General features: G+C 41.3%; 5 protein-coding genes across 7 annotated transcripts in view; 3 read left to right on the top strand and 2 right to left on the bottom strand.

Moving 5' to 3' along the window:
* The window catches only part of dis3l2 (DIS3 like 3'-5' exoribonuclease 2), a 12,241-nt gene extending 335 nt beyond the window's left edge, over positions 1–11,906 (top strand). Inside the window, exons 2-21 of the mRNA XM_080033463.1 lie at positions 394–1,191; positions 1,319–1,449; positions 1,601–1,654; positions 3,585–3,686; positions 3,793–3,946; positions 4,166–4,230; positions 4,525–4,754; positions 4,844–5,017; positions 5,462–5,541; positions 5,670–5,782; positions 6,005–6,112; positions 6,261–6,494; positions 6,917–6,996; positions 7,202–7,385; positions 8,103–8,189; positions 8,344–8,491; positions 8,829–8,959; positions 9,118–9,222; positions 9,599–9,703; positions 9,988–11,906. Of these exons, the coding sequence (XP_079889589.1) occupies positions 414–1,191; positions 1,319–1,449; positions 1,601–1,654; positions 3,585–3,686; positions 3,793–3,946; positions 4,166–4,230; positions 4,525–4,754; positions 4,844–5,017; positions 5,462–5,541; positions 5,670–5,782; positions 6,005–6,112; positions 6,261–6,494; positions 6,917–6,996; positions 7,202–7,385; positions 8,103–8,189; positions 8,344–8,491; positions 8,829–8,959; positions 9,118–9,222; positions 9,599–9,703; positions 9,988–10,083 (3,159 nt within the window). The 5' untranslated portion in view covers positions 394–413 and the 3' untranslated portion in view covers positions 10,084–11,906. The remainder of the gene's footprint in view (positions 1–393; positions 1,192–1,318; positions 1,450–1,600; positions 1,655–3,584; positions 3,687–3,792; positions 3,947–4,165; positions 4,231–4,524; positions 4,755–4,843; positions 5,018–5,461; positions 5,542–5,669; positions 5,783–6,004; positions 6,113–6,260; positions 6,495–6,916; positions 6,997–7,201; positions 7,386–8,102; positions 8,190–8,343; positions 8,492–8,828; positions 8,960–9,117; positions 9,223–9,598; positions 9,704–9,987) is intronic.
* A 19,997-nt stretch (positions 11,907–31,903) lies between these two features.
* LOC307255244 (serine/threonine-protein kinase tousled-like 1-B) lies at positions 31,904–48,049 on the top strand. Of its 2 annotated transcripts, none has more exons than XM_080033897.1 (22): positions 31,904–32,259; positions 34,254–34,375; positions 35,261–35,329; positions 35,562–35,600; positions 35,718–35,793; positions 35,891–35,934; positions 36,046–36,129; positions 36,632–36,712; positions 36,820–36,912; positions 37,042–37,152; positions 37,820–37,956; positions 38,411–38,602; positions 38,810–38,876; positions 39,075–39,172; positions 39,628–39,709; positions 42,293–42,384; positions 42,536–42,625; positions 43,815–43,984; positions 44,282–44,417; positions 44,713–44,824; positions 45,458–45,565; positions 46,277–48,049. In XM_080033897.1, exons 1-22 carry the CDS (start codon positions 32,133–32,135, stop codon positions 46,424–46,426), a joined length of 2,280 nt encoding a protein of 759 aa, XP_079890023.1. In that variant the 5' UTR covers positions 31,904–32,132; the 3' UTR covers positions 46,427–48,049. The 2 variants fall into 2 exon arrangements, with proteins under 2 accessions (XP_079890023.1, XP_079890022.1); XM_080033896.1 differs by having other exon boundaries at positions 36,040–36,129.
* A 1,562-nt stretch (positions 48,050–49,611) lies between these two features.
* LOC307255526 (Golgi reassembly-stacking protein 2-like) lies at positions 49,612–55,853 on the bottom strand. Its single transcript, XM_080034210.1, has 10 exons — positions 55,689–55,853; positions 55,048–55,128; positions 54,737–54,940; positions 54,554–54,640; positions 54,287–54,417; positions 53,354–53,486; positions 52,734–52,857; positions 52,475–52,576; positions 51,992–52,114; positions 49,612–50,383 (listed from the first exon to the last, which is right to left on the bottom strand). Exons 1-10 carry the CDS (start codon positions 55,749–55,751, stop codon positions 50,112–50,114), a joined length of 1,320 nt encoding a protein of 439 aa, XP_079890336.1. The 5' UTR covers positions 55,752–55,853; the 3' UTR covers positions 49,612–50,111.
* Positions 55,854–63,222: 7,369 nt separating this feature from the next.
* On the bottom strand, positions 63,223–79,423 carry LOC307255283 (glutamate decarboxylase 1-like). 2 transcript variants are annotated; one of them, XM_080033957.1, is made up of 17 exons: positions 79,154–79,423; positions 77,993–78,103; positions 75,794–75,850; positions 73,906–74,043; positions 72,999–73,241; positions 71,590–71,680; positions 68,179–68,291; positions 67,831–67,946; positions 67,479–67,558; positions 67,262–67,316; positions 66,799–66,915; positions 66,626–66,690; positions 66,459–66,537; positions 65,976–66,125; positions 65,675–65,782; positions 65,466–65,555; positions 63,223–65,170 (listed from the first exon to the last, which is right to left on the bottom strand). In XM_080033957.1, the coding sequence occupies exons 2-17, from the start codon at positions 78,060–78,062 to the stop codon at positions 64,997–64,999; spliced, it is 1,746 nt and encodes a 581-aa protein (XP_079890083.1). In that variant the 5' UTR covers positions 78,063–78,103; positions 79,154–79,423; the 3' UTR covers positions 63,223–64,996. The 2 variants fall into 2 exon arrangements, with proteins under 2 accessions (XP_079890083.1, XP_079890084.1); XM_080033958.1 differs by lacking the exon at positions 75,794–75,850.
* A 52,484-nt stretch (positions 79,424–131,907) lies between these two features.
* Positions 131,908–139,472, top strand: LOC307255954 (kidney mitochondrial carrier protein 1-like). The gene is made up of 9 exons (XM_080034785.1): positions 131,908–132,083; positions 132,200–132,344; positions 133,085–133,179; positions 133,486–133,571; positions 134,714–134,809; positions 134,937–135,061; positions 135,962–136,085; positions 136,771–136,851; positions 137,415–139,472. The coding sequence occupies exons 1-9, from the start codon at positions 132,011–132,013 to the stop codon at positions 137,454–137,456; spliced, it is 867 nt and encodes a 288-aa protein (XP_079890911.1). The 5' UTR covers positions 131,908–132,010; the 3' UTR covers positions 137,457–139,472.
* The last annotated feature ends 4,707 nt before the right edge of the window (positions 139,473–144,179 follow it).

Below are 144,179 nucleotides of genomic sequence, written 5' to 3'. Positions count from 1 at the left end.
TAAGCTCGTAGAGGAGTTAAAGCCGAAGACAGTGGGATGATACAGAGCTTACTGTCTCTTATAACGGTCAACCATCATAAGTAACGTAGGGTAACATGTCCAGGCAAGTCTCCTTATGTATTGTGACTAAAGTAATTGACTGTATGATGTAAGATGAGTGGACTACTCTGCAACAAGTCAGCTGCTGAAGAGTTGGCTTTATTGTCTTCAAAATCAACTCAAGATAATTATCTATTTCTTTGATTTTGTTGAGTGAATGTTTCTAAATTGTGAGTGTTGTTGCCTCATTAAAGTTACCTCAAAGGTACCTGAAAGTAATGAAAGTTGACTCAAGCTTGAATGGCAGCAATCAATCACAATGTATGCTTTTTTTTTTTTTGCCTATTTTCACAGACCGCTTTACGGACTGCCATATGGATGCTCCTGGGCAATCGAAGAGGCCTAACCAGCAGAATCGAGAGGCGAAGCGCGGCCAGAATCAGTCCAGTGCCCCTCCTCCTAAGAAAGACGCCTACGCCCGGCTCCTCAACCAGCACTCCAGCAGCAAGTTCAGTCTCTACCTGGAGCAGTATGCCAAGGATACGCCGTTTCAGAGGGAAGGCAATGGGCCCAGCACGCTGATGCTCAAAACCCAGAGCGACCGGCTGAACATACCCCAGCGAAAGAGGGACACAGTGCCCAACGATTTCTCCGATTCCAGTGACTTCTCCCCTTCTTCCATGAAAAGCAAGGGAGAGGAGAGTTCTCTGTCTCTGTACATGGAGAAACTGAACACCCGCGGTGGTGCCCAGCAGGACTGTGAGAGGAGGCAGGGTGTGTCAGACAGGCAGCAGCAGAGGGGTCAGAGGAGGGATACCGCCACCAGCCAAGATGGAGACATCGAGTCCGGTGAGGAACTTGGTTCTCTGAAACCCACCGACTCAAATAAACACCAGAAGCAGCAGCAGCAGCAGCATCAGAAGAAAGGCAAGGACTATAAAGAGGGTGACTCCTTTGCTGGACGCCCTCAGTCCCCAAATAAAGTCACAAGTGGCCAGGAGCAAGAAAAGATGACAAAGTCCAAGAAAAAAAACTCACCGAAGCACCTGGAAAATGACAAAAGCAGCAGAGAGGGGACATCAAAATTTGGTGTTGACGCTCAGGTATCCAGGCCCAAGTCCCCTAAAGACAAAAAACTGCAGCAGCCTAAAGGTAAATTGAAGGCCTGTTTTTTAGATCAGTTGTACACACACACACACACACACACACACACACACTTTGCTTAATGGCAATGTAGTATTGTTCATTTGGTGATTTAAATGAGTTAAATCTATTTCAGCTTCCAATGCCAACTCGCCCGCTGACAAGAGTAGGAACAAAGGAGGCAGAGGAGGAAAGAAACAAGTGTTTGAAATCTACATGACAACGGAGGAGGTTTCCCACGGCCTTAAGAGGGGAGAGCTCCTTCAGGTACAAACAAACCCAGTGTTAATGTTCCTGCAACTGTCATACAATCTATATTAAGAATGGATCAAGGGCCACCTAAACACCTTGTATTATAACGTTTAGAATTATTGCGCAGAATACTGCTGAGTTTAAGGTCTACATTCTTTCTCTGCAGGGACAATTGAGGATCAACCCAAAGAAATACCATGAAGCTTTCATCCCATCTCCTGTAAGTCAACCCAGTGAGAATGTGACACATAATGTTTCGCTGCCTCATCAACATGTCCAATGGGTCCTTTTTTTAAAAGCACATTTAATAGCTAACCTGTTTCATGCCTACAGTGTGCTTTGTAATAAATGTCATTGTGTCGTTTCCAGTGTTGGGAACGTTACTTTAAAAAAGTAATTAGTTATAGTTACTCACTACTTGTTCCAAAAAGTAACTGAGTTAGTAACTGAATTACTTTATAATAGAAGTAACTAGTTACCAGGGAAATTAACTATTTGCATTAATCTACTGTAAAAAAAAAAAAAAAAAAAAAAAAAAAAGTTGCTATATGTCAACAAATTTGGATTTTTCTGAGCAGTTTTCACAAGTCAGTTGAAATGAGTAGAACAGACAGGTAGGCCTACTTGTAGGCTACATAACCTTCAATGTTTATTGCACATCAACAGACAGCAAGAGGTTTATCCTGCACTTCAAGTATTTTGTTCTCAACAAAAGTAGTAGCTAGAGGAAACTGCTGAATGTACTGTGCTGATCTGCTATCACTGGATTCTCTTCAGGGGTGTCGGCTAAAACACCACTTAAGGCCAGGACACACCAGCCCGATAATCGCCGTCGTCAAAAAAAATGGAGTCGGCCGTTTCAGGAAGCTCCAGCTTCCCGTCGCTGCTAAAGAACACACCGAGACGACTGTTTATTTTCCGTACGCTCGCGGGACGTAATGTCTCCACAACAGCAGGCGGCGCTAATCTGTATTGTGGCCCGAAAAAATACGAAAGCCGGAAATGATTGGACATCTCTCTAGAGCATAAACATAGATAGAAATACGTATTTATATTTATGGACCATAAGAGCACAATTTTTAGCAGAGAGTGTCGAGCATGGTGTCGAGCAGTCAACAAGGGTTGATGCATGTGAGTACTCTCAAAACGAAACGAACAAACACATTAAAACGATGGCTAGCTGTTGTTAGCTGTTTGTGCTACCCGCCTCACTTCCGGGCTTCACTGATTCGCTAGCCCTCCACCAATCAAATTGCTCCAAATGAAAGACGGTCGGCCGCCGATTGAACATGTTCAATCGGCGGCCGACAGGCTCAAAACAAGCCCGACGACCTCTACGTCGGCCGACGTCACGGCACACACCAAACAGATTCGTCTTTTTTTTTGACGACGGCGATTATCGGGCTGGTGTGTCCTGGCCTTTAGACCAAAAACGTCAGACTATGAAGCATGAGACGATGAGAGGAGGAGTAAGGATTTATCCTATGTTTATTTCCTTCTTTAACATGCACAGCAGCATAGGCCTACAGATCCCAGGAAAAGAACAATAGCAATATTCGGCTCGTGATGACACGCTAAACAGCTGTTGCAACCGGCGAATCGCGGCCGTTTAATAACGTGGATAAATTATAATTTATAGAGATCGGGAAAATCCATGCACTTACTCACAAGGGCGATGCAAACAAATTCAGGGAGAGCACGTTTCAACCGTGGATTGATAGGTGGTTACTGCGGCAACGTGCACGCTCACACAACAGAGAGAGAAAGAAAAAGAAACTTCACTACAACAGGCGCTCTGGCTGACTGACGTGACGGCGCTAACTGACAGTTATAATGTCATCCACACTGAATAAAACACAACTTAAAACACACCGGTCTCCTCACTAGCAGTTTGTGTAGTATGGAGCCAGGGGTGCGTTCGGATTACACAGTTTATTCAATCAATTCATAGTAACGCACCGCATTTAACGTTCAGTAACGATAACGGCGTTGTAACAACGGAAAAAGTAATAAGTTAGATTACCCCGTTACTGAAAAAAGTAACACTGGTCGTTTCTCTGTATTGCTACTACATGAACAGTCTCCTTGGAAGGGTTACACCAGAAGTTGAAGAAAGGCAGGAGATAAGCTATCTCTTTTTGTGTTCGCAGGATGACACACGGGATATATTTCTGGATGGGATCGTATCTCGCAACAGAGCGCTGAATGGAGACGTTGTGGTGGTGCAACTCCTCCCACGGGAGCAGTGGAAGGTAGACTACACTTACCTGTCTATGTCAAATCTAGTTTTAGTTTGTAAGGACACACACAAGTAGTGAGTGTATTAGATGCTATAGAATATATGTGTGTTTTGTCTAGGTTGTGAGATCAGATACTGACGGTGATGGTGCCAGCGAATCAGAAAGCCAGAGAGAAAAAATGGTGCAGAAGAAGAAAGAGCGCACGCCCAGGCCTGATGACCAGAGTAGCGACCAAGACGACCTCATCAGACCAGTTCACAATACTGTCACAGGTACTGCCATGGAGTTGAGATTGTGGAAGCTATTGTAAATCCCTAGCACTGTGGTACTGTGTCATAATAATGCAGCTGGTATTTAGTAAAGCTCAATAAACTCTGTTTTTAATGTTTATTTATTGGTCTGAAGACTGTGTCGATGCACAGAACCAAAAATGAATAAAGCAATAGTTCAGCTAATACATTTTGATTTGTCCTTTCATCCGATGGAAATAGGGGAACCAATGGAAGGCCCCTCAACCCCACGATCCAATGGGGAAACACTCCAAAAGACGGCTAAAGTGAGCTTCTCGTCTATCCGTGTGTAAAGTGACAAATTGGCCTCATTTCAGATTTTGTTTTTCAAAGTTGCCACAACAACCTTCCAATTTATTTTTTATTATTTTATTTTTATTTTTATTTCTTACAGAATAAAGGCAATACATTTCTTGTCACTGAAAAAAAACTACCAATAATATCCTAAGGTTGAAAAAGTTCTGCCACATATGCTCAATATACAGTATATAAAAAAAATTATGCTTGGGCCTTACATTTTAAATTCATGGCTATACTTCCCTTGTCATTTGTCTTGGCAGGTGGTGTACATTGTGGAGAAGAAGCACTCTAGAGCTGTGACAGGCTTTCTGAAGTTCCTCCCAGATAAGCCTTTTGCCATGTTCTCCCCTGTGGACCACCGGGTGCCACGCATCAACATTCCCCTCGCCGACTGTCCAGAAGACTTCAGCTACCGCTCGGGCGACTACAGCAACATCTTGTTCATCAGCAGGATCACCAACTGGGCAGAAGACAGCAACTTTGCAGAAGGGTGAGTGTTCTATTAAAGAAACATGAAGCAGGAGACCGTTCCTAACGTGTTAGCTCTTAACCAGAATCCTCCCTGATGTTTTCCTCCAGTCGACTTGCTAAGACACTGGGTCAAGCTGGAGAGATCGAGCCGGAGACGGAGGGCATCCTGACAGAGTATGACATCGATTGTACTGAGTTCTCAGCTGAGGTGTTGGACTGTCTGCCTAAGAACCTGCCCTGGACCATCCCACCTGAGGAGATGAAGAAGAGGAAAGACCTGAGGTGATGCCCGTACATACTTATGTAGATGCATGCTTTTTTCAGTTTTTTATAGATATGTTTCTAGCCTGGTAACTTGCATAAGGCTTTAAAAACATTTAAGTTGACCTTTAACTGCCTTGTCCAAGAGGATTTTTGCTAGAATTTAAGTTATTTTAATTAATATTTAATTCAAGAAAAAAAACACTATTTTCTGCCACAGGCAATTTTTTTAAATATAAAAAATATATTATGAATAATCAATAATTGATTGTTAATTTTTTTCTGATGATCCACCAAGGAAATATATTCAAATGCCCATCCCTTACTACGCATACATAGACCCAGGCTGCCCAGGGGGATTTATTTTGCTCATCATCTAATGACAGCAAGCAAGTGTACTGTATTGAGTCTTGATTAAAACAACATATGCATATGATTCACAAAGCACTGTTTTATCATGTTCAGGAAGGAGTGTATCTTTACTATCGACCCCGCTACCGCCAGAGACCTGGACGATGCTCTGTCCTGTAAACAACTCCCTGACGGTAAACAAACTAACTTAACTGTGGAGCTCAGTGATAAAGATGATCATGAATACTGATTAATACATTTAATATTTAGTTTTTTTTCCGTGGAATGGGAGAATTTGCCAAACACTGTCTTTCTAACACAGGTAACTTTGAGATGGGCGTGCACATTGCTGATGTGAGTTACTTTGTGAAAGAGGACAACGCCCTGGACTTTATCGCCAGCCAAAGAGCAACTAGTGTGTACATGGTTCAAAAGGTGAGGTGCTCCTCCTTGACAATAATTAGCTACTTCCCATGGTATCATCATACTTGAAATGATTAGCTGATTTAACCAAGTTTTGTTGCATTATGTGGATTTTGGGATATTTCTACTGTAATTTGTCACTGCATAATTTCTTTTTCAGTTTTCCTTTTAATAAGCATACCTCTGATTATTTATTTTTTTAATATATTTTAAATTTTCCATGTCTCTTGCCAGGTGATCCCCATGTTGCCGAGGCTGCTGTGCGAGGAGCTGTGCAGTCTGAACCCTCTCGTCGACAGACTCACTTTCTCCGTCATTTGGAAAATCACACCGGAGGGGAAGGTAAGGCCATTCTAAACTCAATGGACCCGTTACAGCTGCACACCAATACATACAAGCATAAGGTAAAGAGGTCTCTAGATGCTCACAGTAGTGATGGCATCTGCTGAGCTTCTTTAAAAAAAAAATATTGCCTACCTTTCTCCCCCAGATCCTGAGTGAGTGGTTTGGCCGCTCAGTCATCCGCTCCTGTGTGAAGTTGAGTTACGACCACGCTCAGAGCATGATCGACGCGCCTGACAAGATGTTCTCTGCTGAGGAGCTGCCACCTGTGGACCCTGAACATCCCATAGATGAGATCCACCAGGCCGTGCTCAACCTGCACTCCATCGCCAAGAGCCTCCGCGCCCAACGCTTCTCAGGAGGAGCCCTCAGACTGGACCAGGTTAGCCCCTCGCTGTGTTGTCTTCGGTTTTTATATCATCTGTCCTTTGTCTTTTCTAAACAATAGAGCATGAGAGAAATGTCTGAGAGTATGATGCCCCAGCTAATTTATGCAATTATATCATTTGTAAATATTAAGTTTGAAACAAATGACAGCGCTATGCTTAAAATACAGCAAAACACTTCCAAATTTTGTTTGAGCCGCTACAATATAGAGTAAAAGGAGTAAATAAACATAAAATGTGACTTTTATTTTAAGAATGGATGGTAATAACATTCATTAAATGTTCAATTAATTGTGGTCTGTGTATGTTATTACACAAGACCCAAGACCGAGATGCAATCAAGACCCAGATTATTCAGTTTGTATTCAGCTTTCTGACATTATTTTCTGTTCATGGCTTGTGTTTTTTTTTATTTCAGTTGAAACTGTCTTTCACCCTGGACAAAGAGACCATGATGCCTCAAGGCTGCTATATTTACCACTACAGAGACAGTAACAAGTGAGTCACAAATGCTCCTTCTGTGTTTGTTTCCCTTCTGATTTTTCTTCAAAATGTGCATTTATTTGACCTGACGAATACGTAGCGTTTGTTGAAATATGCTTTTGATTCTACCTGGAGAGCTTGATTATCAGTCCCCTTTTATTTCCTGTTTCTCATTTCCCGCCCATAGCCATTTTAATTGATCAATAACTGTTTCCTCTAGGTTGGTGGAGGAGTTCATGTTACTGGCCAACATTGCCACGGCTCACCACATCCACCGCAAATTCCCCGAGTTGGCGCTGCTCAGACGCCACCCTCCTCCTAAGGCCAAGATGGTGGACGAGCTGCAGGAGCTATGTGACCAGCTGGGCATCAACATAGATCTGTCCTCTGCTGGAGCGCTGCACGTCAGTACAGCATGGTTTCTTTAAAGATATGCCTTGTCCTGAATCAGCATAGTTACAGCACAAGGTTTAAAGGTGGAGTCAGCAATTCTGGAACATGTTAAAATCAGTGACAATCTCCTCACGATCCTCTACCTGTACGTATTGGGTGTGCGCTGGGAAAATAAATTAAACGTTTTTACACAGCTTAGGCTCTGTAAACTAGCATGTTGCTAGCTTTGTTTACTTACCCGTTTACAGAGCGTAGGCTGTGTCTTAACACCGGATTTAAGCTTCAGCGCACGCACAGTACGGACCGGTATTGGATTTTGAGGAAACATTCACTGATTTTGACAAAGTGATTTTGTCAACAAGGGTTCTCCAGAATTGCTTTCTCCACCTTTTTTAAATGTTCCAGAAAGAGATGTCCCAGAGAAATCCAACTCAAAATTACACAACTGCTAGTCTTACATTTTTTTTAATTAAATGTCCAAATGACATTTGGAAATTGTGAAAATGTGGCAATGTGGCTAAGATGAGAAGTATTTAAGATTTAATTTGAACATGACTGCTTTCAAATATTATACTGTGTGGTGTATGGGCAATTACCTCTCTCAGGAAAATTGCTCCTGCTCAATAACTGATGGACAAAGCTGTTGAAGCATTTGACTTACTCAAAATAATGTATTGGAATAACTCTGTATAAATGCCTGAAACCTCTTTTGCTTTCCCAACATGCAGAAAAGTCTCAATATGCATCTTGGTGATGACGAGTACACCACTGCCCGAAAAGAAGTCCTCACCCACATGTGCTCCAGACCCATGCAGGTCAGCGCTGCTCAACAACCTCTGTACTTTAATCAAGCTTGCATTGACATCTTAACGTGTTACAGAATAATTTTGTGAGATTGGAATGGGATAAATACTAGTTAAACATTTCCAATATTGTTTCTATATTTAATCTTTCATTGCTCCTTCCCAGATGGCCTTGTACTTCTGCACAGGCGTTCTTAAGGAGGAGCAGTATTTTAAACACTACGCCCTCAACGTCCCTCTCTACACTCACTTCACGTCCCCTATCAGACGTTACGCTGACATCATCGTCCACCGGCTGTTGGCCTCCTCACTCAGTGCGTACCTTCTCTGTTAAAGTCTCTCTTGGACACAACAAAACTAACACACTCACATTTTCACACATTTTGGATCGTCCTGTTTCTCTCAGACAGTGCTGTGATTGTGTTACAGGGCACGGGTTACTGATAATGCAGAAAAGAACAAAGCAGCCTCAGATCTCACATTGAGTTGTTGCATTGTATTTTGGCTATATATTTTTGTATTTTTGCTTGTGCTGTTCCCGTTGCTATAGTGTCTGCGCTTGCAACTTGTGTGTCCGTCACTTTATCGTTTGTGTGAGTCTGTGTGAGTTCCCCTTTTGTACTCATCAAGTGTGCCAATGTCGGCTTGCAGATTGTGGGCCTAGTTTGGAGCTGTCAACCAAAGAAGTCGAGAAACAGGCATCGCACTGCAATGACAAGAAGACCCTGTCCAAGAGAGTCCAGGAGCTCAGCTCGGAGCTCTTCTTTGGAGTGTTTGTCAGGGTGGGTAGCCAAAATACAACTTGTCAACATGTTCTTGAGTTATGTTTTTTGTTGCTTTTAAAGCTGTTGGTTTGGTTTGTTTAAAACAGTTTCTTAATGTCAGGTCAAAACCTTCTTGTCAATAAAATAAAATAAAAAATTCTGTCCGTGCTCCACAGGAGTGTGGTCCTCTGGACTCTGAGGCCATGGTGATGGGAGTGCTGGATCAGTCCTTTGATGTGCTGGTTCTCCAATACGGAGTGCAGAAACGCATCTACTGCAAGGTCAGCTCCAACACACTCAATTAACAGTGAACTGTTTCAGTCATAATATATAATTTGTGCAAACATTTGCAGTACTGCTATTCTATTAAGTGTTTTTTTTACATATTGCCTTCCTTGTTTTAAAAAATCTCTTTAGTCTTCATTTTGAGCAGTTGACACGATTGAGAGATATTCTTTCGGCTGTTTAGATTTCTTTTCAATTCAGCTCTGCCAATAATCTTTAACAAGCACACTATCATTAACCTCCAAAAAAACTTATCCAGGAAAGTGAAATCAGAGGGACCAAAGAGTCAGTGTGTGTGACAGTAAAAAAATAAATAAAATCGACATCAAGTCATCTGAAGCAGTTTTAAACAACATTGTTTTCCTCCTTCAGTCTATTGCGGACCTGGACTCTTTCCACCATCGTAAGGTGGGGAAGAAATCTGAGTTGACTCTGGTCTGGACACGAGAGAACGCAGAGAAACCTCCAGTAGAGCAGGTGAGAACCACAGACACTGAAAATGCTTCTGTTAAGGCATGGCCTACTAATAGAAACACACTACTGTTTATTTTAAAAAGAACAGGAGAAACTAATTTCATATTTATATGACACAACTGTTATAGTTCTTCCCTGGAATGGAAAGGCCAAGAAGCTACTAATATGTTCTATTATGGCTCTTATGTCCTTATTCTCAAAAAAACTTAAAACATAGAGATTCAGATTCTGGCAAATAATTATTTAATACTATAATATGTTAATCATTTCTTGTTTGCCCCCTACAGGTCATTTCAATCTTCACGTTAGTGGAGGTGCAGCTGAAAGCAGACGGTGCTCCCATGAAATACAGTGCAGTGCTCAAGAGGCCTGAGGGGAACTGATAACGTAAACACTTACATGTGCTGTCGGGCACGCAAAGACTCGTACGGACATTTGGATTTGCACATTTTCTTTTGATAATTGGTAGAAATGAACTGTAGTGTAGTAGCAGGGAAGTCATTGATTAGGCCAGAGTCACAATTCAATTTAAAATCCCACCAACACTAACCTGGTGGCCCGTTCCAGTGTTTTTTTTTTTTTTTTTTTCTTAAATGTTAAGTGTCTTACTGCAAATATCCCACACATACATGAGTCCTGATCATTTTCCAAGGTTTATCATTGTTTCATTCTTTTGAATTTGCAGTAGAAGAGACTTTGCTTTCACCTTTTTTATTTCATTTCCATTAATTTGCAGATGCACCTTCCCCAGGTAGAAGACCTGAATTCTCCTTGAATTGTGACCCAGGTCTAACTGTGAAATACCTTTTTTAAGTTAGAGTTGTATTTTGCTATTGATTTTATTGACCTGATGAGGACCGTTTTGATGTGATCTAAGTGTTGTACACAGTCTAAAGTGTGAAAGCTGAATTGTGACTATTCAGTTTAATATTAATATATGGGAACCTGATTCTAGATTGGGGAGTGACCCATATTTATGTTTGCAAAGCAGATAGAGCATACCACACTACTGAAGTTAACTTATTTGTCTCTCTTTGACTGGCTGTGGTGGCTCTAACATAACCTGCTACATGGATCAAATGGTAAAATAATCTAGCAGCAAGAGCATCAGTAGATCAGATGCACAGAACATTTATATTAACATTTGCTTTAAAAAAAAACAATAGCTACCACATGCCATCCATCTCTTTTTTAAATTGCTGTGTACATTTATAGTTTTTATACAGGAAGACTTTTCAGGTGGTTCTCGGGAGTGAATGGAGGAGCTGAAGGGCCCCTTCAGATCCTTCATGTCACAGCCTTAAAGTATAGCTCATAGGACATTTCAATTCTGGTCTCATGGATCTGACATATTGTTCTAGTGGAAATAGAGGTACATTTCTATCTGTATTTAGTGTGCCAGTCTGGCCAAAGCTTCATAATTTACTGGCGTATTGTTTTTAATACAAAACATAGGAATGACTTTTTATGTGAATTGCTGCTTAAACTGGTGGCCTTGAGATGTAAACATATTTTATGTTGGCTCGTGCTCTTAGGGGTGCTTCCAGCCGCTTGATTTGTGCAGCACAAATCCTTTAGGGACCTCCATTGATATCAACTGTGAATTCAGCCTTTAATTTATTCAAGTAAAGAAGAAGGAATTAAATTTCAGTGTAGCTGCACATTTGAAACTGGTTGTGGGTCTCTTTTTGCTTAAACTGAGTCGGTGTGCCTCTGGTTCTCACTCGCTCTGATTTAGGTTGAACATTGCCATGTAGTGTCATACAAATAAGCTACTCTGTCAGCACAAACTTTTGCTTTGGGATTTGAACTCTTTGATTTACGGATTGTTTTTACGCTTGTGTCAGATTTTTTTGTAAGACCATTTGTTAATGTTTTTTAAGTTATTTTGTTTTACATGAATTGACAGTTTGTGACAAGAGCTTTCAATGTATTTTAAACCAGCAAGTGAAGTGCTTTTGCTAAAGAAAGAAAAACAATATGTGTGTTGGGTTATAATTTGGCACATTTTGAAAATCTGAGATGCTAAGTAAATCGAAAAGAAAATACAAATACTGTTTCTGTTTGTCCTTTTGCAAAGTTATGTGGTGACATGTAACTTTGATTCTGGTCCACCTCTAAAGTGCATTGTACTGCTTAACTACTATACTGAGCAAAATATAGTTGTCGACTGTCTCTAGGTAAATAAATGCAAACATGAAATCCATTGGTGGAAAAAGGTGTTTTTTTTTCTGAATACTAGTTTAAAACGGTACAGTTTGGTGTTGATGTAGTACAGTTAATGAACCAACCTACATACATTACTGGTAGCCCACTGTATAATCCACAGCCTGCTTGAAACAATAATGAAATGTCAAGCTTGTTTTCCTCAAATCTAACTATTGTTTTTCCACTGTTTTTTTTTACAGGAAATATTTTATGATTACATACCATTTCAGAGTGCTACATTATCAAAAGATGTTCTTCTACTAGAGCTGCTATAATCAATAAATATTAACAGTGGTTCACATGAATACTTGTGAATGAAAAAAGGAAATTGTAGCAACGAACAGTGCATTAACACTCAACCGATTTGTTACCTAGCTGTTTAGCATCTTTTTATTTATTGTGTGTACTGCTCGCAGCTTTGCTTGATGCTTGTTTGGAGCATACAATCTCAGATGAGCCCACCATATACCACCTGCCTAGGATTACAAAAGTAGATCAAAGTACCAGCTGGCTTGTGAACAAATGCAGCATTAAGTTGCTGCTGAAGAGACAAGATTTCTCTCCTTGTTTACAATTACTGCATTATTGCATATCAATGAAAAAGATGATACAGTAAGTCAATGATGTGTTTACCGCTTGTTTTTGCTGCCACCAATCAGGTTAACACAATATATCTCATTTTTTTTTTTGTGAACAATTGTTTTTTATTTCAAATTCACAAAACAATACATTGTAATAAACATTTTACCCTCTTTTCTTCCCTCCCCCCACCCCATTTCCCCCCTCCCGCTGGCGGCCCCTATCCCCCCTCCCCCCCTTTACCTCGGTTTAGCCTTACACTAAAATGTTAACAATTATGTAATTTCTACTTTTTAAGTAGGTCTGCTATAACAGAGGCAGCCTCTTTCCACATTTCCAACGTAGTGGCCTTAGCTTTGTTTACCCGGGCTGTGGACAGTTCTAGCATGACCACATCTTGGAAATACTGTAGCCATTTCTTGGTGTACAGTCTGTGAGGTGGTAGCCAGCGCTGCACTATAAGTTTTTTGGCAGCTGTTAATCCAGCAAGCCATAGCTTTCTTTGTTTCTGACTCAGTTCAATTTGTGAGTCATCATTGAGTAAAAGAGTAATTGGTTCTAGGGGTATAGGTTTGCCAATTATATCAGACAAAGTTAAAGCCACTTTCCTCCAAAACTCATATACCTCGGGGCAATCCCACATCATGTGTTTAAAAGTTCCAGATACATTGAGGTTACACAAGTCACAGTTTGGGCTACCTATCTGTTTCATATGAAACCGCACAAGTGGTGTATGATAGGCTCTCTGACACATTTTGAAGTGAATCAACTGATGATTGGGATTCTTGGATGCCTGAAAAATGTTCTCCCACACAGTTTCCCAGTTTATGACTTCATTCCTGCTAGCGAGGTCTTTAGTCCAGGCCTTGATCAAAGGCAGCTCTTTCTGTGTTTGCTTTCCCAGCTGTGAGTATATGGTAGACACAAGTCCTCTGGCGGGAAGTGCGGTGACCCAGTGCACAATCGGGTGTATTTGTGGTTTGTTGTTCCATGGTACTCCATAGGCGCGTAGTGCCGACCGTAATTGAAGATACAAGAAAAAGTCCGTCTTTGACACATCGAAGTGAGAGCATAGTTCTTGAAAACTCATAAGTCCTCTTGGGCTGAAAATATCCCCAAGGCTATTTATTCCCCTTGAAGACCATGCTGTCGACTCAAATGGTTTACCCCCCGACATAATGTTTCTGTTCTTCCACAAGGGGGTGCTTTGGTGCCATTTCCAATTACCACCCAGACATTTTTCAACCAACCTGAAGTTTCTGATTGTATTTGAAATAACAGGCCCAAAACGCAGCATACATTGATTGTCAGTAATACCAGAGAATAATACACTTTCAAGTTTATATGGGAATACCAGTACATCTTCAATGGCCTTCCAGGCAACTGGGGCAGAACGATCAAACCATGTTCTGAGAGAGCGTAGTTGAAAAGAGTTATGATATAGCAGGAGGTTCGGTAATGCCAATCCACCATCCTGTTTTGGTCGTTGTAGGGTAGAAAATCGAATTTTTGGATGTTTACCATTCCATATATATGAACGCAATAATTTATCAACATTTTTACAATAACCCTGTGGAGGGGGAAGTGGGATCATCATGCTCATAAAGTTGAGACGGGGCAATATATTCATTTTAATGGAAGCAATCCTAGTCTGCAAAGATGCCGGTAGTTTTGTCCATATAGCTATGTCACGCTGTACTTCTTTGAAGATTTTATCATAGTTGGCTTTTACTATATTATGAAGGGACGTTTTAATCTGGACACCTAGATACGTAATCTCTGTTTTAATAGGGATATCATGCGATACTGACACATTTTTGGCAGCCTCATTCAACAACATCAATGCCGACTTCGTCCAGTTGATCTTGTAACCAGACAAGGCTTTAAATTCTTCAAAGAATGACAGCAGGGATGTTATTGAGGTTTCAATATCCGTTAAGTAAATAAGTATATCATCAGCGAAGGCCGAAATGGTATGTGATGTGGATTTAATCTTAATAGGGGCTACGATCTGGTTCTGTCGAAGGTGTTGAGCTAACGGTTCTAATGAGAGGATAAAGAGGCTCGGCGAAAGGCCGCATCCCTGGCGGGTGCCACGAGAGATGGGAAAAGGGCAGGAGTGAATGCCGTTAGTAGATACCATGGCTGTGGGGTTTGTATATAAGACGCGGATCATATTAATGAAGTCTTTCCCCAGTTTAAACCTCTCAAGAACCGCCCACAGGTACTGCCACTCGAGCCTGTCAAAAGCCTTTTCGGCATCAAGTGAAAGTATGGCACATGGGGTATCTAGCTGCTGCGTTTCATGGATAATGTGTATAAGTCGACGGATGTTGTCCGCGGCAAGTCGGTCTTTCATGAAGCCAGTCTGATCCATGTGTATTAATTTCCCCATGTATTTTTCTAAGCGTAATGCTAGCATCTTGGAGTATAACTTCATATCCGAATCAATTAAAGAAACAGGCCGGTAATTGGCACAATCAGTGTTGTCCTTGCCTTTTTTGGGGATTAGAGAGATCAGAGCATTGTTAGTGTTTGGGTGAAAATAGCCCTTTTCCACAGCAGATTTGATTGATTCTAGTAAGACTGGACCTAACAAATCCCAAAAATGTAGCATGAACTCTGGTGGAATGCCATCTGGGCCAGGCGATTTCCCTTTCCTAGTTAATTTTAATGCCACCTCTAGTTCCTTTAAGGATATAGGACGGCCCAGCTCTGCTGCTTCGTGCTCCTCAAGAGTTGGCAAATTTAAAGTGTTCAAAAAGCTATTACATTTCTCTGGTTCAAAACTGAGAGACGACTTGTATAGATCATTATAGAAAGAGTGGAATGTTGCGTTTATTTCTGTCGGATTGGATGTCAGCCCTTTAGTGGGTGAACGAATTGTATCTATTGATGCTCGGGACTCGCTTTGTTTTAGTTTCAGGGCTAGTAGTTTACTAGGTTTGCTTCCATTAAAATAATAGTTCTGTCGGACTCTATGCATGATGAACTCCGCCCGCCTCCGCAACAGGTCGTTAAGCTCTACTTTAATTACATTTAAATCTTTGTTTACTGATTCAGAGTATTTGGTTTTTAGCTGCTTTTCAAGAGAGTGACACTTCCCTTCTAGCTCACAGATCCTTTTATTCCTTTCTTTTTTAAGGTGGGATGCATAGGAGGATGTAAAATCTCTAATAAATCCTTTAGTGGCCATCCATGTAAATGTGGGATCTTTCACTGAGTTTTTATTATTTTCTATAAATTCTATGGCCTTTCCCCTAAATTGTGTATTAAACTCTTGATCTTGCAACAATGTTGTATTAAAACGCCACCTAGGTGTCTTCTTAAACCTATGGCTTAGATCTACTGTCATTATCAATGGATTATGGTCGGACAAAGTTGCGGGTAAAATTTGGATGGGGTCTGTGCATTCTCTCAAATTACGAGAAGCCAGAAGGTAATCAATCCTCGAGTAGGATTTATGGCAAGCTGAAAAACATGTGTAGTCCTTAATGGCCGGGTTCTGAATCCGCCACACGTCGAGCAAATTTAGGTTTTCAATCATAGTGTTTAGAGCCACTGATGCTAACTTTTGACCATGAGAGGCTGGCAAAGTAGATTTATCTAGGTTTAAGTCACACATTGCATTCATATCCCCACCTATAATCAACTCATATTCTGATAGCGATAGCAATTCCTTGGTTAACTCAGGAAAGAAGTTGCAATCGAAGATTGCTGGTGCATAAATTGACACAAATGCTATTTTCTTACCATAAATGGATGTGCAGAAGTATGCAATGCGACCAGATGTTCCCTTACTTATCTTTTCAACAGTAAAGTTCAAGTTCCTTCTTATTAGAATAATAGTCCCCCTAGAGTTAGAGCTACCACTATCCGAAGCAATCACTTTGTATCTTCTGTTCTGGAAGCGGGGAACATCTTCTGCTCTTAAGTGAGTTTCTTGAATAAGTGCAATATCAACCTGTTTACGACCTAGAAAATCTAGGCATTTTGTTCTTTTAACTTTAGCGTTTAGGCCCCTTACATTATAGCTCAAAATTGATAATTTAACCATTATCAAACACAGTCCTTATAGCTTTAAATGTAAATATAGAAGGTATTTCTCTGACATGAAAGGCACCACCGAGATAATGTCCCTCCCCCCCTCCCCTGCCGCCTCCCCTCCCTCTGAACGGTGTTTCTGCGACGGATGACATCCACATAACGCAGTTCTGCAAGTTCTCCTAAGCTCATACCCATCCCTCTTATATAGCAAAAAATAAAATATTTCCATAGTCAGGTTCTCGAAAAATAACCAAAAATATGCACATGAAAAAGGGGGTTCATAACATTACCCTCCATTAGGAAAACAGAGAAAATATCCTATAGCTTAAACCTATAGCATTGGTTGTGTGTGTTACCAGTAAACTGTGAAATTATAAACCATCACACATATATTGCAACCCTTTAAACGAACAGTGCGAATCCTGTTTTCACATTAACTTTCAAGTAGAATACAGTTTTTTATAGCCGCTCTGGCATTGTTATTTCCTCTACATAGCAAAGTCATCACAGCATTACCTTAGTGTGAATTCCTCCAGCCTTATATAGCCTAACCAAACCAAAAACTTCGGCCTCTAGTAGTTGGAAAAAACATTTATTTTCAGCGTCGGGCTGACGCATCATTCTGATCCATATCATCCTCGTCCTCCCGGTGCTGAGACGTGGTCTCCGCGGCAAGAAACAGCTGGCGTCGGCTGGTCGCTCCGGTCCTCTCGCCCGTCTCCTTTCTTAGGAACTGCTCGGCCTCTTGTGCTGAAGAAAATGCGCGTTGCTCGCCATTGAACGTCATCCTTAGGGTGGCCGGGTAGATCAGGAAACCTGGGATACCTCTGTCGTGGAGCTCCTTCATCACCCCGGCATATGCTTTGCGTCGCTCGTTGGTGAACGCGCTGTAGTCCGCGTAGAATCGTATTGTCTTCCCCGCGTCTTGGATGGGCGCCTTTTTCCTTGCTTCACGAGCTCCTTGTAAAATGGAATTGCGGTCTTGGTATCTGAGCACCTTGAAGATCATGGTGGTCTGGCCGTCGTTCTTTGCGTTGTAAATCCTGTGAGCCCGCTCTATCTGTATTTTTGAGGTGCCAATTGATGGAATCCACTTTGGCAGCATATCATGTAAGAAGGCAACGGCATCATTTCCTTCTCTCTTGGCCGCAATCCCCGTTATCCTCACGTTGTTTCTCCGATCTTGATCCTCCAGTGCAGCTATTTTAAAGCGCATTTTCTCCAAGTCAGAGCTGTTGTTCGTCACCTCCCGTTTCAGGGCTCTGGTGTCAGCCTGCACACGTTCAACTTTACCAACAAGTCCCTTGACTGCTTCCGTATGTGCCTCCATATTTTCACGTAGCTTATCCACGGAGCTTTTCATCTCTTCCATAGCGCAGTGTACTGCCCGCTTTACAATTGCCTCGAGACCATCTTGTTGTTTAGCTAACGCTAGCTCGATGGCTTCGCTAACGGCGTTAGCTTCTGCGGACATGTTCTCCGTTTGTTTACGCTTCAGTGGTGGATTTTTCGGCGGCGTGCCACTTTGTATTTTGGTCCACGACATGTCTGCTAATTTCACTGACTCGCAAAGTGCTAGTGCTGGGTATAAAACCTGACTTATTTGGTCAAATGAGGGATAGTTCGTGAGAGCCTTAGAGTCCTCCGACCATTGCGCTTGCAGGTCACTTCCGGTCTCCAATATATCTCATTTTAATGTATAGTCTACACTGTTGGGTAGATTAAACTTTAAGCAAGGCATTGTATTTGATAAGCTCAATATTTTTTTTCTATATAGAAATCAGGATGAAAATAACATGAGCCTATAACTGCAAAGTATTGCATATGATCACCAAAATGAAGATATTTCCTATAAATCTTGTTTTTTTCCTGTTACTGTGATGTTTCTCATTGAATGTGAACTTAATTTTCCAATATGTCTCTCTACCATCTGCGACCTCTTCCTGTTTTGTGCCATAAAGCAATGTAGCAACTTTCCTGGAGAATGTGACCTGCTGACACCTAGTGCTGGGGTAGTAAACCCATACGTATCTATGAGTAACCCTTTTAAATTAGGTGCAATTTATCTTCCTTCACAACAACTTCCAGGCCACCACATTGGTCCAGACTGAAATATCTCCGCTCATTTTGGATGGATTGCCATGACATTTTGTGCTGTCATGATCTGAAGAGGAGGAATCTTCTGACTTATTCCACTTTGCAAATACATTTCAAATGTTTCACTTATAGTATACAATATATACAGTGAATTATCTCAACATCTGCTTGATCAACTGGCCGACATGGTTTTGGTGATCCCCTTACTCAACCTCCAGTGATGTTGGACGTTGGATGGATTCCCATGAAATTTAGTGGACTCAGTAAAAGAATTTGATTAAAATGTGGTGTAAACGTTGTGTTAAGCACTATTCACCAAATGTTAGCATTTCAGGATTCTGAGCTGAAATGATAAACATGGCAAAAAAAATACACCTGTCATTGTTAACATACTCAATGTGTATCTGTTCTTGCCTGGAGAAAATACAGTCAAGTGCGAAAGTTTGTGAACCCCTTGAACATTTTGGAATTTTATTTATTGTAACCATCATTAATTCATTTTTATCAATACCAGTATTTTTTATATGAAATAACAGATGTTTGTTTATCAATTCAACATTTTTCTTTTCCAGAAATCAATTGTTAAAACAGATAAAACAAATTATTTGACGAATGTTGTATGTGCAAAAGTTTGTGAACCCTGAGCTGCATTGCTTAAATGGAGCAGGTAAACACAATCAGATGGGCCAAATTGAGTCATGAAATGGACCAATGTAGTGAGAGATCTTTAGGGAAGAAATTGGGCGGCACTAGATACAACAGAGATAAAACCAGGTCAGTTTAGGCTCACCAAAGTGAACCCATACAGGTCAGACATGCTAAAAGGGGAAACAATCTCAGAGGATCTCAGGAATAGAGTTGTGATGCTGCACATTTGTCTGGGGACAGCTATAAATTATTTAAAAAAAAGTTTGAGCTCCATCGGTCCACCGTGAGGCAAATCATCTACAAATGAAGAGCTTTAAGAGTGACTGAACATCTGCCTAGAAGTGGACTTCCTTCAAAAATATCCACAAGCGCCACAAGATAAGTGATTTTTCAGTTAAAAGCCAACCCAAACATTACATCTGGTGATTTGCAGACCTCTCTTGCAGCATCTGGGACAGATGTGCATGGTTCCACAATAAGAAGAAAACTCAGTCAACATGGCTTTCATGGGATGGTTGCTGAAGAAGCCTCTGCTCTCAAAAAAGAACAAAACTGCTTGTCACAACTTTGCCAGAGAGCACCTGGAGATACCTGAAGTCTTATTCTGTGGACAGATTAGTCAAAAATTGAACTGTTTGGTCATAACCAAAACCGCCATGTTTGGGCAAAAACGCAATTCTGCCTACCACCTAGAGAACCTTCTCCCAAGTGAATAATGGTGGTTTCAAATTGTCTGCAAATCTCCAGGTGTAATGTTTGGGTTGGCTTTTACCTGAAAAATCACTTTTCTTGTGGCGCTTGAGGATATTTTTGAAGGAAGTCCACTTCTAGGCAGATGTTAAGTCACTCTTAAAGCTCTCCATTTGTAGATGATTTGCCTCACGGTGGACCGATTGAGCTCAAATTTTTTTTTATGAATTTATAACTGTCCCCAGACAAATGTGTAACATCAAAACTCTATTCCTGAGATCCTCTGAGATTTGTTTCCCTTTTAGCATGTCTGACCTGTATGGGTTCACTTTGGTGAGCCTAAACTGACCTGGTTTTATCTCTGTTTTATCTAGTGCCGCCCAATTTCTTTCCTAAAGATCTCTCATTACATTGGTCTATTTCATCAACCAATTTGGCCAACCTGATTGTGTTTACCTTGCTCGATTTAAGCAATGCAGCTCAGGGTTCACAAACTTTTGCACATACAACATTCGTCAAATAATTTGTTTTATCTGTTTTAACAATTGATTTCTGGAAAATAAAAATGTTGAATTGATAAACAAACATCTGTTATTTCATATAAAAAATACTGGTATTGATAAAAATGAATTAATAATGGTTAAAATAAATAAAATTCCAAAAGGCTCAAGGGGTTCACAAACTTTCGCACTTGACTGTATGTCCAAACAGTAATGCTAACAAAGCAATGGACTTGAGGAAATAATTTAGCTGTTTGCCGTGAAGGAAGAAAACTGTTGGTGGTGATGTGTTCCTGTTGGTGATCACAAGTTACAACTTGGATTTGATTGTTTCATAAAATCAGTGTCAGTGTTTTGAAATCCAAAATGTTATTGCTAAATGTCACTCAGGGCTGTCATAAGCTTCTCTTCAGCATCAAATTATTTATTTACTGTCTAATCAGGAGACAGCTGCCACCTGATGTGAAGCCATCTGCAAGACAGTGATGTGTAACCATATGGATGTCACAAAGTGGACCAGTGGAAAAATATAGGAAGGACCAAGATTTTCCTGAGGGTGACGAATGATTCAAACCATGTGGCACCACAGCTTTTCTCAATTGTCTTGGCATGGCAGAATGTCACTGCAGAGTAAAGGTGGAGTCAGCATGTCTGGAGAAAGCTTGTTGTCAAAATCACTTAGTGTCAAAATCAGTGAATATCTCCATCTGCTGCCTGTCGGTACTGTTTGTGCGCTGTTTTAACACCAGATTTATTTTATTGCACAGATTTTAACAAAAAATGATGTTTACAACAATTCTTCAGAATCACTGACTCCACCTTTAACAGAAAAACGTAAATGATGGTTAATGGTAATGATTTGTGCACTGTCAAGTTACTACTGTATGCTGAATTCCTGGAACAGTTTGGCATCTCATTGCAAGTATTTCCTGGTATTTATTTTATCACTTTATTCCAGGACGCCCATGAAGCTTTCCTGGAATGACTGAGGGTAGACGAGCTCAGCAGGATAGCTCTGCTGATACAGAGGGTCATGCTGGGACACACACACACACACACACAGGTTTGGCTTCTGAGGAGAGCAAAGGGGAAATCACATAGAGATTATAAACTCAGATTTGAATTAACGTTATGGCTGCAATACATTATCTTTGTCAACACATATGGATTCTCCCTGTACATCAGTCTCTATGACAAGGTGAGCTTTTCCTTGTCTCTTCTGTGGCCCCATTCGTTTAGATCTTCCCCACATCTATTTGCATACACGTGTGCAGAAACCTTTTCTTGTCCAACATAATGTGAAATCCAGTTTCTGAATGTTGTTTAATAGGTGTTCAATTCAAGTGCAAACACTTGTAGAAAAATTGTGTTGGTCTTTTGTCTCCAGATGTGGTTTCTGGGCAAGGCAAGAAGGAGAAGGACGCCCCCTGGAGGCCATCCATCCACAAGGCACTGTTCACACCCTGGCCTGTCTGTTCAGAGGACCTGATCAGCACCTATCTAATCTACAGGTCATCAAGAAAAATCAAGATGGGAGAGTACACCAGTGACAAGGTGAGGCACCAGAGTGAAAAGACTGTATTTGAACTTGCTGTTTACTTGTAAGTACCGAACATGCTCTTTATAACTTTGTCCTGTGCTAAATGACTAATGTGACAGAACCCAACATTTCCCCAGTCATATATCATTATTTAAGTATTGCAAAATAATAAAACGGATATTCTTTTAATCTGGTAAAGTATAGCAGTGCTCTAACAGGGTAATTACTAAATGTCTCTTTGTGCAATGTCACACTTGGAACAAACAATGATTGAGGTCAGCATCCCACTAAATATGGTCTTGTTTCTGGTTAGCCATTTGTCATAGGCCAGCAAAACTGTCTGCTAATATGAGTAGTGGCTCATCGTGACTAATGAGTTATGCAGGCCTTTTCATAATGGAGTGATTATCCCCATACATTTTTCCAATGTATTCAGACCAATATTAATTAAATCAGACAATTTAATCTATTAAAAAATACAGTATCCCACTTGATGGCAATACTTATTGATAAATCACTAGTAAATATATTTGGATAACTGATGCATGTTTAGGGTTTTTAAACCGCTAAATTGACATGAATCTCAGTTCATGTTGTATAGACACTCAACAGTTCTCACAGTGGCACAAGTGTACAAGGAATTACAATCAAGACAATACAAAATTAGATTGTGATCACTTCTTTGTTTAGTAGAAGTAATTTGGAATAGGGAGAATTCACTGTATAACATAAAAGACATTCTTGTTAACAAAATAAACCACAGTGGTTCAGCTTATTCTTTCTCCCTTAAAGCCTTGAAAAAACATGTTGTTATTGGTTGAAAGGCCTGTTTCTGCCTCTTGTACATGCTCACACACGGTCTATAGGTCCTCCATTGTGTCGGCCTGAAAAGGGAAGTGTAAGAGCCAGATTGCATAAAACATAAGAAATTGTTCAATAATATTTGTGGAAGTAAAATGTGTTTTTTATAATTCATAATAATTTACAGTTCATGTTATTTGCTTTTTATAAGTGTATTTTCAGCTAAAGTAATTTTGTAATATTTAATATGTTTAGGCCAAATGCTTTATTTTTGTGACGTATTACATGCGCCATTTTAGTTTGGAAGACAGCTGCCCATAGGCACGGGAGCATAATATTTCTTTACCGTATGATGTGTGATTTTGTATATTTTTTGACCTTTTTTCAGTAAATCTTTTGAACCAGAAACAATATCTCATGTCATTCGCGTCAGACTAAGTTACTGTGCCTACAGCTGGATTGTGGTATCGAAATTTGGAGTATACAGACGGAATGCCACTACAGGAAGGATTTGGAAGTCTGATTCATTTCATCACTGCTCCAAATGCGCAAACTGGCCAGACATAATCTGACATCATGAAACTGGAATCTAAATAGACAGCCACTCACCTGGGAGCTTTCACAGACAACACTATCGCTGTAGTGATGTTGCTGAACTGGTCACGACAAGCAGCTCCTAAAAGATCCCGATTTAGCTCCATTATAATGTTATGGTTTGATAATAAAGACAACACGCCAATAGGAGACCATTCAAATATCATAAACTAATAACAATAGTGAAATATGTTACTTTACCACCACGTAACTTGACATATTAACTCACATTACTGATAGCTTGTTATTGTGCATATACCTTTGTGTTTGGATCTATTAAGCAGACCCCTTGCTTTCTGATCGCAATCAAAACTGTATTCAGATAGCTAGCTTCAAATGTTTTCTTCAAAGTCATATGAAATTGAAATCATAATGTCCATTGACAAATGTCTTGATGACTCACTTTAACTTCAAAGAAAGCACAGCCGAAAGGTTGGTCAGCTGGAAATGGCTCTGAGGAACGCAATTTTTGGACTCCTGCACCGTGAGGCCACCGTGTGTGTGTGATAGGAGTTTATGATGTGCTCCAAGTGGAGCCAAAAAGAAAAGGAAAAAATACATAATAACTCAGTGGACATCCCTTTCACTGGACACAGAATATTTTTTCTGCACATATCCCCCTTTACCTTTACCTCTTGAACATCGCCAGACAGGGCCTGGTGGAATGTGAAGTATGATGTGAATTATAAATATGGAGAAACACCCTCAAGCTGTCAGAGAAATATTTTCCGCTCATGATCCTATGACCTATAAAAACCTCTACATTAAACAGTGTATTCCAGTCAATATTTGAGTCAAGATTTGAAATGAATTCACCAATGTAGGTGAAATTAAAATCTATGTATAATATTTTGTTTTTACATGAAAGTGAGTCATATTATCAGTGCAAACCAAACCAAGGGCTACATAGAAATGAATATGTCCAAATGCTTTATCCTCTCCATCACATATACAGTAGATGCAGCAATATTGCCAAACCCACCTTGTTTGTTGTTTTCAGGTACAGGCCATATCCGTCAGCTGAGAGGAGAAGGTGCAGATCTTTTATGTGTGTGGTCAATGTCACCTCAAATATCTGCCCGACAGTAAGTACAGAAACACAAGGAGAAATCAAAATACACTGTGCGGTGATATGTAACTCACAGGGTACGTTTCACATTTTAAACATAAGCAATACCCTTATTTGCTTTCTTGCTGAGAGTTAGATGAGAAGATTGATGCCACACTTTTGTTTGTACTGTAAATATTAAGATCCAGCCAAATAGACGGTTAGCTTAGCTTATAGCAAGAAGACAGTGAAATGGGGAAACAGCTAACCTCGCTCCGTCTCAAGGTGAAAAGAATCCCCTACCTGCACTTCTTCTTGGACACAATCATTAATCATTTTTTGCTGGGTACTGTGATTCCAGAAAGTCACTGCACTTGGGCTAAGAAATAGTCCTGGTATACATAAACACCTCACAATCACACAAAATGGATTATTTTTACATATTGAATATAGATTTTTCTTTCTTAAGCGCTGCAGGGTAGATTTATTTTCATAGATTACATCAACAGTAAAGTGTCAATGGAGTTTGCTTATGTTTCTCTATAGCATTAAAGGATGGTTATTAATAACAACAGAAAAGAGACACAGTGAGACTTATTATCAACTGACAAAAGAATATAAACATTGCTAAGAGAGTGCTCACTAATGGAAACCTCATCTAAGTGTTTAGAGGAGAGGCGAGTGTCTTACATCACCTGTGTCATCTGGGAAATGGACTTTCTGGGTGCTGTTCTGTTGGATGGCGTCCATCTCTACCAGATGGGGAGGATGCTTCCATGGGCTTCTTACTGAGGGAACACAGCAACCAGATGAATTTATTGTGCCTACACACAAATAAACTTTCAAATCTTGTGTTTTTTTTACAGAAGCAGTTTTTACCCAGTTTGACCTATGGACTTAAAGTAAGGACATCTTGGCATCTGCTCTATCAATTTCAACCTTTCTTATTTAATCTTTCCCGTGTGAGTCCACCAACTTTAAGGATAGGTACTACAACTTTTAAAAGGTATGCATGCTTGATCTAGCTACCAGTTACCAGCTGAGGGCATGTTTGATGGGGTAAGAGCCAATGTACTCAAGGATAGGTAGCAGCCAAGGTATCACACACAAAGTTCCTTAAAGTGTTCCACACAGAGGGTCTATTTCCTCCAAAAAAGGATTACACACAGCTCATTGCATGGAATCAACTATATAAACAGTGAAAACAACATTTTACTAGAAGTTTTCCCCACAATCATTTGTACGTAGCATTGGTGTACAATCTCCCCCACGCAAAGGACAGCCACTGTTTGGTCTCTGTAGGACATGACACGTCTTTTGACATAAAAATACAAATAATACTTTTTGTGAAAAAAAGGTAAGAAAAAGATGTCAACCATACCTCACGCCGTGAACTTCCTTTACCTCTGGGTTAGAAAGCTCAAGGAGTATCATGTCTTTTAATTCCATGAATAGGATGCTATTCTAATTTACTCCCACAAACCTACTTTTGGGCAAAGTAGGTCCTGTGGGCAGGTGTGGGAATGGGAATGCTTTATTATTAGCGGGGTATCTAGCAGTCTGACATTTCTCAAATTGCCATGGGTGATTGAAGTTCATAGTGGGGATGCTCAGCAATATGGGGGGATATCATAAATGAGTAATCTATGGCACCACTACATATTTAACATATTAATTGCATTACATGGGGAATTTCATCTGCAGTGAACCCAGCTGCCGTAGGAATTAAGTTGTTAAACCTTGTACAATACTGGATTTTTTTAAATAAAACAATACATCCAAACAATTTGAGGTTATACAAGCCCAAGACATTTGGAATTATATGAAGACCTTCCCGGGTGTTGAGGAAAACTGATATTGCATGTTAAATATTGCTTGTAAAATAAGCCGTACGTCAACTGACCTGACATCATTGTCACCTCGTAAAACTTAAAGAAGTTAAGGGGCCATCGGACACTCTCGACCAGTTCTCCTTTCACGCTCGGGGGTCTCTGGTCCCCGTTGACATAAGGGCCCTAGAAAATATATAATTTGGCACACTGTACATGGCACACACAGAAATACAGTTTGTTTCAGGCTAAATAGAATACATACAGTGGATTCTTCCCTTTAACTAAATGCACCATGCCTGTAAGTTGTGAGTGTGCAGCATTGATGAATTAGGCCCACTTTGCAATAGATTTGTTCTCAACCCTCTGCACCTTGTCTTTGTCATATGACAAGTCAAACTGGATGTAATAGTGCTTTATTGCCAGCTAGACATATTTCATCTTCCTGAGAGATACAATACATATTTATTAGATTTAGTTAAAACATCTATTTTTTTGCTTATCTTGGAATGGAACTGGGAATAATTTACCATGGTATGTGCAATAGGAAAGGTATTGACCAAAACATACATTTCTACTACAGTGAAATCATAGTGGATCCCATCTCCTGCAAGTGCCACTGGTTTTTATTGTCACTGTCTAATAAGCTATGTGTTAACATTGAAAACAGGGTTTATAAAGCACTTATCATGGAATGGTATTACCATTGTGTTCAATTCTTATTTGTAGAATTAGCATTCTTCACTTAAAAAGTATAGCATACAATGCTACAATATAAATTGTCATTCATCCCTTATTTTTAAAATAGCTTGGCCTGTAATCAATGCATATTGTTTGAATCTTTTTTCAAAATAATGCACTTATGTTCACACATTTTGCTTCTGTGCTGTATGTATTCAAATAAGAGGGAACGGGGAGTATTATAAATCTGTATAACGCATTCAAGCATCCACAACTGCTGGCTTTAGTGCATCATGTCAAAAATGAACAATTGTAACAAGTTAAATAGAAAACATTGTTTCCGTTTTTGTTCTCTGAGACTCTGAGAGTTTTGTGTGTGTGTGTGTGTGTAATTAATCTGTGTTACCTTGTGTAAATGCACAACTAGGCTATAGTACTACATCACCTCTTAACTTTCTTTTTATTTTCCTAACTTTCATTATTATTGGAAGGAGCTTAATTGTTCTTGGCCGTGTGTATCATACATAAGCTAAAGACAGTTTTCCAAATGTCAGCCAACACTCCCAGTTTTCCATCAGACATTTGATGCTCCAGGAATGTCCTGACTGCTGCTTGAATATCAGTCACCCATCACCCTTTTCCTCATAACGCAACTGACTCCAATTTCATATGTGAAATGACATGACAAACTGTGTGTGTGTGTGTGTGTGTGTGTGTGTAGTAGTAGTAGTGTAATGTAGTAAACTACTGCTTATACAATCTTCCTCATTGCCTGTCAAGAACATTGCTCTGTTACCATGGAAACCTTGTGACCAAAAAAAGGGAAAACAATTCAGGTTACCACTGGCAGGTGCATAGGTGCAGTATGAATGTTTGTGCCTGAGTCTGTTTCCTGATGCAATCTGACTGCAAGCAGGGCAGAGGTCTGACATACACACAATCCTTTTCACTGTGCCCATACTTTTACTTTGAAAGCTTCTGAAACAGTGCAATTAGATTGGAATTAACTTTTAAAATATTAGCGGTTAAATCTAGGCCTATTCTGTATTACTGGCTCTCATCTCACATTCTGGGTAATAGTACATTGATTTTCATGCAAAATAAATCGATTCCATTTTAAATAAATTAGCGAGGAATGTGAAAATAAGATGTAGGTCAAACAGTTATGTTAAAAGGAAAGGCTATGTGTGTGTTTGTGTGTTGTGTTGTGTATGCTGCCGTACCAGAAGGCAAAGGCATTTTGATGCACTGCACCAAATCTGGAACAAAAGACCTTATAGCCCAGACCACATCACTATCCTCCCACCTGCACCCCCTCTACCCCCCACCACCCCTGCAACTTGTATTTTAAGAAAGCTTAACAAGACAACAGCCCTGCCTGTACACATTTACTCGTGCGCGCACACACACACACACACACACACACACACACACACACACACACACACACACACACACATACACACACACACACACACACACACACACACACACACAAGCACACAAGCACAAGCACACACCGACCTCACAAACATAATGTTACAGACAGACTATAGAGTCTAGACTACTGTACGTCTCGAGTATATGTAGCTTTTATAAGTGTATGTTTTAGTATGTAGGCCTATGTATGTATGTATGTATGTATGTATGTATGTATGTATGTATGTATGTATGTATGTATGTATGTATGTATGTATGTATGTATGTATGTATGTATGTATGTATGTATGTATGTATGTATGTATGTATGTATGTATGTATGTATGTATGTATAAACATATATATATATATAATATACGTATAATTACATAATAAAAATTAAAACTGCAAGCAGTGATGACCGGGCCCTCGCACCTCCGTGCTGCTCGCCGTCCCGGCCGTCCTCGGCGCTCCGGGCGACCGCGTGAGAGAACGCGCTGCGGTCTCCTCTTCTTTGGAGTGCGCGGCACAGCGATACCTGTCGCTGGAAGCGTGGAAGTTGCCGCTACGCGCTCGATGCGGATGCGAGGAAGTCCTCGGGCCTGGGCTCTTACCAGGCGGGTGAAGTTTGGAGCGCGTGGGACAGCGCATAGCGAAATTACAGCGACTTCCTGCTTCGTGGCGACGACGCCGAGAAACTACTAAGGCCATGGAGCTGATTGAACCTACTAAGGCCATGGAGCTGATTGAACCGGCTTCCCGTGTTATCGTTGTCTCTAGACCTCCCTGAGCTGCTTTGAGGTTGATTTGATCAAGTGTGTAGGACTTGAAGGTAAATAACTAGCATGCAATATTTACTTTGCCCAGCAGTTGGCGCTCTCACTTTTTCTTAATATTATTGTGTGGGCTTACTCAGGCCTTGGGTCTCATTAAGCATATCAAATGTTGAGAAGATCAGACTGAGTAAACTGGAGTTACAGCTACTTCCTGTTTACTGGCGAAGACGCCAAGCAACGGCGAAGGCGTTTTGACAGGTGGCACTCTCACTTTGTATGAATATTAGCGTGCAGGCTTCCTCAGGCCTTGGGTCTCATTAACCATAAGAAATTTGAGATGATCAGACAAAGTACAGTGAAGTTACAGCGACTTCCTGTTTAGTGAATAAGACGCCAAGCTATGGCGAAGGCCTTTCAGCCAATGAAACCAGCTTCCAGTTTTATCACGGTGGATGTCTGTAGACCTCCCTGAGCTGCTTTGAGGTTGATTTGATAAAAGTTTGACGGACATATAGCTAAATAACCAACATGCAATATTTACTTTGCCCAGCGGGTGGCGCTCTCACTTTATATGAATATTAGCGTGTGGGCATCCTCAGGCCTTGGGTCTCATTAACTATATACAATTTTGAGATGATCAGACGGAGAATAGTGAAGTTACAGCGACTTCCTGTTTAGTGGCGTAGATGCCAAGCTACGGCGAAGGCGTTTCAGCCAATGGAACCAGCTTCCTGTGCTATCATGGTGGCTGTCTCTAGACCTCCCTGAGCTGCTTTGAGTTTGATTTGATCCAAGTTTGTAGGATGTGTAGGTAAATGCAGCAACATGCAGTATTTATATTGTCCAGCAGGTGGCAATGTCTTCCTACTTAATGTAATACTGTCATCTAGTGTGCAGCCCTTTCTTTATAGGTCCATGTAGAGAAAAGTTGAAAAAATGGTGAATATTTCAATTTAAAAGTCTTCCTGTTGATTTTGGGGCGGGGCTTCAAGAGGCTTTTTTGTTTGTCCTGGGATTATACATTTCTGTATAAAATATTGGGCATCTAGGTGTAACACAGCATGAGTTATGATCAATGAAAGGGTTCATGAGGTCCGTTTTTGATGTTTTTTGGCGAATACTTCAAGATAAAAGTCTTCCTGTTGATTTTGGGGCGGGGCGTAAAGAGGCTCTTTTGTTTGTACTGGGATTGTACATTGCTGTATACAATTGTGTGGTTCTAAGTATAACACAGCCTGAGTTATGATCAATCAAAGGGTTCATGAGGTTCGTTTTTGATGTTTGTTGGCGAATGTGGAGCCGGTGCTGCAAGACGGTTAATCCGGATAAAACAAGCTTTCGGGTATATCATCTTCCATGTCGGAGGACGTACCCTATCATGTTTTTTTTTGCACAAAAAGTTGTTATGAGTCCACTTTGCTCTGCAATCCTGCAGAGTAATGTGGAGTTCTGACTTTTGGCGCCATTTTGGCGAATATCGGCTCCCATCTCGTCATAGTTATTCGGAATCAAACAAAATTTTTTGTGGTGTATATTCCATGATAGATGAGTGTCCCTACAGTGGTCGTTTTTCTAAATATGTTCCTGCTAGGAGTTATTAATTTTTGAACATTTTGATAATTTGAGAGCCAGAAATACACATATTTCACTTTAAAAAAAATCCTGTTGATTTTGGGGCGGGGCTTCAAGAGGCTTTTTTGTGGGGCCTGCAAAGATACACTTGGGTTATTAATTTGGTGCAGCTAGGTATAACACAGCCTGAGTTATGATGAATTAAAGTTTCATGAGGTTCGTTAATTATGATGTTTACGTCAACTTTGACCCCCAATAGAACACTGGCACTACTGTGCTGTTGAAATCTTTTCGCAATCTAACATCGGGCAAGCGTTTTGAGTACTTGAGCAGTGGTTTGACGTCCCTGGCGTAAAAACTCTAGGACGAGTTCGTCGAAATGCGAAATTATGGTTTTGGCGATTTTAGGCACTAAATCCAACATGGCCGACTTCCTGTTGATTTTGGCTAATGACATAACATTGCATTTATGTGCGCCTTGGGCCATTACATGTTGTCCTAAAATTTTAGGCTTCTAGCCCAATTTTTGAGCATGCATTTCCTGAAAAACTGTTTGTGGCCATAGGGGGCGCAATTTTAATGCACAAATCCCGAAACCACTGATAAGTTGCAATTTTTTGCAGGTCTGACCTGTCTGCAAAGGTTTTCCGGTTTTTTTCGATGGGAAGGGGGTGAAAAGTGCCAAAAATGACTACAAATAAGAATAATAATAATAATAAAAAGAATAAAAATCCTAGCGGTTTCAATAGGGCTTCGCACCACTCGGTGCTCGGGCCCTAAAAATATAAATATAGGCCTATATTTATTCGTATATATATATAGCATGTGTGTGTGTGTGTGTGTGTAGTGTAGAGTATGTGCGCGTGCGCATGTGTGCGTGTGTGTTTCTGTTTACTGTCGTTCTCAAGCAGACACGAACTCTCGGCCATTTTTTAGGGGGTGTCTGTTGTTCTCACCAAATCAAGGGGCTGTTCTCAGGTCGACGCTGAGATATGCCTTCCAGTCGACCTAAGGCTAGTTTGGAGGAGGGTAAAATGATCCCAGATCAGTGTCTGTTTCGATGTCATGCCATCCCCCATCGCGAAGCTAGGTACACGCCAGCCTCGCGATAGCCTCGCCTCCAAGAATCAGAGTCCCGCTCGCGAGCTGGATGCTGACAGGCGCGCGGTGCGGTCATCATGCAAAGGTTACATTGGATCCGTTTCAGCGAGTGTCTAAAGAAGCCGCTCCTCCGCTGGACCTACACGGGTCACAAAATGCGAGACGTCTAGCGACACGAAGACGCCCTAACTCACGTTTCCTGGCGTGTTTGGCTACAGCAGGTGTCAAACGATGGACGCAAGTTTTGGATTTCCGCGAACGGAAGAGTGTACGCTGGCTCCTCTCGGCGGTAAAGTGGCTTCATGAGTGTCCAAAGTAACAGTGGAAGTGGTGGTGGAAGTTTGGAGGCGACGCCATCTTGGTCGCAGCTCTCCTCGTCCCCAACGATTTCTCAACAAACTATAACGGCGACCGCAAAGAGCAAGGAAGGTATATTAGCCTGCCAAGTGCACGACAGACACATATTCTCCCTAAACTGTGCCCTTTGCAGGAGAACCGGATTATTCTGGCCGTAACGAGCTGACGCTTGTTGAAGTAAAAATGGATGTCAAGTTCAGTGATGCCGAGAATTGGAAGCCAAACGTCAGCTGTCAGTTAATGTTGATGGCCAGTCTAAGTAGCAGCGAGCTATCATGTTTGCACAAAGGCAGCACTAGCTAGTTTGGATTCTACGACTGTCTGCAGACATCATTTGTAGTTTCCTGTGACGGTTGGTGTATAACAGTGGTATAGGAGTTTGTAACATTGGCCCAGCAGAATCTAGTTGGATATTAAAAAACGTAGCTGTGCATTAATGCATTGCAGTGCATGCCCCCCTACAGCTATAAACTTGAGAACAGGCCCGTGGATTTTTACCTTTTCGGCCAGTTTGGATGCATATTGTTCTCCACATTATGTTGTTGTGGATACTTTGTTTACTTCGATAATGCTGAGTTGCTCTACCTGATGTGACAAGTGTGACTAATTGGTTATAAACTTACATCTAAGTATATTCGTTATGGGACATGTTATGTTCGAAAAACTATTCAACCAACGGTGATGTTTATTAGACGTTAAGAACGGGATTCTTTGTTTTATTAACACTGCTGAGATATAATTTTAGAATGTTGAATCCGAGACTCTTAACACTAATGTGCAAAGATACTAAATACTTTTGTAATGGGAAGCTATTGCTGCTGTATAGCGTAATAAACGTAAATCACTCTCCCCCTGTCCTTAGATAACCTCACACAGGTCTGGTGGTGTGTGTGTGTGTCTGTGTGTGCGTGCGTGCACGCTCTCTGTTTCAGTGCTCAGGGGTTTCATAATGTCCATTATGCCTTTTAGGGCTTGCCCCTGTGCCAGAAGCTTGGGTAAAGATGACAGCCAGGAAATGTCCAATAAGGAAACAAAGGCTTGCAGCAGTAGTCAGCAGGGAGGACGTGTGTGTGTGTGTGTGTGTGTGTGTGTGTGTGTGTGTGTGTGTGTGTGTGTGTGTGTGTGTGTGTGTGTGTGTGTGTGTGTGTGTGTGTGTGTGTGTGTGTGTGTGTGTGTGTGTCTCTCTGTCCCTGGAAACCGGTTGTCATAGAACAAGGCCCAGTTGGTCAGCACATACTGTATGTTTGCTGTGTGAAAGTGTTTTAATGCACGTCACGGTTATAGTGGTAAAGCTAAGCACTCTGACACCTGCAGATGTGGCTATAAACTGAGGAAATGTTAAACTTGGCTTTTTTACGGCTTGAATGGCCTGCAAAACCAACAGCTTGTGTCCTGTTACAACAGCGTGAGCAACATCCATGCACACATGTGTAGCATTCGAATCAGCCACATTAGGCACTGATCTGTTCCTCATTGAGAAAGACGGTGACTTTGGGATAAAACTTCCAGTGCCCTTCCTTATCTCAGCTGGTGTTGTGTGTTCTATCAGCGAGGCTTGCAGGGTACTGAGAGATCCCTAAAATATCACAGACTTAGTTTAGCACCGTGCAATTAGGCCATTGTAAGAGAAGAGTATTAACTAAAGGGTTGATAGAAGGGCGGGTTCAAGATGTTTTGTTTTTAAATACCAGGCCTTGACTCTTCTTCTCCTTCCTGAATTCCCAGCGGTAGAATGGACTTCCTGCCTCGAGTTAGAAATGCAGTGTCACTCATTGACAGTAGCCACACACCGTCACAGCATGAAAGTGCATCTTTTTCAAGAGCCATCCTACTGCCCAGTTAAATCAAATCAATTTTTTTTTCTATTTTTATCCCTTAATCACTCTTAATTTTCTCTATTCCTCCCCCTGCATCCTCTGTTCCTCTTCTTAGTGCACATTTTTTTTTACTGGTAATTCTGTCAGAGAAGAATGTTCCGGGGCTCAGCCTATAAGATTCCTGTGCAGGCAGTTGGGAAAGTGTATGTGTCTAACCTCCCCCTCCCTGTCCATTCCCCTCACTGCCAGGCCCCATGGAGGAGCTGCACAGCCTGGACCCCCGGAGACAGGAGCTGCTGGAGGCCAGGTTCACGGGAGGCGTCAGCGGCAACACAGTAGGCAGCACGGGGAGCACCAGTGGAGGCGCTAAGGTAACCAAACCAAAAGCCTTGTTGTTGTTGTTGTTTTTCTTAGATACGTCACACAGTTGTCTCGTGAGCTAAAAAGCTAGTTTTCGTGCAGTCAGTCATGTGTCCTGACTGATAAAGGAAGAAACGGCTTTTAAAACGGGGAGTCAGTGATTCTGGAGAACGCTTGTCGTCAAAAATCACTTTCAGTCAAAATCACTGAATATCTTCTCATGACCCCACTACTGTCCGTACTGTGTGTGTGTGCGCGCTGAAAAAATAAAAATTCATTGTTGATACACAGCCTAGGCAATGTGTAAAAAGTGACTTTGACAAAAAACGTTCTCCAGAATCGCTGACGTAAAAGACAATACTTTCTTTGAGATTACTAGTTAAAATCATCCACATTGTTTAGATGTCCAAACATTCCAATCTCAAGTTTTAATATCAATACTAGTGAGCGGCTCTCGCTCGCAGCAGAAAGAATGCTATACGCAAGTTGTAGCACTCTCAAGGCTCGTGTTTGTCAGTGATTAACTCCTCCATGATAGCTCCTAGGACACAGGGAAAGCTCTACCTTAACAACAGGGCCTTTTTTGTGGCAGTAAATCAAAAGCCAAACCCATGTTCCCATTGTGGCAAAGCAGGTAAAAGTTCCAGCTTTCCTTAAAAGGATGCTAGCATGCATGTCATGTGTTGGGAAAGCTCCAAGTGACACACCTAAAAACTGAAGATCTGGATTCCTATCAGACGTGTCAGACTCGAGGCCTGCCTCCAGGCTCGCTTTAATTGTTTACATTGCTTGTATTTTCCACACTTGGACACACACAACACACACACCTGTAGAGACTGTTCTCATGTCGAACGTGTTTATTTGTTTGATTGAATTCTCATTCTCATTGCGTGTAGGGCCTGGCCAATGAGTCCTCCAACCACAGCTATGGCAGTCTGGGCTCATCCAGTGACAAGGAGTCAGAGGTAAAACACACACACGCGCATGCTTAAACAAACAGGTGTAGTCCTTTTTTTAATAGGCATGGAAAGAGCAATAGCAGAATTTAGTATTACACATTTCATTACTGAGATACTAACGATAAAGCCTGGTTAAATACAGTTGCAGGTTGTCAGTACTGGTTTTCTGTCCGTGCTCTGCCCACTCGTCATTCTGCCTCTCCCACTACCTCAACCTCTTCTTCCCTTCTCTCCCTAGAACTCTGATCTGAAAAGAGGGAGCTCCCCTGCCTACTCGGTACGTACTCTTTCTTCCCACTGCTGTAAACCACCACTAGCTGTGTTAGGTAAAACGTATGGGGATTTACACCTATTCTTTATTACTCATTTAAATGTATTTCACATCGATTGGCAGACCCCGGAGAAGAAGCACTCGGAGTCGTCTAGAGGGAGGAAGAGGAAAGCTGAAACCTACTCAGAGAGTAGTCAAGGTACGGCCCACACCTCAGAGAAAAATCAGTGTAAAATAGGCGTCTATGCATTATTGATAGCTCCCATTAAATCGTTGTTAAATTTTTTTTCATCCAGGGAAGACCTCCACACGTGGGCCCAAGATCAGCGACTACTTTGATGTGAGTAGTACAGACACTTCCATCATTCCAATACGTTGGACGCTGCTGATGCTTGTCATTGTGAACCAGATATTTAAGCTAACTCCGTTTGTTTCCTTTGCAAAGTTCCAGGCTGGGAATGGTTCCAGTCCAGTCAGAGGCCTCCCGTCAGCTCGCCGCTCCCCGCAGAACTCACACTCTGCCCCGGGCTCAATCGTGAGTACTTTGACTTAAAGAGTAGAATGGCTTAACAAGGGTCTCTGATAAATGTATTGCTAACGAGGCTAATGTAAGTCCCGTGATGCATTCCAAATCACATACTTTTTCTTTTTTTACTATATTACATACGGCATCTGTCCAGAAAAAGTACGTAGTTTGCAGGCAGTATTCATACAATTAACTAACTCATACATTATTTTGGCATAAGATTGCGCTTTGAACTTGACCCTTTTTCTTTTATATCCGTCAAATTGTTGTTTGTTGTCTTAGTTGATGTGATATAACTTCTGCTGAACAGAGGATTGTGGGTCAGAAAGGGAAAAAAAGTATGCTGGTTTGCAAAATACAACCGGCTTTAGTAGAACATCCAGGTACATTTTAGTGTACTTCATTTGACATCACGTATTGGGACATACAAAATCTTTTTTCGTCAAACCTAATCGCATGGAAGTATTGGTATTGAAATCCCGCGTGTTTAACAATCACTCTTTGTCCGTAGATCCGGCAGAACAGCTCCTCTCCTACGAGTCTGTGTTTTGGGGAACACAATTCCAAAGCCTCCACCAGCAAGTGTGTCCAGGTAATATGACACACTCATGAAACACTCACTTGACTCAAGAGTCTGTGTAGTACATGTACATGTATTAATCCACTTCTGACTGATCCCTCTGTGTCTGGCTTACTTAGACGGACTTAACAGGCTTGAAACTTGCTGCTCTGGAGAGCAACAAGAGTCTGGATCTGGAAAAGAAAGAAGGACGGATAGATGACCTGCTCAGGGTGAGTTCAATGTCCGTAACTTATAGGTTTGATGGAGAGAGCATAAGAGCACAACTGTTAATGTTTTTTTGTTTTGTTTGAAACTAAACAACCCAATTGAACACCGTGCCTGATGTCTCTCGTGAACAGGCTAACTGCGACCTGCGGAGACAGATAGATGAACAGCAAAAACTCCTGGAGAAATACAAGGAGAGGCTCAATAAGTGCATCACCATGAGCAAGAAACTGCTAATAGAGAAGGTATGTGTTTGTGTACGCATGCATCCTTTTGTTTGATTAAACAAACGGCTGCATTTTGATCCTGAAAAACAGACTAGTATATGTGCCTAACAGATACTAAATCATCTCATCATGTTTTACACCAAATATTTAGCACAAGATATATAACATTTTAAACATATTGATTGCAATGACAAAAAAAAAACGTGTCAGCTTGCAGACGTAACAGAAAGCAACATTTAAACATTTAAATATTCTCTGATGTTTTAGCTCCGCTTTGGTCCACAACTTGTGAGGGGAAAATTCTCTCTCTGGGTTGGTCTTTGAATGTCTTTACCTGCCAACTATTTATTTAAGTCTCCGCCATTTTGGACTGGAGTTGCAGAGGGCTGCACAGTGGTGGTGTGTTTAAGTGTACAAGCAACCCTTTCACAATACAGTCATTTGTTCCAATAATATCAACTACTTTTTAAATGGGGCTTTAATATGTCTAGAATAATTCAGCTTTGTGATTTGAAGAAACGTAGCTCCCACACACCTATTCTGGGTGGAGAAGTGGTTATAGTGGTTACAGGTGAGGGCTTGTCACTGGAATATTTTCTTTGTCTCTCTCCTCTCTTCTGTCGCTATTGAGACGCCTCCAGTTAAAGTGATTCTTTTTCTAATACTTGCCTGTGTTTGTGAGCAGAGCACTCAGGAGAAGCAGTCGTGTAGAGAGAAGAGCATGCAGGACCGCCTCCGCCTCGGTCACTTCACCACGGTCAGACACGGAGCGTCCTACACCGAGCAGTGGACCGACGGATACGCATTCCAGAACCTGATCAAGTGAGAGAATGAAAACGCATATATAGTTTTTAACCCACTTAAAGATAGAGTCAGCTATTCTGGTAAACGCTTGTTGTCAAAATCACTATTTGTCAAAATCAGTGAATTTCTCCGCTACCTGTCCGTACTGGGTGTGCGCTGAAAAACAATCCAGTGTTAATACACAACCTAGGCTAGGTTAGGTATGTAAACAAAAGGGTCCCCACAGTAGCTAGCAACATACCCGTTTCTATAGTGGCTCCGTATTAACACTGTCTCTTTTTTCAGCACACGCACAGTATAGACAGGTAGCAGATCGTGAGGAGATATTCTCAAAATTTTGAAAACAAGCGTTCTCCAGAATCACTGACTACACCTTTTTAACAATACAGTTATTTTAGATTTGTGAAAAGTTGTTTGTCAATTCCAACATGACCCCACTCCCTTAACCCCGTGTGTGTTCTTCTGTGCTCAGGCAGCAGGAGGGCATCAACCAGCAGAGAGAGGACATCGAGCGACAGAGGAAGCTGCTGGCCAAGAGGAAGCCTCCTAACCCTGCGTCTCCCTCCATGTCTGTGGCCTCCACCTCCGAACCCAAGCAGCGCAAAGCTAAAGTGGTCAACGGAAACGACTCGGACCCTTTCCTCAAGCCCTCCCTGCCCCAGCTGTGAGTACACTGAGACGGATACGTACTTTTGCTGTAAAACTGGACAATAAAGAATGAGATCGTCCCGTTTATTTTTGTGACTGTCGAACTCTTTGTAGCCATTACGATTCTCTTTTTAAGGTAGATCTCTCCTCACATTTCTTCCTAAATTAAGGGCATTGAATGTGTAATGCATGATGTCACTTAGACTTGACCGTATTTTGGCAGACTGAGCCTGGCTGAGTACCACGAGCAGGAAGAGATCTTCAAACTTCGCCTTGGACATCTGAAGAAGGTCAGTAGCAAACAACACAATTGTGACCATAAAACATTTTTATCTATAGATATGGCCAAAATGGACAATGAAACACTAAATGGATTGATGATCAATGGCTGCTGTGGTCTTACATTGTTTGATTACGTTGTACATAAGTGGGTTTTTAGTGCACGGAACTGGAAATAGGAAAACAATTAAAATGGTGTGTTTATGCAGGAGGAAGCTGAGATCCAGGCAGAGCTGGAGCGGTTGGAGCGCGTGAGGAACCTCCACATCAGAGAGCTGAAGAGGATAAACAACGAGGACAGCTCATCGTAAGTCCCTCCTACATAAAGGATAGTGTATCCGACTGGTTAACGGTAGAGGTAGCGATTTCTGGCAAACTCTATTTGTCAAAACCAGTGAATATCTCCGCCCGTTTACAGAGCCAAGTTTGTGTATTAACACTGGATTTTTCTTTCAGCGCACACACAGTACATATAGGTAGCGGATCGTGTGGAGATGTTCACTTATTTTGACAGCAAGAATTCTCCGGAATTGTTGACTCCACCTTTTAAGACTGGGACTAAAACTCTTTCTGATGTTGAGTCATTCAGTTTGCCCTCAGTACAAACATTCCAGCAACGAAGGAATGTCTTCTGTAGTTCAAATGTCAATTTAAGAATTTAGAGATGCAATAAAATCAAATCTTTGCAATGTATTTTTTAAAGTGACAAAAGAGTCCGGTACAAGCAACGAGTGTAAACTAAACTTGTGCCTCCTGACACAGGTTCAAAGACCATCCTACCCTGAATGAAAGGTACCTGCTGCTCCACTTGCTGGGCAGGGGCGGCTTCAGTGAAGTCTATAAGGTAATGTCTGTTCTGGTTGGACTACCGTATTTTCCGCACTATAAGCCGCACTGGACTATAAGCCGCAGGTGTTATAATGTTTAATTACCATATGTACTGTAAGAGTTCGTACACAGAGGGGATTGTCGGGAAAGAGATGGCTGCTTGAGGAATCTCCCATTTATTAACATTTCAACAAACAAGTTGCATATTTGCATAACGTATTCAAGTGTTACCATTTAGTGCAATAGCTACTAGGGATGGGCACGAGTAGTGTTTTCGTGTGATCACTTGCATTCCTCGTTAAACTTTTTTTCTATTTTTAGAACGCAACGCATCTGTCTGCAGAATAACGGTTCACCGCAATAAAGCGCTCAATGCTTATTGTCAAACAGTTGCACTTGCCATTAGGGGTGTGCACGTGTACACGTGTACACGTGTAACCGTTTAGTAAATCATAATCGTTTAGGAAAAATCAATAAACGAAAACCGTTTAAAAAAAAAATCTTCAAATTTAAAATTTTCTTTTTTTCAAAGTTTTTAAATATGTTCTGGTGACACACATTTATTCATTTTACGTCACTAGTAGGCCTAAACTAATTGGGGATAATAAAAGCTAGTCTGCCGAATCGGTCTGTCCCTCGGCGAGTGTGTGAGTGTGTGTATCGGCGCATACACACACACAAACACACACACACACGGGGAGTCGCCGTGCCGGTGCTCGACTCACAGCCACGGAAGAGTGATGAAAGATAACCTAAAGATTAAAGTTACTCGGTTGACGTGAACTAAGCTCGTAAGTAGCCCGAACTTTATAACACCTGTTCAACCTGCATGAACGTGGACATGTAGAAAGCGATAGGCTATAGGCTATTAATCAGGAAATGAATGAAGCGCGATAATGACGGCGCACATGTCAGGCGAACGTGTGTGTGTGTTTGTGTTTGTGCCATGGACCTATTATAAGAGGTGTGTAAATGAGCGTAGTTCATTTCAACTGTGTGTTTACAGGCGAACGAACGCGTATGTGTGTGTGTGTGTGTGTGCGCGCGCGCCTACAGGACGGCGGGCGCGCGAAGACAATGACGTCACAGTTAACCGTGTACACGAAAAAAATTCCGTCGTGTACACGGTTAGACATTTTTGTAAACGTTCACACCCCTACTTGCCATATGATATTAAGGATTTTTTTTCCACAAGTTTAAGGGTATTTTCTCCGATTTTTGGTAGAAATGTTTGTCTCTACTTTCAAAAAACATTAGGAAATTAGACTGAATGAAGACTTTGAACCAAATGATGATTCATGGGATGTACACTAATAAAAGAGGAAGCATCACAAAAAAAAATTCAAACAAACCATTAGGTAAATATAAAAACAATAATAACAAACTACTTTCACACTATGTATATACTCTATGCATTTACAAGTTGTAGCTGTTGAGCTTCTGGGTCTTGCTTCTCACAGTGTTTTCTAAGCCTGTAAGGGACTGACAGTATCACAAGAACATTCCCCGGAAACAGGAGGACCTCTAGTTTGAGATGATGTTTTCATTTTATTTTTCAGCCATATCTTCAGGGAGATATTAATAAAGATATGCGCGCGCGTACAAATAGACCTCAGAGGGTTAAAACACCCTTTCCTCAGTGAAAGTAATTAAATAGACGGGCCACAATTCAAACCGATCGAGTAGGTCTGCGGTGGGGAGAAAAAAAGTATGGGCTGTAGTTGTAACAAAAAAAAATAGCCTAAGTCACCATTTAAAATAAGAAGGGCAGCAAATAATATAAAATGATTGTCCTACAATTTAAATACATATAAATAACTCACCAAAGCAGCAGACTTAGTAGTTGTATATTCAACCGCGTAATGCTCACTCCGTGTCCGTGAATAATTACCGCGACTAATTCCTCATTAACAGAACGTTACACCGGTCGGTTTTTGAATCTTATCCCCATATTCCCTATTGAAGGCTTCTTAACTGTTGTTGGCTCGGAGCGAATGTGCCTGAAGTAAGCCTTGCTTCTTCTTTACTTTTCTTTCTAAGTGGAGAGAACCTTGCATGCTCACCTGTCCTGGAGTCTACTGATTACTAACTGAGAGTAACAGGTGTCATCTCCCCTTTTTATAAACGTAACTTTATCATCTGCTTTGAAATAATTGGACAGTTATATTCCTGAAAATGTTCTGGAGAAAGGAGAGACCATGTTCAGCTCCGCGGTGCCGTGGAGAACACAGGCTGCGCTGCGGTGGCACAGAGGTGGCAGTTATTTGCAGTTGCTGTTTGACACAACGCTCAGTTTACTGCACTTGCATCAAAATATTTAATTTTTTTAAACTTTATTTTATCCGTTTTGTGCCGTTTTGTACACGTATATAACATTTTAATCCGCCAATCGAGTTCATTTGAAACGAGGAGTACTCGATTACTAACGCCCATCCCTAGTAGCTACAGAACATATACTGTGCTGTGTAATAACAGGGTCGAAAAATGGGGAAAAAGTTGCGGCTTATAGTAAAATTACGGTAGTTGTTTCCTATTCCCTCTCTCTATAAAGTGTCTTTGGAGACAAACGTGTGTGTGTTTTCTTGTGTCCCACACACAGGCTTTTGACCTGTTTGAGCAGCGCTACGCAGCTGTTAAAATCCACCAGCTCAACAAGAACTGGAGAGAGGAGAAAAAAGAGAACTACCACAAGTAGGTCTCGTCTACAGACACACACACACACACACACACACACACACACACACACACACACACACACACACACACACATAAACAACTTAAAATACACAAAAGACAAAATGTTTCTCCAGTAACACTACATTGCCGTTTCTTTTTCCACTAGGCATGCATGCAGGGAGTACAGGATACACAAGCAGCTGGACCATCCCAGAATAGTCAAACTGTACGACTACTTCTCCCTGGATACTGACACGTGAGTCACCTCTGACCCCTGCCAGCTGCAGCCCTGCTGGGTCCACACATCCTGAGGTTGTTTATCAACCCAGCACTGGGATGAAAAGCTTATATTTTTTCCTACAACCAGTAGCATTCAAACCCTTTCATTAAGGCCCCACTCGGTAAACATTGAAAATAATTCATGACTTTGTATTCTGTTTCGAGGCCATATGTCAGTGGGTGCTACTTGTAAAAGCAATTCATCAAACATATACGATTCAGTGACAGCATGCCCTGACAAAGTGTTAACTGGTAGCTTTGAGGTGTGGTCACCCATACCCAAGAGAGAGATAAAGCATACGTTCCTTACCCAGTCTGATGATACCGTGTATTTGTCAAGATAGACCAACAACCATTTCCATATTGAGCAGAAAGGTTGAGCAGATCATATTGTACCACGTTAGTGAAGCTTTCCTCACATACTTCATTCACTAGCATTAATTCCTGAACTTGACCCCATGCAGAGGAGGGGGAAGGGAAATTTCTCTTCTCACACTTTGCCAAGTTGATCTGTACCGGGCTTGTGCGTGATTGTCCCCCCTCCCCCGCTGGCCAGGCCCGGCCTGTGCTCACATGGCAACAAAAGATCCGGGCCTGGGCACAATTGCTTCTTGCCATACGTCACCAAGTCTTATAGGTAATATGTTTGCGAATATTTTCATGCGGCCACATTTCCAGCAAACATTTTGCTTCCACATCAGACCAACGTGAACCTTTCGACAACATTGTTTTAAATGTCCTTTGCGTGCATGGACATATTGGGTCGCGGTAAACAGCCTTGTATAGATTGACGTCAGGACCGCCCTCTATGCATGTGCCCCTGCCGGCTTGTGCTTTTACATTAGCATCCATACGGTGCCGAAGCACACCTCTTCTAACCGTGGCAGGCCAAGGAAGTACACCAGGTTTAAGTAACGTACGCAGCCCTCACACTGGTCAAACGAACTAGACTTTTTATCTGTCAATCTTGACAAAGTGTGAGTGTTCCATTCACTTGTTCTTTCTACTTTGGGAACAATAAATAAATGACAGTTTGTTGTTACATTCTTGCTATCAGAGTAAGGCGAGCACAAGTTTGCAAGCACTGCTGACCTCCATTTGTTCACATTCACTTGCTGAGTCCAATGTAACTGTGTCCAATGTCCCTGTCCCCTCTGCTCTCCCAGGTTCTGTACAGTCCTGGAGTTCTGTGAAGGCAACGACCTGGACTTCTACCTGAAGCAAAACAAGCTGATGTCAGAGAAGGAGGCCCGCTCCATCGTCATGCAGATAGTCAGCGCCCTGCGTTACCTCAACGAAATCAAACCCCCCATCATCCACTACGACCTCAAACCTGGTGGGTAGCACACTTGGAGCTAAATGTAGATAAACTGAAATCTGGTGAAAAACAACCACACTGTTTTGTTTGCAATTGTCCAGAGAGAGGCTAGAGTCTGCAGTTTCTTTAGTTTTTCTCCTCGTCAACACGGGCTGTAAATCGGTTGTGGCTGGGCTTTGCATATTATCTAGTGCAGTGCAGTTGGCGATAGTGCTGTAGTTAGAACCAATCCTTCCCATCTCTCTGTCTCACTCACTGTACTGAATCCTAACTGTGTGTGTGTGTGTGTGTGTGTGTGTGTGTGTGTGTGCACAGGTAACATCTTGTTGGTGGACGGAACGGCGTGTGGAGAAATCAAAATTACTGACTTTGGTCTGTCTAAGATTATGGATGATGATAACTATGGCGTGGACGGGATGGACCTCACATCACAGGGAGCAGGAACCTACTGGTAAGAGAGACACACACACACATGCACAAACACGCGCACACACACACGCACACACACCCACCCCTGTGTCTCAGTAATCCGGGTTAAACCCCTCTTAATGGTAAATGTGAAAGGTTCAACACACATCATCCGTCTTGTAATCTTGTCATATTAATGAATCTCAAGTTGAGCTACTATCATTAGTATTGACAGTACATTGTGACATTGTGATTTATGGAGGAATTACCCTCTTAATTCCTACCACTTGTACAGTATAAAATGACCATGTAAAGAAGTGTGATTGGTGTTGTTTCAGGTACCTTCCTCCAGAGTGTTTCGTGGTGGGGAAGGAGCCGCCCAAAATCTCCAACAAGGTGGACGTCTGGTCTGTGGGAGTGATCTTCTTCCAGTGCCTCTACGGACGCAAGGTACAACAGTGAACACCAACTGACATATTTTGGAGAACGCAATTGGTATCTTCTTGAATTCAATGACTAAGTTCGGACTGCAGGCAAAACAATTTTTTTTCCAATTCTGATTTGGAATCTGATCTTTTTTTTTTTCGATTCTGATTTTGGCCACTTTCATGTTGTTTTAAAACTGATACAGGACTGATGTTTTGCAATGCAACTTCAGTCTGAACAATCATATCAGAATTCATAGGACCTTTACTCTACATCCACATTCGTCATCAATCTGTGGTAACCACTCAAATGGCGGATAATTCAAAATAGGGCTCTCTGTTTTCCACCGCACATTAATATATACATTTAGTCGTAACTGCTGATCTCTGTGGCCTCCATGCTTACTTCTGTAAAAAAGCGTGCCGCGTGTGACGTCTTTGTTATTGTTGTACTGCAGTCTGATTTCTGTCATATTTAAAAACATATATGAACAGCCCAACTAACAAATAAATTATATTAGCATTAAATAGGAATTGAGCCCTAGCTAGACCTGTAGTCTGAACATAGTTTATGTTTCAGGTTGTGGTCATAACAACAGTTGAAGCATTGTAGAAGACACTGGATTGGTGAGAATCTTTCTGTGGTTTGTTTTTCCAGCCGTTTGGTCACAACCAGTCACAGCAGGACATTCTGCAGGAAAACACCATCCTCAAAGCCACGGAGGTTCAGTTCCCTGCTAAACCACAGGCTAGCACAGAGGCCAAGGTAACACACACACACACACACACACACACACACACACACACACACACACACACACACACACACACTTGATGAGAAATGACGATGTAAATAGAATCTTCTTATTACTGTATAAACCAAACATTTTCAAAGAAGGAGTTAGAGGTGGGCAACTTGAATAAAATCTTCTAGCCATATCCTGATATGGTACATTTACTTTAAACAACAACAACTAAAACCTTAATAGATTAAACAATCACATGGAAATGCCTGTTCCATAAAGCAGTCCTACTGAGTATTAGTAATGACTACCATTGCCCTATTTAGCCTAATGCAACCAGCGATATAAAAGGGGCCACAACCACACTATGAACAATAAATCAAACTGCTGACAGTTGGCAAATGTCAATCATCGTATATACATCTTTGTGTTTCCCAACCCTGGGACACTGTGCAATATAAAAAGGTATTCTGCATATTACCATTTAATTTTAATTAATGACCACAAGCGCGTTCAAACTATTTAGCTATGCCACAACATGCTGCCACACGCTGAAACCTCTGAATCAACTCATAATTAGTGGCTAGAAAAAGAGCAGTTCAAAGCAGCGTCTTTGGAAAACAACATAACCGGTAGCTCTGCTGTGTTTTATCTCTCATTAAACATGAGGAGTGTTCACACAGAGCCAACTGTTAGCCTGCAGCTTATGTCATTTGCTATGCTCTGTTGTGCAGGCTTTCATCCGCCGCTGTCTGGCCTACCGCAAGGAGGACCGCTTCGACGTTCACCAGCTGTGCTCGGACTCCTACCTCCTCCCTCACATGAGACGTACAACCTCCTCCGGCTCCCTGCAGCCCTCCTCCTCATCTCTCTCCACATACTGACTGGCTCTCTCACATGACTGACAGGACCCTCTGGCCAATCGCAAGGCAGGAATCAGGATTGTTGGAATCTGAGGATAATGGAATGGGATCTTCTTGAGTTTCTTTTTTCTCAACTTGAGTTTTCCCACAATTGATGAATTAGCAAGAAGAGCAAAACAGAATAAAATGGAAAAGATGAAAAAGTGTGCAGAAGTGGAAGTGGGATACGTCCCCTTTGCATTCATTGTTCAGAGTTGTGCCCTTGAACTGTGTGAGATGGGGTGGGCGGGAGCAAAACTGGAAAATGGAGAGCGAGAGAGGGCCATGAAGTGAAAGAGGCTCCACTATGTTTGGAGCAAGAAAAGAAAAAAGGATGATGCTAGTGGATTTCTCAATGGACTTTATTTAATAACTCCTTAGGAGACAATTAAATGGCTGTAGGGGCTCTTGGGTGCCCTCGCCAAGCCCACCATGATAGCCCTCACAAGATGGAATAGAATTTCTTCAACATGAATCTGTTATCGATGTTCTCCTGTTGCAGAGGCTCTGTTCGCCAACTATTTGCTACTGGTTCAAAAGTCTGCAATCCATTGCCCTGAGGCACTAAATGATGATTACATGTCATTAAATGTACCCACACAGTCCCCATGCACACGACAGGGTTTCACTTAAAAGTGATGTTGTAACCTTGATGGGACTCGTATTAAAAAGAAAATCCAGATGAAATTTCTGGGGTCGATTTGCACTTCCAGTCCGGATGGCGGTGATCCGGTCTCACAACATTTGGCATGAAGTTCTTCAGCGGCGTGGGCTAGTTCTGGACTCTGTTCACTTGTTTTGTTTTGACAAAGCAAGTCAGATCCACTGCTGGGGTTTACAGCAAGTGGATCTGTGAAATCTGTCTTAATCCATTTTTGTTCCATTGTTCAAAATAAGAGTAAAAATGTTTCAAACTGCATTAGAGTATTACAGTACCATGTTGTCATCAAGCTGCCTGAAGAGAGTTTGGACTGAAGCGGTGGTGGTTGGGAGGACCGGATCAGCTGTTACTGTACTGCAAAGACTCGGGACTCAAGAGTTCAATGTACATTTCACGTGCGAGAGACATTACTCACTAGCAAATACATAATAACGAGGCTTATCCTTGCTTCCAAGTGTCTCACTTTTGCTCCATTTATTTGTGTTCTCCTCCTGAAAGCTGTTCTCAGTTTGCTGCTATAAATGTTGCTTTTAGTTTGTGAAGTGTGAATGGTCTCTGCCTGGCATGTGTGCATACTTGAACTGTGTTTTAACAGGAACACTCTCCAGAGCCGCCCCTCCCTTCCTAAAAACAGACACCCCCACGCTGTGCTGTTCAGTTGTGTGTGTGGAGGGGGGGAGAGGGGGGGGCGCAACACGTTCCTCTGCCACCGACATCAGCGTCCATATGGGGGTTTTGTTTACTTTCATGTTCAAGTCCAACAGACACTATATAATACGGAGCCAAGCCCAGTATACTGTGTAGAGAGGGATGGTCACTCATACCTGTCCGTGCCAGTAGAAGCGGGCAGCACTCCAGGTTGGCTGTGTTGCAGCATGATTTACTGCAGATTGAAAAATCAAGTGGATATATCCCAATGTTGTCATCCTGTAAATAAAAACACTTACCTGTACGTTGTCTTCACGTTTAAAGAACCTCTAAAATGAAGGTGACCTGAACTCCCACAGCACACCCCGGGCATGGGAGAGAATTCATTTTTTTTGATTGATGGGCATGGAGTCACCTAAAGGATAAGTGGGAGCAGCAAGTTGCGTCTGCTCTTTGGACCACTATAAAAACAGTCTTAATCGATTTTTGGAGACATGAGAGGTAGATTGAACCACAGGAAGTAGTTGCTCCCAGATGAAAATAGTTACAATCAATTGGGTGAGTTCAGAGTACAGTTTGAAAAACAGTAACTGTATCCATTCAGGCAGAAAACAGACTCATCCCCTCCAAACAGTAGAAAACTGGTGCTGCCATCAAGTGCATATACCACCACATGATTAATGACAACCATGTGTAGATGGATGTAAGTACAGCCAATAGTGATGTTGCTACATGCGGGATCACATTAGCGAGCGACTGAGCTAACAGTAGGCCATGTCATTCATATGCAATAAAGATTGCCATACAAGTCTTAAACCCTGAAGTATGACCCAGTGGAGGGTTATGTACGTATTCCCATGCCACCTAGGATCCCATCAGGTTCAGATAGAAGGTGTTTGCCGAACATTCAGTAGTGATTACATTTTACATTTGGATTGCTTCCATCTCATGGTAAATCTCATGTTTGAAACTGCTTTACACCCATGATGTCAGTTTCCAGATCTGAGGAGCCACAGGAAGTGCTAATCAAATGAGTTTAGTCCACTAAAGTCACACAGGTATTCACAAATCAGTTTAACACCTGAAATTAGTGAGTGACCGCTATTTTTGGTTAACTGCTTTCATTACTCTCCCAAAGAATCATTTAAAAAGAAAGAACAGCAAACAGACTGTATAAAAACACAAAGACATGATGTAAAATTATTTTGGCTTTATTGCTCGCACTGTGCATACTGGAGATGTTTTTTAGAAAGTTGTAACAGTGACACCTTGTGGCTGTACTGCATCACTGCACTAGTCCGCTGCCAGTTCCTTTTGGCCATGCCAGGAAGAGAAGTAGTGTGTGTTAAATAATCCTACACCCAATCTACTGATCACCATACAGCCACACACACACTGCTCAGTAGCTCATGTAACCGGAAACCTCTTGTCCCCCCCTAGCACGGCCTTCAGGCTGTAACTGTCCCTGTGTGATAGGGACGAGTACTGTTGACTGCTGGATATATATGGAGAGACATACAAAAATGGGACAAACTAATCATTCTTTTCAAAACACAAAAGGTGGTGCAAAATAATGCAGATTCATTCATTGGGTGGAGACACTTATACAGCAATTTCAACAAAAATTAATACATGTCAATCAAATTAATCTATTGGTCACTAATAAAAGGTTACAAGTTAGGGCTGGACGACGAGACTGAAATTCCATAACATGATGGATTCATGTTTACCTTTTTTAACACTGCTTTTTTCCTGAAGGCCCAATCTGACATCTGTGTCCCAATTAATTCCAGTACGACCAGTGAAATGACCTCTGGACTGGACTATGAGCTGATTGGTTGACCTTGGCTTATTTATATTTAAAAAAAAAAAAAAAAAAAAAACGGGAATCATGATGTAGTAGGTAATTCTATGTTTTACTATAAAAAAAAGTATGTGAAACAGGATTGCCAGATCAGAAAGGGGAAAATCCTACGACTGTTATTTGCCTTCTTGTACCTGCAGAAATGCGAAGCGAACTATTATTTGAAGAGTAGCCCTGGTCCTCCTCATACAGTAGCTCAGGCAGGCTCCATGACAATCTGGCAATAAAGACATGTTGGTCAAAGCAGTCTACACCTGTCCTCCATTCTTCATATCCATACATCCTTCATGGTTCCAAACAAGCTTCCTCACCCATAACTGGAGCAATGCCGAACTGTGTCTGAACTAATGCAGCTCTCTGCACATTCCTCTTGGCCAAATAAATAGAAAAAGAAACACAGAGAAATACAGACTGGAGAAAAAGAGAGAGAAACCGGGTGTGTTTGTGTGTGTTTTGGTTTTGATGGAATGCGGGGACCTTCTTCCCCCCCCAGGTTACGACGTTAGCGGTGTTTCCGTTGGGGCCGGCGTTTCCGTGGCGATGGTGGAGGCGGTTACCATGGGGGCGAGGGTGGGCTCTGGGTTGGGTGCTGGCGCGGCTGTGACAGTGACGGAGGCTGTGGGGGCAGTGCTGCTGGAGACAGGCAGCACAGGGAGCACTGCCTGAGGGAGCAGGGGAGGCAGCTGGGAGGTCAGCACCGTGGGGAGAGGGGGCAGCGCGGACAGGCCCGGGAAGTTCAGGGGAGGGAGATGTGCCAGGGAGGGAACTGGGAAAAAAACAACAAGAGAGAGAGGTTGATGTTATTTTCAGCAAGGAATTATATTTTAAAATCTACCTCACAACCATGCTATGCAATCACTTAAAGCAGCTACGAGTAACATTTAAATATCTTTTAAACAGCCTCATGTTTCCTCTGATAATCATAAATTACCTTTAACAGCAAACGAGACCGTCAGTGCAAAGAAAGACGTTTTATACAGTTTTTATTACTGCGTTTGGTCTGGTCGCACACCCAGTCCGATTTTCGGTTCGTGCGTGCAGGCTCTATGGTCACATATCCGTATTGGTCGCAGATTTCAGTGTAGTGCAGCAACGCGATTAGAGAAGCCTATCTCTCCAGGTGAGGGAAGGGGAGCGGGAGCGTTGTTTGAGACAGTTATTTGTCGTCATAATGACAGATAACGGGGCTGAACCATCAAAGAAAAGAAAGAGAATGCAATGAAGAAAAGCTAAAAAGGAGAGTGATAGACGGGCGGGAGGAGGGCGTTGCCAAGCAACGTGTAAACAATTTCACGGGAGTGAAATAGACTTACTCCTAAATGAATGAGCGGTACTAAAACAAAGTTTACTTTGCCTCACCATCATCAGATGACCATTATCCATATGAAATAGTCATTATTTAGAACAACATAAACACATTACTTCATCGTGATCCATACCAACTGCCGTCTCTCGTTCATTCACTTTCTGTGAGGACACGGAATCTTTCAGCTCCGTGAGAGTATTTAAGTGACACTGCATCAACTCATTGCAATCAGGTGTGTGTGTAGCACTGACTGGCATTAGTTGATGCTGTGTCACTAACCACTCTCACGGAGCCGAAAAGATAGGCTTTCAATAGGCTACACGGACATGCACTATATTGCATCCTATTCATTTGACTCTCGCACGGACGCCACGTGCTAGAAAACAGCTTTGCGACAGCTGGCGTCGTAAAAATACTACCGCTTTTGTCCAAAGGGGCCGCCAACGGACAAAGTTACTCGTAGTGGCTTTAAAGGAAGAGAGCTGGATGAGAGGATTGATACCCATCACATCTGTCCAGTGAATAGACAGTTTCCTACCGTGCTATGCTAACCGAACCGGCTGTATTCTTATATTTAATGGTGAGTAATACAGACTATGTATAATAGATACACTGGCTATGAACTCATATGGACTATACTAAATGAACACCATGTTCACATAGTATACTATAATCTGTTTAACTATAATCTGTATTACTGATCTCAGATTATACAGTAAGTAGTGTTAATTCCCCACCATATGCTCAGTCTATAAATACATGTACTCAAAAGTATCGTGTATGAACATTGCACTGATTTAAATATTGTTTGCTGGCCTGCGCAACGCGTACTACTGGCTTTTTATGTTTACGAGTTCAACCAATAGCTATAATTCATTCATTTTTAAAGGCCCGAAACATCGTAAATGATAAAGTTGAATGAGTTGTCCTATCCTGTTATTAATGACAAGATTTGACTTGGGACCCATTGAGGGGTCCTGGCATGCACTTTGAGAGACACTTTTAAAAGAGTGTGTTTTTTTAGTATAGAGTGTGAAACTGGCACAGAGATCAAGAGAGCTTTTTTACCTGTGGTTCCTAATGGCGGTGGAAAGGTGCCTGCTAATGACATGGCATTGAGGTCTGGGAGTGGCAGGTTGAGGTTGGGCAAGTTGGGGAGTGGAGGTAAGCCTGCAGGGAGGGGCATCAGACCTACAACCACACACACAGGGTTATGATGGTGCATTATCATTATTCATTCATTTCTTAAGACTGCCACTGCCTTATTTACAGGAGGAAACTGAAGATCCTTTGGGAAACAAAATTGGGCCAACAATTTAACCAAAAGAGCCTTTTATGTGAACCAACAAGATACAATCAAGAAGAACTGAGAATGAATGACACACAGAAAGCTGATGGCAAAACAGATTACTTTTTTTCTCTGAAAGGGTGTGCCCACTCCCTTATAAACCTGTATAGAATCAGTTGCAGTGCCTCTGCCATCAATGGGCGTTTCTCACTGTTTGCTGTTGAAAGCTCACAAACTGTGTGTATGTGTGAGAGTTGACCCACCTGGTATCGTGGAGGAGAAGCCGCCGGTGGCAGGATTGAGTGGAATGAGAGGGCTGAAGGAGGGGCTGGTGGAGGAGGGGAGCAGAGGGACAGTGGGCAAACCTGGAGGGGGAGGGGCAACACAAATAACACATTAGAAACAAATATGTGGATGCTTGAGGAATTGACAGTTTTATTCAAATCACAAATACCACTGTCATGTCCTTAACATGTTGGAGTACCTGTATGTATGAAAGAAAGGTATACAAATAATAAATACCTGTCTGCAGCTCACTGGGCATGGTGGGCGGGGCTGTGCTGATTGACAGGCCTGACAGCGAATCTTCGAGGCCAGAGGGAAGCACAGGCGTGGCAGCAGGAGGGGTCACTGCTGAAAGCTGGACCTGAACGGGTTAAGAGAGGAAAAGATTCAGCCACCGGACAGATAAGGTCACATTCAGCCAAACGCGCAATTAACTGTAATGAGTCACATTGCTCTCTGTCCGTCTGCCTGCTCTGCTGCATACACAATGAGGCAACCTGCATTTATAGTGTACAGAAATACAACTTCAATCTTTTCAATGGCATGCACACACCCTGCATACTGATAAGAGAAGTTTTGGCTGGCACAGGAATAGACCATAGCTCTCAGGGATAGACAGTGAGGGTGTCACTTTAGAGCACTACACAACATAAATACACGTACTGATACAAATGATGAATTTAAGCATTAACATTCTTATTAAGGAGCTGTTCAGTGTGTTGCTTTTCCAAAGTCTCCAATCTGAACTGAGGATTGGAGTCAAGTCGTACTATAAAATTTTCCCAGGAATATGTATTTTGGTGTGTATATGTGTTTTAGTGTGTGTGGTTGTGGTGTGTGTGTGTGTGTGTCCTGACCTCAGTGAATCCGTCCTTCAGTGGACTGATGGGCTCACTGGGAGAGTTCCCAGGGAAGCAGATCTTCTTCCCCTCCTCAAAAGGCTTGGTGGGGATCCTGTGGAGGTATCCATAACCAATCCCACATCCCAGGCTGGAAGGGGGAGAAAAATACAATTCAGAATCAAACTAAGAACAACATTTCTTACCTGGAACAATTATCGGCAAGGGTCAATTATACACGACACAACACAATTCTAATGTGGACCAATTTAATTTCAAGCTTAAAGATGTTCTATCAAATCGAACGGGCTGGTTGAATTAAAAACATATCAATTGTAGCTGCTTTTAAACGGTGGAGTAGCTGCTTTTAAACGGTGGAACAGCAATTTGGGAGAATGCTTGTTATCAAAATCAATATTTGTCAAAATAAGTGTATATCTCCTCATGATCCCACTACCTGTCTGTACCGTGTGCGCACTGAAAAAGAATGCCGAGATAATACTCAGCCTCTGTAAACGGGCAAGTTGCTAGTTACGGTGGACCCCCTTTGTTTACCTGATTACAGAGCCTAGGATGTGTGTATTAACTTTTTTGTGTCATTGCGCACACACAGTAAGGACAAGTAGCCAATAGTAAGGAGATATTCACAGATTTTGACAAAAAGTGATTTAGACAACTCGACTCCACCTTCAAGTCAATCAAGGAAAACCTTAAGGTAACTGCTCCCAGCAGCTAGTGCAGACAGACACATCAGTCACTAATAAAGAGTTATATATATATATTCCATATATATGGAAATATATAATTCAGTTTGATTATTAGGCTAATTTGGGATGTGATCAACCAAATATCATTCTAGTCATTTATTTTGGAATTCAAACCAACTCTCAAAATCCACAGACTTCCCTTTGCATCTGTCGGTCTAACAGAGAGAGGTACACGCTGCGTTACCTGCCATCTCCTCCCCAGGCGCTGTTGGGCGTGATGATCACCTCTCTGCAGTTATCTGTGTCTGTGTTGTAAACATAGAGCTTCAGGCCTTTCCCCTCGTGGCTCTCTATCAGCGAGAACAGGTCCTCTGACTGCACATACAGTCACAGAGAGGCAGAGAGGGTGGAATTTAAAAAAAAAGACAAACAATCACTCTCAATGTCAGTATCAAACATACAATGTGCAGGAGTGATCGTTTAAAAAGAGCCTAAAGCGCTGATGAAGCACCTCATTCATGACAGTGTCGGCTCCGATGATGTAGTCGGTGTGCGGCCGCAAGCCGGCGAGGGCTGCAGGGGAATTAGGCTCCACTTCCTGTCCACGAAGAGAAGGGGATAATAAGTGAATAAAACTACCGGTGGAGCACTTATAACCAGCACAATGCATGCTAGTCTCACCCGGGTTACCTACCAGCACATGCCAAACATTCTCATTGGCTCCCTCGAAGCTGCAGAAACGAATAGAGACGCCGAGCAAGCCCTGGCCCCCCCACAGGTTGCTGGGGGTGACCGTGGACTCCCTCAGCTCCAGGGTCTTGGAGGAGTAAACCAGCATCTTGACTGGTTTCTCTACGCTGGCCTTCAGCAAGTCTTTCAAGGTGTCGTTGTCCTTGTTCTGTAGATAAAGGGGAGAGGAAGAGGAGCAGAGAGTGAGACATGCACTCTGCACATGACTTTATATGTGGTCCCTGGAGATGCAGTGGCTGGCTTCACCTCACTTACAAGTCTGGTGTCGTTGATGGAGACGATGAAGTCAAAGAAAGGCTCCAGTCCTGCGCGGTGTCCAGGTGAGTTCTCCTGGACCTGCACACACACACATTGGAGACAACATGAGCTGCTGGGCTACATACTGTCACTTTCTGCATTTAACTGAAGCATCAGAGACCATACAAGAGAGCTCGGCCTTGACTGTTTTTTTAAATGAGCAACTTTTTTTAAGGATTCATACAGGTATCAATGTGGTCAACGTGGATTTACAGTGCATACAGCCCAGCCGGTTTAAATGTTACTTTTAAGAAGAAAGAAGCAGCACTACGTTGATGCATTAACAAAACCAGACTCCGCAGCTGTCATTCAGAGCAGCTATGTAGCTTTGGCTAGCTCCAACACAACAGTGGTGGTTAGCTTCTGACAAGCGAATGTGAACAAGAGTCGTAAACAGAAAGCAGGACGTGGAACTACACGTGGTTGTGAGACAAGTCAAAAGCACACAACATTTTCCTGACACGGTGTATTCCAGGCTGAGGCCCGGCAGTCATCCACGGCCTCTCGTCAAAACACAGAGGGAGAAAAGGGGAGTACTCCGCCTCTAGCTCGGTGCTAAGCTAACAGCTAACCGCAGGCTTGACAAGCTGAAAACTCACCCGCAGGACGTGGTAGCCCTCGGAGCCTCCACCCGGTATCTCCACACTCTGCGCCCCTCCCATTCTCTCGCTATTTTAAGGCTTTTTAGGTTTTTGTGGCAGCTTGTCATCCAGCAGAGATGAGGCACCTGAATCTTTCACACACCGGGTACACGTCGCCAAATGATTTGCTGTGGTTGTGCTGCGCATGCGCCGTTAACGTGGCAGGAAATAACTCCTTTCACCCCAGATTCCAGTCGGGTTCATTGCGGTTCATTGTAGTTCGAATTTGTAGAGTTGAGAGTCAAAACGTTGAAACCGATACAATTTTGTTACATTATTATTTATTTCAGACAAGTTTGGAATATTTCTATAGTAATTCTGACTGATTTATTGGGTAGGCTTCAGTTCAGCCCAAAAAATCTAATAGGCACCCTTAATATCATCACTTGAAAAATAGAAATGTGATAGTCTGCCACATTGGAACAACTGTAAGTAGAGTTTCGGTTCGAACCCTGACTCTGCCATGCAATTAGGACAGAACTTTGTTAAAGTTTGCATAGGCTCTTTTCTTACAAATAACAACTCTCAATTCCCCTTATTTAACATTGACTGCTCCAATTTTATTTTCTAGCAAATGCTTTAATAACGTGCATTGTAGGAAGCTTTATGCTCTGCTGTTCGGTAGCACATACTGTCACATATAGGGCCGCAAAAATCATTGGCCATTAAAAAAAAGAAAGCCTGACGACTACAAATGTGCCTTCTCTTTATCCCTATAATTAAAAAAAAGTAAGTTTTAATTTCCAAATTAATTATATTTACAATTATCTGTAAAGAATCACATTGTCATACATTCAAACAGATAAACCAACTACCTGAATTGGATAGTTTGAAAAACAAGCTTTTCCCTCTTTATTTCATGATTATTTTTGTAAATTGCTGTTTTAAGTTTGTTCTAGATATTGCATACATGCATAACCTCTATACTAAAGAGAGGAAGGTAGATCCAAAATGGGTCAGCAAAGTTATGGCTCTAGGGCAGGGGTGGCCAACCAGTCAGAGACAAAGAGCCACATTTTTTACTGTGTTACTGCAAAGAGCCACATCGTACACACGGGTACACACAGTGGCGATTCCAGGAAATTTTGACTGGGGGTGGCCAAGGTGGGCCACAGAGTTAGAGTGGGGTGGCCATCGCACACCTGAATGAATAGCATGTGATATGCTGTACAACCAATTCAAAGATGATTTATAATCCCAAATGCCCAAATCATGTTAGTATCCATTGTAATGTTTGTCAGAAAACTAAACCCCTGAAGGGGGGTCTGGGGGCATCCCCCCCAGAAGATTTTTTTGTGTTTTTAACATGTAATCTAAGCATTCTGGTGCATTCTCGCGAAGATAATAAAGGAAAAAGTCAATATTTATTTCAGCTCAGATGAATAGTAAAATTAGCAAGACAACATAACTTGCTAGCAGCCAGATGCCTAACAACTGGACAGAGGGACGGATGACCACTAGCTTTTGACCAAATATCTTGCTAAAAATATAAACCTTTATTTATGAAAGTCTGCCCTTGCTAAGAACATGTTACACTCGCTAACTACAAACTTTAATTTTTTTATTCAGATTTCAAAAATCTGCTGGGACACGTGCCTATACACGTGCATGGGTGGCACGCATGTCACAAGCACACTTATGCTGTTTTCAAGACCTTTGCTGACCAGAGACCAGTTCTAGTGGCCACAGTCCTACCATTAATTTAGTAATTTAAAATTGCAAACTGATCTCATATCAATGGATTGGAGTGTTTGTGTGATGAACTTGGCAACTACCTATCAAAAAAACTTAAGAAAGAAAAAATAATACATATCATCTCTGAACTAGGATACATATCAGGAAAAAAATTTAATTAAAAAAATAAAATGAAAATAAAAAATAACATTTGAACTGGGGGGGGGGGGGGGGGGGGCACTGGAGTGGCCAGTAAGATTTCAGGGGCGGGGGGGCGTTTTTATTTTCGCGGGGAGCTTGCACATGCATGCACAAGCATTATTTATTAAAAAAAACAAAAAAAAAAAAAACAGGGGGCCCCACACTAGGACTTGAAACGGGCCCCCAGATCGTTAAGGCCGCCCCTGTGATAATGACAGGACTGGACTAAAGACGACAGGGCAGTCATTTTCAACAATGAACATTGTGTGCACTGCCTCACACACAAACTCTCAGTTCAACCAAGTCCACAAACAAAAATATAACAATTTAAAATAGCGTTTTTCTCTTACTATGCATGTTGCTTTATGGGACTTACTTTTAGCATGGAGAGAGCTGAAGTGGCGCTGAAGATTTGAAGCCTTGAAATGCGCAAATGACACCTGGCATATAAGGCAGAATGGCTTGGCATAACGTTCAACAAAAAATATGAACTCTCCCACTCTGTTTCGGAGCGAACTTGACACAAATAGTTTACTCACGGAAAACCTCCCTCCAAGCTGAGCGGGCAGTTTTATGTTGCGTCCGCACCAAACGTTTGCGAACGTTATGTTGCGTCCTCAATTAAACATTTGCGAACAGGCATACACATAGGGCCTACACATTAATAAAATAAAAAATGAAATAATAGGCAACATGTAAAACGAACGTAAGAGCCGCATGAAACGTTTGCGAACATGCTCACACATAGGCCCACACAAAAAAAAAGTATAAAAAAAAAAAAATAAAAAATAAAATTATTATCACATAATTTGATATGAACTGAAGAGCCGCACGAAGCTGGGCAAAGAGCCGCATGCGGCTCGCGAGCCGCGGGTTGGCCACCCCTGCTCTAGGGTTATCTATCGAGAAAAATGTGCAGGTTTCAGCCACTCAGAAAAAAGGATTATTTTTTTACCCCTGAAGCTACTTTTCTAATGGTGGAGCAGGCTATAATAGTGTGCTTTTCATTTCCCGTCCTTGTAGCAAAGAGCAGCAGCTGTTTTTTTTTCAAAAGCTTTGCCTCTGTCTAAAGTTATTATACACTGCTGATGTAGATCTGCGTCAGGTGTAAGTTTTAAACATCAATGTAATGCCGAGGTCATTCATGAGTATTTAAAAAAAAAATACTCATAAACAGATTAGTTCACATTCCACAAAGCTTTTACTGCCTGTCCAAGAGATGATGTTACGTCAATCTACCGCTCCACTCTGAGAAACCTTTCAAACTATAGGCTACCTCCAGTAATACCACTATGATTGTTGTTGTTTTTGTGTTTAAAACAAAATCCCTTTTGCAGACCTTTTTAAGCATTATTACGGTAATTGTTTTTTCTCTGGATTATTGCACAGACAGAGGGTCGCCACCAGAGGGCGCTGTCAGTCCACCACCACATCATCACTGCTGATCCCACTGTGGATCCTGGCTGACATTCACTCAAAAACCCACCCTTCTCCTTGACATTGTTCATGTCCTCCATGTAACGGTTATGAAACACTGTAACCGGTGCCCCTATAAGATTGTGGCTTTGTGAGGCCCCTAATCGCATCATACACAAATGCAAGAAGAGAGAGGAGGGATGGAAGAGGGAAAAGGAAAGCAGGATGGGAGCAAATGCCATGGAAGAAAATAGTGAATGAATAGAAGAGAAGAAGTGAAACAAAATGAAAGGAAGAAATGGATAGGAAAGGAAAGAAAAAAGGAAAGAAGGAGCCCATCGGAGAGGAGTGTTTCACGCTGGAGAACAGCCAATCCGACACACAGCTGGGGGCCAAACAAAGCCTTCTCCAGGATGATTAGGCAGAGAGGCAATCATGTGTGGGTGTGTGTGTGTGTGTGTGTGTGTGTGTGTGTGTGTGTGTGTGTGTGTATTTCTGACTTAAGTGACTTTAGGGGACACACACTAAACTTAAAACAAGTTGAAACAAGCTTATGCAACTGAGGACACAAGCCGTGTCTCCAATTGGTAAAAAGCTGATTCTTGGCTCAGTGGTTAGGGTTAGAGTTTTGGTTAGGTGTAGGCAAGCACCGGTTATGGTTATGGTTAGTCACCAGTAAATTAATCTACGAAGTCTATGTAAAGTCTCCAAAACTGACCTAAGACAGCATGTGTGTTTGTGTGGAGGGGTGTCCATTGTGACGTGTGCAGTTTGTGGAGCCATGGAAAAAAAGGCTGAGTGTGAGAGACAGAGATGTGTGCTTGTGTGTTTGTGTCATGATGTGTCTCTCTGTCCTTCATGCATATAGCCACACTCTCACAATTCTCACTTCTCCCAGGCCCAGTTCCTCCTGGCTTCCCAGACTATTGCCATTCTCAATCCAGCCACCAGATGACCTTGAACTTTTCTTCCAGCAATCACCTGACATGACCTGCCCCCCCCCCCCCCCCCCCCATTTCTTGTTCCCTAATCAATCATATGCTAGCCTGGTCCAACCAGACCATCGTACTTCATTTGTACAGAAGGTCTGGAACTGCTCTATTTGGCAAACGTTCACTCACTTGGAGGCGGGTGTGTGGTTTCTCGGTTCTGGTGGTGGTGTGGCGTGATGAAAGAAGTTGACAGCTGACGCAGGTTTGAGGAGGCTTTCAGGAACAGCTTAATTTATTTAACACAACAAATCTCATACTGCAGTAAACGAAGCCAAATAAAAGTCAGAGTATTTTAGCCAAATTGAAACAGAGGAAGAGACATGTAGACAGTTCCTGGTCAAACGTAAAAAGCCCCCCGAATGCTGTTCTGCAGGCTCTCTTATCCCAGGGTTCACGTAAACTGATTGGTCGTCAAAGACAACACTCTTTGTCTAATTGGTGGGTTTTAACTATTGTGCAATCATCCCTCCGAAACATCTGTGGAATAGATTGACAGAGACACTGTCCGGCCTGGCGGCCTGAAGTCTGGGTTTGACCAGTAACACCAACAGTTTTGGACAGTGGCCGTATATTATCACCTCTTTCCTAATGGCTGGGAAAGGCACGAATCCGGCCAGTGTTAACTCAAACCTATAAAACAGTCATGCGAGTGTCTGGTTTAACTTAAACAGAAATAAGGTGATTTACAGAAGCTCAGTCCCTGTCCAGCCAACTTACGCATTCCTACAGGACAGGGGGATTTGGCAAATACCTTCAACTAGTCCACAGAAATGTGTCTTGAGAAGTTCATACACTTCAGTGTCTGTTGAAGTTTAAAACTATTCGATCTGCCCAGTGCCACTCTGGATCAGCCAACCAATCGCATAACGTTTGATCGGGACGTATGTCATGAGCCAGCTTCTGATGGTGCATTCCAGTTGTACTGGAAACTCGGAAATTTCCGACTTCACTACATATTGTAGTCTATGGATCTACCGGTACCTGGCAACGGTAACGTGCTAGAGCCCAACGTTTAGTTGTTTGGACGAGAAAGGTTGTAGGTGTCCATACTTTCGCGAGCAGATGCAGTGGAACACAGACAGGTCGGAACTCGGAACTACCAAGTCGGAAATCTTCGAGTTCCGAGAACAAAGGAACGCAGCATTCAACTGAAACTGGAGCGAGACTTCGACATCATCGTTCTCAGCCACTTCCTCTGTTCGCTGATTGGACACTCAGAAATTAGTTTGAGCAAAATCCCACTAATACGCCCCATCCCCAGACTGACTACAGAAGGGAAAATTAAATTTGGGCGGAAGTAGATGGGCGGGCGGAGCCAGGCTAATCATACGCCACATAACCTGGACTCCTCTATATGCTCTTTGTTCTTTGGTAATGTCTTCGTTTATGTCCATGCCTTTGACATATAGTCTTTGACCTTGTACCTGGCTGTTTTCATGCTTCATCAACATGAAGGGTGCACCATGGAGCTAGTTTCACATAGCCCAGATTTATTTGAGTAAGCTGGCTTGACAAATCCTAAAACACAGATCAATGACAATGGGCTATCAAGACGATGGTTTTCACTTGAATTGTTAACCCAGTTTCTCTTACCTCAGGCTCTGTGCGTGTTCCCAGAAAAGGGGGCTTTGTTGCAGCAAATGTGAAGTCACTTGTGCAGCAGAATAACTGAATATGCAGCGGTATTCTTATGTGACGCTTATCACCAGAAAGGAATGAGTCCCAACTAGTTTACCTGAACAATTGTTATTAACAACATCACTCTCACGCTCCCCTGAGGCTCCATTGACGGTGTGTTTTGTATAAAAGATTTTATAACCTACTGCATTTCAGATCTAAGTAAATGTCATACTGATTAATAAGGTAGTTCACAGAGAGCAAGAACAACTTTGTGAATAGTGCTTCCTACAGTACGTCAGCCTATATTTTCTCCATCCATAGCCTTAATGAATGCATGTAGGTCCTTGTGGTAAAAAATTAACTCAAATTATTATAATTATCACACATTCATAATGAGAATTTATCGCTCAGGGAGAATATTCTCAAGCCCACAAGATTTCCAAAGGAATTGATTCATAGAAGGGTTATACTTTTTAGAACCGATTTCATCCCAAACTTGGTAACACTTTACAATAAGGGTAAATGAATGAACTGTTAGTTAATGCTTAGTTTAAGATGTAATCCGTCGCTTTAACATCTAGTTTATTGTTTTTTTAAGTTCCTATCTATCAAATAGTTAGTTAAAACAATGCTGATTGAGTATATGACCCACTGATAAAAACGCTTGTATTTGCTGCATTGCCCTGTGATAGCCTACTATCGGAGGGGCTATGTCGTATTAACCACGGTGCGTTCTTTTACTCAGGACATGTGAGCTTCAGACTCAGTAGTATTGAGTTCTGGTCCTAGTAGGTCCCACATTTTCAAAATGGATGAAAAGGTCTTTCTGCACACTGTGTGCTGCCATGTTTGAATTTCGCTATTTCCCCAGGTTCAATCGAACACAGCAGACAAGTCTGGGTGAGTGCGCTCACTGCGAGTGCCAACTGCTGTACTGATACAGACTCTCTCTGTCTGCACTTCTTATAACTTCTGGGTCACAATGTTGGATCAGAAGACACAGAGAAAGTATTCCGCAGGTAAGAACTGCCAATATACTGACTTCATATATGTCAATAATGTTCCGTTTTCAAAGAAACTCTGGCCCAGAAGTGCCTGCAACTAGCCTATATTTACAGCCACTAGGAAATGCCAGATTACAGTTTTAATGCTATTAACAGTTAGTTAATGCTTGGTTAAGCAGTAACTAAGCAGTTATTAACATTAGTTAATGCTGATTGAGCTGTAGCTAACAGTTCATTATCTATTGTAAAGTGATACCCCAAACTCTGAACCTAACCTCCACAGAGCAGGTTAGGTGTGAAGCCTAAGTTAGCATGGTGCTCTTCCCAGGTTAAAAGAGAGCCACCTTTGTCACATTAATGAATGAATCTGGCTTTAGACTCCACACACCTAGCTAACATGTTAATCTCACTTTGTAGTACACTGGACCTGGACCTGCCGTCTCATCAGCCAGGAAGCTTTCCTTCAGTAAATCACTCATTCATCCAACCTGCTGACTGGACTGTCTGCGCTTGGGCCCAGTCCCTGTCCCCCTCACACCAGCATGACAGTCTGTTTGAATAAGTCCGACACACGTCTTCCTTTAATAGACTTTATTAAAGATCTTTTCCAGATGGAATGATTCTGTTAAAGTGCCTCCTGAAAAGCTCCTGGGAAACGTTCCCTTACAGCTGGCTCCATCAAATAAACCAGATTGGTCACACACACAGTACACAGATTATCTTTTTTCACATATGGTCCCTAGATACCGTAAATACTTTGTTAACATAAGCCTATATATTCCCATAGTACAGGTCCATTTACAATGGAAGAAAGAAAGGTGAACATTGTGCAAAGACACAAACAGGAACTCTTTATACAAGATATTCCAATGAGCTCCCATCACACTGAGAATACAGGTACTATGTATTACAATTAATATATTATATTACAGTAAATGCATTAGGATTCAGACGGATACAACAACCCTTTCTTCTCCGTCTCTAGAAGACAGTACATTCTCACATTCTTGTGCTTCTCTCTAAAACAAAACACCGGCACGACTGCCAGAGGAATACATAGACTTCATTCTTAATCTCATCAGAAGGCCAGTCGATCGTCGAAAAACATTCGGTCAAAGAGGTTTCACAGTCACAGAAAGAAACACACTATAGAAATTGCATTGCAGTCGAGGGGGTCAATAGGTAACATTTTACAAACACCTATAATCTATAAGAAGTTCTATGTGTGAAGGACGATGGATTGCTCTGTTCCCGATTCTCTTTCTTTGGCTGACATACATAAACTTTACTTAAAATCTTGTGATTAACATTTACAAATGTATTACCGTGTAATACACATAAAGATACATTTACAATAAAATACCTGAATCTGCAAACAGTGGAAATGCAATAAATATTTGCTCTTCTTCTATAATCAAATATCAATATTTTTTAACCATGTTATAAACACATAAGGGTATCACATGATTGCATGAAACACACAACGAGCCAGCGTTTTTTTTAAGAGTTCAAAGTTGTCACGGACTGGGGATGGCGATAGATATTTTAAATCTCCATTTTATACAAGGGAAAATATTGCAGACTGTAGATCAGTTGCTTGAGGTAATCCAAAACCTCTTATCTTAACACACTCGGTGCCCTATGGTATGGTGTGCACATTAGATCGTAATAAGATGATTTTTTTTATCACACTGCTAGCCTAAAACACAAGACAGGATACACTGAGTGTGACACATGCACACCTGCACACACACACTGCTTCAGGGGCATACCTGTACCCCAGTTTAGGACAAATAGGTCGGACCCATGATTCAATTTAGTTTAGTAAATGTAAGATACAGCAGAGTCATTTTATGATAGTTTGTTGTATTTTGATCCGTGCTTTTTCTCTCTCTTTCAATGTTTGACCAAACACACACACACACGCACACACACATACACAGACTCAGTCACACACATACAGAAATTAGAATACAAAGTACATTAGACTATAAAACTAGATCACACACACACACACACACACACACACACACTTAATACAAGGTTCCATGGCGCACACACACATACTGTACATTAGAGCATGTTTGTCGTACCAGGAGCCTTCAGATACTTATATATATATATTCTGTGTAAGGGAGGAACTCAGTCTCTCATTGCTAGTTTCTCTTGGGTTGGAGAAATAGTCGGAATGCTTCAGGCAAAGATAGACTGGATAGAGAGAACCTAAAACATGTCCTATCATTATTCTGTCTGCAGCACCGCAAGTGTTTCACCTCATTGGCATTAGCCTGGGAAATACAACAGATAAAGATAGGGGGTTTGGCCATCTGGCCACTAGAGCGGTGAGACCTCCGAGGTTCTACAGGTCGTTACCCAGCCTTTCCAACTCATCAATGAGGAAGTCGATGTCTGACTGGGTGGCCGCAGCGTTGGACACAACCATACGGAAGAAGTTGACTTTATTGCCCTGAGGCTGGTAGCCCACCATGGTGGTCCCTGACTCCATCATCAGGGCCTTGATCTTTGGTGCAACCTGGTGGAGGAAACAAAAATGGCAAATTAGAGCCTTGCTTCCCTGATGGGAGTGTACTGAAGTGTGGTGTGTGATTTTAGCGTTCCTAAAAAAATCGTATGTTTAAAAAGAATGTGTAAGAATGAAAGTTGATAGGGTAAAATATCTTAAATTGATTAATTTATTTTTTTATTTTAACTTATTGTTTATTTAGCTGGGACAATGCAAAAGGCATGTATTGCACCAGATATAGCTAGAAGCTAATATGTAGTCCATCTGTAGTCCCTGGATCCAGGACACTGACTGACTTTCTTACCCTGTGGAGTTTTTCCCGTTTCTCATCCCCTTCAGGCAGGCCTCTCAGGCTGGGTGGGAGGTACCAGAAGCAAACATTGGTGTGCTGAGGCTGCACACAGGAAAGAAAAAACAGTTAATAATCACACACAAACACACACACTTCAGGATCTTTTTCATACAGCAGTGAATGAAAATAACATTTTCAGTATGTAATAACAAAGAGCTTACCACTCCATCAAAGACCATCTTATATCCGTCCCTGTTCTTGATCTTGTTGTACAGGTACTGAGACAGGTCCAAACACTTGTCAATGTGCTGCTCAAACCCTATGGTGCCCTGCAGGGAGAGAAACTCGGTCAGGCAATCATTACAACAATAAAACCTTTGAGTACAAAGCCACAGCCCCTGCTACGATAACACCATGTCAGTCCCTATTAGCTTGTAGACATTTGTATGTGTTGGGTAAAAAACAATTCACAATTTTGCCACTGTCTGTGTGTGCACCTGTCTCACACCCTGCATGTCTCACCTTGGCCTTCCACATGAGCCAGAACTTAAAGATGTCGACGTGTCGGCCACACTGGATGGCTTTGTCCCCTGTGTCGTAGCTGACGTCATACTGCTTGTCTGGTTGGAACAGGTAGCCAGCACACATGGAGTTACAGCCTTCCAGGATTCCCTACAGACATACACCAAGTAAAATTCACTTTTAGGCAGTGTGTGTGTGTGTGTGTGTGTGTGTGTGTGTGTGTGTGTGTGTGTGTGTGTGTGTGTGTGTGTGTGTGTGTGTGTGTGTGTGTGTGTGTGTGTGTGTGTGTGTGTGTGTGTGTGCGTGTGTGTGTTTGTGTGTTTCATACTTAAGTTACTTAAACTTAAAACAATTGATAGGGGACAGCTTATGCAATTGGGGACAAAAGCTGTGTCCCCAATTAGTAAAGTGTGTGTGTGTGTGTGTGTGTGTGTGTGTGTGTGTGTGTGTGTGTGTGTGTGTGTGTGTGTGTGTGTGGTGTACCTTCTCTCTGACCAGGATGGCAGAGCACTGTAGAGGCACGCCCATCATCTTATGAGGGTTCCATGTGACCGAGTTGGCCCTGAAATGTTTAAAAAGTATATTTGAATGTAAGCAAGGTGGTTTCACTGAAAATCTACAGGACAACCCATCTGTCCCCATGTACTAACCTCTCAACTCCATTGAGCTTGTGGCGATGCTGCCTGGACATCAGAAGTCCACCACCCCACGCTCCCTGAAGAGACAGCACTTTTACATTAGGCTATGGGCATGGACATGGTATTGACTACTGCTATTATCATACAGTAATACTACAGCTTCTGATCCATTGTCAAACACTCACATCAACATGGAGCCACAAGTTGTATTTCTCACAGATGTCAGCGATCTCATTGATGGGGTCAAATGCACCGTACACTGTCGAACCAGCCGTGGCATTCACAAACAATGGAACACAGCCCTGCAGAATCAACACACACATGGTAATTAGGATACATTTTCTTTAGTTAAAGGTGCTATTAGGAACTTCTGAATATTCCTGAAACTGTCAACTTGTTCCTCCAATGATCATAAATGACATGTAACAGCAAACGAGACCATCAGTGCAAATAATGCTATTTTTATTTAGTTTTTCCTAATGTCTTTGTCATGGGTACGCTCACCCAGGAACTACAGCTGGCGCTTTAAGGGGATGCAAGAATTCATACAAAATTAAAATTCCTTGGAGCACCTTTAATGAGCCAAAACAAATAAGAAAACAGATAAAAACAAACAAAGAAGAACAACAAAGAAACAATGCTACTGACCTTCTGTTTGGCATCAAGGATCTTGGCTTCCAAGTCTGCAGGAATCACTCTCCCCCTGAAAGAGCGCAGAGCATCATATTGTCATACCAATATGTCGCACACCTTCTACAGGAATCGTGGGAGAGTCTACTCTTTTCGTGACATTGCTCATATTAAAGAACTTTAAGAAATTTAACATATTCCTTTTGGCCTTAACTTTCTAAAATGAATTCCCCACCTCTCATCTGTGCTCAGCAGGATCACATTCTCGGAGCCGAAGCCCAGAGCAGCCCCAGCCTTCTTTATGGAGTAGTGGCTCTGTAGGGACACACACATTAGGTATTTAATTTAACTCTCATTGAAATACTAGCTCCAATCTCAAAGAGATTTTCTCAGCTAATTGCTACTTGAGCTTTGTCTTGCTTTCTGTCTTGCTGTCAACTGTGCACTTTTTTACAGATACAAGTCGACGTGATAAAAGAAAACAGAATCCACTGCCTTCTGGACTTCTGCAATGGCCTCAGTCAATTAAGCAGCGCGTGTGTGTGTGTGTCTGTGTGTGTGTGTGTGTGTGTGTTTGTGTAACGTACGTGTTCAGAGGTGAAGAGGACAAGGCGAGGAGCAGCCTGCATGCCCTTGGTCTTGACCTCGGGGAAATACTTGTAACGTGCGATCATGACACTGTACATGTTGGAGATAGCACCGCCTGTTGAGGACACACACACACACACACACACACACACACACACACACACACACACACACACACAAACACACATCAGCACCCTGGACAGCAGCAGTCACACACTCACTGTAGTGCACAGCGCTAACTCTAATCTTATAACAAATAACAACTCATTAGAATTTCTGTTTACAAGGGAAATCTTTTTAATACATCCAACACACTCAATTTGCATATGGGATATTTATTGACTAACCTGGTGAAAAGATTCCATCTCCCTCGCCGTTGGGCCAACCAACCATCTCCCTCATTTTCTTCAGAGTCAGCTGCTCCATCAACACAAACACTGGAGCGATCTCATAGGTGAACCTGTCAATCAAATCACAAAAATTAATATGAACATTGCATAGAATCCCCTTCACTGTAACGGCAGAGTCAGCAACAAGGGCTTTGTGAGCAAGAAGAATAATATACATTCAAATGCAAACACACACACACACACACACACACACTTGCAGATTAAAAAAGGCCAAATACACAGCAATACACTCTCTCTCTCTCTCTCTCTCTCTCTCTCTCTCATTAGTTTTTCATTAGCATTGCCATAATTCCATCCACGGAGCACAAACTGGAGCCAGTGCTGACTGGGCTAATTAAAAAGTGTCAGATAGGAGTCGGGGCGGCAAACATTCATATTCCAGCGCTTTGTAAAATCACTCTGTGGTTTAATTAAAGCACACAAAGCTCTGATGGCTATCTGTCAATCCTGCCAATCTCAACAGCGAGGTCTGAATGGGGCTGATACGATGGCTGAGAGCACGTGAATGTGTTTCTGTGTGTGTCTATGTGTGCGCCAGAGAGAGAGAGAGACAGGCAGAGAGAGAGGGTGTTTCAAAGAGATAAGAGCCTCTGTTCACTCCAAAATTCAAATTCAACTAGAGGATAAGATAATATAATTGTAATTTTTTTTTAAAGAAGAATTGTCAGACATGAGAGGCAGAGGAAATCTTATGAAAAATGCTCTATGTATTAGCATACAGAAAATAAAATAACAGGACAACAACAGAACCAAACTCGAGCAAAAGTATATCAAATGCGTCACAGAGAGCCAACTCTTAACAGTGAGGCCTATTTGCTATAACTGACAGGCCATCTCAGCCCCTGGGACTGATTCCTGTTTACCCTGCATTTACAGTAACAAGGCCAGTTACACAACGCTCCTCCACTCCTACCAGCCAACACCGGCTACCATGTTAGGCAACAATAACATTATATATCCTCTCTTCTTCGATTTGGGGAAGAGAGGGGAGAACACAGACAAAGGCTGTGATGGGGTGGGGGAGTTATATGCACTCACGAAAAGACAATGCCAGAGGACAACAAAGGCAGAGGAGGGGAAAAGTAATGGCAGAAAATAGGAGAGAGAAGAAAAACCAGAGAAAGCCATGGTTGCGAATAGATAGAAATATAATCAAAAACAGAGAGATGAAGAAATAGAGCAGAAAAAATAAATGACATCTCACACACAGGATGTATCTGATTGGAACATTAGCTTCCATAGTCGATACACCAGATTGTGACCGCTGGGCTCGGACTATGTAACTATCTCGCTGGCCTACTTTCAGAAATATGTCCCTCTTTAATATAAGGGAATTATTATGTTTAATATAAGGAACACAAAATGACCCAATATCCTTAATGTATCACTTTCATTTCTCCTTAAAATGTATCCCAGCCACAGCAGAAAAAGGACAAAAAGCCCTGTGCCTTTTTAAAATTCTCCTTCTCTCCGCGAGTCATTTCACGCCGTATTGACAATAATGGCGATCATTATCACAATCAGAGCCAATCATTGGTCTTTTCAGGGTGAAAATTACCCCTCAGTCACCTGCCCGTCTCCAGGGACAGCCCCTAAATGCCCTTATTATCATCATCAAGGGCACTCAATGTACTGGAGTCTGTGTTTGAATGTGTGTGTGTGTGTGTGTGTGTGTCTGTGTGACTAACGCCTCTGACCCCCAACCACTCTCTCCTCTCCGCCCCTCAAAGGAGCACTGAGCCAGTCTGAATCCACAGGGACAAAGGAGCCAGAATGAGCACTCCGCAGGGAGCTGCAGCAGCCAGTTTCCACACTGTGACAGGGTTTTCTGTGCAGCCCGGAGGACATTGTGTGTCAGTGTGGGGCCCAGCTGGCCTATCTGCTAAGACCAGCTCACAATGAGCCCGCAGTCAATGGACTGGAAAACCCTGCTAGCTGCTGTATGTGTGTGTGTGTGTGTGTGTGTGTGTGTGTGTGTGTGTGTGTGTGTGTGTGTGTGTGCGCGCGCGTGTGTGTGTGTGTGTGTGTGTGTGTGTGTGTGTGTGTGTATGTATGCGAGTGTGCGCGAGTGTGTCTGTGGGTCATTATGAAAGTGTGCGCGAGAGTGTGAATTCAATTCCTGTCTCTTGGGGCATTCTTCCAACCGGGAGATGAGATGGGAAAGTTTTTTTTTCCCCTAAGAGGAGGTTGTTTCCTGAGCTAATGTTTTGAGAAATGGGATAAATTAGGTGTCTCAATTTTCCCTTAGCTCTTGGTCTATTATCCTAACATTGATCTTCTCTGTGTGGCAGCCAGGCTAGGAGGAAAGAAGGCGGCCACAATCATTACAGAATTCTGAATGCTCAATTTCTGTATATGAGTGGTGTATAGTATTTTCTGCTTTTCTCTTATCTGTGCAACTCCTCCTGTCTTTTTCAGCTATTCATCATTCTGCATGTCCTCTCAGTGTCATTAAGACAAACTCTGGCACATTTTTATGTAACATTGTAATTTTGTTTTCATTTCCAAAATTAACTTCCCCAAGAATGGACCAGGAACAATTTCTGGTTTCAATCTACTAAGATTACTGTTTTAGGTCAAACGAAGCAAGACGTTGGAGGGTTGATATAGAGTGAGGTACATTTTGTCCTCTGGCTGGCCTTTGAAGCCATTTTTCATACTGTAAATGTGGCTGTGAATAAGCATCAACATTTATTTATAAGATTTCCATAGTCCACTGAGAATTTATTGACATAGCTGTACATATTGGGCTGGTTTACTTTGACTGTGTATGTGTGTAACCCTGTGTGTGCGCATGTGTCTACATTGAGTATTATGATAGTGTTCACTAGTGTTCGTATGATGTTTCTCAGAATTATAGCTTATTTTAAATGTGTGTGTTTTTTATGTGTGTGGTAATTTAGGTGCATGCATGCATCTATGTTGAGAGTGTGTGATGCTGATGTGGTTCATGTTCTCTATCAGACTGGGCCACCATGTAACTGTGACCTGAGATCAATATGCAATCTAACCACCCCTGGGGCTGGGCTGCCATCGATATATACAGTACACCAAAGTGGCAGCGGGCCCTCTGTCAATACACAGTCTCTACAGGACAAACCAAACACTTTATATAACGGCCCTCGGGGGCTATGGTGACCCGTTGTGGGGTGAGCCGAGAGGGGAACCATAAGCACTTCCACCGTGACTTTATATGATAATGACTGGGGGCTATTTCCAGCAGCCTACAAGCATGCAATCCCAATTGTCCTGTCGTTACATATTGAGAGGTGTTTCCCCTGTACAGATCGCTTTACTGTGTCGTACACATGCATGCAAGCAGAGAGAGCAGCAGACTGTATGACTTACATGTTGGTGTTAGCAGTGGAGGTGAGCCACTCTCCGGCCAGACCGATGATGTCCAGACCAGTGGACAACTGGTTGAAGAATCGAGGGTGACCTGAATATCAAAACAGAAAAAAACACACAGAACCTGTTTTAGTGACACTCCTATTAACATGGATTAACATGCCTCTATGAAGAAGTCATCTTTTAAATAAAGAAAAAGCAATAACCAAGACAGCCTCTAATATGTCTTCCTTGTCATGAGTATATAAAAATGTTTGTGGATGGTCAGCTGTAGATGGCTATAGCTGACCATCTACAGCTAAAGAAACACTAAGATTAAATTGTGTATTCCCCAGCCATGAAACCTAAGGGATCTGACTATTCAGTATACCATAATTACTTTGGTAACAAGGCTATATGACAGCCATTTAGACTCTAAGGTGCTTGCTCACACAGTCAATAGGCCCGGAGCCTAAATGCAGTCATGGATTGAAGCACAATGTGGAGGAGGTGGCGCTGTATGCCTCACATAATAATTATCTGAGTCATATACTTCAGAAGCAAAAAAATGATTAAATATGGAAAATAAATCTAATGTTGTGGGTGCATTTACTAAAACCGAACAGCGAGAGGAAAGAAAGAGCCGCTCTGCATTTCAGCACCACGGACAGCTCTTCAGAGGGACCTCACAAAACAAAGCCACAAAATATTTTTTAAACGCACTAAAAAACTAAGAAAAAATAACTATTTCTTCTGAGTGAACAGTGGCACTGAGCTGTAGACACAGTATAGACCCTTTGTGATGTATGAAACCCGAGGGACAGTTTGAGTGCTGTCGTTTTTAACAGCATGAAACAGTCCCGCGTTAGGATCCCCTCAGGCAACACTTGCTTTAATAAGTCGAGGGGGAGAAAGGAAAGGGGGGAAGGGGGTGTCAAGTGAATTACCAGGGGGACAATAAATAAGGCAGTCAACGTAATAGGCTGTACATTATCTGGCAAACAGCTCCTTCTGTAATGCTTTGTGTTGAATTAACCTCTCCATTGTAAAATTGTCAAAATTCACATGAAGGTGATAAAATGGACATGCTTTTATAAAAAATACTATTGAAGATACCATTGGAGATTTAAACATCAGTCAAAGTCATTTTTAAGTCATTTTACTGTAGTATGCTTTGTATGTTAACTTATGATGATTTATTGGTCTTCAGATAAGAAAAACCAATGTTGGAATGAAAGAGTAGAAGGTTAATTGCCTGGTACATCCATCCATTCCGATGTCCTTTGGCTATTCAAAATAACATATGCCATATGAATTATTCAAAAGGCCGCAGATGAAGTGGGCTTTTTTTTTTTTTTTTTTTTTTTTTTTTTCTTGTATCATAGCCCCGTGGTTCAGCGCAACCTTGAATGTGTCCCTGAATAGCCTACCTGTACGGACGCCATATTTGAGCGTGTCCCTGCAGTCCACCAGTATCTGCTCCAGGGATTCTGGCTGGTCAGACAGCTCCAGGTTGAAGCCCTCCATGCCCTCCAGCAGCTGGTGAGGGTGGTGGAAGTCCAGCACCTTGGTGGAGCGGTCGAAAGTCTTCTTCACGTAGTTGGTGAGAATCTCCACCAACTCCAACAGGAACTGTATGGTGGGCTCCTCTCCATTTTTGGCCGGCAGCAGGTCTGAGAGGGTGAGGAGGAGGAGGGTGGAGGACGTTTAGCCCTTTTTATCTGGGCACTTAGTCATTATTTTAATTCTAAATGGGATTTTGTATTTATTTTCTGTTGGCAACATACAGTATGTACAATAACAAATTATTATGGTCAAAATAACGTGGCCTTATAGTTGTTAAATAGGCTACACTTAATATGGCTTAGCCTAATATCACCATGAACAGCTAGCATATCATAAGCATTGGTGTAAAAGATAATAATAATTAAAAGTGAAAGAATAAAAAAAATGGTGTAGGCCTAGTAATGCTTTCATTTTATTTTATAAAGCCCAACACAACTTTATGTTTTTGACACTATAAAGCGACACACTCCGGCATTTTTCTGGATATGCTTTCAATTTTAGTCGTTTTCCCTAGAGTTGACTTTCATTGGGTGTAAGAAGCTAACAATATTGTAGCTAATAGCCTACATTAGAGAACACAAAATAACAATAGCAATAACATGACAACAACAACCTTTGCTTTTTCTGATTTTGTAGGAGGCCTTTAACAGATTTACATCGACAGCAGTCAAAATACAGAAAACATTATAGCACGTTGGCCAGAAATTAGCTACACAGTAAATATTTTTTAAATATCACGTCCAGGTGTAATAGCGCACGTGCAGTTCTCACCTCTTGCGTACAGGTTGGAGAAGTCAGTCTCGGTGAGGCGGAAGCGGGCGTCCCTGTCGCTGTTGTCGCACGAGAGCAGGTTCTTCTGGCCCGCGAGCCTCGCTTTCTCATCCAGGCTGTTGTTCTTCTGCAGGAACCCTAGGGTGTTACATGGCGTGTTATCACCAAACATCTCCATTTCTCACAAGAAGAACAGCACCACAATGATGGGGCAAAAACCGTTTAATGAGAAATAAACAAATAAAGTCCCCAGTTATTTATTTTAATCTTGTTTTTATATAAGTAGCCAAGTGGTAGGGCAGTGTCTGAAAAAAAATATGTGTCTCAAGACAGATCCTAATGCCCTAATTCTTTCATCACAAATGCTATTCTGGTGGAGCCCAAACTATATATGTGCCGTGCCAAACACAAACACACACACACACACACACACACACACACACACACGCACGCACGCACACACACACACACACACACACACACACACACACACACACACACACACACACACACACACACACGCACGCATGACGAAAAGGGACCACCAGTGCCTGTGGGTTCCCGCCCTACTTTGTGACGTGACAACCACACACGGGAAGCACCCAGTCCACAGACTGATCGGCTCAGTGGGCAGGACAGCCTGCGGTGATGATGACCCGTGCTGCCAATACATACACAGCCTGTAAAGAGGGCTGAATGAAGGATGCACAGAGCCTGCTACGAAGCCCTGTGTGTTTTCAACTCCACCATTGGTCGCATATTTCCTGCATTAAAGGCCCATTACACTTACAGCCAGGCCGCCCACCGGAGTGCGTAAAACACTTGGAAGACACCCTTAATCTACAGTCGAACATATAGTCTCTTATATATATTTTTTTACTGGATACTTAATAAATTGCTGCTCATTAAATCCCAAATGATGCATTCAAAATCAATATGCGAGACCCCTAGCCTCCATAGGCCTATAGAAATATGTCCATCCCATTTCCATTCTAGTCCATTAAAATGTAATTTAGGCCAATCACAATGCATTGGTCAATTTCTCATTCTCAGAAAGGCAAACATCAAATCTATTCGATCCTTTGGTTTTAATTGATTTCTGCCGTAACTAATAAGCTGTACATGGACCATTATCTACAAGACATTAATTCGCCTTGGCATGGCTGCAAGAAAAACATATAAGGCCTATCCATTGTCTTTAGGCTACATGTTTGAGTCGCAGAAAGAGATCTCATTGCTACAAATAATGGAGATATGAACACTTAAGAAAAGACTCTCTGCTACGTCAAATCCGCTATTCCAAACTGATTAAGGCTCTCGGATTGACAGTAGGCCTCTACGCAATCAAAGACAAATTTGTTTTATTATATTCTTTAAAGAAATATACGAATGGGCAATGAAAATACTCGTTTATTTACAAGCTATTTAAAGGGGCTTTGTAACCTATATTTCCAGACCTGTCTCGAGGATTTTTCTATGTGGTGGTGAAATGTAGAAGACGTGGGGGGCGTAGGGGCGGTCGGGGGCTGATCTAGGGCTCTCATCATCAGACCTAAAGGCTAATGTCCACTGACCTTTAGAAGATGGGAACTCCCAGTGACAGTCGTGGAACAGCCTTTATTATGGCCTATTATATTTTAGGCCTCCAAATGGGTTTTTTCATTTAAAAAAAAGGGGGGGGGGGGTGAAAAAGGATGAGCCACCCAATGAGGAACATTGTGAAAGGAATAGAGGCAAAGGCAACAATGCATATCAAATCCCCAATGGAATATTACGGAGATGATTTTACCATTCATTCAAATACGTCCTTTTTGTTCTAAAAAAAAATGCGTCTATAGAAAAATATTGAAAGGAGTGGAACATTTCGTATGCCCCAAAAAATACTTACCACAAATCTTCATCCCCAGTTTCCGTGTGCATCCGTGCACCCACGCGTATTCGTTGGCTAAAAAAGAATGAACGTTTGAGTTTCTTGTTGTGCAGGCCGCGCAGGCAAGTGTGGATGGACGGATGATGCGTTTAAAGCAGGTGGAGCACAGTGAGCAGTGAGCAGAGTGGAAGCGTGATGCGGACGGACACTTGGCCATGTGTGTGAACACTTGTTTATATGTTATTTTCCTAGTGTTGTTTTTTCAAGACATCAAATGCATCTTTTCTGAGCAGTTTGGCTCAATGTGATCTTTGTGTGCATTTTGTTGATCGATAATGTGTGCATTTAAAAAAAATGAATTAATCACAGCACAATCTGATAATAAAGGGGATGAATCTTAGGACATTTCCGATTTAAGTTCAATCGATAGGCACCGACTGTGGCCCGCACGGCACATCCTCGCCGGCTCACACACCCAGCCAAGGGGCGGACTGGAGTTAACGCCCGTGAAATGAGCTCACGGAGGAGGGCAGAAATTAATTGAGTGAAACACAGTATGTGACTGGAGCGAGCTGGCAATGTCTGTGGCCGGAAAGTCCATAGCAGAAACTTATATTTAGTGCGCCTCATACGTGTAGGCCTACATACACACATCATGCATACACACACAGCCACAGCTACACACTGATGATGATGATGATGGAGCAGAAGCCAGAGGAAATCAAATGCAGAACGCACGGCGGCAGAGAAAAGGCGGCGAATGTGTATACCTGATGGAAAACTTTCAAAACAAAAACAGGTATTTAAATCTACTAAAGCAATTTCATTCCAAGCGAAAGTAGAGGGGAAGAAAACAGCTCGAAATGTCGAGGCCACGACATACACACAGACAGAGACGTGCGCGCGCACACGCACAGACACCACAAGCCGCCAGGCGTGAGATGGAGCGTGGCGGAGAGATAATGGCAACATCCAGCAGCAGTATATACGAGCAAGTTAGACCAAACAAACATCTCCATTTTAATGGTATTTTTTTCTCTTTACAAAGTCACATTTGACAAAAAGTCTGAGATTTTTATAGAAATGTTTATGGTTACCCAAGAGCCAGTTCTAAAATATTCAAAAAGATTCTATTCGATAAACAGAGAGGAAATACAGTGAATTGTACAATGGCCCTCGGGAGCTCTGGCTTATTTCCTTTCACATTCAGCTGAAGGCAAAAACCTGTAATTATTTCCTCCGCGTTGCACTGCAGATGGTTGCTCAAGTGCACTATAATGGGGTCGATTACGCGCACGTGACAGAGGCTCAAAATGGTTAATTAACCCACAGGTTAATGTGTACCTAAAAAGGTTCCACCACACAAAAAAAAGAAATAGCAGAAAAATATTTTTCCAACAAGATGCAACACATCTATGCAGCCAGCAGTCCCGAGGGCCTAAAGCGTTCTGCCAAGCGAGATAAGATTGACAGAAATAAATCATCATAAATATAAAAAGGGTTCACTTTTTTTATTTGTAGAAACCATCGGATCAAAATTGGATTATAAACTAGACGACGACGAAGGCAAAAACACAAGTAAAGGTATTCAAAAGGAATGAAAATAAAATAAACAAAATAAAATGAAGCAATACATTTTCCTTCAGAAAAGCTATATTTATTTAAAAAAACGTTGGGCTATAGTACATGCTCCTTCATCATTAAAGATAGAATGCCTTTGTGGCACATTATATCTGCGCCAGCCAGGTCCACTGCTCGGCGCGCACCGCTAATCCGCCAGGCAGCGACAGGCAGCTGTGATGGCTCTGTTTTTAACCAGAATGATTAACGACGGAGCCCACACAGCAAATGGCCCGGGCGAGACTCGCTTTTATCAGACAGACAAGGAGGGGAGAGGCAGACAGAGGCAGACAGAGGCAGAGAGAAAGAGAGAGAGAGAGAGAGGCAGACAGAGAGAGAGAGAGAGAGAGAGGTGGTGCGTGGAGGAGAGCTGGATTTCCAACCCTCGTCTTGCCAATGGATCGCAAGTTGCGTAAGTGTCTTTGAGCAAGGCACCGAGTCCTTGTTGTCAGCGCCAGTGGGAGCTGTTCACTGTAAGTACACAGCCCTGAATGCTCCGGAGAAGGACAGCCTTAACGAGAGATTACCCTAGGGGGATCGATACGGGAGCAGCACGGTTTTGTTAACAGGGAAAGAGTGAGTGTGAGGAGGACGTACTTGTGGACGGTAAATTGGCGGTGTTGGGGTCCTGGTCCCCGCTGGTGGCTCTCGGTTCAGACGTGGCCATCACTCCTCTCTTATCTGATCTTCAGCTGGGAAATAATTCAACTGCAAACAAAAACAGTCCACGGTTAGGAGTGGCCGGGTCACTCAATCAAATGTAGAACTAAAACAATACATGAATATGGTTGTGTTGAATTACTGCAGTCAGTTCAAATGGTCTTGGCCAGGACTTGGTCAGACAAAAATGATATTATATCCACTGTGCGTCGTCAGGAACGATTTATTCCCTAAGGGTGGGCTATGAATCAAGACGCGCAATTTGGAGAGGATTGCGCACGACGCACAAGCAATACGCACATCAGGATGAATGATTTTGCTGATAGCATAATGCCTTTATGTGCATCGGATATAGCTTGTAATGTTTCTTGGATTAATTAGCCATTAAATACTTTTAGAGCCCATGTATATGACATTAATGTATAGAACACGGAGACAGTGTTAAACATATTTAAAAAGTTGTTTTCGGCGAGATGGACACATACAAAATAGATAATAAATAATGGCTCGATGTCGTTAGGGCAAAATAATAATTTTCCTTAGATGTCAGTCATTTTTTAAAAGGCATCTGACCGTTAAAATCCATGATTATCCCCTACACTCATGGCAGCTAAGGAATAAAACCATGAAGATTTTTTAAAGCCATAAAAATTACATTAGAAAAAAATTATTTAAAGGTGCCAGTATATCTTGACCGAATGATAAAAGCTCATTTAAACAATGATTTATTAAATACATGTATATAAGGTGCAGCCATATCGTCCCCATAAATAACCTTGGTCATTGACTCACTCAGCAATCGACATTTCAATTATGTTGCGCTTTGGACGAGCATATCCCCATCCCATCGTTAGTCAGTGTCTCCGCGGTATGTTAGACAGACTGATCTAATGAATTATTTCCGTCACTCATCTGGGCGAATTAAGATTATGACCGTGATTTCTTTTTGTTTTGTTTAAATATTATTAATTGTTGTTGTGAATATGCTTTTCTCCAAAAATAACTCTGACGTTAAGATCCACCATTGCGACGCGCGTTTTTGCAATCACCTGTTTGTCTGTTGAGTTATATGTGAAATGAAAGGCGGAGGCATCTTACCGGCTCACGGTGTGCACAGGTTGTCGAATCCAGAGAAACTATAATGTGACAATTGCCACCCCAAAAGCGCGACAAGGAACAGTCCAGTAACAGTGGCGGAATAACAACAGAGCGCACACTAATACAATCCCATCCAGCGGCGCGCAAGTGACCCCCTTTTCTCCCTCTAGAATATATATATATTTTTTTTCTTATTCGTTATTTATATCTCGGGCTCCAGCCTCCCATTGGTCTCTTCACGCAGGAGTGAGTCACACAGCCTTGCCTCCCTCTGACGACTAATGAAGCTTCACTGAGTGCTACTGACAGCCACAATCCACTTCAAGGAGCCCCAAAAAAGCAAAAGGAAAATCACCAGTGACGTATGCCCACCCTGTCATGCGAGTGGGTGTCTCCAGGTGTGGGTGGGTGGGCGAGTGTCACGGGGTGGAGGAGGATGGAGACATGAATGTGAAATGTCTTCTTGGGTTTACATATAAATTGACCTTGAGATGACAAACAGTTTGTTTATGGGTTTTTTAGTAACAACAGATGTGTTCACATAGAAGTTATAGCCTATTGAGGCTTCAATAGACCTGTAGAAGCACTGCAAGGTGCTTTTCATGGTACCTTTATCGTGTTATTTAGCCCAAAAAATAACGCATTTGTTACAAAAGCACAATGCAGTGGAGAGCAGCACGTTTAGACCAACATCCATCCATCCCATTTATGATTGGAATATTCACCTTCATTAGATGACAGCACTGAATGCATCATCATTTTTGACCTGAACCCTTTTCATAACCTTGACATGGACAATAACACTGGGACATCAAAAGTGAACCCAGCCTGGCAGGGCGTTGATGATTTAATGTCCTCACTTTCTTTCTCACGCCTGTGTCCTGCTCCACCGAATGGGTATTAGACTGGCCATTATGGTCATTCAGTCAAAGCAAATTATGCAGCTCTTATCAGATGGCAGCTCATACCTTCTCTTTTCACAAGTCACGCGTGAAGAGACCACTCATAAAGATAAGCCATGCCATGTCATAATAACTCTAAATATACTGGCTGATAGCATTCCACCAGGATGGATGGCTGTGTGAAGCTGTGTGTGTGAGAGACAGTGTGTGTGTGTGTGTGTGTGTGTGTGTGTGTGTGTGTGTGTGTGTGTGTGTGTAACCTTGAAAGGGATGATACAGTGTGCCCATTGAGTAGTGTCACAGGAAAACATGTCTGATTGTCTGCTCAAAACATTGGGAAACATTCTAAAATTCTAAAGTATTACTACTTTTATTCAAGTCACGACAAATTGATATGTGTCAAGATTTCCCCAATACATCATTTCCTGAATTGAAGCAGTTATAAAACTGAGGTAAATTTTGCCAAATTCCTGACCCAGTATTCTGTAAATTGCTCTGAAACCCAGTCACATTAGCGAGCTTCCATCCAAATGTAGCAACTACATTTCCAGAATAATTTGCAAAAGAAAAGGCGGATAGTGAATAAAATGTGCATTTCCGTCCACTACCACTATGCGACTAAAAGGTTATTTGAGGTAAACTTTAAGGCGCTAATTCTCAAGTCAAGTGTATTAAACTATTGCAGAAGAAGAGGCTGACATGATTCAATGAATTACAAGAATTGGTAGAAAATGTTATGTAATATAACATGTTTTATTTATCAATTCGGGAAATGCAATATTCTCTTCCATCGAACCGTTTTTGCCTCTTTTTTTGTCACAATTTTCCATCTTACAGTTCCTCTATATAATTGAGTTTGCCCTACTTAAACTACTTCAAAGGTCACTACAGTTAAACTTTAAACAAAAAGTTAAAGCAGTCAAGCAACACCTTTGGATAAAAGTGGTAGTGTTTTGTTACTACCGGCTGCTGTCGTAAATATATTTGCTAGCGTATGCTGACAGCGCGTGCATTTGTTTTGGGAAGCGAATGACAGAGAGACCCCAGGAGGATGCATCACCATGAAGTAATGTATTGATTTGTGAAAATGTAAGATTAATAATGGTAATATGAAGATGGTGAAGCAAATGTAAACCTTGATCAAGTATCGTTCAGGAAAGACAGATGTTTAATGGTCAGCCTGCCGTAAATCATTTTGTTCCGGGGAGGTCAGACTTATACAAAGGCATAAATAATAACTATATTAAAATAGTGTTGTTTTCGCTGATGGTCTCATTAATGATCATTAGACGAAAAATGATCTTCGTAGAAGGTTTAATTCCAAACATGAGTTTACAAATTCTTAGCCTGGTGAGAGACTGGTCTTGCGCAAGCTTCAAGTTTGGTTCTCTCCCACAGATCAGTCTGGACTTACTCCAATCTCCATGGGGAGGAGCCTGGCCCCATCCGTTAGTGGAAGGCAGCCCCTGATTGGTTCTTGTAGTCGATGGATGTAGTTCATGGATCAATGAATACAAAGTCTGTGAGATATGGCTGATCTCAGAAGGTTAGATTGAGGACTACAAAACCAATCAGAAGCTGCCTTCTACTATACGTTTTGACCTTATGTCAAAACGCAGGTCCTGATTGGCCCGGAGATTTTTTGACCAGGCTCCTCCCCACCGACATTAGAGGAAGGCCAGACTGATCTGCGGGAGGGAAACTAATTTGAAGCTTGCGAGTTCAGGCTCATCTCGCCGGGCAAGTCTTGCTATATCTTGCAGTGTCTTGTTAGCTTGATTGTCGAGAGCTTTATGGAACTAAACAATTCTAAAGTAACAATTATCTTTTCTTTATGAAGTGCTACCTTGTTTTTCATGTTTTCTCAGTGGTTGACCTGTCATTAGTTCATATTGATGCCTGAATGTAATTTCCTAATGATAGCCTCCTCTGTTAGTTTATTTATAACATTTCGGCTGCAGGATTATATTAATTATTATTCAATCCGACGGCTATTGTCTCGATTATTTGGTTCTACAAAATGTCAAAAAGACTGTGGAAAAGACTAGTTTTGTTTGACCAGTGTGTAACCAAAATATATTCAACTCAGAATGATATAAAGGAGGGCAGAGCAGCAAATCCTCACATTGGAGAAGCCATAACCAAACATTTTCTATCCGGCTCAAACTGAAAATGATATGTAGGACACAGTGGGAAAGTTGACAAACAGCCTGTGGTTTCAATGCTGTCTGGACCTTTTCCCGCAATATATATTACTACCCTGGAGTATACAGGAGTAATTAAGTGAATGAGGGCTCCATTATGTTTAAGTGTCTCATTAAGCAATGTCAATGAGCCTAGCAAGACGTAGAAGTAGTGAACTTCAATGGATTCGAAGATAAATTATGATATAAGAAGTGTTCTTTTGATTAAATTATGTTATACACAAACAAAATGTATGTGTTTGGAGTCACTTTCTGTTAACATGCAGTGGAAAATACCAAGGGGAAGTGAAAGTGAAGGGAGAAAGCGTTGAGCATGGCCTTGCTAGATGTGTAGATGTCTTTACTTATTTGAATGGCATGCGTCAAACAAGGTGATGAGGAAAAATGTACTACGCCAAATGTCAGTCAAGGATTTGGGTACAGGAAAACAGTGTTGAAAAGATGGCTTTCTGTTGATAGGGAAGATTATTTCAACATCTCTTGGTCAGTCTGGCTTGGCGTCATTTTTGAAAGGAAAATGAAGATCTAGCTGGAAATTATTTATTTGATGAAGTCAGGTGTCTCCATTTATCAGATACATCTATAGTTTTTTTAATAAAATGATGCTTTACTTTCTTTTACTCTACTCAAAAAAGATCTGGGGTAGCTTCAAACCCAGACTATAGCAGAAGAAAAGTAGAAAATTTCAAATTGTTCTAAGGCAAGGCAAGGCAATTTTATTTATAGAGCACATTTCAGGCACAGGGCCACTCAAGGTGCTTCACAGGGTTAAAATCAAATAAAGAATACAAATACAAAAAAAAAAAGGAACAAATTTAAAACATGGATAAAAATACAACATTTAAATAAAAGAATTAAAACATTTTACCAAAAAAAAAAAAAAAAAACATAACATAATCACATCCTATAAACCATTTGTCTGCCTTATGGAAATTGTGGTACAGTTTGGATTATTTTACCTGAAGTGTTATGCTACTTGTGTCTGTGTGTCGTTGTATGCATTGAGAAAAGTATTTGGAACCCATCATAAAAACAGGTGGAAACCTTTTTTAGTTCTGCTACATGCCTTGCCTTGACATTCTACCCACAGGTTTCTTTAAAACTGTTTTTAGCTGTATGGCCTCAGAGGTCAAAGAAATTGTCAACATGTCCCTTCGGACAGGTGTATTCCCACAGGCCCTGAAAACAGCAGTCATCAAGCCACTCCTAAAAAAGAACAACCTAGAAACATCAGTCATGAACAATTATAGGCCCATATCTAACCTGCCATTTTTAAGCAAGATCATTGAAAAAGCTGTCTATCAGCAGCTAAATAACTACATGGCAATGAACAACTGCTTTGATGTTTTCCAGTCAGGATTTCGTCAACACCACAGCACTGAGACCGCTCTGGTTAAGGTCCTCAATGACATCCACTTAAAAACACAGACAGTGGCAAAAGCTCTGTATTAGTTTTATTGGATCTCAGTGCCGCTTTTAACACAGTTGACCACAGCATATTACTAGATCGACTAGCAAACTGGGTTGGACTTTCTGGAACTGTACTAAACTGGTTTGAATCATACTTAAAGGACAGAGACTAAAATATTGATGTTGGTCTATAAAGCCCTAAATGGTTTAGGCCCCAAATACATCGCTGACCTGCTGATCCCATACAAACCAGAGCTCTCAGATCGTCTGACACTGGGCTACTGACAATCCCCAGAGTAAGGACTAGACAGGGAGAGTTAGCCTTCAGTTTTAATGCACCCAAGCTCTGGAATAAACTTCCAGGGGACTTGAGGTACGCTTCAACACTCGGCTCTTTTAAATCAGGTCTGAAGACTTTACTGTTTCCGTTTTAACCTGTAATTTTAAATTTTTATTTGTTTTTATTATTTTTAAATGTTTTAATTATTTTATGTTTTATTTATATTCATGTTTCTCATTCGCTTTTTTTTTAATGTGTGCTCTATTCTTGATGTATTTTGTTTTTGCATCTGTAAAGCACCTTGAATGGCCTTGTGTCCGAAATGTGCTTTAGAAATAAACTTGCCTTGCCTTACATTCCTAGATAGCGCGGGATAATTACTTATGATAATTAGTTATGTTCATGAGGCAACAGAACAGTTCAATTCAAGCTTAACAAATAAGGACAGATCCTGGTGACATGCCAAGTACAATGTGAAACTTTTCCATAATCTACAGATCAGACCCATGGAAGCATGAACCGGTTTGTAAGGGCACCTTAGCTGCTACGTTGAGCTTCATCGTGTTTGGTTTAATTGTGGCCTTAACCACCAACGTCCTGATTTCTGTATGTCTTCCAAAAAAACGATTTAAAATATAACGAGTCCTAATGCAAAGAAAGATAAAAGGCACAATGAAAGTTAATAACAAACAAGGAATGGAATAAACAGATTGAATTATAAGGTTGTGGAGCTTTTTTGATTTGATTAATGATTTTAGTAAAGTTGCTGTATTTTTGCATTTTCTCAATGTGTTATAATTTTTCCCCCCACTAAAATTAACTAAATGAGCAAGAGAGGAGAGCAGAATTAACCAAGCCTAAATGTTGAACTTAAAAACTTAACATAGGCCTACTTTGTGGTTTCCAGTGTAGGTTGGTTTGCTTATTACTGCTTTAAATTGAAAGAAATACTGTAACTAACACATTTCCAGTAAGTTATTCAGTTAAGTGGAAATCATTGGGATCCAAATGCTGATTCTGGCTTAATACAACTCTCTTACAATGTTTTAATGATCCAAATGTCTAGAATTTAACTTGCTATTGTTTTAATGATGTTAAACAAGCAGACTTTTTAATGGATATGTATCCAGCTAATTTACATTTAACAGGTAAAGGAAATTAGTTAAATATTCTTCTGACTATATTTACATCAACAGAGAGTTTTAGCTATGTACTGTTTACTATGTTGTTATACAGTATTTTATAAACATTTTACAGGCAACTATAGGGCAACATCTTTGTCCACAATAAATATTTTATTTGCAGGAGAAATATATATTATTTTTAAATACATAATTGTCACAACAAAGTAGCTTTGTGTAGTTAAATTTTCCAAAAGTAACAAGACACTGTTAGCAGAGAAGATCTCTGTTGGTAGTGGCTAACATTGCCTTTGGTGGATTGCCACAAGAGGTTTAGGGACACGCTTTACGAGGAGGACACGGCTTGTGTTTGGTCCCTGGCTTTTCTTCTGCTTCATCGTCTGATGGTGAAGAAGAGGAGCAGGATGAAGAGGAGCAGCTGGAGTCATCATCCTCTTCACTCTGCTCTGCCTCTTGCTCTAACAGGAAAAAGCATGAAATGGCGTGTTTTATAATGTGCATCATCAAAGGCCAAGTTTAAATACACACCATATTCTAATTAAAGGTGCAGTGTGTAATATGACATCATCAAGAAAGTTCTAAAAAGTTCTAGAATGCAACACTCCCTGGGTAACCCCACCCCTTTCGAATAATAACAGAAGCTACAGTGGCCTTCAAGGACAAGAACAATTCTACATTTTAAACAATGCACCTGATGACATTCCAACTATGACACTTTCAAGATGGCGGCACTAGGCCTTGGTCCAAAATATGCAGAAATATATATATATATATGAGACCCTTTCTAAGGAAAAAAATAATAATAATAAAAAAAAATAATCAGCTATTATGCACTAAATTAAATGTATTTATGGATATTATAATTACTTTCTACAAAATCTGCTAGGAAATAAAACCCAAAATTCTACACACTGCAGGTTTAAGGTCCATATTCCGGTTAAACCAATAATCCAAATAAGGTGTTTTTCATGTGCAGCAGCCAAGGGAATATCCCTGTTTACATGTCAATCAGATTATTCTGCATAAACCAGCGATGCACACTAGCAAAGGAAGAAGCATCACGACTTCTCACGTCAGTTTGTTCTTTTCCTTCTATAATCCCCGTGCTCTCACCCTCTAACAACCTCTTCTTAATCAGCGGGAGAAACTCGGAGGCCTCTGGATTATGTGGTTCGTAGATGAGAACTGGAGCGGGGAGAGAAGAGAGTAGTACTTCAATGGCTGATTTACTGATTGACAGACACACAGCTGATGGATGAAGGATACATACTCATCTGACACAGTTTGCTGGCCAGCTGAAGGTTTCTCCCCATCACGGCCATGAGGAACTGAAACCATACAGCCTTGTTTAAATGTCACTTTCTCCCATTTAAGTACAGTGTTCCCAAGTTGAGGGAAAGTACATTTTTAAGAGTAAGTGTAAAAAAAAAATACTTTGAACTTTTAAAAGTTAAAGCTTTTTTTTCTCAACAGAGCATGAAGTGTTGGAATCAGTCACTGTACCTTCATTTTCAGCGTCACTGGTGTCTTAATGTCTTCATCCTCGGCCTGCCATTCCACTCCATGTGTGGGAAGAGGCTCCACTGCAGGAGGTGTGTGTGTCGTTCCACCTGGCAAACGGTAGAATCTTAATCATCATTATTGCCTCCAACTCCCTAAGAATTCCTTTCTTTCTTGAGATTTTGACTTTGTTCTACGACAACCATGTACCTGTACCTGCCGAGTCTGGGTGCTGTGCTTTCCTCAAGTCTTTCATTTTTGGCTCTTCACCAAGAACTGCAGTGGACTGTGCTTGTTCTTCTTCCCTGAAAACACATTTAGGATTTATTCTGTGCCCGTTTCATTTGTTTATGATCACCTCATATGCGAGTCCTGGATACCGACCTTTGTGTTTTGTTCATGGACTTCTTTGGTGTGTATTCTACTGAACCACAGGTGAGACAAGACATTTTATTCAGCGTGGAAAACCCTTGCATGTATTTAATTATTTTGTCACAATAGATATACATATTGTTGTATACGTTATGTGCAAACTAAAACAAGCATAAACAGTCTGTTCTGTATGTATGATGCTATAAACATCACTAAACAAGACCAAATGCTGACATGATTACAGGGGGACATACACTTACAGATACCCAGATCTCAATCAGTTAAAGCGAAAAAAAAAAGAACGTGAATTTTTATTATTCATGTGGCAAGAGTTGAATTTCTGAACATGTCTGTGGGTTGCTTTGCATTCTGGTCCTTTGAAGCTGCTTTTGATGAAGACGTTTAAAAAAAATCTCTGCCATTTCAGAAACAGATTTCATACTACTGTATAACTGTATAACATTGTGTGAAATAGTACGGAGGAGATTAGTTTTCCCTTAATCTCAGAGAGGTCACCACCACATACCGCCTGTATTCAGCGCTGCCCCACTTTGAAACCCACACTTTTGAGTCTCTTTGCAAGGAACCTTAAGAGAGAAGAACAAATCATTAAGTACAGTATTGAAGCAAGACGTGTTTCTGTCAATCTGGTCTTGAATAATACCCACCTGTGCAGAACGAGGCAGCGCCAGAGCGTGAAGAGTCCTACTGGGTGCAAAAAGCAAATTAAAGGAGGAAAAAATACTTGAAGAAAATGGTGTGTTACTGCAGAAATGTATAGGCTATTTTTTCTATTTCTATAGAGAGTTTTCTTACCCAAGTTTATCGTTAACTGTTTTTTCCCCCACTTTGTCTAGAACATAATCAGAAAATAAGATTGCTGTGAGAGGCTGGTGAGCAGCATTAGAACAAGGATGAACTCTTTGACTCAGTCAAAAAAAAGAGGAAATGAGTGCGGTTTTGATCTTTTGTACGCTGATATGAAAATCTGTCTTGACTTGCTTCTTACCGCTGGGTGTGTGTGTCTCAGCATGAGCAAAGGCGATGACTTGTGATGCCAACTACGAGAGATTAAAGTGATTTTAATAGACCTACTATGTGCCCTACTCAATCAACTGTCAAACGTAACCAACAACTGCAAAAGAGGCAATACTGAATATTTAATCAATTCAAAAAAGTGATGTAATGAAATTTAACAAAGTTTACATAATTCTTTAATTGTTTAGGCGTACCTGCTTCTGTGAACCAGTGGAGGATTTCCCCAAACACTGTAACCTGGAAGTCAAACAAATGTCCGCAGTGAAAATTTCTCCTCATTGCTTTGTTTATCTGAACTAATTAGCCTGGATTATGAAATCCTTACTTTCTACAGAGATGTCACCTTAGTGCATATTATTTATAAGTGGCTTAATAAGTAGGCTACTGTAGGATTTAAGCTAAGGTCCACTTTTTAAGAACTTGTATTTGTTTTTATTTATTTTTAAATTAGCTGTAACTACTGTCGTTGTGCAGAAAATAAATGGCTATGTCGTATCATGTTGTTAATTTACCATGGTAGCTACTCAAGTGGGTTTATTAGCAGACAGCTAAATGGTAATTAACTAACCCGTCAACGTAGTCTGTAACATTAGTAAGTTGCTTACCTGCTCATGGTTGAGCCAAAAGCGACCGCACGTGTAGCTAAGAGGGATTTAAATTAATTAACTTTCCTGTAATGTAGTAATTTAATGTTGTCTCATTTTGTAGTTAGCCAAGACCAAGAAGAGTTGGGACGCAACAGAAGTCGTTACTATAGCGACGGACAACTCCGTGTATGATGCCTTCAGGTACTGCCGGATATTTTGCTATTATACGCAAGCCATCAGCTATTCATTATGTCCCGTGAATTAATGAGTGTGACCACCATGTCAGTTGATTAAAGCAGTGATGTATTAGGCCTGGCATTTTTTTTCTCCAAATGTGTAATTATGTGTTTCTGTTTATTGTACAGCTTTCAAACATGTTTAGTTAGCTCACAGGACTACACATGTTATAAGCAGTGTTCTCAGAGCCTTTAGACCCATTTGAAATGTCTTATTGTCTGATGAAACATCAATACATGCTGCTATCCATAATTCCTCTGTCTTCAGTTTGCAAGATAGTGCAAGGTTGTTTTGGCTCCAGAAATGCATTTGAATGCACACAATTCATGTTGATAGTAGCCATTACTGTAAGCTAGAAGTAAAGAGATTTTAAAGGCTTCTTTCCCAGACCCTTCGTACAAAAAGACCATAGCTTTTTCTGTCCACCCTCCGTGTCAGCCATATTTCATCCAATAAGTAGCTGTAACTGCTACATTAGCTGCGCATACGTTGAAAGAGCTGCTCTCAGTCTTGAGTATGCGTTGATGTGTGTGTGAGAGAGGGGATGGACGTATTGGGTGGGTGGTTACTGGGTTAGGTCTCCTCAGCTGTATTGTTTCACGGTTGTCTAATAATGACAGTGTTTCCCCTACCATTATACAAACTCTTTATCAGCTCTTACCGCCGGGCCTAAAACATTTCTAGGGGAAAGACTGAATGATATAATTGACAGGTTGAAGGACGTTTCAGACTGCCCACACAGACTAAATAAGCACATGACTGACAGCCTGCTTCATTTGTGCCAGAGCACTGTTTGGAGAAAGGTGAGGTTAGCTTGGACAGTTAAACATGCATGCCTTCTCCTCACCTCATATTCTGACACACACACGCACGCACGCACGCACACACACACACACACACACACACACACACACACACACACACACACACACACACACACACACACACACACACACACACACACACACACAGAAACACATCAATTAGGCAGTGCAGTGAAGTTGCTCGGACTGAGCCCTCCCTTGGGATCCCTTTTGTGCACACAGACAAGCCACTGAACCTTTTGCATGTGTGTTTAGCCTACATATGAGTGCTTCTGAGTAGACTGTGTTTTTTCATGTGTGTAAAAAAGTGCAGAGGCAAACATTTTATCCAGAGAAAAAGTTTGCCTTCTCACTGCACAAACAAAAAAAGATGTGGACGGTATCCCAAGTTGATTTCTCATAGATGGTATTATAATCAATTTTTTAGATTGCATTTATAAACAGCAGGAGAGTGTTCAGCCTGAAATAATCAAAACAGTTGTGTCAAATATCCACTGTCTGACGGTCTGTGTTTTCATGTTGGCCCTGTCTGGATGGCTGTTGCCATGGAGCCAACCTAATAGATGCAAATGACCCATTAGTGCTTCATGTCTGTTGTGCCTTCACATATTGTGGTAACATAGGCTCTCCTCTCCTCCTTGCTTTTTGCTTTGCATTAAAAACCATCAACAAAGCTACTGGTTTCTGGGTTGCCCTCCACGTCAATGACCCTCCTAATATATGCTCAGCATAATATGCAGGGGACATTCTCTTAGTTGAAAGTCTCTCACTATGTAAGAGACAGTGTTACATTTGTGTGACCAATTACGTTTGCATATTTTAAGTTTTTTTTCTTCTGAGGAAGCTGGCTAAATTCTGAGAAAGCTGGCTAAAAATGCATTAACAATGTTAACCAAGATAGAGTGTGTAGCAGTATCACAGATACTCAACAGAAAAGTCACTCTGATTAATATAACAAGTAAGCATAATACATCCAGGGCCGCCCATAAAGTGGGAAAGCTTTCTAGGGCCCAGCCCTTGGGGGGCCCATGGTCTTCGGAGGCCAAAAACCTAACTAAGCTTAACATTATTTTTAACAGAAATATTCACTATAACCATTTAAAACTTGCACGAGCAGCACAACCATAACAACAAAACAAACATTTTAAGGTAACACTTTATAATAACTATCCGTTGTAACTCGTTAATAGATCATTAGTAAACTCTTAATTAATGATTTATTAATGATTTGTTAAGTGTTTGTTAGCAGTTTGTTAAGGATTTATAACAATGCCTTACAGACAGTTAATAGACCATTAATAAACTTTTAGTTAATTGGTTATAAATGACTTGTTAAATGACAGTTAACCGTTTGTTAAGGATTTATAACTGTGCTTTATAGATAGCCGATAGATAATTTTCAAGCTAGTAGTGAATTACTTACTAATGACTTATTAAGTATCAGTTAATAGTTTATATGTGTTATCGGGACGTTATTCTAAAGTTGCAACTATTCCTCATTTATTAATTGTTTGTAAATGAGGAATAGTTGCAACTTTAGAATAACGTCCCAATAACATATATAAACTATTAACTAATACTTTAAGGCCTACTTCACCGGTGGGAATATGAAGGTGTATTGAATTCTCTTTCAAAGGTTTTTTTATTCATCAAAAGAATTTGCAAAGCAAATACAATACAATGATTAATTATTTTTTTTCCCCTTTCCCCCCCCCCCCCCGAACACACCCCGCCCACATCCCACCCCCACCCACAACCAATCCTGCAGCACATAAAAAAAAATATATATATATATATAATAATAAAAAAAAAAAAACAATACACAATATTAGAAAACTACATAGACAAAATACACACTACAAGAAACAAAAAAATAAATAAATAAATAAATAAATAAAAAAAAGGAGGGGAGGGGGTTGCTACTCCTGTAAAATTGTTGTTCGTCTATCAAAATAATTCATAAAGGGACGCCAAATCTCGTCAAATTTAATCTCCGATCCCTGGGCCGTATAACGTATCTTCTCTAAATTCATACATGACATAATATCCTTAATCCAGTATGCGTGGGAAGGAGGAGCAGGATCTTTCCATTTGAGTAAAATAGCTCTGCGAGCAAGCAGCGAGGTGAAGGCCAGAACCTTCAGCTTCACTTTAGGCAAGCCCGGATTTGGAGCAATGCCAAAAATTGCGGTGAAAGGGTTCGGCTCAATTTGATGCTGCAATACTTCAGAGATTGTTTGAAAAACTGATGTCCAGAACTCAGTCAAGGTGGGACACAACCAGTACATGTGAAAGAGTGATGCCGGTGCGTTCTTACAGCTATCACAGGTCGGGTCTACATCGGGGAACATACGAGCTAATTTAGTTTTAGACATGTGGATACGATGTACTACTTTAAATTGCACTAGAGCATGTCGTGCGCACATAGAGGTAGAATGTATCTGATCCAAGACTGAATCCCACATGTGATCTGTGAAGGCAGAACCAAGGTCCTGCTCCCACAGAGTTCTTATAGCTGCTAATGAAGGGCTATGCAACTTCGAAATAAGATTGAAAAACACACAAATTGAGCCTTTTAATGTGGGGTTTACAGAAAAAAACAAATCGGCATGATTGGCTGGGGGTTTGTGAGGGAATTGGGGAATTAACTTTTGCGTAAAATTCCTGATTTGCAGATATCGGAAAAAATGCGTCTTTTCTATACCAAAATTTTTTGTCAATTGAGAAAAACTAACAAATAGATCATTAATAAATAAATCACCGATGCATTTTAAGCCTTTTTTATGCCAGATCTTGAATGCACCATCCACAGTCGAGGGAGTAAACAAATGATTAGCTGCAATTGGACTAAAAAGTGAAAAATTCTGCATTCCAAAATTCTTCCTAAATTGGGTCCAAATTCGAAGGGAGTGCTTAATCACGGGACTACTGTTGGGAATCGCCGAAGAGAGTGGAAGTGCGGCGCTTAAGAAGGCAGATAGAGATAGTGGGCTAATAGCGCTGGACTCCATTGTTACCCAGACTGGGGCTGAGTCGTCAAGGTGAAAATGCACCCAATACATTAGAGAACGGATATTAGCCGCCCAGTAATAGTATTGGAAATTAGGGAGAGCCATTCCACCTGTTTGTTTGGGTCTTTGAAGAAAAGCTTTCCGTAACCGAGGATGTTTACCATTCCAAATATAATTTATCATTAAAGAGTCAAGGGCCTGAAAAAAGGATTTGGGAAGAAAGATGGGGAGACATTGGAATAAATATAGGAATTTTGGGAGTAATGTCATTTTAATTGAATTTATTCTACCTATAAGAGAGAAAGCCAGAGGAGACCACTTCGATAATATTTGCTTCGCCTGGTCCAATAATTTGAGGAAGTTATATTTAAGTAGGTTTTTAAAATTTCTGGTAAAACATACCCCAAGGTAACTCAGATGGTCTGTCACCACTTTGAGTGGGAGAGCTGTATAATCAAGTTTAAGAGCTTCTTTATTAATCGGAAAGAGTTCGCTCTTACTCAAGTTAAGTTTATAGCCAGAAAACTGACTAAAGACCTCCAACACAGAAAGAGCCTCCGGTAAAGAGGAGGCTGGCTTGGCGACAAACAAAAGTAAGTCATCGGCGTACAATGATACCTTATGTTCAATTCCTCCTCTCCATATCCCCTGAATCTGTTTGTTACCACGAATGGCAATAGCAAGTGGTTCGATTGCAATAGCAAAAAGGAGCGGGCTCAAAGGACAACCCTGCCGGGTCCCACGGTGCAGATCAAAACTACTTGAGTAACGGCTGTTTGTTAATACTGAGGCAGAAGGACATGCATATAATAATTTAACCCAAGAAGTGAAAACAGGACCCAAACCGAATTTTTCCAGGGTGAAAAACAAATAATTCCATTCTACTCTATCAAATGCTTTTTCAGCATCCATAGAAGCGAGACATTCTGATTCAGTATTTCTGGGGGAATATAAAATGTTCATTAGCCTGCGGGTATTATAAAATAATTGGCGTCCCTTTATAAACCCAGTTTGGTCAGGAGATATGATAGAGGGGAGAGCACCCTCCAATCTATGGGCAAGAATTTTAGCAAGTATCTTCACATCCGTATTTAATAGTGAAATTGGTCGGTATGATGCACAATCTAGAGGATCTTTATCCTTTTTTAACAACAAGGAAATACAGGCCTGGTAGAACGAGGGCGGAAGTTTACCTGAGTCAAATGAGTCTGAAAGTACTGAACATAAAAAAGGCGATAATTCGTCTGAAAATGTCTTAAAAAAGTCAGATGGAAATCCGTCTGGGCCAGGAGATTTGCCTGATTGCATAGATGTTATTGCTGCAAAAATTTCTTTCTGAGTAATAGGTGCCTCAAGGCTATGTCTCAGCTCCTGAGAGAGGGAAGGCATGTTCAGGCCACTGAAAAAGGTTTCCATCACCGTTATGTCTACTGTACAATCAGAACTATACAAATTTGAATAGAATGTTTTAAACTTTTCGTTTATCAGTTTCTGATCTGATGTTGTACACCCACTGTCTGTCCGTATTCCCGGGATGAGTTGCTTCGCTCTAAATCCGCGCAATTGATTGGCCAGGAGTTTACCAATCTTGTCACCATGCTCGTAAAAAGTACTTCTGCTCCTAAGCAACTGGTCTGCAACCTGACGAGAGGAAAGAAGGTTGAATTCTGTCTGAAGTTTTAAACGTTCTTTGTAAAGTTCAGATGAAGGTGAGTTAGCGTATTGTCTGTCTATGTTCAGAATCTGATCAGCTATTTCAGTTTGTTTCTGTTTTGTACATTTATTTTTGTATGCTGCAAATGATATAATTTCACCTCTCAAATAGGCTTTCAGAGCTTCCCAAATTGTTGCATTGGACACATCAGGTGTATTGAATTCTGAGATCCTATGTAGTATAAATGTGCAAAGAATTTTTAAATTGGTTCATCCTAGCCTGAGAAAAGGCAGAAAGAGTGTTTTTTTAACCCTATATTTCTCTTTCTCGTGACATCACAGAAAGAGAAATATAGGGTTAAAAAAAAACTTACTTTGTAAATATTACTGTGATGTCACAGTAAAAGACATCACAGTAATATTTACAAAGTACGTTTTTTGGTTAAAGTTGCAACTATTCCTCATTTATTAATTGTTTGTAAATGAGGAATAGTTGCAACTTTAGAATAACGTCCCAATAACATATATAAACTATTAACTAATACTTAAAGGCCTACTTCACCAGTTGGAATATGAAGGTGTATTGAATTCTGAGATCCTATGTAGTATAAATGTGCAAAAAAAATTGAAATTGGTTCATCCTAGCCTGAGAAAAGGCAGAAAGAGTGTTTTTTAACCCTATATTTCTCTTTCTCGTGACTAAATCATATCTCTGTATGTAATATAAACTGGTTAAAAAAAACGTACTTTGTAAATATTACTGTGACGTCACAGTAAAAGACATCACAGTAATATTTACAAAGTAAGTTTTTTTTTAACCCTATATTTCTCTTTCTGTGATGTCACGAGAAAGAGAAATATAGGGTTAAAAAAACACTCTTTCTGCCTTTTCTCAGGCTAGGATGAATCAATTTAAAAAAAAATTGCACATTTATACTACATAGGATCTCAGAATTCAATACACCTTCATATTCCTACCGGTGAAGTAGGCCTTTAACTAATATATTAACTCACACTTTACAGATCAGTTGTTAATAGATTATTAACCTTCTACTAATACCAGTGAAACTTTGTAAAACTGCACATGGGTGAAACAAGTTCAAGGTACAGAAATTTGACATGATATTTAAAATATCAAATTTTTGTACCTCAACCTTGTTCCACCCATAGGCTGTTCTGTGTACTGTTTTTACCAAAGAAACACCACAGATGAAATGTTGAACATTGTGTTCAACAATCTATAGAAACACACATACTGAGCCATCACATGGCATAACAGTAGTATACAAAAGTATACAACAACATACAAACCCATGAGGTTTGGGAACTTTTTGTGGTAAACACTGGATAAACAGAATTTCAGAGGGACATTTAATGTCCATACATCACGGCAATGTCATGGATTATCCGTCCTAATGGCCCTTTGCGATGCTATAAAGCACAGTTATAAATCCTTAACAAACGGTTGACTGTCATTTAACAAGTCATTTATAACCAATTAACTAAAAGTTTATTAATGGTCTATTAACTGTCTGTAAGGCATTGTTATAAATCCTTAACAAACTGCTAACAGACACTTAACAAATCATTAACTAAGAGTTTACTAATGATCTATTAACAAGTTACAACGGATAGTTATTATAAAGTGTTACCCATTTTAAATATTGTAACTTGGGTAAAATGCCAATATCTACTCCTCTGCTACCCTCCACTTTATGTCCGTCCTGTGTGCACGGCACGCTGAAAAAAAGTCGCTAACACCAATTTTAAAAAGCCTGGCTCAGAGCCGTTAGCTGCTTATATTTACAATTTGACATTTTGGGGAACGGGCTAGGCGGGGCACTGGCTCTGACAGACAAATATTAACGTGGTTAGTATAAACATAAACAAACATTCGCCAAGTGTTCACTAGAGATTACCTATGCCTTTTAAACATCATAAAATGATGTAATCCCCCATCCTTACCCAGGGCAAGTGGACTCGGTACCACAAAACTGAGTTGAGGGGGAATGGAGGCTGGCCAGGGAACTTGTATAACTTATCATTTGACCCATTATTATACAGTATGCCTTGTTGGCTTCCCACCTTGTTGTAGTAATGTGTTAATCACAAAATAAATATCAATTTGTTCTCCCAGTAATTGTAGAATCTTTCAGCCCAGCATCCATTTAATTTGAACACTTAATACAAATAATCTAGTCTTGAAGAGCTTCTTTAAATTTGAGTTATAGTAAAATTATTTCATTGATGAATTCAGGTGTCTCCATATCAGATAAATTTAGTTATTTAATACAATAATGCATTACTTTCCTTTACTTTTTTGTGTGCCATATGGTTACAGAATTTGGTTTTGATATATTGTTGTACAGTTTTGGCACATGGATTATTTTACCTGAGTGGTCCTGCTACTTGTGTCTGGGTGTACAAACAGGTTTAAATTCGTAACGTACATTTTTGTGATGAAGAATTTCCCTTTGGGGACAATAACGTCCGAAGTCTTTGACCTATGTCTTCAGGTTGACACGAGCAGCCAGGTACAATTTGAAAAATGTTCCATGAGTTTCATGCCACAACCTGAACATACTGCATAGACCAGACCCAGGTGTCACACCATAAGGATGTCTGACCAATTCTTTACTGCACCTCAGGGGCGGCCCTCTGCATAGGCCATATCTGTAATAGTGTCCTTTGTTGTTGCCTGCTCCTGTGATAAACCTAGTGAATACTCAAGAAAACCAATGTTATTTTGTAAAAATCTGTTGAATATTAAGCAATTGCATGAGTTTTAGGGTATTACAATAAATTGGTAAGTAAGTCAGAAATGTGCTACTATTTTTAAAAATATATACAGTATAATAATCACAAAATAGTCCTTTTTCTCACTTGAGCTACTGCTCCCCAAACTCTCCCTGCACATCACTGGTTGATAAGATAGTTAGTCTATCTACAAATACATGTATGTGTTTATTTAGGGATGAGTGCACACACACATTGATACAAGTAAAGTATGAGTAAGGGGGCCCATTGACTGGAGGTTTTCAGGGGCCCAGCCATTTGTGTGGGCGGGCCTGAATACATCCTGTCTGACACAACAAGCCCACTGCAAATTGAAATGATCGAGACCGGAAAGATCCGACCGGTAGTGAAGTTTAGCCTATCAAGTCTATTTTGTAATTCCTAATTAACCTGTATCAACTAAGTATTATGCGGTCGTTATCCATTCTCTCTACATAAAAGAAAGTTTTTAGATAATTCCCACTGGTTTTAGTTAGGTTGTACTTTATAAGAGACCTTTCTCTCTCTCTGCTCTTGTTTAAAGGTCCCCTCCTTAAAGCATACCCTCCATTTGACTCTATCATAGAAATCTTCCTCTTTCTTACAACTTACTTCAATTAACTTAAATAAAAACCATTATCTCCTAATCCAATGGTCCTCCGCTTATGTCAATCACTCAATTATTCCTCCATTTCCCTTTTTCTTCGGTCACCGCTTCTTTTAGGAAAGATTTAAACCAGCAAACCTATCTATCTATTTTTATGCATGTACTTTACTTCAAAAATCCCTCTAAAAGGCACAACAGATATGCAACATCATTCCCAAAACCCCTCTTATGGTCAAGGAAGGAATTAAAGTATATTCCCTCCTTACAGAGAGGTTAGTTTTAGGAGGTTGTGTGTGTTTTAAATCAGTAATGTGCCGTAGTGTGGAATCAAATTGTACTTACCTCCCCAGGGAAGAAACAATCTCTTTTGAAGAAAAAACCCTATACCTAAAGTCCTTCTGTTCCAGCAATAAAATAATTCAAACTGAGTCTTCATAACATTTAAGGGATTTTATTTACAAAATACAAGAGAGTATGGGAGCATTACATAAAATGGACAAGAAAAGAAAAGAAAAGAGTTATAGGCCTGAAGACTCATTCAATAAAGTTATTTTTCCCCTAATAGATGTTTACTTGGTATTTTCCAATTTGCCAAAGCACAAGATATTTAGAGTTATTGCGTGCTCTCTAAATTATTCTCATGCCTATCCCTTATCTTAAATCCCCGCTGAGTCAGTAAAAATGGTGAGGACTTAAAGGCCTACTTCACCGGTTTGAATATGAAGGTGTATTGAATTCTGAGATCCTATGTAGTATAAATGTGCAAAAAAAAATTGAAATCGGTTCATCCTAGCCTGAGGAAAGGCAGAAAGAGTGTTTTTTTAACCCTATATTTCTCTTTCTCGTGACATCACAGAAAGAGAAGTATAGGGTTAAAAAAAAACGTACTTTGTAAATATTACTGTGATGTCACAGTAAAAGACATCACAGTAATATTTACAAAGTAAGTTTTTTTTAACCCTATATTTCTCTTTCTGTGATGTCACGAGAAAGAGAAATATAGGGTTAAAAAAACACTCTTTCTGCCTTTTCTCAGGCTAGGATGAACCGATTTCAATTTTTTTTGCACATTTATACTACATAGGATCTCAGAATTCAATACACCTTCATATTCAAACAGGTGAAGTAGGCCTTTAAAGCAAGTTTCCTTACATCGAGTAAGTCCATTCACTTAACCTCCGTTAATTCCATCACCATTCTATAAGGGTGTATTCAAACTGGGAAAGTCCGCTAGTTCACTTGCTTTGGTCAAGACCAAATAGAATTTAGATTTGTTTTGTTTCGTGTGGTGAATGCACCCTAAGACTCCTAGTCTATCATCCCACCTAAAGGTTAAGTATTTTACCAAGTCATCTGAGTCAAGAGTTTTAAAAATGTGTATTAAAAGACTCTGCCTCGAAAGTACTTTGAAGTCCAAAATCTTTCAGAGTATTTTGGACTCACAAAGTTTCAAAGTTTTTCTTCTGCCTCCATGGTTGAACGAACAGAGCGTGACAAACTATAGAGTATATAGTAGTGCCCAGTTCTGCTCTAAACTTTCTGTTATATAGTGAGCTGAGAACCAATGAAACTGTGGAGGAGTGTAAAAGGAACAGCTGCACGGGGACCCCGGTAGCCCCCTCTCTCTACTCCTTCCTATGGCCATATAAGGTCCTTCCCCTTCCTATGGTCAGCTTTAACCTGATGAACATTCACATTATATTCTGTTTCATTACAAATATCCTACTTTCGGGGCGCTCCGGTGGCGTAGTGGATAGAGCACGTACCATATTGGCTCCGGCCTTCGTTGCAGTGGTCGCGGGTTCGAATCAGACCCATGGACGTTTACTGCAGGTCATCCCCCCCCCCCCCCCTCTCTCTCTCTCTCTCCCATTTCAACTCTGTATTATCAAATAAAGCTTGAAAATGCCCAAAAAAAAATCTTAAAAAAAAAAAAATCCTACTCTTTTAGAAATACAAATGTCTCATCCCCTTAAGAATCAGATATGCACAAGTAAAACGTTGCATTATGTTCACTTATCACAACAACATATAGAAAATGCCCACTAGACAGAGTCAACAGATATAAACATTCTTTCATTCCCTCAGCTGTCTCACTGGTTAACTCCTATTGTAAAAGGAAACATCAGCGAGACCACCCAACTATGCTTGGTAAATATTGTTACTATGCTTTTTATAACTTGTTGTATTTAATTGTTGTGTGTTCTTAAATATTGTGTGGCATCGCATTCCTATATTACTGCAACACATGCAATTGCCCCTCTGGGGACAAATAAACACGACATATCCAGTACTTCTGCTTTGAAATCTTTGTCTGGGAGAGACCTTGCTTATTCAGTATAACTAGCTTGTTACCTAACTTAGCATTTTTTTAAATTAAACAATTATTATTTATATTAAAGAAAGCATTATTAGTTTACAGCATTTTTCACACCTGCATACAACCTTTGCACATAACTGTATAGGCCTATATGTACAAAAAAAAAACGGGATCCCATCACCCCAGGAATATAGTGTGCTCTTCACAAAATGCAATGTGAAATGCAGTGTAATGCAGGCAAATGACCCCTCAAGTATGGCAATGTGTTGTGAAAATGTTGCATCATTAAATGCGTGTGTAAATATGTTCTATGAGGCTTTGTCCTGACAAAATAAATGCCCATATATTTATTTAGCATCCCAGATGGACAACTCAAAGAGGTCAGGACACCTTTCATGCATGCACCGTTAAAAACTCTTTATATGTACCCAGACAGTGTTTTAAACCACAAAAGTTATTGTAAATGATGATGTCAGTTTCCAAAGACACCACTTATGTGGAAAACATGACAAGACGTCTATAATATTTTCTTTTGACTAAATGTTGCAGTGTTACTGGTATTTATTAAAAGTTTCACAAATAAATACACACCAAAATATCTTCTTCAGGAGGATTTTCTTTAGTGACAGTCCCACCCACGACCAACCAGGGAGGAGAGCAGAGACAACACCAGAAAATACAGCAGAGTTTCATGTGAAAGAACCAAAACTTAGGTAACTTTGGCAAACAATCTGGTCTTTATGTAAGATCCAAATTGCTCATATAAGAAGCTGTGCAGGAATTAGGTCTGTGGGCCTTTAAATATTCAAACATTGACACATTGAATAAATGACCATCTGCCTTCAAGTGAACCATGTTTCTGAACCCAACCAGTCGTGTAAGATCTGATTCTTACAGCAATTTAGCAAATGTGTCTCTTGATGTCAGATGTCAAAAAATCAAGGTGTAAGCAGTTCTGACGCTGTCACCTTGCTTTCATGACACCCCACTCCTCGCCAAAACTCCTCCTGCCCAACGACAGACAGACGGAGAGGGCCACAGAATGCACACACACACACACACACACACACACACACACACACACACACACACACACACACACACACACACACACACACACAGCACCAGCAGCAGCCCATCAGGCACACACAGGCACACCTGCCATTGAAGGTTGATGGGAAAATATATTCCACACAGACGACATGATAACAGAATCATTTCACACTTCAGTGATCCCCTGCACATTTTCTTTCTGTGCATGTATGAGCTTTGTGTGTGTGTGTCCATGTGTGTGTGTGTGTGTGTGTGTGTGTGTGTGTGCGTGTCCGTGTCCGTGTGCGTGCTAATGTGTGTGTGTGTGTGTGTGTGTGTGTGTGTGTGTGTGTGTTTGAGCAGCAGCAGCATGCACATCTATTAAGTGTGCTGACAGATTGTACTGTATGTGCCTTGAGAGACTATGCTTCTCACAAATTTCCATATACTGAGCCCTGAGGCCTTCCTGACAGCAAGACCAGACATATCAGAATCCTTAAAGACATCACAATGTGGAACGTGAAGCATGTTTTTCTGTGATGGAACGCCACTGAACATACTCTTCCCAATGCAGCATCATTAACAGGGATCAGCATTAACAAAAACTAAGCACAATCATGCTGTCATAGTGACTTCATCTGTGGTGCGTGGGCGTCTGGCCCCCTATTCTCCATAAGTTTGTATGTATACGTGTTCCCTGTCCTCGGGCACACGTGTTTCTGAAGCATCTGTGCAGGTCTATCAGTGGGATGTGGTGTGTGACGATCCATCCTCACGCCTCAGAGCCTCCGGTAGGCTGAAGGCTAATAATAAATGCAAATTACAATCAGAGGAGCAGATCGGAGCTGGAGAGGATAATTGCTCCATTATGGTTTTGTGTGAGTGTGGGTGTGGGTGTGGGTGTGTGTGTGTATGGCTGGATGTGTGTATCTTGTGTAACAGAGATGAATAGGGGGGGGAGTCAACCAAATGCCAGGTGCTGACGTCAGAAAGAGACTACATAACCGGACAAGAGAGGTTTTATAAGTATGGATTTTTTTCTTGGACAAAATGTCCTTTTCGCGTATGAAGGCCATGTAAGTCTAATTAAACTGTGTGATGTACCCGCGAGTCAGAAATCAAAACAGAGTTAGGGACATCTCGATTACAAGCTGCTCTCAAATGTACTGTCACAGTTTGAAATGCGAAAGCTGTGTGGACGGGTGACCTCAATGTCATTTACACAGAAGGCAAAGGTCTTTCTCAGCGACATCCCATTGTTTTCATTTAGAATCCTCATTAGCTTAATCAAAACTAAGGCTTAGTATTTTAATCTGGGGTACAAATCAGACCAAGTAAAAGAATAAAACTATACTAAAAATAAAATAGTATACCTACAAGTAGGCCTACATAAGAAAACATTGCTATACCTCTTAATGAGCTATAAATTAATCCAATGTCCTCAGGAAAAAAAATACAACAATTCAACACTTAAAGAAAACGATCAACCTTTTTGAAATTCACTTTTCTTCCGGGAGTTAAATAAGCAACCACTGTCACATACCATACGTATGTGACACAGTGGTATACATTGTATACATGGATACATTGTAGTCGAAGATACGGTTATCTTAGCGTAACATAATCCAGTAGAAACAGCTAGCTGTAGCCTAGCTCTGTCCAACCAAAACAAAATCTGCCTAGCGTACCAGAACCTCTTATTACAACTATATATTTATCTATTTCCAACACGCTCATTAACCCTCTCATCTCTCATGGTTAACGTCAACCACTTATCCAGGGTCGGATCGCGGGGACAGCAGCTCGAGCAGGGGACCCCAAACTTCCATTTTTCCCAGGCCACATATACCCGCACCGACCTGGGTCTTCCCCCGAAGCCTCCTCCCATTCAGATGTGCTTCCTAGGGAGGCGCACTTGAGGCATCCTTATTAGATGCCAGAACCACCTCAACTGGCTCCTTTCTATGCAAAGGAGTTCCTGCTCTGCCCAGAGTTCCTCACAAATGACAGAGCTTCTCACCCTATACAGTATGTAAGGGAGATGCCAGCCACCCTCCTGAGAACACCTATTTCGGCAGCTTGAACAGGACACAGCATGGATGCTTCCCCGCTTCCCCCTTCTGAAGTGCCGGAAGGTTTTCCAGAAAGACTGAAAGTCCTTCTTCACAGCTTTTCCGATCTTCTCCAACACCAGCTGTGTTGCCTCTTTCAACGCAGAGGCTGCAGCCCTTTGGGCCTGAGAACCCCTGGATACAATATCCAGGAAGGAAACCTTTTTCAGTCAAATGGCTTCCCTGACCACCAGTGTCCACCACGGTTTTTGAGGGTTACCTTAATGCAACCGAAATCTAAATGCCACAGCTCCCGGCTGTAGCTTTAGCAATGGAAGTTCCTCAGGGATGACAAAAAAGATCAGTTGGAGGTGTGAGTTGAAGATCTCTCGGACAGGGGTCTGCTCCAGATGTTACAAGTTCACATGCACTGCCCGTTTGGGCTTACCAGGTCTGTCCAGAGTCTTCCACCATCTTATGACCCAACTCACCACCAGATGGTGATAGGTTGACTGCTCCACCAATCTTTTCAAATGCATTTCTTGGAGCCAAAACATGCAGCCTCCAAACAGATGATACACTCACAAAATCGATCATAAACCTTAGGCCAAGGGTGCTCTGGTACCATGTACAATTATGAGCATCCTTATGTTTAAACAAGGTGTTCGTTATAGACAAACCATGCACAGAAGTCTAATAACAAACAACCACTCAGATTTAGATCAGGAAGGCCGTTCCTCCCAATCACGCTTCTCCAGGTGTCTCCATCATTGCCCACGTGCGCGCGAGCCCCCTACCCGAGCCCCATAGGACTCCTACACTGTGCTAAATTGCTAAAAACACACACACACATAAACGTACAGCAGAAACACATGCTGAAATGAGCGATCTGTTTATTGCAGTAGTTTTATTAAATCACTCGCTTGTTTGTGTCCTCGTAACGTTAGCCAAGGGGTTTTACTGCTAATATTTATATCATTACATGCTTTGCTCTTAATGAAATCTATTTAATAGGTGACTCCAGGCTCTGGGCACTTTATTATGTGTGTGTGTGTGTGTGTGTGTGTGTGTGTGTGTGTGTGTGTGTGTGTGTGTGTGTGTGTGTGTGTCATCATCATCATAATCATCCTCATCTTTGACTCCGTAAGCACTCTTTCACTTTCTCTTTCCATTTCTCTGCCACAGAGCACACTGATAGAGCTGGCCCATTTGTCTCTCTTTCAACCCATTCATCATTCCTTCACTCATCAACTCTGTATTTCTTCATTTTCTCTCTTCACTCCATCTCTGTCGCTCTCTCTCTCTCTTTTTCCTTCCGTTCCATCTGTCTACTTCCCACTTTTAACCATCCGGCCTTTTCCTCGCTTCTTTTTCTGTCTTAGTCGTCCATCCATAGAGGGCAATATCTACATGGGCTGACTTTGTGAGGGGACCTCCTTACCAATAAAGTAAACAGATAAATGAATTTTTAATGATGATGGTGCAGAAAACTGAAATCCCTGTACAAACTAAGAGGCAGTCCGATGTCCAGGCCGAGATGCTCTATACTGGGAAGTTAGATCATAGTAAAGAAAAAAGCTAAAAAGCTATTAACTATAAAAAGACACATACGTAGTCACACTGTCTGAAGGTGTAAAAGGGTATAAAAAGGGCAGTTAAAAGAGGTAGCTATGGCATAAGAGGACGCTTCATTAACCAGATTTAACAGCAATCCACAAGGCTGGTTTATATTTTAAGGTGGATTTTCTAGAAAGAAAAAGTGTGAGGACCTGTGAAATCCTGCGTCCTTTTGACGCTCACACTATCCTCCATTGTACCATTATGTGTCAGTGTTATCAATTATCCTAGACCAACCTCGGCTAGTCTAAAATTTCACAGCCATTTGTGCTTAACATTTTTTTTGTCAGTTCTGGTCCAACATTCACTCTTTTTTCGTCTCCAACAATTACTGAAGGAGAAATCTCACTCTTTTGATGCTAAATGTTCCCCTCTGTTCACCAGCTAGTTGCTGTATTTGTTTCTGGGCCTTCTGGTCCTGGACAGGTAGCCTACAGATTCTACCTCTTTTCTCTCCTCCTCTTAAGCCTTCCACCAGCACTGCAAATCTCTCCATCCGTGACGCAGTTGAACGATGAGGTAATCAGAGTGACAGCAGAGGCGGCCATTTGAAACAGAGGCCTGAGCAGCGGCAACACCTCAGTTGCATCTCCCGGTGCGTCTTGAAGTAGGTGTGTGTGTGTGTGTGTGTGTTTGTGTGTGTTTTTGTGTGTGTGTGTGTGTGTTTGTGTGTGTGTGTGTGAGGTGGTGTGGGTTATAATGATGTATTCCTCGGGCGCTGTCGCATGCACTGGCATGATTATGATACCATAACACAAGGTGCCATAAAGAAAATGCTGTCAGCTAAATGAGGAGCGGAGCGCTGAGATGTGTCCGCCATTATGTGATCAATCACACCTGTCAGCCCCGTAGCCCTCGATCAAGAGAGCTGTCACTGTCAGCTGTTGCCTGTTTCTCCATTCTGTTATTTGTGTATGTTTTGCTGGTCATCTGTATACGTGTGTGTGAGTGTAGCCTATTTCTGGGTTGTTTTTCCTCCTTTCCCGGGCGGCCACAAGTCTCCCGCCTACAATACCTCGTGTGAGCGCTGATAAGAGGTGAAGAATTACCGAACATGCCGGCCACATGCCGCCCGAGATCACACACACACATGGCCCCCCTCTAATATTTCACAGGGATGGAAGAAAGGGATGCATACATCATTCTGACAGAGGCAGAATGGAGAGAGACATCCCTCCGTTATCTCCACACACACACACACTGTCAGAGATTTATAGTACAAGGCTTTAATGGCGCCCTCACACACACCTTTCTCTCTCTCTGTTTACCTCTCTCCTCCTGCCCGCGTGCACACACACAAACACACACGTCTGTCCATTCATCATTCCTGTTCCTCTGTTTTCCTCCTCTTCTCTCCATCCCCCCTTCATCCTGCCATCCATCTCGCATCTCCCTTTACCTCTCATTTCTCTCCTCCATTCATCCCTTCTTCCTCCTCCTCCTCCTCTCTTCCATGACAGCATCCAAATTTTCTCTTCCTTGGCTCAGTTAATTGAAAGTCCAGTAAAGAATAATAAAGATGTCAAAGTCTGGTTCAGCTCAAAGGGAGAAAGGAGATTTACATCACCTTCGGGGAGGAGGAAGAAGGGTCTAGGTGCTGTCAGGTGCAGAAGTGTGTGTGGGGATAGTACTAACCACTGTAATACAAATGTGTTTTTATAAATAGCTTAATGTTTCCAATAAACACCTTGCTGACAGCCATACATGGCTCTCTAATGGTTGAGTGGTTAAACCTTAAACACAGACCATTTACCCATGAGATTTATAGAGCAATGCCTGCAGCCAGGCAAGGCTGAACTCCAGTTTATCCCCCTGTAAAAGCGCTCCTGTCATGCGTTTGTACACTTTTGTCGGCTTCCAGAGATGCAGGTGTCAACTGTGGCCTATTTGGATTTGTAGATCAGTTTCAACCAGACCTCCAAAGTATGGAATGACCTTCAATACTTTGGAGGGAATCCCATCAATGAAAACGATGAATAGGGGCGAAACAGAGAGAGCAAACAGCTCAGATTTCAATTTAAACATCATTCTGCTCAGTTATCATCTTTACAGGAAAGCTTGCAAACAAATCCAAGTGAATGGATATTTAGTGATTAGAAAATTAAAGGAATAAGTGTCTTTTGCTGATCTTTGGCTAATTATATCTGATGAAAGTGGTTGAAATAGCAGAAGTCCCAACAGTTGAATAGCTGAGTTATTGCCCCTAAAGCAGCATTCATCATTATCTTATGTGACCAGTTGACCTAATGTGTCAGTAGTATTGCACAAAGAAATACAGTATCAACCAGCTGCTTTTAGAGCTACGCGTGTAACGGCTGGATCAGGAGGACACAGGCACGGAGACAGTAACAGTTTTAAGAAGGTTTATTTGGGAAGTAACCAGCAGGGGGTTAGGACCGTGATCCGGGGGGGAGGCTAGCTGTCATGGGGCTCCAGGGAGAGAGCAACGGGGCAAGTCCAGGGAGCTGAGTGAGAGCAGGCTAGAGCAGGCAGGCAGAGGGGTCCGGGAGGAAGTGCTGGCGGGCGAGGGCTGGAGCTGGTGGCTGGAGTCAGGCCGGGAGAGCTGTGGCAGAAAAAACAGGAGTTAGCCAGGAAAAATGCAAAAAGCGTAGCTGCAAACAGGTTAGCTTAGAGAGGGACTGACTGTGTGGAAACAGAATCTACAATCTGGCAGTGTCTGGAAGGTAGGGCCGGGTATATAAAGAGCAGTTGATTGATGATTGATGGCAGCTGTGAATGCTGGTGATTGACTCCAGCACACCTGACTCCAACCCTGCAATTAGACCAGCACACAGACAAGGGTAAAAGGGAAAAAACAACACAAGGGCTAGAGGCCCAAGCAGGATCATGACAATGCGTGGGAAGATCAAGTTTCAGCACTACAGAAAAATAAAATCCGGCGAATAAAAGGAAAGACGCGTGAATAGAATTCAGATGTTGTTGATAGATATAATAGAAATCGAAAACAACAGGACATGGGCATACGACAGACTGGAGAAATGAAACCTGTTGTCTCAACTAAATATGTGGAGCAGGAGTGCGGAGGAGTTTTCCACACCCACACAGGTCTTTTGCCTCATTAGGCAATGAGTGAAAACCTTTGTGAGGGTGGACAAGTGGCAAGTTGGGCCTTGCAGTGGCGTCCTACTTATTGGAGTCATTTTTCAATGCGGAAAACGTCAGATTTTTTCAATGCAAATATTACGATAAATTTCTGTAAACCCTGGTGTTAAAGGAATTCTTTTATCAAAAAAAAACAAGTGTTTTTAATAAAGAGAATCTGAGTCAGTCAGGCAGGCTTCAAAGCAGGTGAGGTGTTTACTTGCAAACAGCCAAAAGCAAGGGTTCAACATACGTCACAAGTGTGGCATCATGATTGAGACAAAGAACTGAACAATCGTGCAGGATTATATGCAGTGAAGATGGTGTGTGCGAAAACACCAGGTCCATGTGTCCAAGATTAACCACCAGCAGATGTTACAATGTTCGTACAATGTCCAGGAAAGAATGTGGTGGGGGTCTGTTCCCTCCCCAGGATGATAATAAATCGTACTGTAATAACAAGCACCGGCAGAATTTCTAGGGAGCTCTCGTCTGCCCCCATCCACTGGAGACACATTAACTGTTACATGTATGGGAGCCATAAACTCGTAGGCTCCTAAGTTCACTAGGAGTTCACTAGCAAGAGAATAGTATTGTAATGCATTAAATATTATAATACTATAATGAAACAAAGTTTCGTTAACACCTGGTTAAGTTCTACACACTTACAACAGTTGATTTGGGAGGGCTTGTGCAATTTGGGATACAAGTTGTATCCCTATCTTGTAAAACTCCGATTTTTGGGTCAGGTTAGGGTTACATTTTAGGACTACCTTATGGTAAAAGTAAGTGACCAAATGTCTTCACGTGCTCCTTGGAAATATTGTATATCCCACTTGTGTAGTCATAATTGCGACATACACTCAAGTGCTCTAGTCAGAAAAAAACATCTACGAATACCATGGAATGCAAGGCATATAATAGACATTTAGATGATTTTTAAAACTCCATCATGAATGTTGTGACGTTAACATTAGCTAGCTACATTAATGTTATCAATGGTAGTAAAACGACTTGGCTACTTCGGTATTATCGAAATGTATCGAAGGTTTGAGGGCCGTTCATATGTTCATAAGTTAACTGGTAAACACGTTTATTACGATACTTCACAGGAGCACATGAAGATAGCATAAGACAATTGTTGCAGAGGCTGTCTGTGTGCTTGTGTGTGTGTGTGTGTCGTGTGTGTGTGTGTGTGTGTGTGTGTGTGTGTGTGTGTGTGTGTGTGTGTGTGTGTGTGTCTGTGTGTCTGTGTGTTTGTGTATTGGTACCCTTGTCCATTATAATAATGATTAAGCCCATTGCCCATCAGTGCATGCTGCTAAAATGACTGGAAAGGAGCGTTTGTCTCCTCTTGACCTTCTTTGACAGGGTTTATGCAAGCAGGAAGAGGAGGTTGTGTGACCCCCTAAGATCTCCACACTGGAGTTGTATCATCTGAACTCCACTGCTCTCTTTCTCCCTTCTTACCTGTACAGCCTTCAGTGATGGAGATGAGAGGTGACTGCAAGGTCACTGGAGACACCATCTCTCTGTCTCTTTCTTGTGCCCTCTGGGAGGACAAGCTTTGTATTTCTGAGTCCAGGCGTGTGTGTGTGTGTGTGTGTGTGTGTGTGTGTGTGTGTGTGTGTGTGTGTGTGTGTGTGTGAGCGGCCGTCTCATCTGATATCGATAGGCTGCAAAAGAATCCTAATCGATCGTCCATTTCTGCTTTTTGCTCTCACCTGAACAGATCAGATCAGCTTTTGTATGCAGGAGAAGTTCCCAGTCTCCTGCAGTCACACAAACACACATTCACACAAACGCACACTTTACACACTCACGTACGCACACCCTCTCGCCCTTCAATACAACCCTATAATTTGCCAGATGCGGCGAATGGCTGGTTACTATGGCAACTACAGCCGGGAGAGTTTTTTCGTTTTTTTCTCAATTTTGGCAATAGGGCTGCAAACAGACACGTGCGCGCACACACACACACACACACACACACACACACACACACACACACACACACACACACACACACACACACACACACACATGCGGACATCTTGTGATTATGGCTGAGGCTTTGAATGGGGGAATGAGTCAAAAGGCATCTCTGCATCCACAGCCAATGAGTGTTGACTTCAGCTGTTAATGACAGTGGTGATTGGTCATGTGAAATCATCCCACAGTTTAGTAAAGGGGGTTAATTTTGACGTGCAGGTGGACAGTTGTGATTTTGCTCTCACACACACACACACACCCACACACACACACACACACACACACACACACACACACACACACACACACACACACACACACACACACACACACACACACACATCATTCATAAGAGGGCATCACAAATATGGATGAGGAAAGCAAATTCTCTGGAAGAGCAAGCTGGTGAAAACAGAATGAGTCGAACTGACACTAACACTCTTAGACAAGCTCATTGAGTCACTCTATATACCAATACACACTGATGAACACTGCCTCAGATATACACACACAGACACACACACACACACACTTACACACACACACACACACAAACGTTGATGCTCGAGAGTCAGCGGATGAAACCACAAACCGATTAAGCAAGAGTTAAGAGTTTCTAATGAATTTTGCGAAATGCCACTGTAAGATGTCTCAGGTTGTAATCACCACTGTGCCATTTAAAAAGACACAACCTTTGAAATGCTAAATGCATTTTCTAAAATGAAACCCCAAGTCATCAGCTAGCTACGCAAAGAAAAAAGGGTTTGTGCTGAGACATTAAAAGCAAGGCGGGGGGGGGGGGGGATTATCCTCACTCACACACACACACACACACACACACACACACACACACACACACACACACACACACACACACACACACAAACACACAAAGACACACAGTGCTGCATCTGGTTGGGACTGATAAGAGGAATTTTCTCCCCTCAGGGAATCAAGCAAAAGGAAAACACGACAGAGGGAGATGTGGAGTGAGAGGTCGGCATGCGGGGGAGGAGGAGGAGGAGGAGGAAGAGGGGACCGATTTGGTGGGTGGGTGACGTGAGCTAAATTACATATGTGAGTGTCATCCCCGCCATCGCCCACACTAACACTGGGTCAATCCGGTTGTTTTGTTTAAAAAAAATCCCATTGAATGTATCGGTGTGTGTCAGTCCCAGCTGCTTCGGGCTGCCTCTGTGCTTTACAGGCAGGGTTTAGGGAAATGGCAGCTAATCAATAAACAGCATGTAGACACGGTCACACACACATTGCTGTGTCCTACAGTCGGTCAGCTACTTGGTTAGGCTGTGAAGGAGATTTTTGACAAAATCCTTTTATCCTCCCATATATACAATCTTATTTCGAAAGGCCTTAATGAGGGGTGGGGGGGGGGGTCAAAGTGAGGGACAATCAATAGAAACCTTTGTCGTGTTTAAGCTGAATCCAAAATCACAAAAACAACAATGACAATTCAGGAAGCTCTGTGGGTCGTCCTTGATTTGCCCTTCCGAAGCCATGGCAGGGAAGTCTGTTCTGCCCTAAAATGTTTTTGTTTTATCTGAATGGCGTATACGAGTAACGGTGGTCTTACGTGTTTCTGACGACTGCCAACCCCTGCGACGTCAGCAGCCTTACCAAGCTGCCTCTCCCTTTCACTTCCATGTCAAGCTATGCAAATCTGGATTTAAGCTCTGAGTGTGCCTGGCAGGGGCGTAATGCTCTGGCCAATCAGAGGCAAAAGCTCTGTTGCGGGAATTTGCATACATCTGCATGGCTAATGTACTGTGCAAATGAAAGGAGTGACACTGTGACTTCACCTTTTTCCCTCTGCAATGATTTCACACAACAACTGACCTTAAACAGGAAACACAAGTGCCTGCTGAATCCATTCATTCTCCTTTCTAGTCGGACTGGGCATGAAAAACAAACTGGATTTGTTTGTGTAATTGCCCATGAGCAGAAAGAGAGATGGAGAGAAAGTGTGTGTGTGTGTGTGTGTGTGTGTGTGTGTGTGTGTGTGTGTGTGTGTGTGTGTGTGTGTGTGTGTGTGTGTGTGTGTGTGTGTGTGTGTGTGTGTGTGTGAGAGAGAGAGAGAGAGAGAGAGTGTGAGAGGGAAACTAGTGAATAAACAGAGGAGATGGATGAGTCTATTAAAGCGGTGGCTAATCCAGGCTATTAGGAAGCAGAGTGAAGGAGTGTGGGAGCAGAGGATACATACGTTGGGTTAATGGCTCTTAATACAGACCTCAACAGACTGGAGGAGTATAAGAGATGATTAGAAAATGAACCCAGGGGTGCCTCTAGGAAATGTGGGCCTTCTGGACTCGAGATGACTCCTTAACATTCCTTTAATAGCAGTGGAAAAGTCCTGCATCTGATCTGATGATGACACACACACACACACACACACACCTTCAAACAATTATTCATAAATAACCAGATACCACACCCCAGCTGTTTGGCAGAAAGTTTTCCATTTGACATCCTTCAAGGGAGCATCCCAGTGTTCTACTCAAAAAAAGAAGGGTTGCCAAGCATTAGTAATTGCAGCATTTCTTTTAACAATCTGTGTTGTGTTGAGCCACGTTGAAACAGGACGGTTGGCTCTGACTTTCAAGTGGCAACACGGTGAAAAAATAAACGGACTCCATCTGTGTGTGTGTGTGTGTGTGTGTGTGTGTGTGTGTGTGTGTGTGTGTGTGTGTGTGTGTGTGTGTGTGTGTGTGTGTGTGTGTGTGTGTGTGTGTGAAGGAGTGTGGGAGAAGAGGATACATATGTTGGGTTAATGGCTGTAAATACAGACTTCAACAAGGTAGAGGGGTATTATTATTATAAATGTACCTAGGGGTGCCCTTAGGAATTATGGGCCCTCTGGACTCGAAATGACTCCTAACATTCCTTTAGTAGCGGTGGAAAAGTTCTGCATATGATCTTATGCAGAACACACACACACACACACACACACACACACCTTCAAACCATCATTTATGTAAACAGTTACCAAACCCCAGCGGTTTGGCAGAAAGTTTTCCTTTTGTCATACACTATATTGCCAAAACTATTCACTCACTACTTTTAGCAATATAGTGTTTTTATTGAGTGGAAAGCGCTTTAGGATACCAAGAGATTTTGGACAATTCCATGCTCCCAACTTTGTGGGAACAGTTTGGGTATGGCCCCTTCCTGTTCCAACATGGAAGGGGCTTGCACTGGCCTGCACAGAGTCCTGACCTCAACCCGATAGAAAGCCTTTGGGATGAAATAGAGCGGAGAACATCAGTGTGTGAGCTCACAAATGCGCTTCTTTTAAAGTAAATTAAAGTTTTGAATAAAATTGTTATGATTAAATTGGTCCGTTGAATGATCAATATAATGCGATGCGATGTATTTAGGCTACCCAGAACTCACACAGCAACTTGTATTTCAGCTCTGCTTTTTACATTTTTAAGTGAACTGGAATATCTCAATATGCATCACATCGCAATGATGCGTATTATGTATCATACTGTGAGCCATGTGTCGTGATGCGTGTGTTATCGTGAAGTCTTTGCCAATACACAGCCCTATTAAACAGCAGTGGAAAAGTTCTGCGTTTGACAAGTCACAGACACACACCTTCACACACCCATTAACTACTACAAAGCGGTTTGGCAGAAAGTTTTTTTCATATGACAGGCAGGATCCTCTATAAGTGAAAGAAAGCATTGCCAAATGATATTCATTGCAGCATTTGTCCTTACATTCTTTACTAAATATTTCATCAGAGATGTGTTGAAACAGATTTGCCCCATACAATACAATGAGTAAGTTATTGCTTAAAAAACACCTCCAGACATTTTGAGAAACATACCCTGCTTGACATAGTGCCAAGCAGTATATAGTGTCTCTATATCAAAATCATGGTCATACATGCACGTCTTATAGTCCAATTTAAAGTGAGCACACATACAGATTGCACAGATTTAGAAGCTACGTTTGTTTTAGTAAAGTGACAATAAAAGTTTATCAGAATGGATGGGGGCTTTAAATCGAACATGTAACTATTGCATTGGAGGGCAGCTTGCGCAGTGCATTATGGTAGTTCATGAATTTCTTCATGAGCCAGATATAGACAGAGAGATCATAAACACACTCTTTCTGCCTTTTCTCAGGCTAGGATGAACCGATTTCTAAAATATTTGCACAATAATACTACATAGGTTCCAAGTCCAATAAACCTTCATATTTCCACCAGTGAAATTGTTATTGAAGTTATTGTCATTTTCCAAAAGCTTGTTCTGCCTGTGTCACTGTTTTTCCCAGTCAGACTGTCTAGCCTGATGTGCCCCGTAGAGGATGAGCCTTAGGGTAATAAACAATTTCCTTCCTCATAATCTCAAACCCCTTTCTGTATGTTTTTTTTATTAATGTTTCTTTATCCATAAAACTCAGCGTGTTGTAACTCACATGTAGGCCTACTAACTTTCCAAGGCTTTCCAAGTGCTTTGCGTGCGCAAACAAGTTTCCAAGTGTATGGGCATTTCAGCTGAGCTTTTAGTATCTTTCACAAATTCCTACATTCGACCTTTTTCCGACCTCTGTCACTCACAAGTTGGTCGCCTTTTCGCTCTTGGCAACAACATCAACAACAATGTTATGCCCAGAGGCAGTAAGAAAGCTGAGCAGATCTCACTGTTTATTAGCCCAGGGCTAGGGCCAAGATCCAAGACCTTGGCAGAGTTAAGCTTTCATTGGGGTTTTTGCCACTTTTCTCCTATTCAGCCACTTCTATTCCATTTTCTATCAGTGAACAACCTTCCACCTTCAGCTCTTTGGAGGCCTTGATAGGGGAGTCCTGCTGACACTGCAACACAACAACCCTGGCTGGATGCTTAGTGGACAACAAGGCAGCTCAAACCAAGGTATCTCCAAATACAAACATACACACACACACACACACACACACGCACACACACGCGCACACACACACACACACACACACACACACACACACACACACACACACACACACACACACACACACACACACACACACACACACACACACACATGTTATGATGAAATAAGAGAGTAAAGTATGTCCCAATAGTATGCCTACTGCATCCTAACTAGATTATTTTTATGGTCAGATGTGGTATTTTTATTTTATACACACACACACACCTGTAGGTGTTCAGGTGATTGCATTGGATAAGGGTTTTTATTAGTATTAGATCAATCTACACAAGTACTTTGCAGCAGGACTATTAACAGGTGGATAACACTGGGGATGTGTGATGACGTTTTATAACAATGTCTTCAATTGCTTCAATTTATGGGAATAATTCTGAGCGTAAAGATACAGGTTTGGAAAAACATAGTTGTTTTGCATCACTGTGTTTTGAGGGTTTTGTGCGACTGAGGCTCACCTCTTCCATGCAGTCTGAATGCAGATTGGAGGAGCTGGCAGGTCACGGCTCACGCTCGACCAATCGGAAGGCAGCATGTCGCGTTCGCCGTGACAACGATGAGTCCACGCACTCTGGAGCTTGAGGGTGTGAGGAGCAGAGTGGGAGGGGTGCATGGTAAACAACTAGGACAGTCACACACACACAGACACACAGACACACACACACACACACACACAGACACACACACACACACACACACACACACACACACACATACACACACTAACCAAAGTGGACAAGCCTTCGCTTCCCATTAAGTTCAGTGTTGCCCCGAGGAAGGGGTAAAAATACTTCTCCACAAAGAAAGGGACCACAACAACAGTGTGTGTGTGTGTGTGTGTGTGTGTGTGTGTGTGTGTGTGTGTGTGTGTGTGTGTGTGTGTGTGTGTGTGTGTGTGTGTGTGTGTGTGTGTGTGTGTGTGTGTGTGTGTGTGTGTGTGTAATTGAGGCAGTGTTCATCAGTGTACCCTCACCTTGCACAGATTATCCTCTGCATATAATTATCATAATTGAGGAAACATAATTACTTCAGCGTAAATGGATCCAATTTAATACTTAATATATATTTTTTTAAAGACCAATTTCCTCGAGAAATAATAAATGGAATCAGCCAAAACTGGGATAAAAACCCTGACCAGTATGATTTGTAGGAAGCCAATATGCAACCTCTGCCATGCTTCCGCCGGTATATCAACAATTAATGTCCACACTTGTTTGGATTTCCAACCAACTCTGAGTCATTCATCCTGAAAGGGGGTATATTGTAAGAGCGTATGTGTTTCTGAGGAAAAAGAGGGAAAGAAACAAAAGAAGACATGGCGGTTTGTACAGTATATCTAGGACATGTGTGGGCGTTTAAACCCTTCAGCATCAGCATGCAGCTTGTGCCTCAACACCCCCTTGACTTCCATAAGCATCACACATCAACGCAGTATGCCGTTTTACTAAACTAGTAAAACACCTATACAGTGTGCTGAAAAGAGAGAGAGAAATCCAGATCATACATGCAGGCTCCTGGCTGTAGCATGTATGTATATATTTATTTATTGTCTTTACAATCGTCTTTGTGCTAAAATGAGTTAGCCAGCTTCTGGCTTTAGCTTAATATTTAGCCTAGAGACAGTGAAGTAGCATCAATGCCTGCGAGTGAGATTGCACAGTAGAATCCAAAACATATTTGACATTAAATGATGGATCTGTCCGCTGCTGCCTGTCCACCATCCTCCCTATACTGCAGTGGTTCTCAATTATTTTCTGTCATGCCCCCCCTAGGGGACAGAAATTTTTTCTAAATTGAAATACTATTGAGAACCTGCTTATATTTATTTATTTATCTGTACAAAACCACCGTATGAGTTTCTGGCACGAGCATTCCGCATACAATCACCTTATTATCAAATTAGATAACAAACATTAGCTGAGATAACTTCTGCAGCAAAAAAAATCAAAGTTCAGTTTATTAGCTCAATTTGTAACATTTAAACAAGACTGCTCAGTCTGTGTGAATCTCAGGACAGAGAAACAAGAGCAAATGATTCACTGAGGTTTGCATTTCATTCAAAACATTTTTAAACTGTAAACATAGTTAAGGTGGTGTTTTTTACTATTATAGGCCAATAGGCCTTCTGTGATGCGATAACCAATAATTCATTAATGTTATTATTAGTCTACTTGCTTGAATAAGAAGTCATACTGATTTTCAAACAATGAAGCAAACATGGATGCCTGCAGACAAACACACATCTGCTATCACACGAATCTCAGTTTTCCAAAGAAATGTCTCTTGAGTTTCAAGTGTCTGTTTAGCAAACAGGCTTTTAAGTGCACAATGAATCAGACACGTTTCAAATTTCACTCAAGAATCTTGAGTCAAACCGCTCAGTACTTTTCCGCCTGCACCTCCTGCTAGTCCTGAAGAAAAACAATCTGAGTGGAAAAATACCGGTGGCCTTCTAGGTGTGGTGAAACAAATCGATTCATGTAAAAATCACGATTCCTATCTTCTGAGTTTCTGAATCGATTCATAATTTACAAAGTCAAGGTCTCCCTCTATTGGCTGGGCAATGCTTCAGGGTAGTTACTGTAATACACTTCTAGTTCATCAAATGTGTGTTGGCTTTATACAGTTAGCACAGAGTTATGTATCCGCACCCTTTTTTTAATTGAGTCATCCACTGTCACAGATTGTACTGTGTTGTCTTGTCCCAAGCAGTCACATTGACTTACTGTCATGTCATACATACATATACACACACACACACATACACACACACACACACACACACACACACACACACACACACACACACACACACACACACACACACACACACACACACACACACACACACACACACACACACACACACACACACACACACACACACACACACACACTTTTCTGTAGAGAGATTTGTTTGTGTAAAACACCAGCCAAGTGATGCTCAGTGACATTAGTACAATGTTCCAGTGGTCACTCATGGTGAGCACAAGACAATCCCTCCTATTTATCTGACAGAATAACATCACTATGTATTTTGTGGCAGAGGATTTACAAAATCAGCGCTGCAAACCCAGAGTGTTTGAGTTTGCTTATAAATGTGTGTATGATGGTGTGTGAACACATGAAATGTTGCTCTTGGAAGCGATAAGACAAATATGTTCATGCATGCCTTCCTTTACTAAGCACAGTACATACAGTATTCTGTGCACACAATTCTAAAACACCTTTTTCCATGTGTTTGTAGGCCTATATATGTGCTGTGTGACACCATTCCAAAAAATTACAAAGTCATGTACTCTTAATAATAATAATTGCTTGGATTTATATAGCGCCTTTCATGATACTCAAAGCGCTTTACAGGGTTCCAGACAATTCGTTCACACACAGACATACCGGTGGTGGTAAACTACCATAGTAGCCACAGCTGCCCTGGGGCAGACTGACAGAAGCGAGGCTGCCATTCAGCGCCATCGGCCCCTCCGACCACCACCTCAAACATACAGCAGTCATACACATTCACACGAGGCAAGGTGGGTGAAGTGTCTTGCCCAGGGACACAACGACCATGACACAAGTGGCCGGGCTGGGATCGAACCGCCAACCCTAGGATCATTGGCCAACCAGCTTAACCACCTGAGCCACAGTCGCCCCAGTCTTAGTTCCTTCTTCTAAATAACACACCCTGCCTCATTGTATATGCAACCAAACACAGACATATCCCCTCCTCTTCTCTCTCCCAGGTCTGTTCTCAGGCTCCTTTTGACAAATCACCACATTAAATGTGGCCATTTTAGGTGCACCACACTTCCCTCTGCTTATTGCTTTCAGATAAAACTGCAATATTTCCATTCATCTATTTCCGTTTATCGACGTTGTGTGTGTGTGTGTGTGTGTGTGTGTGTGTGTGTGTGTGAGTGTGTGTGTGTGTGTGTGTGTGTGTGTGTGTGTGTGTGTGTGGAATCTGTCCGTGCACGTGCCACACACACACACACACACACATGGAAACATGCACGGTTATACACTCACCCCTTTTTCTTTTCTTTGGTCGTTAATAATGTACTGATGGCAATGCTGAGGTTACTGACCCGTAGCCAGCCAACCCATTCATCAAACAATACAACTAGCATATGATAATAATAAATATGCTCTAGATGAATGACTTGCAGTCCACAGACCAGAAGGACAAATCTGATAGAAAACAGATCATCTGAAGCTGAGGTATTTACACGTCAACCATGCACAATCACATTCCACCAACAGACAGTCCTATGTTGTAGGTCACGGTTTGTTCAACATGCATATTGTAATTAAAAAAGTATGTTTTCTAATTCGCACTTGTTAAGTAGGAATTGATTATTCTATCTCTAATATATCTCATCATTACAAGAGATTGATTTGTTAGAAATAGTGCTGTAGTCTGTGCAGCTGGCCTTGTAACTGGAGGGATATAACAGTGGGGTCATTGTGACCTCTAGTGGCAATGGGATATAACTACAACAGAGAACATTTAAGCTAAACGTCTCTTATCATTCAAAATCAATAATATTTTACAATTTAAGGGTTCACATTTATTTTTATTTTTATTACTTCATTATTATCATATCAGTACCAGCCATAGATAGTATAATACCAGCTCTGGAAGAACTTTCAAAATGGCTGACAAGACTGTCCTCTTTCAGAAAAGAAGATATGAGCTTTGGCTTTTACAAACATGGTGACTTTTTATCAAATACAGGTCTCACCGTGACCTCGTTGGGCGTTTTATCAGTTTTTGTTTGATATGTTTCAGTTCTGCAATTTGGTATTACAAACTGTCCTCCCACTGCTAATAGTATTTGGTTTTTGAAGATGTATTTTAAAGAGGCATGCTTTCACAATCATTCTGGGTTGCTCTCCAAGCCGTTCCAAGATTACGGTTGCTTTGGTGTCTAAAAGGTTGCAAGACATACTGTACATAACGAGTCCTGTTATGTGGTTGTATTCAGGGTGGGGACACTGACCGAGAAGGTAATAAAAATGTCTGGTATTCATAGGACATACTTAGTGAAGGTCTTTAAAATATGAACCTTTGAAGTATATACTTGTAACTGTTTTCCTAAATGGTGATTAGCTGTAAATTACCTAAATAACCAAGGAATGTTTATTACAGTTATCCTATTTGTTCCTTTCTATACAAGGTACTGCAAAGTACAAGTGTCATAATAATTTCTCTCTAATTCTACATATCACGTTTTAATTTTCTTCTGTTAATATTGTGTAATCTGGGGGGGGGGGGGTTATGTCCTATACATGTTTGGTTAATTATATGTGAGGTACTTGGTTTTGCACTCTTTAACAAAAGAAGCTAGTAAAACAGAATTTCATTAGATTTTATTTATGAAAGACAGATATGTGAAGATGAACACGGGCAACAATCTTGAGGTATAATTAGCAACATAAGAATATATTGACACAGACACACACACACACACACACACACACAGACGCACATCAAACAAAATATATAGCACCACAACATAGAATAATTGCAAGTAATAAAATTAATCCGCATGAGCTCGCAGCAACATATCGGGAAAATGACACATCATGTTTCAATAGCATGAGTTCGTATTGGCATTATGACACGATGGCTTTATGGTACGAAGGCATATCGCTATGATGTTAACACAGTGGGCTATTGGCACATTCTATTGCCATTAAGACATACTGACTCATTGATTTAATGACAGCGCAAAGAGGCATTCTAAAATACTGACTAAAAACCTGGCTTATTGACTAAACAAAGAGTGTTAGGACTGTTGGAGGAATGTGTAGTGTCCTTGAAGGAAAATTTAGAAGACCTCTAATCTTTATGACCTTTGCACAGTGCTGACTATGCACACTCTGTTGGTATGAAGGGAATTTTTCCGATATAGTCTTGCTTTCTTAGTTATTTAATGATTAGAATGGCCAGTAGATGTTCTCCATATTACCCACTTGAAAGAGGTGCTTAAGGTGATACCGGGTTCATTCATCACAAAACAGCCAACATGAATGGCCTTCTTATGCCTGATTGTGTAGAACATTGACAGCCCAAGACAAATGGTGTTATGGGGTCAGTGGCCTCCACCTCCACTCTCAGGGAGTAGTTTAACTATGCTACAATGTTGGACCTCTTTTAAAGGTGCAGTGTGTCATAAAGATGTATTTTGGAGTCATCTATTTTGCAATGCTCTCTCTCTCTCTCTGGCCTACAAACACAAGAAGCTAGTTACTAAAGGTGGGAGCATCCATCATTTCCTCAAGTCTTTCCACAATATCAAGTGATAAGGTGAAGATGTATTTAGTTATTTATTATACAGCACTTACCAACAGGTGCAATACTGGCGGACAGCCGCTATATATAAAAACGTGTGAGGACGTTCTGTGCTACTGTTCAAACACATTGGTGCGAAATGGCGGCCTCTGCTGCTATATCTAAAGATAGATATGAAACGCCAATTCTGAAAAACTTAGATTTTCAAGCGGTTATACACTAGTTAAAACATACCATAAATATTATATTTCACTGCACCTTTAAAGAGCCTGAATAAGATGTGGCCCACTGATGATCTACGACCTCTGACCTTTCTGTGAATTGGGCTAATCAAAACTTATATTTTTGGTTGGATCAGATGTAACATATACTGTAGGAGCACATAGTCCTTGAAAAGGTTACCTTTGTGTAACTTGTGGATCATTTATTTTATGCCTTTAACAGCCTTGGTAAAATAAGCATTTTGATATGTAATGTGTATGCAGCAGGACAAAACAGGGTAATGGACAACGGAGTAATACAATGATTATAATAAAAAATTCAAATACTTGTAGCATCATAGTTTGTTCAAGGCTTTCACATTGGCGTTCAGTTCAGGTGCCATGTTCAGGTCATATTTACAGGAAATATGAGTTCACATTAGTCCTCCATAGCCTGGTGATGGCTCCATGCAGAATATGTAGGATTGTGTGGTGCCAACATCAGTGGAGAGAGTTGACCACAAAAGCATGTATATATCACAGTATGAAAGTAACGTATGAAAAGTGTGACGTACAGTAAACATACCACACGTACAGTATAGTCACATTGGAATATATTGATTGCACACATCATTTTTCTATCAATGCAATCATGTTTAATGATTGAATGGTAAATAAATGTGATTTCCCTGAAAATGGAAGTATGATTGTATGACAGATACAGAGACTGTAATATAAGTTGGAGAAATGTGGAAAAAAGTGAAAGGTAAATGCAAAATAGACTGGAAAGCGTTTTATGATGTGACAAGAAACAGACCAAAAGAGCTGGATCTCCTCCCTGCCTCTCGCACACACACAGCAGGCTCCCACAGCCTGCTATTCATGCTGATATTAGATCCACACGTCCAGTCCACTCCACCTCCATATCAACAGGGTGCAAAGAAGGACACTGCTGCCTCCAACCCACGAGGAGGCCTCGGGTGACACATTCACTCCCATAACTGGAAGAGCAAGATCACAAGGCGCCCAATGATCGAGGCGCCTAATCTGTAAGCAGCGTGTCAGTGATATGTGTCCACAGAGCCTAGGCACAAGTTGCTAAATTGCTGTGCAGAGATACAGCCAGAACTCGAAATGAATCAGCAATTGTCTGATCCGCAGCATGATACTGAAACGGGACAGAGTACAAGACAATTGGCCACAGACAGATTCTGAGTAGTCTAGACATGTAAAGGGACAATGTGAAAGAATGAGAGCGATTTTTAACCATGAGACTGGGACAGAGGAAAGGAGAAAGAGTTAAATATTCAGCTCGAATGCAAACGTACAGACACTACTGGACAAGAATATCAATGTGATTTGGTGAATCACCACGGTGTACTCTCAAGTGTTGAGGATTTGCAGTCAGCAGCAAGAGAGCCAAGACATAGAGGATGCCGGAAAACATCCCAGGTGTCTCTTTGCCCGCCATGGATGAAATTTACAAAGCTCTCTTAGGTCACAAAATATCTCAAAGCTTTAGCGGTTACACCACTTAATGAAGTTAGTACAACAGTAGGAGTACTCAACTTGGGCTATAAGAAAATAAGATAGAAAAAAGTTAAGTGTTAATAACAGAATATAACATGCCATAACTTCACCTCAGGGCACCAACATTCGAAAAGGGAAAATTATGCCAATTCATTCATTTATTCAGTCTCCAATGTGGAGGCTGCTACTAAGTTATTTGACTAATGAACAGTGGCCGCAATATTTCAAAAACAAAAACTTCACTGCATGTAGCATTGGGTCTGCCTCTCTGTGTGAGAGCAGTGGCTGCAGCAGAGAGAGCCATAATGGCTTCATATGACATTGCGGGATATCATGTTAGTGCCACATTCTAGAGCTTCTGGAGAAATTCCACAAAAGATCTATGGTGGGAAAGGAACAAACTTTTAAAGTAACGCTGTTAATCAACTTTTCCCCATTTCTTGGTATAAATCTGAAACAGGCAGCATTGTTGTGCCTATGCCCCACAGAGTGGTAGAGCAGTGGAAAGACTAAATGGGACAGTAAAGGGGAATACACAGCTCAAATATCATGACAAGACAGGACCCACATGGATGAAAGCACTAAGTGTTAACGGCAATGAGAGTGAGGGGAAGGACCACAAAAAGTCTGTTTCTATTTAAAATTCTTATAGGGAGGCCTATGAGCGAAGGAATGCACATAGGCCTCCCCATAAAAACCAAGTCTCCTGCTCAGACATCCTGGAAGTTGTCACACTTAAGGCGAGACACGGCAGGCAAAACATCGTTTTTTTAAGCACTGGTCAATTTTGAGATTTGTGTCTATTTAGCTTCCATAACATGTCTTCTTTCATACTAGTATGGATAAAATGTCCAAAATATACGTTTTATGTGTTTATTTTACTAAACTTTGACTGCTTGCGTCTGTATTTTGCTCCTAAATTCGTCAAAAGTGAGCATTCTAACGTTACATACAGCACCGCGACCGCTGTATGAATCATAATAACCATGGTACTGTTGGAAAGCTCTGAATCTCAAGAACAACGTTATCTGATCCAAATATGGTCATTTCCTTTGTACCAGTAACCAATCGTGAAAGTGTGAGGAGGGATTCAATGCTAGGAAAGCGACCTCATTGGCTAATGCACATTTCTGACGATGTGATTCGCTAAAAGGCATCACGTGATGCTAGCCCCGGGTAGCTCGAAAATCACAAAATAAAATGGGAAAAACGTCGAAAATATGCCAAACCAAGACAAAAAAAATACTTAATCAATTGGCTACGGACATTACATGATCGCCATTTGAAGGGGAGAAGTGTTAAAGACATGTAAATCACGCCGATCACGTCGGAGAGACACAGACTGTCAGACGATCAGAGGGGAGATGGTGGGGTGAGAGAGCGTCTGTGCCGACAGGAGCAGGTTGACAGACAGTGGCTAATAATGAATTAACCACGTTTAAATTAGCATGTGGATGTAAATGTTACTATGCTATGGTTTATATATGTTAAGCAGTGGTAGGCCTATATGGCATTGAAGGGTGTAGGGCCTAATTCAATAAATTACTCTAGCTATTATCAGCAGAATTCACGTTTTTATCTTTAACGGCCGTTTTCTCAAAATGAGCTTTTTCCAATACTCTGCGAAAGATATCTCAACTTCTAGACCACTGACATCAACCAAACTTTCTATGATCATTCATAGCACTATTTTAAAGGTTTTTACAGAAGGATTTGTTAATATATTGTTAATTGTCTGATTTATGATACATTTTCCTCCTAAAAACATGCCGAAAATGCATTTCTAAGACATGTACATAGTCTTTTTTGATTTATTAAATGAAAAAAGGCTGTATCCAAAATCTGTTCTGTAAAAACTTTAGAAACTAATATGTGGTTAAAATAAAATAGAGATTTTAACTCTGGCTTTATCCAACATCTCAAAATCTTTCTCGAAAAATGACCCAAATTTACGCATAATTGGTTAAATATTGCCATATTTGCATATTTAATAAAATATTAAAGAAAAACATGTAATACAAAAAATTATTGTGTTTGTGTCAGTAATTAACTGGAAAAGTTTCATGATGATATCTATAAGTTAAAAAAAAATCCCTATTCACCTGGGGTGTCTCGCCTTAAAGGGATAGTTCAGTATTTTGAAGAGGGGTTGTATATATGCATAGTAAGTACCTTACGGAATGGTTCAACCATTCACAGAACTACGGTGGAGATCACAGGACATAGATTTTTCTTTTTGTGTTTGTGTTTCTGTGTCTTGAATGTTATGTGTTGTGTGTGTGTGTGTGTTTGGGTGTGTGATCATGCGATGAATTACTGATTCTTCTCTGCTGACATTATACATAACTTCATGTAAAGAGTGTTTTATTTATTTTATAGATCTGTTTGAAAATCTTTAAGGATGCATTTCTCGGCATGTTTCCAGAGAGTGTCAAGAAGATCAAATAATGAACAACATACACACCTGTCCTTTTTAGTTTTTTTCTCTCTCTTTTTAGTTCGTATGTATTGTCTGGTGGTGTTTGTTTGTTTGATTATTGTTAAAAAGATGACGTTGCATGAAAGTTAGCCCGAGAATTCCATGAACAGAACATGCAATATCTGAAGGAAGTATGACATGAAAATGAAAATTCTACAGGTGGAATTGGACATGAAGTTGGAAGAGAGAGCTATGATTCAAACAAGATACAGTACTGAGACAAATGTGATTACTAATCACAGTGAAGATATAAGTAGAAAATAAAAGGTGTTTTGTCATTTTGTTATTCATTTGTGTCAGTCTTTTAAATCACAACAACCACATTTGAAAACAGAATTGTTTTAGACACTCATTTCATTATGCTGAATACATCTTCAATTTAAATGCATCCATCTAATAAGCTCAGGCAAAGTTGTTATTTTCAGTGCATTTTCCATATTGAAAGCGGTCTCGAAATGTAAGTTCATCAAATAAATGTTTTGGATAAGACCTATCCACAAGTACTCTTCTGGCTGGCCTCTGCAGTGGGAGTTGGTCTTCATTTAGATATTCCAAATAGTCCATGCTCTCTCACAAACACCACTAAACTGAAGTTAAACCTGCCTCTTTGGAGGATTAATTTAAGCTCAAATTTAGACCTAGAGTAGCTCTAGTCGTCCGTTTCGCAATTGGCTTTGTTTAATCCAGAATAGCTTTAATCTAGGACTATTTTAAACTGAGTCTGTGCAACTATCTATGCTTATCACACCTACAGTGATTAAGGTGGATGGAAGAGCCAGCTGAACACATGCCAGACATTGCAGAGGATCTTTGCATACAGCTGAAGCGACCTCACTCAGTCAGGCCCCTGACAGAGACAATGGCCTTTGGCTGTTACATTTTATGGTTTATTGAGGAATGTCAAAAGGTGGGATGGGGTCTACAGCCGCGCCAGGGCGTGCGCGTACGTGCACGCGTATTTTGATTAATATCTCCCTGAAGATATAGCTGAAAAATAAAATGAAAACATCATCTCAAACTAGAGGCTCTCCTGTTTCCGGGGAATGTTCTTGCGATACTGTCAGTCCCTTACAGATACTTACTCAGATACTGTCAGTCCCGCTTAACCACCTGAGCCACTCAGGTGGTTAAGCGGGTTGGCCAATGATCCAAGGGTTGGCGATTCGATCCCCGCTCTGCCACCTGTCATGGTTGTTGTGTCCTTGTAGTCCAGGCAAAATAGCATTTTACGACAGACAAATTGTAAAATAATTTTTTTCAGCTCAGATCATTTCTATGAGGTGTCCAAAACAACATACTAAAAGTCCTAAGAAATCCTAGTTGAGGAAATATGTTTAATTCTCATCAATCCAAGGTGTGTGCCAATAAGGCGAGACACCAATAAATCCCAATAGGGCTATTTTTTTCCTTTAGTCCTATCAAAATGAAACTTTACACAATGAAAGTATCCATGATGATTAAAAATGTTTATTTATTTTAATATGCAAATGAGCTATACACTAATCGTACATGCCCAAAATCAACCCAAATAGGCTTAATGTTTTCCTTTACTCCTACCACAATAAAACTTTACATAGTAAAAGTATACTAGAAAAGTAACTTTTTTTGTATTACAAGTTTATTTTTAAATGCATTTGAATATGCACATGAGCTCCACACTTATTGAATATCCAAAAGTTTGTGAACCCTGAGCTGCATTGGTTAACAATTTAACCAATGCAGCTCAGGGTTATGTTTACCTGCTCAATAGCAGGTAAACATAATCAGGTGGGCCAAATTGAGTGATGAAATGGACCAATGTAATGAGAGATCTTTAGGGAAGAAATTGGGTGGCACTAGACAGAGATCAAACCAGGTCAGTGTAGGCCCACCAAAGTGAACCCATACAGATCAGACTTGCCACAGATCAGACTTGCAACAAGAGTACTAACAAGTCTGTGTCATCACCTACTGAGACTGTGTCTTTTGTTCTGACAGAGGCAATGGCAGTTTGGACAATGAGCACATCTGCATCGTGCTTTGCATGGTTTGTGAAACACCATTTTTTGTCTTACAAGTTTCTTTGAAAATGAATTTTAATATGCAAATGAGCTATACACTTATCAAATATAGGCTACCCAAAATATGTCCGCATAGGCTTAATTTGAACCTTTACTCCTACCACATTAAAACTTTACACAATGAAAGTCTAAATGAAAAGTAAAACATTTGTATTAGAAGTTAACCTATAATGGTCAAGGCTTTCCAGAAGGGGTTGGTTGAACGTCAGAACAGGGGTCACATCATACTGCAGAGCTTGAGTTGCCAAACACCTCAATGTTGAGTATATGCAGGATTCATCACTGGGATCAAGATCAATCATTGGAAGGAATGTTACTGAAGCTCTTCCAGGGTGTTCATCTAGAAGATGCAGGATCTGCATCATACCAGACCACGATGGCCTTTGAGAGTGAAGGAGTAGGGATGTCTTCCAGAAAACATCCAGCTGTAATGTTTTGTTATCTGCTGGCAACAGAACCAGTGGCTGATACTCAATAGGTTCACGTATAGGAGGAATCATAAAGTACTGAATGTGTATGCGACCAACCGCAGCAATATCTGCAGGAGTCACTTGGATCTTTAAAGGAAAAAATGAAGCCTATGCGGATATATTTTGGGTAGCCTATATTTGATAAGTGTATAGCTCATTTGCATATTAAAATACATTTTCAAAGAAACTTGTAAGATAAAAATGGTATATCACAAACCATGCAAAGCACGATGCAGATGTGCTCATTGTCCAAATTGCCATTGCCTCTGCCAGTAGGTGATGACACAGACTTGTTAGTACTCTTGTTCCATCATGCTGATCTGAATGCACACGAGCTGTTTATGGCACAAGAACCAAAGAAAGCAACAAAAATAAGACGGATATGGTGCATAAAGTAGACAAAGGAGTTACTTGGTCCCAAGGTGCGTGACAATCTCCTCTTTCTCCATGCCATTTCAGGCTGTGATTCTACATCTGGCATAGGAAAGGGAATGGCACTAGCCTGTAAATCCATACCTGCCACTAGGCGCTGGCAAATTAAATGTGCTGCGCCTGTTGGTCTGGGCACTCTCCATTGAAGCTCATTAAATATGTCAAGAAATCCTGAGCTACGTTTCAATTGGTTCTGTCTAATATGGGCGGGCCAGAGCCCTATGTATGGTGCTCTGGGGCGGACGTAAACGGATGACGACAGTGCGCCGTCGAAGCCGTGATAGTAAACATCAAAGATGGCTGCGGATATGTTGTTTGAGTTTGAGATGGCTTTGGCCTCGACCCTTTACAATTTGGAAGACGGCACTCAAATCTTTCATTAGCAAGTAAGTGGAATGTTCGGTTTTGCAGACGACCACGGCAAAAGTTAAATTTAACAGTTAATCCCACTGTTCGCTAAATGAACGGGGCTTAATACGTCACATTGTTCATTGCTCTGATTGGTTGTAGTCAGGGCCGCTGCTCCCTATACGCAGAGTACGCAGACTGCGTAGGGCACCAAGTTCCTGGGGGGGGCACCCCAAAAAAAAAAAAATTATAACTATAATTTTTTTTTTTTTTTTTTTTTTTTTTTTTTATTAAAAAGGAAAAAGAGATGGTCCGGGGGCCCCCCAAAATAGTTTATTTTTTTTATGTCAATGTCAATAACAGGGTCCAAAAAGGAATAGCCTAAATATAAGTACTCATTAAAATGTAACAAGATAGAAATCATCATGGGCCCCTCAACTAGTAGGGGAGAAATACAAAAGCAAGTTAAAAACAACAGCATTAGTAGCTCTGTCTAAGGGGGTTGAAGGCCCCCTCACACATACACAAATAAACTTTATGTGTGAATTCTAAATTGTTCATATCCACCCTTTATCTGTTGAAATGGGCCTCTCCATCATAGAACATGGGTCTACAGACCAATCTACTGTTTTTACAGTTGCAGAGTAAAGAGTGCTACCTGTTTAAGAAAAATCTGAAAAATAATGTTCCTTCTGCATCTCAGGATTTGATATCTCTCTAGTCTCTAAAATTTCCTCACAAAGTGCACCAGATTGATGCATTTTACTTTAAAAAGGTAAAAAAAATTCCACCCACCCCCAAACAAGGTACAGGGTCCCTCCAACAATACCCCAAGATCCTGTGGGAAACACTGACTTCCTTAATATGTTTTTGCCATTAATTGTATGTATCCGTGTAGAAAATTCAGTGTACCTGACTGGATAAGGACAAGTGGGGGGCCCTTTAAGAGTGTAAGCCCAGGGGCCCATTATCTCATAATCAGTCTATGATCCTATCACTCAATTCCTTTGCAAAGGCAGTTTTTTCACAAGTTAAGCTGTTCTTTCTGTTAGTAAATGCTGGCAAATGTGCCAAAAAGCAGTCGCAGAGATCTTGCAGTGGCAAAAAAATTTCGCTCGCGCCCTGCGGACGCGAGCTTCTGGGTGTTTTTTTTTTTTGGGGGGTGGGGGGGGGGGGGGGCATCACTGACAATTTCTGCTTAGGGCACCCAAAAGCGTAGCAGCGGCCCTGGTTGTAGTGCTATCAAATTGCGTGCAGTGGCATTTGAAGAGACAAATCTAATTCATGAGAGGCACCTGTTATACCCGTGGCAGGTAAGCCAGGCAGTTTTTCAGGTTTGAGGCCAGTCTAAAAGCAGCATTGCCATCACCCATTGGCAGTAGGATGATTGGATATTCAATAAGTGTGGAGCTCATGTGCATATTCAAATTAATTTAAAAAGAAACTTGTTATACAAAAAAAGTTACTTTTCTAGTATACTTTTACTATGTAAAGTTTTATTGTGGTAGGAGTAAAGGAAAAAATTAAGCCTATTTGGGTTGATTTTGGGCATGTTCGATTAGTGTATAGCTCATTTGCATATTAAAATTCATTTTCAAAGAAACTTGTAATACAAAACTTGTAATACAAAATGTTTTCATTGTCATGGATACTTTCATTGTACTAAAGGAAAAAAATAGCCCTATTGGGATTTATTGGTGTCTCGCCTTATTGGCACACACCTCGGATTGATGAGAATTAAACATATTTCCTCAACTAGGATTTCTTAGGACTTTTAGTATGTTGTTCTGGACACCTCATAGAAATTATCTGAGCTGAAAAAAATTCTTTTACAATTTGTCGGTTTTTTGGCCCAAAAATGGGTTACTTTGCCTGGCCTATTGGGCAAGACACTTCACCCACCTTGCCTCGTGTGAATGTGTATGACTGCTGTATGTTTGAGGTGGTGGTCGGAGGGGCCGTAGGCGCTGAATGGCAGCCACGCTTCCGTCAGTCTGCCCCAGGGCAGCTGTGGCTACTATGGTAGTTTACCACCACCAGTATGACTGTGTGTGAATGAATGGAAGCTGGAACCCTGTAAAGCGTCTTTGAGTGCCTTGAAAAGCGCTATATAAATCCAATCCAATCCATTATTACAGGCAAGACCCAGAAGCTCCCCAGCTACCACTTAGCTTGTAAATAGTGCATAGAGTATATATGAAAGTAGTTTGTTATTATTGTTTTTATATTTACCTAATGGTTTGTTTGAAAAATGTTTTGTAATGCTTCCTCTTTTATTAGTATACATCCCATGAATCATCATTTGGTTCAAAGTCTTCATTCAGTCTAATTTCCTAATGTTTTTTGAAAGTAGAGACAAACATTTCTACCAAAAAGCGTCTGGACTACATTTCATATTAGTCATGTTTTGTGCACTTCCCTACTGTGTTTTGGAAAATGTCCACTGCATTTTTGAAGCTAAGGCTTAGGACAAGCAATTTCAAGAGCCAAAACAACTCAACAGACTAAAGGTTCTTCTTTCACACAAATTTCCAGGTTTTTCAAAAATCGCAATTACTTTTTCAGCATTTAAGCCAATTATTTATATACACAGTGGTCTAGGACATAAGTAGACCTCAGAAAACAAAGGCCTAATGTGTTCTGAACATTTCCATATAAAACACTTTGGTATAATATCTTCTTGCACATTTAAAATAGGTTTTTATAGAAGTATGTACAATCGGAGAAAATACCCTTAGACCTCAGATCACACGTATAATTATGTTTCAATAAATTGATTGCACACATCTTTATAATTTTACTGCATGTTATCGGTAGGCTATAGGTTATACCTAGGGCCTACTACAAAGACATTTTGTCTTAAAAATGTACTGAATTCTGTAACCTCACTCACAGGTGTCCACTTGTATCTTTTTGGAAATTATTCTGTAGTTCCATTGCTTTTGTAGATAAAGATATAACTATTTTATGTTACCTTTTATTTAGGGTTAGGCGGGCTAGCTTACTGGGCTGGCTTCTGTTTTTAAATAGGCCTAATCCTTAGTGTGAGATCATTCAGATTTTGAATTTTGTTGAAACATGTGTGGAATATACTGTGGTTGAATTTGACCTAATTATTATTCTGAGTAGGCAATTATTATTATATTTTTTGGGGTGGAAGACATTAGGCAACAATGTTGCCTGTGATGAACTCATGGATCCTGTGGGGTCTGTCTGACCGGCTGGGTTGCTTAGCAACACACAGTGGGCGGGGCCAGTGCAGGCAGTGGAGGGCGGCGCGTGGGGGAGGTAGCACGCGGAGAAGGGTTTTCTCAAACGCCGGTCAGGATTGAAACCAGATGCACGCACGGTGAGAGTATTGTCTGTAGTCGTTCATTCTGCCCGCCTCCCTTCTCTGTTCGCCGGGAGGTTTTCACTTGGGACTCGGTACACGGATGGAGAAAAAATCTAACGTCAACTGGAAGCCCTTTGTTTTCGGAGGGCTGGCTTCTATGACGGCGGAATGCGGTGAGTGATGAGAGGAGCGGCGGCGGGGAGTCCGACCTGCGTGGATAACTGTTAATTATCTAAAGCTCCGTTGCGATACAGTCTTTGAAGGTAGTATCCCACGTTTTGTGTTGCAGGGACGTTCCCAATCGACCTAGCGAAGACACGTCTTCAAGTGCAAGGCCAAGTGGGAAGCAAATATCTAGAGATCCGCTACAGAGGCATGCTCCATGCTATGGCCAGGATATGTAGAGAGGAGGGGCTGCGAGCACTCTACTCAGGGTCAGTATGATGGTGGATGCATGTGCGTTTGTGTTGCTCTTTAGTCTCTCTATCTTTGTCTTCCAAACATTGTATTGATGTCATAAGTATTGGACCTATTCTTCTTTTATGATTTTACCCCACTGTAGGCCTACCTCGTATTTCTTCTGATTGTACACTTCCTCCTTTTTGTGAACTCTTCTTCCTGTTTTTCTAAAAGCCATCATCTCATAGGCTACCACACCTTAAAGGTGGAGTCAGTGATTCTGGGGAACGCTTGTTGTAAAAAATGCTTTTTGTCAAAATCAGTGAATATCTCTAAACTATCAACTAGGCTACTTGTTGTCTGTACTGTGTGTGTGTGCTAAAAAGAAAGTCAGTTTAAACACAACCTAGGCTCTGTAAACGGACATGTTGCAAGCTACAGTGGGCCCCTTTGTTTACATACCCGTTTCCTGAGCCTAGGCTTTGTATTTACACCAGACTTTTTTTATTAAGCACACACACAGTAAGGACAGGTAGCAGTTTGTGAGGAGATATTCATTGTTTGATACAAAGAGTGATTTTGACAACAAGCGTTCTCCAGAATCACTGGTTCCATCTTAAAACTCTGTTGTTGTTTTGCTCCTAATGTGTTGAGTCTTAGTAGGTTTGTTTCCTTGTTTCCCTTCAGGGCGTTTGGCAGGAATAGTTGTGGGTTTGTTAATCCCGTGTGTGGAAATGAATGGGTGATGAAAATAAACTTGACTTGACTTTTACAGATTGGCTCCTGCCGTGCTGCGCCAGGCCTCTTATGGGACCATCAAAATTGGCACATACCAGAGCCTTAAGCGACTGCTAGTTGAAAGACCAGAGGGTGAGACACAGTTTCACTTTCTCTCTCTCTCTCTTACACGCACATGCACACACAAATTTAGCAGTCAGTGGCTTGTCCCATTTAACGCATGCACATTCCTGTTCCTGAAGGGGAGGTGCAGATGTGCTAGTGACCTACTTTCAACATGTGTCCTCATATTCGCATGCCAAAAGCTAACTGGGACTGTTTGTGCTCCTGAAAAAAAAACAATGCTAAAGTAAATTGCAACTGACTTTTGCATTGCATGGTGTCAAAATGCTACTTGTTCACATTAACAGTGTGCCTCCCACTCTTCTCCTGTTTCAGATGAAACATTGCTGACTAATGTGATGTGTGGTGTTCTCGCTGGAGTCATCTCCTCCTCCATCGCCAACCCCACTGATGTGCTGAAGGTAGCTGTTTGCAGGATCTCCTTGTGATTGTCGTTGTTGTTATTGAAATGGCAGTTATTCAAAGCAGTAAAGCAGGTTTCCCAGTTTCTCATAACTGCAGGCGGCTTCAATTCTCAGCGGAAAAACTGGAGATTCTGCTTTTTGTATAGTCACTGGGGCTGTACTTGGGTACATGTTCTGTAGAACTGAGGGATTAAAGGTGTAGTCAGCAATTCTGGAGAATGCTTGTTGACAAAATCACTTTTTGTGAATATCTCCTCATGATACTCTAACTCTACCTGTCCTTACTGCATGTGCCCAAAACAAATCTGGTGTTAATAGACAGTTCTAGGCTTTGTAAACTGTTATGTAAACAAAGGGGGGGCCATCATAGCTATTTACAGAGCCTAGGCTGTGTATTAGCACTGACATTTCTTTTCAGCACACTCACACTTACAGGTAGCGGATCGTGAGGAGATATTCACCGATTTTGACAAAGTGATTTTGACAACAAGCATTCTCCAGAATTGCTGACTCCACCTTTCAATATGCTCTTTTCAGATGAGTGATTAACCAAGTTGAGCAAAGGGCATGTTGGTGCCATAGTGACCCACTGGTGGCATATTTATAGACTTGAGGCTTAACATACTGTTCTGTAAATGATATGGGTGCATACAGCATTATGCTGTGTGTGTGTGTGTGTGTGTGCTGATGCTTATCTGTACTCCATAATGTTTTGCCCGGCTTCCCCCTGCCATGGCCTATTGGGCATAATGACCTATAACACAGTTGGTGTTAAAGGGTTAAACGGCAACTGGATGTGTCTGGAGGCTTGGAACATTGCCTTTTCATCACAATGTGTTCTAGCTGTGCCCGCCAAGTCATCCTGGAGCCAGACAGGGGGAACCAAGGCTGATCTGTAAACAGCAGGCATTGTAAATGAAAACAAGTCAAGTCAGGGGTTAGGAGAGTTCCTGGCAACAAGGATTGAGAAAAATTCTTCAAACATTCTGACTTCTGACTTTATTGCCTTTGCATTCCAACGGGAGCACGATTAATATTCCCCAGCACTTGGCTTGGGGAACTTACATCATTCCACACTGGTTGTGTATGCTTTCATTGTCTCAAGTTTATTAACATAACCTCTGGCTGTCCCTTTTCAGATCCGCATGCAGGCTCAGGGAAATGTGATCCAGGGCAGTATGATGGGTAACTTCATCAACATCTACCAGCAGGAGGGAACAAGAGGACTGTGGAAGGTGCAGACAGCCTATAAAATGCTTATTGTATTGTATTGATAAATGACCTCAGTGTCTGCACATTTGACACACATAGCTCATGCACCCAGCTCTTTAATGCTCATATGGTGGTGTCTCTCTGCCTCAGGGCGTCAATCTAACAGCTCAGCGGGCAGCCATCGTGGTGGGGGTGGAGCTGCCGGTCTATGACATGACCAAGAAGCACCTGATCCTGTCCGGTTACATGGGGGACACTGTTTACACACACTTTGTGTAAGTTTGCAGAGTCACATGGAGATCCAGCTTCCTCGTGTTATGGTTATCACAAAGAGGAAATGGCTTGTCAGGGCAAGACATGTTGATGTCTTCAGGAGGAACTAAGAAATGATGCACATACATACAGTATGTTTAACACAAATGTATGTGTCGAACATTTTACTTTTACTTTAGGAAGTAAAGTGAGTGTTACTTTATAATCTGCTTTTTTGTCATTGGTTTAAGTAACTCACCGCTACTTTCTCAGTTGTAATTGACACATTTCTATTTATTCACCTAACAACTCTTTCTTTAAGTAACTTTACACTCAAGTCATATTTTTCCACTAAATGTATTACCTTCACTTGAGTAGCTGGATAGGGATCTCAAAGATGTTGGACCCTTTAGCAGCGGAAAGTATTCCATCCGGATGACTTCAGGCGTTTCTATGATGGGAACAAAAGTAAACACAAACGAGGGGAGTGGTTCTCATGTGACAACATGAGTAACTTTCCTTGATTGAACTTGTTGCCTAATTGCATTTTAGGCTGGTGTACCAGTTTTGTTTTCATTCCTCCTGCTGTGCGCCAGTTGCGCTAGCAAGTGTTTCAGTTAGAACTGAAACACTCGATGTAGCTGAGCCTTACGGTTACAGAACCATGACCATTCTGTTAAAGTGTGGTGAAATCGGTTACATTTAGTTTCTCTTCTCCTGATAGCGATACAAAATTGTTACTTAACCCATAGACGGGGCGTTTCAAGCTTTTCTAGACACTCAATGTGTCAAACATTTTACATTTATGGCAGCAGAGCACATACTTCATGGCAATGACAGTTAAGCAGCAAATATTCTAAACAAGGGATAAAAATAAGCACTGTACAGGTTATGATTTGAATGTGTGTCTTGCCGTCCTCCAGGTCCAGCTTTACTTGTGGTCTGGCGGGGGCTCTGGCCTCAAACCCAGTGGACGTAGTGCGGACTCGGATGATGAACCAGAAAGGAGGAGCCATGTACCAGGGAACACTGGACTGTATCATGCAGGTCAGTCACAGTCCCTGAATGGTGAAAATCAATGTCTTACAATTGTTCCCGTTTAGATGATTAGAATGAAAGAGGCACTACACCAGTTTTGCAAGTAAAGATCAGTTCACTGGTCATTGGTTATATAATGTCTTCTGTGGCTGTGGAGGGAGCTTTAAAAGTCTGAGAAAAATAGCCCATGATTAAAATGTGTGCTGGGCAGTGTGAGACTAATACAACTAACAGAAGGATACTATTAGTTGCATCCTGGGAAATCTAGGATGGACCCACACTGGGGACTGAAAGTCAGGATATCACACCCTTAATTACTTTCAATTCATCTGTTTTTTATTTTTTTTCGTCACTTGTGTCTCCTACAACTTTATTAAAGTGTCTACAACTTTATTAAAGTGTAGTATGAGTTGCTAGACGAGCCCCTTTTTAAGTATGGCCGTCTGACTTTTATCTGTGAATGACCGTGTCATGTGTACTGACATTTAAAGCTGCCAACAGTGTCAAAATTAGACTTGCTAATCACTGATCTATTGCCATGAAAAGGTGCCTCTGTACGTTTGATTTTGCCCTCTGATGGTAAATACTCACTATTATGATATAGTAATGTTCAATATCTAGAGAGGACATATGAACGCTCACCAGAGGATAAAAACATAAAACGGGTGTTTTAACATGTTTGTTCTATTTTCAGACGTGGCGCTCCGAGGGCTTCATGGCCCTCTACAAAGGTTTCTTTCCAAACTGGCTACGCCTGGGACCATGGAACATCATTGTATCCTTTAACCATCTCATTAGTGCAGCAATCTGTTTACAAATCCTTTGTGATGCAACATCTTTTGAGCTGGAGACAGCCACAGGGGAGAAATTGTAAAATTCTGTTATGTATTTAGCAACTCAAGAGATTTCAAGCTGTATTTTAGTGGATGAAAGCTTACCTTAATGCTTCCTAACTTTCTTATGTAAGTTTGTGAAACTACAGTTTGATAACCCCACTGGCCCTGGTTAGAGAGGCTGTGTGGAGGTCTTTAACAGGGGAGGGTGTTAAGAGGATAAGGTCAGGTTGGCGGGAGTAAAGGAAGTAGTTACGAGCAAAGCCTTTCTGCAAAGGCCAAAGAGTTACAGTAGGGACAAGGAGTGCTGGCAGGTTGGCACCGTGCTGCAACCAGGCCTGATGTAATGAGATTATTGACTTGTTACAGCAGAGCAGAGCCCTTTAACAAGGAAACCTAACAAGGGAGGCTTTCAGCTCAAGTACAGAGAGAGCCAAAGTCCCAGAGTGAGCCTCACATTCAGTTCCAACTAAAAGTGTCTCGTGCTCCTTGACTCTGTATCCAGTTCTTCCTCACGTATGAACAGCTGAAGAAGATGAACGTGTGACGGACTGAATGAGACGCTGAAGAAGAGATGACACGAGCAGCCGCTCTGAGAGGGGACCAAACCTGGGGACTGTGGATGGACAGAGCCCTGAGTGTTGATGTAGACCCATGTGTGAGGGGCGGCGTGAGAGCTTGCCCTATACCTGTTTGGGCTACACCTCACCTAAAAGCCTGTCACAAGTGTGGGAAACACACCCCATAGTTTCAAACAAATGTATTTATCTTGTATATTGGAGAGAAATTCAAGATGCAGCAACCGGCTCAGGCTTTAAAAAGGGCTCTGTCACAAAGGAAAACACATTCAGTGTAATAGACTTAAAAGAGGTCTCCGAATTGAGTGCCTTACTTTGTTATACGTGCTGCCAGTGTTACACAAGGACTGAGAATGTCAGATGGCAGCTGACAAACGCATTGATCATTCCCTTTTTAAATAGAGTGCTTCAGTCAACAAACTTTTTTTCTGTTTTTTTTTCATGATAGGGGAGAGTGGCCTAAGTTGTGCAACTTTTTACTCAAAGTGATTTTAAAGTGAGGCCTTGACAGTTGTCTCCAACTCAAATATGTACATATATTTCAGGATGTTGTGCATACCTGGCAATAAAATCTTTGGATCTGGAATAAACTGTTTAAGAAATATAGCTTTCGGAAAAAAAAGTTGTCTTGTGGCACAACTTGCCCCCTTTGTTGTGTAAGTTGTGCCACAAGAGAGAATACCATGGGGTAAATTGTGCCATTGATATATATCTCATAAACTGTAATGCAAGACAAATCCATAAGACAATTACTTATTTAAGGTTTATTTAAAGTAAATATTTTACAAAGATTGAAGGTCAATTTTCTTAAACAAGGCCTAGCAGATCTAGGTGGTTTTGCCTGCAAAGCTCACAATGACAAAGTGGAATGGAGATGTCAGTCTCTTCTGAGCTACTGTAGACAATCACTTTCTTTTTGGTGACCAGCGTATACAGCCATGCCACTGGCACAACTCTCAGAAGTGTACTTCGCACTAGTTGCTCCGTTCTTGTGACTGCCACCTGACAAATGTGATTCCCCCTCCATTTCTGCCTTTAAATCAAGGCTCAAAACCCATCTTTACACCCTGGTTTTTCCTCCCCATTAACTATCTTACCTCTGCACTACTATCTTTGTTTATATTTGTGGATGTATGGGCTTTATGTCTTTTATTTTTGTTATTGTTATTTTACCTTCATTGTTTACCTACTGAATGCACTATGTACAGCACTTTGGACAGTGCAAACTGTCAAATGTGCTTTTATAAATATATTTTACTTACTTACTTACTTATAACTCACATAGGCCCTTTGGCACAAATCACCCCAGCCCCAGAATTTTGGATAATAGGCATGATGCAGCAGTTTAGGGCTGACATCGTGCTAACTATATAGACACAAAGTGTAGCATACTAAAGCACTAAAACATGTGTCAAATGTTTTCAAACGTGTCTATAATTGTTCAGACACAATAATCAAAAAACCATGATCATGGAAATTTTACTTTGAAAGGCAAAAAACAGTTTTTTGAGCTTAAATGTGCATATATCTTATTCCATGTTTCTCCCTTCTTTACAGGATGAGTCAAATGGATGGCTCTTCTTAAATATGTGGTCACATTTCCAATTTCTTCTATGGTTTTCTTGAAACAAGGGATGGCACACTTCCCCAACCGCACAACTTACGCCACTCTCCCCTATATATTTCTAAATTAGAAGTTTTTTTGGAAAGGTGAAAATAATTTATTGTAAGAGTCTCCGGAGTATTTACAGAGTCAAGATCCAAGAATACATCATGGTGTACTGAATAAGTCATGTAAACAGCGCGTGTGCGCGTGCGTGCGTGCGCGCGTGTGTGCGTGTGCGTGTGCGTGTGCGTGTGCGTGTGCGTGTGCGTGTGCGTGTGCGTGTGCGTGTGCGTGTGCGTGTGCGTGTGCGTGTGTGTGTGTGTGTGTGTGTGTGTGTGTGTGTGTGTGTGTGTGTGTGTGTTCAGACAGGACACGCACATCCAATGCCCATATGTGGCGAGACTAGTGGTCCCTCATGCCAGCAAAGGCAGACAGTAAATATAACCCAGGGCAGCTGGGGGGGTTAACAGGTGTCCCTGGGTTCTGGTGTTATCATATACTCTGCTCTAAAGCCATTTTACAGTTTAATGTAAGCGTGTTATGTAAGACTACATATTATATTCCACACCACTTTAAATCTAGAGTACTGAGAAAGATTATAGCGCGAAAAGCACTGTGCTTGATCCACAGGTAACTCAAGGTATATTTTCATATACCGTATTATTTTGCACGCTGTTTATCTGTGAGCTTGTGTTGTAAAGAATGAATATGTTGCTGGCTGTTGTGTGTACACTGCCAAAGTGTGAGCCAGTGTACTTTGTCATCACTTTTGTGTTGAAGTAAACGCTGCTGTAGTATATTTTAAATAAAAGAGAAGAAGAAAAAGTGTAATGCTTTGTTTTCACCACAGTGTGGAGCTGTGGAGCTATACAGTACCCACCTCAAAAGCCGACCCAGTTGAAAAAAGCTGTACATGACTCTTTCTAAATTCTCAATCTTCAACTTTGTGGCCACACATCTAGCACAGTTGAGTTGTTTCCGAAGGGATTGCCCAGTTTTCTTTTCAAACACACGTGTTCACGCAGCGGCCCACAAACAATGCCTTATGAATTATTCAGAAGAAGCTAAAGATGTAATTGCTCTTTTTATTTTCTGTGGGTAAATTCCCAGTTTTCCCACATCAGAGCTGTATTGAGGAGAGGACGGGAGCGCATAGGGAAACGTTGCAGTGAACTCACAGTCCCTCTGCATGCATGTGGGCCTTGTTCTTTTATTTAGGGAACGTTACCATGGGACTTATTACTTGTGTGACTCTTTGATTGTTGTATCTGCTTCATCTAAGCCACTGCTGCCACGTTATTGTTGGTGTGACAGGCATAGCTGCACTCAATAACTCCATTCTACACAACACCACAGAGCAGGGTGGAGGAGACGAGGATCTGTTTGCTTTTTAAAAAAAACACTTCCACATACAGTGTATTACATTATGAAGGGCACTTCGCCTTCAAAGACCTGCTGACATCTATGTTTAATTCAAGGCACACAAACATCCGGCACTGTCCGTGAGCCGAGTAGAAAGAATAAGAATACAACGTGTGGCTGGTGCCAGGAGTTGGCATTCTAGGCCTGTGCCTGGCATCACGTCTCTGGCACAGACCTCTACAAGCTGGACAAGTACGGCCACGGGGGATTCCGGCAGTCACAGCCATGCTGCATTATGGGTATTATTTGCTGCCTGGCCCAAGGGTCCGGGAGGCTGGCTCTATTGTGTTCCAGGGATCAGAGTGAGCCTTGGTTTCACAGGGATAAGTCTCTGTTTTGCTTCCAAACACCCTGTCCCTTTTCTCTCTCCATCTTTCTTTGTTCTTTCAGTCGTTTCTCAGATGAAAACAACACACGGGTAAATAAATGGACGAGCGGTTGGAAGTGTAGACAGGGGAGACAAATCTATCGTAGTCTCCTGGTGCATTTTGAACAAGGACCGTGCTGCTTCTGGGCTGCACAGTGCTGACAAAGAGAGAGAAAAACGACAGGCCTATTGCCATTTCTTTTTGCTCAATATTGCCTTTGAGATATGGCCTGGAATACAACTGAGCAGTTTTTCTTTCTCAGCCTTTGAAAGATTTTCAGAAAATGCCCGGGTGCTTAGTTTGAGTAAAATGAATGATTTTTTCCCCCCTGAAAAATACATTGTTTACAGGCCACGGATTCTGCATAACAGCAAAAATACCCTTGCCCTGGAAGCTGTCTTGAAACTTCTCATGGAAAGAGAAAAAAATGCAGCCTTCTGCAATTTGAAATTGTGCCTGTAGTGAATATGGTGATAAATTGTACAGCCACGTCTGGTCTTTGAACAACAAGCTGACAAAGTGGGGATTTCAAACAAGAGGAGGCAATAGATCCTGCAAATATGTCAGCCAGTGTTTTAGGAACTCTCTTCCCTGACAAACATCTTCTGCAATTCTATAGTAAACCTCAGAGAGGAAAAAAATCACAGCAAGTCCCCGCAGGAATATTATAGAAATGGCTAGAAGAAGAAGGGGAAAAAACATGTTGTATGGTGGGATCAATATTAAAGGAATAGTTTGACATTTTAAAAATTGTGTTCATTCCCCTTTGTTTTGCTGGCCGAGACCTGGAGATAGATTGATACCCCTCTCATGTCTGTACTCTAAATATGTTGCTGGAACCCTGCATGAAAATCATCTTGACCGATTAGTTAGCAGAAAAGACTGGAAAAAATTGAACATGTACAAAAGCGGTAAACAAACATTTTCATTTTCATTTTCCTTTATTTAACCTCGAAAGATCAATTGAGGGGTGACCCTCTTTAACAATGACGTCGAGTTTGTACAGATACACAATATACAATGAGAATACATAACAAGTTTACACACACACACACACACACACACACACACACAGACACACAGACAACAACAATTTAAAACATTCAGATCAATTGAATGAAAGAGATAATAGCCTAATTAAAACAGTTACAAGTGTAGAGGGGCTGATTCAAAATAATAATTTTAAATTGGTTAATAGTTATGAGTGTATTTATTTTAATTGTATGTTGTAGGCTGTTCCAGGAGTCAGGGGCACTATGGCTAAAAGCGGTTTTACCAAGCTCAGACCGGGCATAGGGGACAAATAACATGAGCATGTCAGTTGAACAATTCACTTTCTAAAGGTTAAACAATATGACATAAGCTTATAAGGTTCTGCCATTTGGATTTTGTTACCATTGGACAGAACTAGGCTAAGGTATGCTAAGCAACAGCTAGCTGTAACTTCATATTAAGTGTACAGACATGAGAGTGGTATCAATATCCTCATTTAACTCAAAGGATTTTATGTAATTAAAAGGACACAAGGCACACCTCAAATCAACAAAAGCAATACCGAAAACCAGATGGAAGTATGACATGTACAGTATGTTTCATGTATTACTCTGAAGAAGGTCACAGTCTCCTAATCGCTCCTATGTTGTTATTTTTTGTGTCTTCCTTGATGGGAGTGGGAGTTATTATTTTTATATCCCAGTGTTTGGAACAGCTCTTAATGAGTCCCCACTACATACTGTAGCATCTTCACGCTGCGTTTTGTCCTGTTGGCTGTCTGTCATCCTTGATAAGAGATAGCTTTTAAGAAAGTGCCTCTGGTCCTCGTATGTTACACCCGTAAAAACTCCGCATGCAAACAAACAACAGGCCCATGCTTAATCACAGCACAGCCGACCTACATTTACACACCACTGGCAGGGGACCGGGACCCCAGGGACACAGGATCACAAGGATGAGCCGCTGCTGGTAATGCTGCTCCATTGTTCCATTAAGACAGGGAACAGGCCAACAGAGTGAATGTTGAAGGAGATAAAAGAGAGGGGAGATTTGTTACCCATTTGGGCTTCTTTGACACCGTGACTCCAAGAGTCAGAGGGAAGTTTAAGTTGTCACTTTTGAAGGACCTCTAGTGTTCCTGTGACATCTTTGTAGAGTTTAAGTGACCCTTTTAAATGTTTTTTGTTGTTGTTATTATTAAGAAATATTTTTACATTTTGGGAAATAAACTTTTTCCAAGTTAAATATGATACCCTAATGTATTTCTTAGAATGAGTTAGATAGCACTTTCATTCATTTTTTCATTTTCCTTTGTTTAACCTCGAAAGATCAATTGAGGGGTGACCCTCTTTTACAATGACGTCGAGTTATTACAAACACAATGTACAATAAAAATACACAACAAGCTTACAAAGAGACAAAAACAATTAAAACATTCAGATCAATTGAATGAAGCAGAACACAGCCTAATAAAACAGTTACATTTAAGTGGGACTGATTTAAAGTAATAAGTTTAAATTGGTTAACAGTTATGAGTGTATTTATTTTAATTTGATGTTGTAGGTTGTTTCAGCAGTTTTACCAAGGTCAGAGTATGGAACATATAACATGAGCATGTCAATTGAGCGGGTTTGATGAAGACCATCTGAAATATGCAGCATTTATGTCAATTAGAGTGTGAGAGTGTGTTGTCAATAAAGGTGTTTCCCAAAATGTTGTAATTTGCTTAAGTATAGTATGAATAGTATGTATCTGGGGCTGGACAGGTTGGGCTGGCAGTGACTTTATAGTGACTACACAATATTTGAAGTTGTTTTTATTTTTGCTGTTTTCTAACTACACAATTCTTGTAGCAGGTTTTCCCTGCCTTGTCGTCAGGTTATCCTCCCTGTTTCTGTTGACTACATCCAAACTAAGGGGAGAAAATGACTAGACTGGATACTGAGCAGGGAATACTGCCATCATAACATCACCATGTCCTAGTTAGCGTGTTCCTTCTGTAATTCCGAAGCCTAAACACTAGGCAGAGCTCATGTGCTTTTCTCCAGCCAAGCCATGAAAATAGAGGAGTAAACATGCCATCAGCATGTCCCCTGACTGCCACTCACTCTCTCCCTCTCTCTCTCTCTCTCTCTCTCTCCCCTCTCTCTCTCTCTCTCTCTCTCTCTCTCTCTCTCTCTCTCTCTCTCTCTCTCTCTCTCTCTCTCTCTCTCTCTCTCTCTCTCTCTCTCTCTCTCTCTCTCTCTCTCTCTCTCTCTCTCTCTCTCTCTCTCTCTCTCTCGCTCTCTCTCTCTCTCTCTCTC

The sequence above is a fragment of the Ammodytes marinus genome (genome assembly GCF_949987685.1).
Source record: "Ammodytes marinus genome assembly, chromosome: 9".
In the NCBI taxonomy this organism is placed as follows: Eukaryota; Metazoa; Chordata; class Actinopteri; order Uranoscopiformes; family Ammodytidae; genus Ammodytes; species Ammodytes marinus.
This window is presented reverse-complemented; position numbering and strand designations above follow the sequence as displayed.

Excerpts from the sequence above, each read along its gene's own strand:
- LOC307255244 (XM_080033896.1), top strand. The coding sequence starts at position 32,133 with ATGAGTGTCCAAAGTAACAGTGGAAGTGGTGGTGGAAGTTTGGAGGCG. Across the intron at positions 35,935-36,039 it reads AGATCAGCGACTACTTTGAT|TTCCAGGCTGGGAATGGTTC; the intron begins GTGAGTAGTACA and ends TCCTTTGCAAAG. Across the intron at positions 37,153-37,819 it reads AGAAACTGCTAATAGAGAAG|AGCACTCAGGAGAAGCAGTC; the intron begins GTATGTGTTTGT and ends GTTTGTGAGCAG.
- LOC307255526 (XM_080034210.1), bottom strand. The coding sequence starts at position 55,751 with ATGGGAGGGGCGCAGAGTGTGGAGATACCGGGTGGAGGCTCCGAGGGC. Across the intron at positions 54,941-55,047 it reads CCATCAACGACACCAGACTT|AACAAGGACAACGACACCTT; the intron begins GTAAGTGAGGTG and ends CTTTATCTACAG. Across the intron at positions 52,115-52,474 it reads CTTCTCCTCCACGATACCAG|GTCTGATGCCCCTCCCTGCA; the intron begins GTGGGTCAACTC and ends GTGTGGTTGTAG.
- LOC307255283 (XM_080033957.1), bottom strand. The coding sequence starts at position 78,062 with ATGGCCACGTCTGAACCGAGAGCCACCAGCGGGGACCAGGACCCCAAC. Across the intron at positions 75,851-77,992 it reads CGCCAATTTACCGTCCACAA|CCAACGAATACGCGTGGGTG; the intron begins GTACGTCCTCCT and ends ATTCTTTTTTAG. Across the intron at positions 66,126-66,458 it reads CCATCCTGGTCAGAGAGAAG|GGAATCCTGGAAGGCTGTAA; the intron begins GTACACCACACA and ends GTATGTCTGTAG.
- LOC307255954 (XM_080034785.1), top strand. The coding sequence starts at position 132,011 with ATGGAGAAAAAATCTAACGTCAACTGGAAGCCCTTTGTTTTCGGAGGG. Across the intron at positions 132,084-132,199 it reads TTCTATGACGGCGGAATGCG|GGACGTTCCCAATCGACCTA; the intron begins GTGAGTGATGAG and ends TTTGTGTTGCAG. Across the intron at positions 136,852-137,414 it reads TGGGACCATGGAACATCATT|TTCTTCCTCACGTATGAACA; the intron begins GTATCCTTTAAC and ends CTCTGTATCCAG.